Source organism: Rana temporaria, chromosome 5 (genome assembly GCF_905171775.1).
Source record: "Rana temporaria chromosome 5, aRanTem1.1, whole genome shotgun sequence".
Taxonomy (NCBI): Eukaryota; Metazoa; Chordata; class Amphibia; order Anura; family Ranidae; genus Rana; species Rana temporaria.
Genome location: NC_053493.1, coordinates 27,440,368 through 27,584,546, shown reverse-complemented (window position 1 = coordinate 27,584,546; position 144,179 = coordinate 27,440,368). Strand labels below are relative to the sequence as shown.

General features: G+C 46.7%; 1 protein-coding gene across 1 annotated transcript; it reads left to right on the top strand.

Moving 5' to 3' along the window:
* The first annotated feature begins 68,889 nt into the window (after positions 1-68,889).
* On the top strand, positions 68,890-125,453 carry SDHAF3 (succinate dehydrogenase complex assembly factor 3). The gene is made up of 3 exons (XM_040352293.1): positions 68,890-68,999; positions 76,694-76,876; positions 125,177-125,453. The coding sequence occupies exons 2-3, from the start codon at positions 76,706-76,708 to the stop codon at positions 125,381-125,383; spliced, it is 378 nt and encodes a 125-aa protein (XP_040208227.1). The 5' UTR covers positions 68,890-68,999; positions 76,694-76,705; the 3' UTR covers positions 125,384-125,453.
* Positions 125,454-144,179: the final 18,726 nt, after the last annotated feature.

The window sequence follows — 144,179 nt, the reverse complement described above, 5'->3', positions numbered from 1 at the left end:
ACATTTTCTTTGAGAAATAATAACCCAGACAACTGGTGATGTTTCTGACGTTTTCAATGAGAAGATTAACACACTTCAAAAAAGCTTTAGGAAATTGCTGCATAGGTTTCAGGCTGTAAGACTCGTGCTTTTCCTCTCTAGTCACCCGTGAAAGTGCAGTGAACAGGTGTGGAGCATCCAAGCTGCCGGTACTTGGTGTTCTGCAGGGATCAAATAACCAGTGTGACAATACAGATTAGACTCTCTTGGTGGCACAGAAACAGCTATTTCATGAACGAAGCAGGAGGAGAATCGAGCTGTCAACCCCACAGCGCTGAGACTTGACATGAGCTTCTTTTCTTTAGAGATCTCCAACTACATTTACATCACGGGAAAACAGATACATTAACCAAACAACTTTATTCATTTTTTTTATTTTTTTTTATTTGCCAAACACATGTAACCCAATATTAGCACTAGTTGGTAATAGGCCTAATTTTATGGAAAACTAAAGAACATTTAACCACTTAAGCCCCGGACCATTTTGTAGCTAAAGGACCGGGCCACTTTCTGCGATTTGGCACTGCGTCGCTTTAACCACTTAAGCCCCGGACCAAAATGCAGGTAAAGGACCAGGCCCCTTTTTGCGATTCGGCACTGCGTCGCTTTAACTGACAATTGCGCGGTCGTGCGACGTGGCTCCCAAACAAAATTAGCGTCCTTTTTTTCCCACAAATAGAGCTTTCTTTTGGTGGTATTTGATCACCTCTGCGGTTTTTATTTTTTGCGCTATAAACAAAAATAGAGAGACAATTTTGAAAAAAATTCAATATTTTTTACTTTTTGCTATAATAAATATCCCCCAATATCACGGAGCTCACGACCGGGTCGCCAGCGTACCCATGGCGGGGCGACCGTGACCCAGAGCTGGGATCTTAAAGGCAACATACCTGTACGTGCTTATGCCCAGCCGTGCCGCTCTGCCGACGTACATCGTCGTGCGGTGGTCCTTAAGCGGTTAAACCCAACAACAAAAATGTTATATAATTTGGCTTACCAGTCCTTAGCTGTGGTGGATTCATTAGTTTTCATATTTAGACTTTTTTTCCCTTTATGCTTACCTGGTGTTCTTGGCCGCCTAAGCAAGGGTGTCAAACTCAGTTTCTTATCAGCAGTATGGTATCAGCAGTATGGTTGCCCTCAAAGGGCCAGCTGTATCTGGGGTGTGCTATGTACAGATTGTAGGGTTCAGGAGTGCGTTACATACATAGTGTAGAGTTCAGGATTAGGGATGAGCCGAACACCCCCACGTTCGGTTCGCACCAGAACGTTCGAACAGACCGAACGTTCGCGCGAACATTTAGAACCCCATTGAAGTCTATGGGACTCAAACGTTCAAATTCAAAAGTGTTAATTTTAAAGCCCAATATTCAAGTTATTGTTGGAAAACGTCTTTGAGAACCCGGGTCTTGCCCCAGGGAACATGTATCAATGGAAAAAAAACTTGTAAAAACTGTAGTTTTTTCTGGAGCAGCGATTTTAATGATGCTTAAAGTGAAAAAAAAATAATTCCTTTAAATATGGTACCTGCTGGGTGTCTATGGTAGTGGCACGTGTTTAGAAATGTCCCTGCACAACATGAGATTACTCACGGCCGGGTACTCACGAGCAAACATGTACGGTGAAACCGGTCCGTCGGACCGTTTTCACCGTACATGCCTGCCAGAGGGCTTCTGTACGATGGTTGTACTAACCATCGTACAGAAGTCCGCGCGTAAACACTACGCGGGGCGTGTCCGCGTCGTCGCCGCGACGATGACGCGGCGACGTGGGCGGGCCTGCCATTTAAAGGCTTCCACGCATGCGTCGAAGTCATTCGACGCATGCGAGGGACGGCGGGCGCTCGGACATGTACGGTAGGTCTGTACTGACGACCGTACATGTCCGAGCGGGCAGGATTCCAGCGGACTGTTTTAAAACACGTCCAGGAATATTTGCCCGCTGGGAAAAGGCCCGGCGGGCAAATGTTTGCTGGAATTCGGCCCGCTCGCGCCTACACACGACCGAACATGTATGCTGAAACTGGCCCGCGGACCAGTTTCAGCATACATGTTTGGTCGTGTGTACGGGGCCTCAGAAAAAAGTAATTTAATACTGCTTGCGGCTTTAATGTAATGTTTGGTCTCTGCAATATGGATAAAAATCATTGAAAAAATCATTGAAAAAATTTGCATGAGTTTCCCCTCCACCACTCCCCCCAGGTGCAGTAACAGCAACTACGTTTATGTGCAAATAAATAGTACACGTGCGGTAACAGCAACTGCGTTTATGTGCAATTAAACAGCACACGTGCAGTAACAGCAACTACGTTTATGTGCAAATAAATAGCACACATGCAGTAACAGCAAGTTACTGCTGACTAACCCCCATTCTGGCTGGGGGTTAGTCAGCCAGAACAGCTTACTGAGGAGGAACAGAAAGTGAGAACTTCAGAAAAAGAAAACAATGAAAAAAAAAAACATTTAGAAGGCAAATTGAAGGAAAAGGTAAGTGAACCAACAATGCACTAGCTTAACCACTTAAGCCCCGGACCATATTGCTGGTCAAAGACCAGAGTACTTTTTGCGATTCGGCACTGCGTCGCTTTAACTGACAATTGTGCGGTCGTGCGACGTGGCTCCCAAACAAAATTGGCGTCCTTTTTTCCCCACAAATAGAGCTTTCTTTTGGTGGTATTTGATCACCTCTGCAGTTTTTAGTTTTGCGCTATAAACAAAAATAGAGCGCCAATTTTGAAAAAAAATTATATTTTTTACTTTTTACCATAATAAATATCCCCCAAAAATATATAAAAAAAATGTTTTTCCTCAGTTTAGGCCGATACGTATTCTTCTACATATTTTTCGTAAAAATTGATTGGTTTGCGCTAAATTTATAGCGTTTACAAAACAGGGGATAGTTTTATGGCATTTTTATTAAAAAATTTTTTTACTAGAAATGGCGGCGATCTGCGATTTTTTTTCGGTACTGTGACATTATGGCGGACACTTCGGACACTTTTGACACATTTTTGGGACCATTTATAGCGATCAGTGCTATAAAAATGCATTGGATTACTATAAAAATGCCACTGGCAGGGAAGGGGTTAATACTAGGGGGCGGGGAAGGGGTTAAGTATGTTCCCTGGGTGTGTTCTAACTGTAGGGGGTGGCCTCACTAGGGGAAATGACTGATCGCTGTTCATACATTGTATGAACAGACGGTCAGGCATTTCTCCCCTGACAGGACCGGGAGCTGTTTGTTTACACGCATAGCTCCCGGTTCTCGCTCTGTAACGAGCAATCGCGGGTGCCCGGCGGCGTTCGCGACCGCCGCGCACGCGCACGGGAGTCAGGGACGAGCGGGGGGGCGCGCGCGCCTATTGGCTGCTGGGCGAGGTGACGTAGAGCTACATGCTCTCGCCCAGCAGAGCCGAACCTGCCGCGGCTGGTCGGCAAGCAGTTAACGGAACCTATTTAGAAAATAATAAACAAACCTTTACAACCCCTTTAATAGTCAAAAAAATTACTTGATCATTACAATCAATTTGATTGAGTGTCCCAAAGAGAACACAACATCGTGGACATCACATGAAGGTTGTAGTTTACACCTCCAAGGTTCCTGTGACTTTTCCTCTGTTCTATCACCAAAGTAAATGTGCCATGGTCCAGGTAGCGTGTAAGAGCAACATTGCCGCCCTAGGACAGTAAAGCTGGTCATACAAAGTGCAGATTTCAGCTGGTTTATCAGGAAGTTTGAGCTGTGGGTGGCCCCATCAGCAACCTCCCATTCACCCTCCTGCAATGGGATATTCTGACAACCATGGGTGCTACCTATCAGAATACAGTAGCTGGCAGTACAGATTCTACCACCCCTGTTGTTTAGCGTGGATGAGGATCTTTCAACCCACAGGGCTGAACAAGGGAAATCTTACAGCTCATGGCCAGCCTTTAGTGTGTTAGGACCATTGAACCTATTAGTAGGGTGACCACATGTCCCGGATTGCCCGGGACAGTCCCGCATTTTGCAGGTCTGTCCCGGGCACATTCATTCCGGGACAATAGTCTAGACATGTGCAGACTGGAATATTTCATTTTTTCGTTTTCGTTTGGAAAATACATTTATTTAGTTACTCCCGAAAATCGTTTTGATTTATTTCGTTTTTCGTTGGGGAATAGCTTTCGTCCGAAAATCCAATAATACTTGGTTTCTGTCAAATGGTCAAAAGAATATTCGCCGGAACGTCGAATCTTTGTTGGTTTATGTCTAATGGTCAAAAAATATTCAACGTGACGTCTAATCTTTACGTCGAATCGTACATTTCCGTTCGAATATTCCGCCTACAAGAATTCTAATGTTGTATGACTAGTAATAATGTCGAATCTATTCTCTATAATGTCGAATCTATTTTCTCATGAATCGAAATCTATTCTCTGTAATGTCAAATCTATTATTTCTATAGTGGCGAATCTTTTCTCTATAATGTCGAATCTTTTCTCTATGATGTCAAATCTTTTCCCTATAATGTCGAATCTCTCTATATCGAATTTTTACCATAACAAAAACGAAAATAAAGCATTTTTTATGTCGGATCTTTCGGTTTTCGTTTGTTAAAAGATAACGAAAAAACAAGATTTTCGGACGAAAATGCATTCTAACGAAAACGAATGCACATGTCTAGACAATACAGTGTCCCGGAATGAAACTGACACAGCCACCCCCCGGGCTAATCTGATGCCCCCAAAAAAGGCCGCCACATCACCGCTTTACTCACTGAAAGTACTTATCCTGGCTGGGAATGCTTGGAGGAGCAGAAACCCAGCCTCCTGCTTATGATTGGAGAAATCATAAATCCCGCCTCTTGTGTCCAATCACTGTGATGTCATCTGTTACAGCACAAGCTGATTTTTGGGAAGGGAGAGTGTCCCTGAATGGTAGTTTGGAAATGTGATCACCCTACCCATTAGCCCTCATCATCTCAACAAAGATGGGAAAGATGTTCTGTAGTTCACAGAGGAAACTACGCAGGGATGACAACACTGCTTGAAATAACACTGAAGGGTGCAAAGAAAGTTACAAGCTCACTGGATTTCTGGATTTCTGGCAGGATCTATGGGTATTTTATTTTTTATACTTATCAAACAGAGATACCAAAACACTTTAAATTATATATTTAACAGACCAGAAGGGCGCAACTAAGTTCCTTGTTAGGGTTTACATACACTTTATTACAGCTATTAAAGAGAAAAGAGAAGTAAGGTTTTTTTTTTTTTTCCTGAATGATATTTACCTAGGTGGATGCAGCAACGGTCCGATGCTGCATCTGTCCCCTGGCGCTTCTATACTGAGAACCGAGCGATCGAACACCGCCGATCCCTCGGTTCTGACAGCTCCCCAAACAGAGAGCTGCAGACTGTCAGTCACTGCTCTTTGCTTTGCTTCCTAGAGCACTGGGCTGTGGAGGGGGCAGAGCAGCCGACTCAGGCTCTCAGCGGCTCACTGAGTGGCTAAGCCGTGTGTCGGTCCTGGGACCTGGTGGATCCCGACTTTCATTGTCATGATGATGCGAAGCCTGGACCAACTTCTGTGACTTCAGCAGAGAGTGGAATTCAGCTCGCTCTCTGCTGGAAATGGGCCACAGGAGTGCAAAACTAATTGCACTCCTGTGATCCATAGGAGAAGCCCAGCCATACAAGCTTTGGCTGGACTTCTCCTTTAATTCTTTTGTCAAAGGTCATTGATTTCTAGATGTCCAGACCAAATATAGTAGTGTCATTGACAATCGCTACAATAACTTGTTTAGTCTAATTGGTCAGATTAGCTTATTATATTATTTGACTATATGGCTATAGATGCATTTTGGTTAAATATCATTCTAATCAGAAATTTCAGACATCAATTTATTGTCTGTTAACTGTCATCTATGGGGTGGATTCAGGTAGGCGCGCGCACTACTACGGAGGCGCAGCGTACCGTTTTTACGCTACGCCTCCGTAAATTACCTGCGCTACGCTTCATTCACGAAGCAGTAGCTCCGTAATTTGCGTGTGCGCTCCGGAAAACTGCCCGGCGTAAGCGCGCGTAATTTAAATGATCCCATAGGGGGCGTGGATCATTTAAATTAGGCGCGTTCCCACGCCGAACGTAGTGCGCATGCTCCGTCGGGAAACTTTCCCGACGTGCATTGCGGTAAATGACGTCGCAAGGACATCATTTGCTTCAACGTGAACGTAAATGGCGTCCAGCGCCATTCACGATTCACTTACGCAAACGACGTAATTTTTAAAAATCGCGACGCGGGAACGACGGGTATACTTAGCATTGGCTGCCTCTGCTAATAGCAGGAGCAGCCTTACGCAGAACCCGACGAACGCAAACGACGTAAAATGCGAACGCAGGGCGCGCGTACTGTTGTGAATCGGCGTGAGTATGCAATTTGCATACTCTACGCTGACCACTACGGGAACGCCACCTAGCAGCCATCGTAAGAATGCAGCCTACGATATGACGGCATAAGAGCCTTATGCCAGTGATATCTTAGGCTGCAGTCGGCATATCGACCTTTCTGAATCAGGAGCAGTCGATACGCTGGCGCAACTAAGCAATTGCGCTGCGTATCTATGGATACGCAGACGCAATTGCTTACTGAATCCACCCCACTATCTGGGCCTTCCATGGACATGAGATAAACAGCCAAACTGGTCAATGTATGGGGATTTAAAGATAACATTTAGGTATTGAAATTGTTACATTGTTGCATTGTTCCAGCTTTGACCATGGGTATGTATGTGTCATACTCATGGGATCCCTGTGGAAGCTAAAAATCATTGCAGTAGGTACCGCTACTACAATGTCTCCACTAGCTTCCAGGTCCCATGCCGAGCAGCTAGAGAATAAAATGGTGGGTGTTGCGATTTCGTTTGCCACACAGTATTTTCACCAAAGTTTTTCAAAGACAATTTTTGTTGGGGGAAAAATATGTTTTAATGATGTTTAAGGCACAACACTGAGGCCCAGATTCTCAAAGGGCTTACGACGGCGCAGCGCCATGTACGCCGTCGTAAGTCCTAATCTGGGCCGTCGTATCTATGCAACTGATTCTTAGAATCAGTTACGCATAGATATCCATTCGATCCGACAGGCGTAAGTCTCTTACACCTTCGGATCGTAACTGCAATTTTTTTTCCCCGCTAGGTGGCGCTTCCGTCGATTTCCCCGTCGAGTATGCAAATTAGCTAGATACGTGAATTCCCGAACGTACGCGCGGCCGACGCAGTAAAGTTACGACGTTTACGTTAGGCTTTTCCCGGCGTAAAGTTGCCCCTGTTATATGAGACGCAGCCAATGTTAAGTATGGCCGTCGTTCCCGCATCGAAAATTTATAAAATTACGTTGTTTGCGTAAGTCGTCCGTGAATGGTGCTGGACGTAATTTACGTCCACGTCAAAACCAATGACGTCCTTGCGACGTCATTTAGAGCAATGCATGCAGGGAAATTATAAGAACGGCACATGCGCAGTTCGTTCGGCGCGGGGACGCGCTTCATTTAAATGAAACACGCCCCCTACCCGCCGAATTTGAATTCCGCCGGGTGATTTACGCTACGCCGCCGCAACTTTACAGGCAAGTGCTTTGTGAATAAAGCACTTGCCTGAAAAACTTGCAGCAGCGTAACGTAAATGACATACGTTACGCCCGCACATTTTTGCGCCCATCTACGAAAATCTGGGCCTTACTGTTTAATATTTTATTATTTATTTTATATACATTTTGTTATTTTTTACACTGTCTCTTTAAATAATGTTTTATATCACTTTTATTGTTATCACAAGGAATGAACAACATTCCTCATGATAGCATGGGCAGTGACAGGTTCTCTTTACTCTCTCCTCTGCCCATAAAAGCATGTGATCAAACCAAGATTGGATTGATCAGATGCTTTCACTGGCTGGTAATGACCTGTTTACATTAGTCCGAAACCAGAAGTGACAAAATACTCATCGCTTTTGGTTTCTTAGACCATAGAGATGATCGGGGAAGTTCCAGTCCTTGGTCATCTCTATGGTCAGCTGACAGAACCACTGGCCTCAGTCCTGTGTTCCCGGTGAGACTGGAGAGCCCTGGAAGGTGGCAGAAGGGGTGGAACCCCTTCCGCCACATTTAAAATCAATCCAGCGGCTATTTAGCTACTTGGATTGCTTTTACTTTATTCAACATCACCGGCTGAAAAGATTGATACTGGGGTCATGACTGTAGCAGCAGCCATGTCCCCGGTGTAACCACTTCAACACAAGGGTGCATAGGTATGTCCGTTTGAGGGAAGTGGTTAGTGAACACGTATGGGTACGTCCGTTTGAGGGAAGTGTATGTTCTCTGTACGCTCAGAGACAAGCGCCATTCAGAGAACATTTTGCAAAGTGTTTTTTGATTGGAAGAGGTGAAGACCAAGACATCACTACCGGCCTGTCCACCTCATCCAAACAAAGAATGTGCCAAGTGGATGACCTCCTGGGACCCAAAGGTTAGTGGAGATCGCTCTAACAGTGGTGCCTGCAGTGATTTCCAACTTCCACAAGGATTCCACAGGTATATTTTGTTTCACGTTTGATGAGTAGGGTGTAGGTCCTTGGGCCTGCCCTGAAACTCTTGGGAGGGGGTGGACATGGCCTTCTGGCTTAGTTCACCCTCTGTCATGGGGTCTCCCTTTGGGGGAGCCCCTCCTAGTACTTGGGGTGTTCTGTTCCGGCAGACCTCCCAGAGAACGGGGTCCATCTGGCTTCAGCCAGATGGACCATGTGAAAGTACCCTAGTCCCTGTCTCGAGCCTAACGCCCGGGGGATCAGGGCAAGGTCCCTCCATTTTGGAGGACCATATGTATACCCTGTGCACTTTTTGTCTCACTTTTTGGTGTGTGCCCTTTTTTGCACTGGGTGGATTTTTTTTTAGTGTGTTCACACACCACAGGCTTTTAAAATAAAAAAATTAACAAAAAAGGATCCCACAGGTATGGATTATGCATCGTTACATTGATCCAAGCTGGTCCAATGTAACTATGCAAAAATATTATACCTGAAATTATGCTTTTGTAACTTTTTAATAATTTAAATTAATACATTTTGGCCCAGATTCACAAAAGAGATATGACGGCGTATCTCCTGATACGCCGTCGTATCTCTGTTTTAGGGTCTTCCTAACTATGCGACTAATTCATAGAATCAGTTACGCATAGTTAGCCCTAAAATCCGACAGGTGTAATTGAATTACACTGTCGGATCTTAGGATGCAATACCTCGGCCGCCGCTGGGGGGAGTTTGCGTCGTAAAACCAGCGTCGGGTATGCAAATTAGTAGTTACGGCGATCCACAACGGTTTTTCGCGTTCGCTACGTCGCTAAGTCTAGTTTCCCATCGCAAAGTTAGTCGTCGTTTTTGCTGCCCTAACTTTACACAGCCCACGTATGTGCTGTATAAAGTATGGCCGTCGTTCCCGCGTCAAAATTTGAACATTTTTTGTTCTTGCGTAAGACGTCCGGGAATACGAAAGTACGCTACGCACGTCGCCGTTCGAAAAAATGACATCACTTCGCACAAAGCACGGCGGGAATTTCAAAACGGAGCATGCGCAGTAGGTCCGGCGCGGGAGCGCGCCTAATTTAAATGGCACACGCCCCTTTGAATTACGCGGGCTTACGCCGGAGGCCGCCAGCGTAAGTTTTCATGCAAGTGCTTTGAGAATCAGGCACTTGCGATGAAAACTTGCGGCGGTGTAACGTATCTATGATACGTTACGCCGCCGCGATTCTACGTGAATCTGGGCCTTTATTTGTAATAATAGTAATAATAATAATTATAATAATAATGAAATATATTTTAAAATAATTGTAATAATTCATTTTTTATTTAATTAAAAAATATAATATTATTAGTTATAATAAATATGGAGTTGCATTCATATGGATATTTAATATACATTATTTGTTAAGTTGCTCCTGTTTTTCCTTATTAAACATAGCGTCTTGTTTAGTTGTATATTTAAATATTATCATCCCATGACAAATCCAGTGACATGTACTCCAAACCTTCAATTCTACACCCCCTCCCCTCCAACCCGTTCCTGTTAATATTTCATTTCCCCTCCCTTTAATCTTTTTTTAAAATTATTAGAAGAGACAGCGGGTAGTTCAGACCCCCTTCCAATTCTATTTACAGCCGTCGGTGTGTTTTCCAGCCAGGCAAACATAGGCTGAGTCTGGTAAGAGTCTCTCCCGCTGTGTAAGATGCTGCAGTCCCTTACACAAAGCCATCTCAGCTGGATTATCTTAAACTACTAGTGTGCGCCGGTAAAATTAAAGAAAGGCGATGAAGATGCGAAAATCAATAATGTCAGTAAAGCAGGGAGCTGCCCAGAAAAATAGAGTTCGGGAAATGTTGTATTAAATAAATAAAAAGGGGTGCGGGATGAAGAGACTCCCGGCATTAATTCCATGGCTGCCTCCTTACAATGTGGAATATGATAGTGATTGAAGGAGGATGGAGTAACACCGCACAAAATCAATGATTATTTTTGGCGCACCACTACCGGGCTCATTGTCGATAGATGTATGAAATGAGGCTCTGTGTTTTGGCAAATTATGTTTTCACCTTCAGGGAAAAAGATTTGGAGGTCGTTGGGAACGCACAAAGTTTTTCTGTGGCCTAATACGCTAGGACTGTCGGCTATTGACTACTTAGATAATATGCCGGTTTCTAGAGCCCTCACAAGCGTGGGACACCAGTTTTTGGAGTAATTAAAGTTAGACCCACAGGGGCAGATCCACAGAGCGAGTACGCCGTTGTATCTACTGATACCCCGGCGTACTTTCAAATTTCCCGCGTCATATCGTTGTTTTGAATCCTCAAAACAAGATACGACGGCTTCTGGGTTAGATCCGACAGGTGTACGTCTTCGTACGCCTTCGGATCTAAGATGCAATACTTCGGCGTCCGCTGGGTGGCGTTCACGTCATTTTCCGCGTCGGGTATGCAAATTAGTTATTTCCGACGATCCACGAACGTACGAGTGGCCGGCGCATTTTTTATGGCGTCTGTAGTCGGCTTTTTCCGGGGTATAGTTAAAGCTGCTTTTTTGCGGCGTATAGTTAGATTTGCCATGTTAAGTATGGCCGTCGTTCCCGCGTCGAAATTTGAAATTTTTCTTTTTTTTGCGTAAGTCGCCTGTGAATCGGGATGGACGTAAGTCACGTCTAAGTTTAAAAAATGACGTCCTTGCGACGTCATTTCGCGCAATGCGCGGCGGGAAATTTAGAAACGGAGCATGCGCAGTTCATTCGGCTTCATTTAAATGAAACACGCCCCCTAATCGCTGATTTGAATTCCGCCGCCAGAGATACACTACGCCGCCGTAACTTACGGCGCCAATTCTTCCAGGATTCGAACCAGCCAAAAGTAAGTTACTGCGGCGTAGTGTATCTCTGATACGCTGCGCCGATGTATTTCTATGTGAATCTGCCCCAGAGTAAGGAAAAGGAAGCCTAAACGTAGGGCCAACATGACCGGTTAAAAGGGGTTTGGCTTGGTAGGAGTTAAGAGTAAATAGGGTCAGGGATACTTACCGGATTGGTGGATTGGAAGCAGCAGGTGGGGCTGCAGGGGAAGACCAGTAGGATAAGGTCACCAGATTTTTTAAATGAAATCCGGGGACATATTTTTTTTACTAGTAATGGCGGCAATCAGCTACTCTCTGCCCGTCGCCGCCGCAGCCCACCTCACAGCCTGTCAAGTCTTAGGCCCAGATTTACAAAGACTTACGACGGCGTATCTCCAGATACGCCGTCGTAAGTCCAAATGGCCGCCGTCGTATCTATGCGCCTGATTCATAGAATCAGTTACGCATAGATTTGGCCAAGGTACGAGCGGCGTAAATCTCCTACGCCGTCGTATCTTGGGTTGCAATAATTACGCTGGCCACTAGGTGGCGCTTCCTTGATTTCTGCGTTGAATATGTAAATGAGCAAGATACGCCGATTCCCGAACGTACGTACGCCCGTCGCAATTAGTTACGCCGTTTACGTAAGACATACGCCGGCGTAAAGATAAAGCATGTCTCTAGGTGGCGCAGCCCATGCAAAGTATGGACGTCGGAACAAGCGTATCTTTTTACGTTGTTTGCGTAAGTCGTACGCGAATAGGGCTGTGCGTAAGTTACGTTCACGTCACAGGCATTGAGCGGACGTATCTCTGGGCGTAAATACGACGTGATACTGAGCATGCGCGCATGCGCCGTTCGTTCGGCCATGCCTCTACATGGGGTCAAGCCTCATTTAAATACAACACGCCCCCTACCAGCCTACTTTGAATTACGTGCGCTTACGCCGGCCCATTTACGCTACGCCGCCGTAACTTAGGACACAAGTGCTTTGTGAATACAGCACTTGCCTCTTTAAGTTGCGGCGGCCTAGCGTCAATACCATACGCTACGCCCGCTCAATGTAGAGCGGCCGTACGTGAATCTAGGCCTTACTCTCTGGGTCCCGGCTACTACTGGGTGGGGAGCGGAGGAAGATCCCTCCACCAGGGAAGGCAAGGAGATAAGCAGGCAGGCGGCTGGCCTGGGACTTGAGCCAAGGCAGAACATGCGAGCGGAGCTTAATGGGCATGCGCCCGAAATTAAAGAAATGGTCCCTCCGCTCCAACCAGCACATGATCATCAGAAATGGGCACAGATAATGGAAAAAATACATCCTGCTAAGCTAGTAGGAGTGGCAGAGCGGGGGTATGTAATTCAGATTTTTTTTTTATTAATTCTGCACTGACTATTTTTGAAATTGCCCCAGTTCAAATCCAATCCAAGGACAAAACCAGGGACAGACTTGGTTCGGGGACAGTGTCCTCAATTCGGGGACTGCCCCTGGAAACTGGGGATGTCTGGTCACCCTACAGTAGAAAGTCCCTGGTGAGGTCAGGACAACCTTCCTACCTTCTTTGGGTTCGGTTGTTTGGTGTTTGGGACAGTTCTGTTGGTTTGCTTTATCATGGCAGCTGGCGAAGTACAAGGTCCTTAATTCAAAAATGTACATTGGTAGGGACCTCTCTTGGATACGGCTTCCAGTAGTTCGGGTTTTATCTGCTATTAATGATGTTTTCCCTGAGTCAGTGTTTTGCAGCTGGAGGCCTAATTTTCCATTAAGCAGGTACTTGAAGAAGTAGTGATGCCTACAAGGACCTTGGGGCTCCATTTTTCATACTGTACTGACTGTTTTGTATGTTATGTAAATGTTATTTATACAATTTGTTAATAAAAGGGCTGCTGTGGGCATTAAACTCCAGTTTTGTGTCATGTGTGTCACTTGGGTACGGTTATGTGGGTAGATTCAGGTAGGGGTGCGCTAATTTGCGGCAGCGTAGCCTAGCGTGTTTACACTACGCCGCCTTAAGTAAGAGAGGCAAGTACATGATTCACAAAGTACTTGCCTCCTTACTTAGGGCGGCGTAGTGTAAATGCGGCGGGCGTAAGGGCGCCTAATTCAAATGGGTTGGAGGGGGGTGTGTTTAATGATAATGAGGCTTGACCTCAAGTTTTTGACGTTTTTTGGCTACTGCGCATGCGCCGGGCGCCTTCATTTCCCAGTGCGCATTGCGGCTAAGTACGCCGTACGGGCCTATTGATTTCGATGTGGACGTAAACGACGTAACTCCCGATTCGCGGACGACTTACGCAAACGACGTACAAAATTCGAACCTCGTGGCGGGAACGGTGGCCATACTTTAACATTGTTATTCCACCTCATAGGTGGAATAACTTTAGGCCGCCTAAGGCCTTAAGGAAACGGCGTAAATCGACTGCAGCGGCCGGGCGTACGTTCGTGAATCGGCGTACAAACTAATTTACATAATCTACGCCGACCGCAATGGAAGCGCCACCTAGCGGCCATCCGAAAAATTGCAATCTAAGATAGGACGGCGCAAGCCGTCCTATCTTAGATATGTTTAAGCGTATCTCTGTTTGAGCATACGCTTAAACATAGGTCGGCGTAGATTCTGAGTTAGGTCGACTTATCTACTGATACCCCGGCCTAACTCTACCTGAATCTAGCTAATGATGCGCACACAGGCTCGGAATTTCCGACAACAAATGTTCGATGGGAGCTTGTTGTCCGAAATTCCGACCGTGTGTAGGCTCCATCGGACATTTTCTGTCCGAATTTCCGACAACAAAAATTTGAGAGCTGGTTCTCAAATTTTCCAATAACAAAATCCGTTCTTATAAATTCCGATTGTGTGTAGACAATACCGATGCTCAAAATTCCACGCATGCTCTGAATCAAGTACGAGATGGAAGTGCTCGGTCTGGTAAAACTAGCGTTCGTAATGGAAATGGCACATTTGTCACACTGTATTGGACTAAAAAACACAAGGCTGAAAAACGTGAATCGTCTCTCAAACTTCTACTAACACGGCTGGTATTGAACTTCCCTTTAATAGTTCCGTTGTACGTGTTGTACGTCACCGTGTTCTTGGCGTTTGGAATTTCCGACAACATTTGTGCGACCATTTGTAAGAAAGACAAATTGGGACCAAGAAAATCCACAGTTTTGTTGTCATAATGTCCAATCGTCTGTATGTGGCATAAGAGTGGAGGTTGGTAAAGCAGTGGTAGGGGCCAATCATCTTTTATACCCTAGTCATGAATCATAGCCACAATAAGCATCCAAAACACTGAAAATGTCATCTTCAACCTCAAAACTCATGTTTGGGAATATAACTTTTAGTTCAGTCTAACCTAAGTTTACAAGATTTTAAAAATGGAATCCGGGGACAATCTTCTGACCATGCCCACAAAAACACAATCTCATTTGTAGCCAAACCCAGAAGTTCACACCCCCATGTTTTAACACGTCTTGAAACAATTGGTCACAGACTTCTGGAAAAAAAGACAGGCGTTGGAAGTAAAGACAAAGGCCTCCGGTGCTAAGAGAAGGGCAATGTTGTGGTACATAGCATGCCGGGGAATATTGTGGGTGTGGCCACACTGTGTTAAGAGTGAACAGGGCTTGAAAAAAAAAACTGGGCTACAAAAAAAACTGAACTTCTGCTCAAGTTCAGGGGTTAGGATTAAGTGATGCACAGAATTCAGGGGTCAGGATTAAGTAATGACCATAGTTCAGGGGTCAGGATTAAGTAACACACATAGTTCAGGGGTCAGGATTAAGTAACACACATAGTTCAGGGGTTAGGATTAAGTAATGACCATAGTTCAGGGGTCAGGATTAAGTAATGACCATAGTTCAGGGGTCAGGATTAAGTAACACACATAGTTCAGGGGTTAGGAATATGTAACACACAAAGCTCAGATGTCAGGAATAAGTAATGCACAGAGTTCGGGGGACATGACTATGCAATGCACAGAGTTCAGGGGTTAGGATTAAGAAGCGCACATAGTTCAGGGGTTAGGCTTAGGTATGAGGTCAGAGGTCAGGATTAAGTAACTCACAGAGTTGAGGGGTCAGTATTAGGTAGCACACAAAGATCAGGGGTCAGGAATAGGTAAAGCATAGAATTATGGGGTCAGGAATAAGCGAAGCACAATGTTCAGGGGTCAGGATTTAGTGACGCACAATGTTCAGGGGTCAGGATTAAGTGATGTAAAGAATCCAAGGGTCAGGATTAAGTGATGTAAAGAATCCAAGGGTCAGGATTAAGTGATGTAAAGAATCCAAGGGTCAGGATTAAGTAGCACACAGAGTTCAGGGGTCAGAATAAAGAAACGCACAGAGTTTGGGGGTCAGGAAAAGGTAATGCACAGAGTTATGGGTCAGAATTAGGTAGCGCACAGAGTTCAGGGGTTAGGATTATGTAATGCACAGAGTTTAGGATTAAGTAACAAGGGGTCAATATAAACTAACACACAGATATTAGGGGTCAGGATTAAGGAAAGCATAGAGTTCAGGGGTCAGGATTAAGTAACACATGGAGCTCTGGTATCAGGATTAAGTAACACACAGAGTTTGGGGGTCAAAGTTAAGTAACACACAAAGTTCAGGGGTCAAGATTAAGTAACGCAGAGAATTATGGGGTCAAAATTAGGTAGCACACAGAGTTCAGGATTAAGTAAAGCATAGAGTTCAGGGGTTAGGATTATGTAACACACAGAGTTCAAAGGTCAGGATTAAGTAATGCACAGATTTCAGGGGTCAGGATTAAGAAGTGCAGGGGTTAGGATTATGTAACTCACAGAGTTCAGGATTAAGTAACACACAGAGTTAAGGTGTCAGGTGTCAGTATAAGCTTACACACAGATATCAGGGGTCAGGATTAAGTAAAGCACAGAGTTCAGGGGTCAGGATTAGGTAACACACAGAGTTCAGGGGTCAGGATTAGGTAATGCATAAAATTGAGTCAGGATTAGGTAGCACACAGAGTTCAGGGGTTAGGATTAAGTAGAGCACAGAGTTCAGGGGTCAGGGTTAGGTAGTCCACAGAGCTCAGGGGTCAGTATTTAGCAATGCACAGGATTTAGGATTAAATAGAGTTCAAGAGTCAGAATTAGGTAGTGAACAACAATCAGACATCAATGAAGCTTTGTTTTTATTAATATAAATACATTTTTTTAAATTCAGGTTACATTAAGACCTCACGTATACACACATACAGATGTGTAAACGACCGGTGCAACCCAAACACAAGGGAATAATAGCAGACTATTGGCTTAATGAGCTGCGGCCAAGGCATTCATATAAAGCCTCGTACACACGGTCGGACTTCAAACAAACTTTTCCTTGGATTTTTGTCCGAAGGGAGTTGGCCGGACACACCCATAGCATACACACGTTTGGACTTTTCTGCAAAATTTCCTAAAACTTTGCCAACATCACATGGGTTTTCTGCTCTTTACCACCACCCTTTGGTCAACTTCTATTCTATTGTTGGTTGATTTTAACATTGGTTCTGGGAATGCGTATTTGCACTTCGGACAAAAGTCCGATGGATTTCTGTACACACGATAGGACTTTGCACCATCAGACTTTTGTTGCCGAAAAGTTTGTCCGTTTGCAGAGCGAACTTTTGTCCGATGAAAACCGAAAAAGTTTGTCCGATGGAGCATAGACACGGTCAGATTTTTTGGAAAACGTGCTCATTTTGACGTTTGTTGGCAAAAAGTCTGACCGTGTGTATGGGGCTTAACAAAGAGCCAGACCTAATATGGCCATATCTGGTCAAAGCCATTGGCCAAAGATGTCCATGTGGCCATATTAGGTCAATTGTGTCACCAGCATAGGCGTGCGCACAGGGTGTGCCAGGTGTGCCTGGGCACACCCTAATCATGTTGTAATGTACAGATTTCCCCTCTGCTTGGATGAAGGGAAAGAGGCAGGGGAAGCTCTGTCCTCGGTCCCTTTCCCTGTCTCAAAAGTGGGACAAAAGTTATACTAAAAAAACTACTGACACCAATCTCTGCCCTACTGACACCGTCCACTGCCCTACTGACATCGGCCACTGCCCTACTGACACTGTCCACTGCCCTACTGACACCGTCCACTGCCCTACTGACATCAGTCACTGCCCTGCTGACACCGTCCACTGCCCTACTGACACCGTCCACTGCCCTACTGACATCAGTCACTGCCCTGCTGACACCGTCCACTGCCCTACTGACACCGTTCACTGCCCTACTGACATTGGCCACTGCCCTACTGACATTGTCCACTGTCCTACTGACATTGTCCACTACCCTACTGACATTGTCCACTGCCCTACTGACACCGTCCACTACCCTACTGACATTGTCCACTGCCCTACTGACATCGTCCACTGCCCTACTGACATCGGCCACCGCCCTACTGACATCAGTCACTGCCCTGCTGACACCGTCCACTGCCCTACTGACACCGTTCACTGCCCTACTGACATCGGCCACTGCCCTACTGACACTGTCCACTGCCCTCCTGACACCGTCCACTGACTTACTGACACCGTCCACTGCCCTACTGACACCGTCCACTGCCCTACTGGCATTGTCCATTGCTCTACTGACATTGTCCACTGCCCTACTGACACCATCCACTGCCCTACTGACATTGTCCATTGCCCTACTGACATTGTCCACTGCCCTACTGACACCATCCACTGCCCTACTGACACCGTCCACTGCCCTACTGACACTGTCCACTGCTCTACTGACATTGTCCACTGCCCTACTGACATTGTCCACTGCCCTACTGACACTGTCCACTACCCTACTGACATTGTCCACTGCCCTACTGACACCGTCCACTGCCCTACTGACATTGTCTACTGCCCTACTGACACTGTCCATTGCCCTACTGCCCATATACACACGCATACGTGTTTGAACTTTGGGGTGCACACCCAAATGCAGTAGGCTGCGCACACCTATGGTCACCAGCATCCCTGCCGCGTTGTTATGTGAACCTGCAGTTCAGGGAATTCCCCAGTAGCTGCTGCTGACTAGGCCTGCTATCATGTGACAGCTCCCTGGGGGTTCCAACCAAACCGTAGCTCAATACCACCCAGGAGCAATTTAAAGTCTTATGCTTCCTTAAAATGTAACCAAAGCCTTCTTTTTTGTCTCACCTTCCCTATTAATTTTAATGTATTTGACCAAATATTTTTGAATTTTACTGAAAACCCCTCAGTTTCGCTCAGCCATAATCGGACTTATCCTGGTTGATCCTTTTAAACTTTGTCTATTGATTTGTTCCTCTCTAACACACAGAGCTCTAGAACAGACATTGACCCGTTGTTGTATCCAGGCTTCCGAAGTCATTGGTTTTGATGAATGACCTCACAGTTCACAACTTTTTTGAGAGGGTCGTAAATCTTCTACAAAGTCCTCCTGCACCTGAGACAGTTTGTACATCTCTTTTAATGACGGGAGGTTAAAGCTCATCTGCTGCAACGGTTGATTTATACGGTGAATTAGCATAATAACCAATATCAGATGGAAGCCTGGTTGCAGAATGCCAGGTGTACATCTGCTCTCCGGAGAGAAGGTTTTGGGAATGTTCTTTCATTGGTCTGATGCCAGAACGTACAGTTCACCCACAGGTTATCTCCTATTATTCCCCTCTTGTGCTCCGCTCAGGACGAAGGTTCTGCTGAATGTCATCTTAATGACGTATCTCCAGGAATGAACGTGGTAAGTAAGTGGATATTATGGATTACATCACATGGATAGGTAATGTCATCATTATCTGGCTAGCCTCAGCTCAGCTACGTCTTATAGGGTGTAGAGGCACCTGCTCAGGGAACCAGGAAGATTGGAGGCACATTGGGACAATGGAAAAAAAAAACTGAATATTTTGTGAGTTTGGCGGGGGGGGGGGGGGGTTGTAGTGTTTTTAAAACTATAAAGAAAGTGGGTAACTAAAGCGCTAGCCAACAGTGAAAATGATAAGTGACCAATAAAATAACTCAAAATGCTGCTCAAATCTAAAATGTGCTAACAACAAATATAGGGTATAAAGTGGAAGTGATGAGCGCAAGCTGAAAATCTAAAAGTGAATATAAAGACAGTCAGAAGACTGATACCATCTATAGATCAACGAAAATTGACAAAAGGTGAACCATAAATAAGGTCCAAAACTTAAAACCAAATAACTAATGTATCAAAACATATGAATAAAGTCCAATGTGTATAAATCCAGTGAATCAACTTGTGTAAAAGCTTCTGCCCTTGGACATCAATATGGACAATCTGTATGGAATTTCACAATGATTGAGCTCACAGAGCGCTTACCTCCAATAAGAGGATAATGCGTGTCAACGAAATCCTCGAGATTTTGGGATGGTTTCCAAGAGAAATGCCCTCCAGTCAAAGGATGATGCGTGTCCCCGAAATCCTCCTATTGCTGGGTTGAACTCCAGGGGCGTTCTCTGTGTACACTAGTAGTGTAAGTCTCGATGAGGTGGAGTCAGCTCACAGGTGGCCACAAGTATTTAACAGGAGCAAAATGGAGATAAAAAAACTCTCATCGTGAAGTAAGTAAGCACTTAAAGAAATTTAATGAAGATAAAATGTGCTTACATCAAAGAAACGAATAAAACGCCAAAAACAGCGGCACTTCCGGTTTACGGTCAGGGTATCGCGTCACTTCCGGTCACGTCTACCTTTACGCGTTGCGTCACGTCACGTGACTTCATCATCGGGCCAGATTCAGAAAGATGCGCGTATCTTTAGGCGGGCGTAGCGTATCTCATATGCGCTACGCCGCCGTAACTTAGTCAGTAGTGTATTCAGAAAGAAGTTGCGCCCGGAAGTTACGGCGGCGTAGCGTATATCGGCCGGTGTAAGCCTGCCTAATTCAAAGTAGGCTGGTAGGGGGCGTGTTGTATGCTAATGAATCGTGACCCCACGTAAATGACGCACCTAACGAACGGCGCATGCGCGCGCATGCTCAGTATCAAGTCGAATTTTATCCGTAAATTACGCCGGCTCAATGTTTAGTCGTAACCTACGCCCATCCCCATTCATGGACGACTTACGCAAACGACGTAAAATACGACGCTGTTCCGACGTTTCCGACGTCCATACCTAACATGACTTACCCCTGCTTTATGAGGGGTAAAGTTACGCCGGACCGACGCCTTACGTAAACGGCATATATAGATGCGCCGGACGGAACTACGTTTGTGAATCGGCGTATCTAGGTCATTTGCATATTTGAATAGGAAATCAATGGGAGCGCCAGATGCGTCCAGCGTAAATATGCGCCCACGATACGCCGGCATAGGAAAGTTACGTCGGTCGGAAGAAGCCAATTTTCAGGCGTATCTAGTTTTCTGGGTATGGCGCACAGATACGACGGCGCAAATTTACACTTACGCGGCGTATATCAAGATACGTCGGCGTAAGTGCTTTCTGAATCCGGGCCATCATGTTTACTGAGATAATTACACGACAAACTTTTTATACATAGACCCCATAGCAGGGGCGGATCCAGACTCGGGAGGGGCACTGCCAGAAAATATGTTCTTTTGTGGGCAATTTATCGGGGAAATGGCTGGTGTTGGCGCTTCAATTATCCTGGAACCAGTGTTGTTATGGTGTCAGGATGATTGAAGCGCATTATTTCTATTATTAGATTGTAATATAAAATGAAATGGTTCAACTCACCATAATGCAGAATCAGTGGGAGCCCTGAGCGTGTCACTTGCCATGTCACCTGCCATATGTTGCGAATTGTCACTTGCCACGTCACCTGCCACACCTTGCAGGTTTTCACTTGCCTGCCACCAGATACAGATTGTCTCTTGCTACGTCACCTGCCACACCTTGCGGATTGTCACTTGCCACGTCACCTGCCACACCTTGCAGGTTTTCACTTGCCTGCCACCAGATACAGATTGTCTCTTGCTACGTCACCCGCCACACCTTGCGGATTGTCACTTGCCTGCCACCAGCTGCAGATTTTCACTTGCCAAGTCACCTGCAACACCTTGCGGATTGTCACTTGCCACGTCACCTGCCACACCTTGCGGATTGTCACTTGCCTGCCACCAGCTGCAGATTGTCACTTGCCACGTCACCTGCCCCATTTTGCGGATTGACACTTGCTACGTCACCTGCCACACCTTGCGGATTTTCACTTGCCTGCCACCAGATACAGATTGTCACTTGCCACATCATCCACCACACCTTGCGGATTGTCACTTGCCACGTCACCTGCCACACCTTGCGGATTTTCACTTGCTTGACACCAGATACAGATTGTCACTTGCCACGTCACCCGCCACACCTTGCGGATTGTCACTTGCCACGTCCCCTGCCACACCTTGCGGATTGTCACTTGCCTGCCACCAGCTGCAGATTGCCACTTGCCACGTCACCTGCAACACCTTGCGGATTGTCACTTGCCACGTCACCTGCCACACCTTGCGGATTGTCACTTGCCACGTCACCTGCCACACCTTGCGGATTGTCACTTGCCTGCCACCAGCTGCAGATTGTCACTTGCCACGTCGCCTGCCCCATTTTGCAGATTGTCACTTGCCATGTCACCTGCAACACCTCGCAGAATGTCACTTGCTACGTCACCTGCCACACCTTGCGGATTTTCACTTGCCTGCCACCAGATACAGATTGTCACTTGCCACGTCACCCACCACACCTTGCGGATTGTCACTTGCCACGTCACCTGCCACACCTTGCGGATTGTCACTTGCCTGCCACCAGCTGCAGATTGTCACTTGCCACGTCACCTGCCACACCTTGCGGATTGTCACTTGCCACATCACCTGCCACACCTTGTGGATTGTTACTTGCCTGCTACCAGATACAGATTGTCACTTGCCACGTCACCCACCACACCTTGCGGATTGTCACTTGCCACGTCACCTGCCACACCTTGCGGATTGTCACTTGCCTGCCACCAGCTGCAGATTGTCACTTGCCACGTCACCTGCAACACCTTGTGGATTGTTACTTGCCTGCTACCAGATACAGATTGTCACTTGCCAGGTCACCTGCCACAATTTGCGGTTTGTCACTTGCCACAATTTGCAGATTGTCACTTGCCACGTCGCCTGCCACACCTTGCGGATTGTCACTTGCCACGTCACCTGCCTAAATTTGAGGATTGTCACTTGCCACGTCACCTGCCACAATTTGCAGATTGTCACTTGCCACGTCACCTGCCACACCTTGCGGATTGTCAGTTGCCTGCTAAGGTGGGGTTTTGCTTGTCTCTTGCTGTGTCCCAGACTCCCAAAGACAGGCAGCAGGGAGATAATGTAATCAATCTCTCTGCTGCCCGCACAGTGAGGAAGTTACTGCAGGGATGCAGGGCGGGCGTGGGGCGGTGAGAGATGATCTCATCTCTCTGCTTTCCCGCCCCCGGCTAGCTGTTGGCCAACTGCCCGCTCACACCAAGCTTGCTCTTTCACCCGCCCACACACTGAGCCACCCGGCTCGACTCGCCCACAAACTGCGCCGCCCACCCACAAACCGCGCCGCCCGCTCTCTCATCCACCCACGGAGCCGCCTGTGGAGCTGCCCGCTCTATCACCCACCCGGCCCGCAACAAATTTCTGAGCTGAAATAGAAGTGTGGCAAGCAGTGCTGGGACAAGGTTATCTAGCACCCAGGGCGAAGATACCAAACGCCCCCCCCCCCCTAAAAAATTTGAGCAATAAACTTCACACTTACCCCCTAAGCATTAATTCCATTTGCAAACAAAAATTCCCCCTCTTCCAGTACAAATCCCCCCCCTCCCAGCTCAAATCCTCTCCCTCCCCAAATCTCCTAGCACAAATCCTATACCCCTCAAATTTCTGCTCTGAGCATACTTCCTCTCACCCCCCTACAACCCCTCCCCCCAATACCCCCTCCTAGCACAAATCCTCTACCCCTCAAATTTTCCCTTTGAGCATAACTACCCCCCCCCCCCCCAATACCCCCTCCCAGCACAAATCTTATACCCCTCAAATTTCCCCTCTGAGCATACATCCTTTACCCGTTAGAACCCCCCCTCCCTCCCATTGTAAGAACCCCTACCTATGTTTAATTGTTTGTCTCTGATACATTTAAAGGAGAGCTTGTTCTGTTGAAAAACAACAGACCTACTGGCCAGATCACCAGGGGAAAATAAAACCAAATTAGCCTAAAAAAGAAAACGAATGCAACCCTCATATTTATGAATTGGTAAGTTGCAATATATTAAATGTTTGATTTTGGGATTAATACCACATTAATGTGACACCTCAGTTTGAATATGACAGTTCAGGGTTAATCCTCTGGGATCTCGTCGGGTGTGTTGGATTTACTAATTGGTTGTGTCCGACAGAGGTGCAAATCTCATAACTCACAGTGGAGGACGGCTCCATGTCTCCCTGACCATTGTTCCTGGAAGACATCTGTACATTCATGACAATACAATAAATACTTCCCTTTAGGGTCTAAACTCATAACTCACATCAGAGGAAGAACGCATGTCACTGAGACCATTGTTTCAAGAAAGACATCTCCACCTCTAGAACAACCTTAATAATACTTGCCTTTAGGATTAAAACTTTACGTTGGGTAGATTTAATCCTTGCAAACCATTTATGTATTTAAATGAAACAAACAGCTCTTTTAAATAAAGAAAAAAAATATTTAGACTTCCAGGTCCCTTAGTGTTACTAAACCCACAACAGTAATCAGTCTGTATATGATGCAGTAAGCACTTGCCAACTGGCTCATGCCGATATACGTCGGTAAAGTGACACTGGTGTGCAAAACTACGTGCCTGTATGTCACTCCGTCATCGGCGGCTAGCGGGCTCACCCACGCCGCCGCCGGAGTGTTTCCACCACAGGGGTGTGCCTGTGGGTCCTGCGCACTCGATGTCTGCCGGTGGCCCGCAATCGTGGCACGTAGAGGCAGAACGGGGAGATGCCTATGTAAACAAGCCATTTTCCTATTCTGCCTAGCAACATGACAAGGATCTACTGCTCCCAGTGATCGGGAGCAGTGATCTCTGTCATGTTCTAGTGAGCCCACCCCCCCTACAGTTAGAACATGCTGAGGGAACACACTTACCCCTTGATCGCCCCCTAGTGTTTAACCACTTAAGACCCGGACCTTTATGCAGGTAAAGGACCTGGCCAGTTTTTGCGATTCGGCACTGCGTCGCTTTAACTGACAATTGCGCGGTCGTGCCATGTGGCTCCCAAACAAAATTGGCGTCCTTTTTTTCCCACAAATAGAGCTTTCTTTTGGTGGTATTTGATCACCTCTGCGGTTTTTATTTTTTGCGCTATAAACAAAAATAGAGCGACAATTTTGAAAAAAATTCAATATTTTTTACTATAAAAAATATATAAAAAAACTTTTTTTTTCCTCAGTTTAGGCCGATACGTATTCTTATACCTGTTTTTGGTAAAAAAAAAAATCGCAATAAGCGTTTATCGATTGGTTTGCGCAAAATTTATAGCGTTTACAAAATAGGAGATTTTTTTTTTTTTACTACTAATGGCGGCGATCAGCGATTTTTTTCGTGACTGCGACATTATGGCGGACACATCGGACATTTTTGACACATTTTTGGGACCATTGTCATTTTCACAGCAAAAAATGCTATACAAATGCGTTTACTGAGAAAATGACAGTGCAGTTTAGGAGTTAACCACTAGGGGGCGCTGTAGGGGTTATGTGTGACCTCATATGTTTTTCTAACTGTAGGGGGGCGCGGCTGGACGTGTGACGTCATTGATTGTGTATCCCTATATTAGGGAACACACGATCAATGAAGCTGCCACTGTGAAGAACGGGGAAGCTGTGTTTACACACAGCTCTCCCCGTTCTTCAGCTCCGGTGACCGATCTCGGGACTCCGGCGGCGATCGCGGTCACGGAGCCTCGGACCGGGTCGTGGGCGCGCACCCGCGACCCACGGCTGGGCACTTAAAGAGGACGTACAGGTACGTGCTTGTGCCCAGCCGTGCCATTCTGCCGACGTATATCTGCAGGAGGCGGTCCTTAAGTGGTTAACCCCTTCCCTGCCAGTGTCATTTACGCAGTAATCAGTGCATATTTATAGCACTGATCGCTGTATAAATGTCAATGGTCCCAAAATAGTGTCAAAAGTGTCCGATCTGTCCGCCTCAATTTCACAGATCGCCGCTATTACTAATAACAAAAAATTAATAATAGTCTTAGTACCCCTGGCCAACGGCTCCAGTTCTTCTGTCCACAACATCCTCCAAGCACCTCTACTGCCTCATAAGGTAAAGCAATGGATCACCGCCTTTTTGATTGTTTGATCAAGTCCACATGTGTGTTATTTAATCTCAGTACAAATTCAGCTGTTCTGTGAAGGTTTGTTAGAGAACCGTAGTGAACAAACAGCATCATGAAGGCCAAGGAACATATCAGACAGATCAGGAATAAAGTTGTGGAGAAATTTAAAGCAGGCTTATAAAAAAAAATATCCCAAGCTTTGAACATGGAGCTCTGTTCAATCCATCATCCGAAAAAAGTAAAGAGTATGGCACAACTGCAAACCTACCAAGACATGGCCGTCCACCTAAACTGATAGGCCGGGCAAGGAGAACATTATTTTTTTTAACCAGAAAATTCAAGTTTATTGAGATGTAAAAGAGGTATACAAACATAAAAAGCAATGGATTAACATCGACCAAGATTAGACAAGGGTTTTGCATTTGTATATTGTAACATTCAGGTCGTACCGGACCTCGCATACATGGGCATATCATTACAAAAAAAAAAGGAGAAGAACCGGACATTGAAATGGGAAACCAAGGAAAATTAGTACAGTCTTTTCTGAGTTATGCCTGTATAACAACGTAATATCCGTAAAAATAAAAACACATGAATGTTCATAATAATGAAAAACGTATTGATAAGTCCGCCCAAAGGCAAATTCTGTATATACAGTCTCCCAAGTGTATATAGCAAATCCACACAGGAAAGTGCTTGAAAGGAAAGAACCTCCACCACAGTCACATCAAGCCTCTTACCGAATGGAGTTGATCTCCAGATTATAAGAGATCAAAAACAGCATGGTAAGAGATATAGATAGAAGGTGTCCGATATGAAGCCCAGATGATGGAAACCTCGTAATTCGTATCCTTAGAAGGACTCCCGATATGCCATCCGAGGGTATGTAGGAATAAAAGGGGCTCACATAGTGTAAAACCTTAATTTATTTGTTTAAAATAAGTGAAATTACACTTAGATTTCGTTCAAGTTGCAGAGCATATAAAAGCCGGCCAGCTTAAGCATACACAGCCCGTATCCGGGTAGAAGAAAAACGCTGTGACGTCAGAGCGCCGCCTCCCTATGTTTCGTCACGACAGGACGAAACACTTTTTTAATCGCTGCTTTTTCACATTTAAATAAGCGCAATATTTTTTTCTTTACTATTTTGTCTACCTCTACATCTGGCAATAAGCCCAGGAGGCACAACTTTGGGTCCATGCCCACTGGGGATCCCATGTTGTCGTGGAGGAATTGCGTCACCTGTAACCAGTAGGCCTGCACATCCGGGCAGTGCCACAATAGATGATAAAACGAACCTGCAGTTGCGGCACACATGGGGTTTATTGTGGGTTGGAACTTTGCCAGTCTCAGGGGTGTAAGGTATGCATGGTGAATTATATACAGTTGTGTTAATCTATCCGAAAGTTTGGGGGGGTGCCGTCTTAACTCCCTCTAAAATCTCTCCCCAGTCAGTGTCGTCTATATGTCCTATGTCCTGTTCCCATTTTACCTTAGCCGCCTGAGACACCCTACCTATCCTGCGCTGGCGGATAATATAGATTAGATGTGAGTTTGGCTGAATCTGCTCCGAAAATGACATCTAGCACTTGCGGGCCCCAAGTCCAACTGTGTTCTGATCACATGCAAGGAGAACAATATTAGAGAAGCAGCCATGAGGCCCATGGTAACTCTGGAGGAGCTGAAGAGATCCACAGCTCAGGTGGGAAAATCTGCCCACAGAAAAACTATTATGCCGTGTACACACGATCGGAAATTCCGACAAGAATTCCGAAGGAATTTTGGCTCAAACTTGTGTTGCATACACATGGTCACACCAAATTCCGACCGTCAAGAACGCAGTGACGTACAACACTACAACAAACCGAGTAAAATGAAGTTCAATGATTCCGAGCATGCGTCAAATTGATTCCCAGCATGTGTGTTTTTTTGCGCATCAGGATTGCATACAGATGATCAGAATTTCCGACAAGAACTTTTCCCGTTGGAAAATTTGAGAACTAGCTCTCAATTTTTTGCTGTCGGAAATTCCAACAGAAAAAGTCCAAGTCGGAAATTCTGACCAAAAGCTCACATCAAACTTTTCCTGTCAGAATTTCCAACCGCGTGTACGCGCCATTAGTCGTGCACTCCACAAATCGGGCCTTTATGGAAGAGTGACAAGAAGAAAGCCATTGTTGAAAGAAAGCCATAAGAAGCCATGTGGGGGACACAGAAAACATGTGGAAGGAGGTGCTCCGGTCAGATGAGATCAAAATTTTACTTTTTGGCCTAAAGGAAAATGCTATGTCTGGCGGAGAACTAACACTACACATCACGCTGAACACACCATCCCCATCATGAAACATGGTGGTGGAAGCTTCATGTTGTGGGGATGCTTTTCTTCAGCAGCAACAAGGAAGCTGGTCAGAGTTGATGGGAAGATGGATGGAGCCAAATACAGGGCCATCTTAGATGAAAACCCGTTATGCCGCATACACACGATCATTTTTCGGCATTAAAAAAACTTGGTTTTTAAAAAATGTCACTTAAAATAATGGTGTGTGGGCTTCACATAATTTTTCTGCTTCAGAAAAACGACAAAAAAAAAATTCGAACATGCTGCATTTTTTAACAAAGTTTTAAACTATGTCGTTTTTCGGGTTGTAAAAAATGATCGCGTGTGGGCTAAAACTACGTTAAAAACCCGCGCATGCTCAGAAGCAAGTTATGAGACGGGAGCGCTCGTTCTGGTAAAACTACCGTTCATAATGGAGATAGCACATTTATCACGCTGTAACAGACAGAAAAGCGCGAATCGTCTTTTACTAAGACAGAATCAGCTAAAGCAGCCCCAAGGGTGGCGTCATCCGCATGGAACTTCCCCTTTAGAGTGCCGTCCTATATGTTGTACGTCACCGCGCTTTGCTAGAGCATTTTTTTTATTATTTTTTTCTGAGAATTTTGTCAGGACTGCGATATTATGGCGGACATATCGGACACTTTTGACACATTTTTGGGACCATTCACATTAATACAGCGAACAGTGCTATAAATATGCACTGATTACTGTATAAATGTGACTGGCAGGAAAGGGTTAACACTAGGGGGCGAGGAAGGGGTTAGATGTGTATCCTGGGAGTGATTCTTACTGTGGGGGGAGGGGACTGACTGTGGAAGGTGACCGATCTGTGTCCCTATGTACAAGAGACACAGCATCAGTCTCCTCTCCCTGACAGGACGTGGAGCTCTGTGTGTCCCTGCTCTGTCACTGCTGATCACAGGCACTTGGCGGACATCGTGGGTGCCAGGCACACGCATCGGCATCTCGGTGACGCGCCAGGCGTGCGCACACGCCCCAGCGCCTCTCGCGCGCCCCCCAGTGGCTGGAGGCCCTATATAGACGGCCTCCTGGGAATTAAGAGCCACATTGTGGGCGTAAAAACCCGCCGTGCAGGCGGGAAGTGGTTAATATACATTTGAATAAACATGTTTTTTTATACAAGTTGGTGAGTCATCAGGTTATGTTACCATCACATCCTATCCATTTAAAGACCACACAATTTTGGATCTAATGCCGCGTACACACAACCGTTTTTCGGTTGTAAAAAAATAGGTTTATTTTTATTGGCATTAAAAACGATTGTGTGTGGGCTCCAGAGCATTTTCACGATGTAAAAAATGGGCATTAAAATTTTTGAACATGCTCTAATTTTTCACGTTGTTTTTAACGTTGTCGTTTTTTACGTTGTAAAAAATGGTCGTGTGTGGGCTTTAACGACGTGAAAAAACACGCATGCTCAGAAGCAAGTTATGAGACGGGAGCGCTCGTTCTGGTAAAACTAGCGTTCGTAATGGAGTAAGCACATTCATCACGCTGTAACAGACAGAAAAGCGCGAATCGTCTTTTACTAACACAGAATCAGCTAAAGCAGCCCCAAGGGTGGCGTCGTACGTGTTGTACGTCACCGCGCTTTGCTAAAGCATTTTTCTTTCACGATCGTGTGTAGGCAAGGCCGTTTTAATGATCGGGTTGAAAAAAACGTTGTTTTTTCGAGACCCTTAACCACTTAACGCCCGCCGCACGCCTATATACGTCCACAGAATGGCATGTACAGGCAGATGGGCGTATATATACGTCCCTGCCTTCTAGCGGGTCGGGGGTCCGATCGGGACCCCCTCAGCTGCGTGCGACGGGCGGCTTACCTCCGGGAGCGATCCGACTCGAGGGGACGGCTGTTCGTTTCTGTCCGCCCCCTCGTGATCGCTCCCAGCCAATCCTGTGAGCCGCCGCCGTGTCACTTCCTCTGCCTGTAAAATGTAAACATAGGCAGAGGAAGTGATGCAGCTCTCCTCTCGGCTGTATTTTCAAACCGCCGAGATGAGAGAAGAGTCACAGTAAGTCGCACCTAACACTACACTGACACCAGTACACATAGGCACATTTAACCCCTTCCGATCACCCCCCTGTCACAGTGTCACTGAATGCAGTGATTATATATGTACTGATCACTGCATTTAGTGTCAGTGTGACAGTTAGTGTGACAGCCAGTTAGTGTTAGGTCCAGGGTAGCCCCGTACCCCCCCCCCTAATAAAGTTTTAACCCCTTGATCACCGTCCATTTTTCTGATCGCTGTATTAGTGTCACTGTTGCCGCTAGGAAGCTAATTTTTTTTTATTGCGATTTTTTTTTACTAAAGACATGTGGCTGAATAAATTTTGGCCTAAATGTTTCACTAAAATTTAGTTTATTAAATTTTTCTTATAACAAAAAGTAAAAAATATAGATTTTTTTTCAAAAATGTCGCTCTATTTTTGTTTATAGCGCAAAAAATAAAAATCGCAGAGGCAATCAAATACCATCAAAAGAAAGCTCTATTTGTGGGAAGAAAAGAACGTGAATTTTGTTTGGGAGCCACGTCGCACGACCGCGCAATTGTCTGTTAAAGCGACGCAGTGCCGAATTGTAAAAACGCCTCTGGGCATTTAGCAGCATATTGGTCCGGGGCTTAAGTGGTTAAAAATGTAATTTTTTACAACCCGAAAAACGGTCGCGTGTACACGTCATAAGTGCCGTAACGCAAAAAATGGCCTGGTCATGAAGGTGCATTCCTTTGCAAGATCAAAAAATAAAAATAATTAGAAGAGCTCCAGCTCCTGAGACCCCAGAGAGGAATGAGTATTACATTGAGACATCGCTCTCCCCTATTTGAGATGCAGCCCCAGAACGGCTCCGGTACAAGGATTCCATTCCATAGACCACAAATAAACTATAAATACATTGGATTCAAACTCCGACTTTCCTATAATTATATGTTACTTGTATACATGTTTAATAATAATACTAGCATTAGAAAAAAAAAGTCCCACACTTTAAGGATGATGAATAATAAAGGAGCAGTCCTGTTAAACATTTTGCAGTTAAAGTTAACCACTTCAGCCCCGGAAGAATTGGCTGCCCAATGACCGGGCCATTTTTTGCGATTCGGCACTACGTTGCTTTAAATGACAATTGCGCCGTTGTGCGACGCTTTACCCATAGAAACGTGACGTCCTTTTCTTCCCCACAAATAGAGCTTTATTTTGGTGGTATTTGATCACCTCTGCGGTTTTAATTTTTTGTGCTATAAACAAAAAAAGAGAGACATTTAAAAAAAAAAGCAATAATTTTTACTTTTTGCTATAATAAATATCCCCAAAAAACATATCATTTTTTTCCCCCAGTTTAGGCTGATATGTATTCTTCTAGATATTTTCGATAAGAAAAATTACAATGATTGATTTTCCCAAAAGTTATAGCGTCTACAAAATAGGGGATAGTTTTATGGCATTTGCGATTTTTTAGTGACTGTGACATTGCGGCGGACACATTGGACACTTTTGACACTATTTTGGGATCATTGTCATTTATACAGCAATCAGTGCTATAAAAATGCACTGAAATGACACTGGCAGGGAAGGGGTTAACCACTAGGGGGGGGTTAAGTGTGTCCTAGGGAGTGATTCTAACTATGGGAGGGCTGGGCTACAAGTGACACGATAGTGATCACTACTCTCGATCACAGGTTGCAGTAGATCAGTGTCCTGTCACTAGGCAGAACAGGGAAATAATACAAACAGAAAAAATTGCGCTTATCTACTAGGAGTGGTCAAATAGCGATAAATTAATAGTTATCTTAGACACAGAAAATGGGGAGGCAGCAGCAGTTCTGGTGCAGATGCACTAAGGTCATAGGGAAAAAAAGGGGGGTTAGAACTGCGCCATGGCACCCGGACTTAGTGTGAAACAAAAGTCAATACAAATGAATATCTTAACCCTCGGTGAGGGCTATAATGATAATCAACAAAGTCTATATTCCTTCCAGCGTGAGCGTGGTCTTGCTATACAGGAGATAATCCAAACACCACCGTGATTAGCACAGCACACTTGTTGCAGTGAGAGCCCACCACCATCAATTAGAGCAGCTTACCAGATAGGTAATATTAGACAGCAGTCGGCTGTGACCCAGCCGCGGCCTTTGGGGAGAAGTCCCACTCCCTGAACCGAGATCAACACTTGCTCCCTCAAACGTAACAGAAAACAGAAAACAAACGAGCGTTTTTTTTAAAGTTTGGTTGCCGGCCGGCAGATACACGAAGCGGAGCCCTTCCTCCTAACGTGATGACGTCACCGCACGTCCTCCCAGACGCGTTTCGTCATTGGACGTTGTCATCCCATTGACAACGTCCAATGACGAAACCAAACTTTAAAAAAAAAAACGCTCGTTTGTGTTTTTAACCATGTGAGTAATTTTCTATTGCTTTTTAAATAAATATCTTTCCCTGCGGAATTACACTATGTCTGCCATTTTCTGTTTATGATCGTGCGGTGGTGTTTCTGTTACGTTTGAGGGAGCAAGTGCTGATCTCGGTTCAGGGAGTGGGACTTCTCCCCAAAGGCCGCGGCTGGGTCACAGCCGACCGCTGTCTAACATTACCTATCTGGTAAGCTGCTCTAATTGATGGTGGTGGGCTCTCACTGCAACAAGTGTGCTGTGCTAATCACGGTGGTGTTTTGATTATCTCCTGTATAGCAAGACCACGCTCACGCTGGAAGGAATATAGACTTTGTTGATTATCATTATAGCCCTCACCGAGGGTTAAGATATTCATTTGTATTGACTTTTGGTTTACACTTAGTCCGGGTGCCATGGCGCAGTTCTAACCCCCCTTTTTTTCCCTAGAACAGGGAAATGCCTTGTTTACATAGGCATCTCCCCGTTCTGCCGCTCCGTGACACGATCGTGGGACACCGGCAGACATCGAGTCCGTGGGTCCCATGGGCACGGTCACGGAGCTCATGGCGGGCGCCCGCTAGGCGGCAGATTCAAAGCAATGTGCAGGTATGTTGCTTTGCCTGCCCGTGCCATTCTGCCAATGTATATCTATGTTAGGCAGTCGCCAAGTTTTTAAGCTCAAGTTCTTTATAAAAAAAAAATATATATATACAAATGCTATATGAGCCACTTTGCATTTAATGCAAAAAAGAATAACCATTTCCAAAGGGTAGGCAGGCAGGCATGAATCTAAAACTGTAAAAAATTGTCAAAGTAATTTTTTCTGCAGAAATGTACACAGCTCTGTCACACAGCACAGCCCTGTCTGGCAGAGCAGGAGACCAGATTTTCTACATTGCCAATTAGTAACACAAATCTTGTCCCTCCCCCCAGCCTGTGATTGGCAGTAAAGGGAAAAGTTCCAGACCAATAACCTCATCCCTCTGTCATTCTGCTCTCTCCTATCGGTGTGTCCTTTGTTAGAATCATTGGCCGGGATCTACTGACAAACTGTGGCTGTGTTCAATCAATCACGAGGAGTAGGCGGGCAGGAGCGCGCACGCACCCGAAACCCGGAAACAGGAAGTGACGTATGGGTACGTCGCAGTGCCTGTAGGAGCCTCCCCATTGCAGTATATGTACTGCCATGGGTTGGCAAGCAGCTGAACAAGAGAAAAAAAATTTAAATAGTGGGGTAGATTCAGTTAGATTAGCGCAGTTTTTACGGAGGCACAGCACACCGTTTTGCCGCTGCTCCTCTGCAAATTACCTGCGCTACCCTTGATTCACGGAGCAGTAGCTCCGTAAATTGCGTGGGCGCTCCGGCAAAATGCCCGGCGTAAGCGCTCGCAATTTAAATGATCCCGTAGGCGGCGTGGATCATTTAAATTAGGCGCGTTCCCGCGCCGAGCATAGTGCGCATGCTCCGTCAGGAAACTTTCCCGACGTGCATTGCGGTAAATGACGTCGCAAGGACGTCATTTGCTTCAAAGTGAACGTGAATGGCGTCCAGCGCCATTCACGATTCACTTACGCAAACGACGTAAATTTCAAATTTCACGACGCGGGAACGACGGGTATACGTAGCATTGGCTTCCCCTGGGGCAGCCTTACGCAAAAACCGATGTACGCAAACGACGTAAACTGCGTACGCAGGGCTCGCGTAGGGTTGTGAATCGGCGTTAGTATGCAATTTGCATACTATACACTGACCACAACGGAAACGCAACCTAGCGGCCTGCGTAAGAATGCAGCCTAAGATATGACGGCATAAGGAGCCTTATGCCAGTCATTTCTTAGGCTGCAGTCGGCGTAACAAGGTTCCTGAATCAGGAGCATTCGTAATGCCGGCGCAGGTAAGCAATTGCGCTGCATAACTATGGTTACACAGACGCAATTTCTCTTTGAATCTACCCCAGTGTTTATTGCAAAGATTATTTATTGGGTTTCAGTAAACGTTCTCAGTTTTTCTGCAGCCACACATGTTGGAATGAAGATCCTTTTCCAGAAATCTTGGAACATGTAATAGAGTAATTTATCAAAGTCTTTGGGCAGATGACCATGAACACAATACAATGCAATGAGCAGACTACTCGGGGTTGGTGGAATGTCTTCCTTTGAACGAAGTGCTGTAGTGACGTGTCTGGACTCCTCTAGGGGTTTCTGTCATCTCTTAGCTTTGCTGATAAATAGCAGATACTGAACGCAGCAAGAGCACAACACTTAGGCCTTGTACACACGATCAGTCCAAACTGATGAAAACGGACTGATGGTCTGATGGTCTGATGTGCGTACACACCATCAGTTCAAAAACCGATCGAGTCCAACGCGGTGACGTAAAACACAGCGACGTGCTGAAAAAAACGAAGTTCAATGCTTCCAAGCATGCGTCGACTTGATTCTGAGCATGCACGGGTTTTGAACGGATGCTTTTGCGTACTAACCATCGGTTTTGACCGATCGGTCATCAGTCCATCAGTCCGATTTTAAAGCAAGTTTTAAAACTTTGGTCTATAGGACAAAAGTCCGATGGGCCATACACACGGTAGGTTTGGACTGATGAAACTGAACCTCAGTCCGTTTTCATCAGTTTGGAATGATCGTGTCATGTGTACAGGGCCTGAGGCCTCGTACAGACGAGCGGATCTGTCCGATGAAAGCGGTCCGCGGACCGTTTTCATCGGACATGTCCACTGGGATCATTTGGTCTGATGGCTGTACACACCATCAGACCAAATTTCCCGCGGACAGACGACGCGGTGACGACGCGGTTACGACGCGGTGACGTGGCAGCGACGATGACGCGGCGACGTGCGCGAACCCGGAAGTTCAATGCTTCCACGCATGCGCCGAATCACTTTGACGTCATGCGCGGGTTCTGGGACCAGCGGACATGTCCGATGAGTCATACTGACCATCGGACATGTCCGGCGGACATGGTTCCAGCGGACATGTTTCTTAGCATAATAAGAAACAGTTGTCTGCTGGAAACCTGTCCGGTCGGCCGGAAAATTGTCCGGTCGGCCCTACATACGACCAAACATGTCCGCGGAAACTGGTCCGCCGGACCAGTTTCAGTGGACATGTTCGGTCGTGTGTACGAGGCTTTACAGGTAGAGAAAGATGGTTAGATAAAAAAAAAGGTTTACAAGTGCTTTATTTGAAGAGTATTATCACACACACATAATATGGCAAAATGTTTGTAGACATCTATCACAACTATATGAGCTTGTTGGACATTCCATTCCAAAACCATGACCATTAATATGGAGCTGGCTTGACCTTTGTGGCTTTAACAGACTCCACTCTTCTGGGAAGGCTTTCCACAAGATTTTCAAGTGTGTATGTGGGAATTTATGCCCATTCAGCCAAAAGCGCATTTGTGAGGTCAGATACTGACTGATGTTGGAGGAGAAGACCTGGCTTTCAACTACCTTTCCAGTTGATCCCAGAGGATTTCAGTAAGGTTGAGTTCAAGTCTCTTGAGTTCCTCCACACTAAACTCATCAAACCATGTGTTAATGTTGCTGGCTTTGGACACAGGGACTCAGTCATATGGTCACAGAGGTGTCCAGTAGGGTAGAGATCAGGTCCCTTAAGTTCCTCCACACCAAACTCATTAAACCATGTCTTTATGAGGATAGCTTTGTACAAAGGGACTAAGTCATGCTAAAAAGACCTTCACTGACTGATTTTGGATATGAAGACCTGGCTTGCAACTGCCTTTCCAGTTGATCCCAGAGGAGTTCAGTAAGGTTGAGTTCAGGTCTCTTGAGTTCCTACACACCAAACTCATCAAACCATGTCTTAATGTTGCTGGCTTTGTACACAGCGACTCAGTCATATGGTCCCAGAGGTGTTTTGTAGGGTTGAGTTCAGGTCTCTTGAGTTCCTCCACACCAAACTCATCAAACCATGTCTTAATGTTGCTGGCTTTGTACACAGGGACTCAGTCATATGGTCCCAGAGGTGTTTAGTAGGGTTGAGTGCAGGTCTCTTGAGTTGCTCCACACCAAACTTATCAAACCATGTCTTAATGTTGCTTGCTTTGTACATGGTGACTCAGTCGTATGGTCCCAGAGGTGTCCAGTAGGGTTGAGGTAAGGGCCCCTTGAGTACCCCCACACCAAACTCATCAAACCATGTCTTTATGAGGATAGCTTTGTACACAGGGACTAAGTCATGCTAAAAAGACCTTCACTGACTGATTTTGGGTATGAAGACCTGGCTTGCAACTGGCTTTTCAGCTGATCCCAGTGGAGTTCAGGTCTCTTGAGTTCCTCCACACCAAACTCATCAAACCATGTCTTAATGTTGCTGGCTTTGTACACAGGGACTCAGTCATATGGTCCCAGAGGTGTTTAGTAGGGTTGAGTGCAGGTCTCTTGAGTTGCTCCACACCAAACTTATCAAACCATGTCTTAATGTTGCTTGCTTTGTACATGGTGACTCAGTTGTATGGTCCCAGAGGTGTCCAGTAGGGTTGAGGTAAGGGCCCCTTGAGTACCCCCACACCAAACTCATCAAACCATGTCTTTATGAGGATAGCTTTGTACACAGGGACTAAGTCATGCTAAAAAGACCTTCACTGACTGATTTTGGGTATGAAGACCTGGCTTGCAACTGGCTTTTCAGCTGATCCCAGTGGAGTTCAGGTCTCTTGAGTTCCTCCACACCAAACGCATAAAACAATGTGGTTGATTTACTAAAACTGGAAAGTGCATGGTAGCTAGCCACTTGTTCAAATAAGCAGTGACAAAAGAACTGGAAGCTGATTGGGTTTTGTTTTTTTATGCTAGTAAAAGCTGCCCAGGGAGTTAGGAAGGGGTTAAGCCTGCTCAATCCAGGGTGTTCATAGCTCTGTCCCCTTGGATTGGAGGGCTATAAATATTAAACAAGGGAAGGCAGCCTCTGAGGGTCTTTTCTTCCCTATGGGAATAAGGAGGAATGAATGCTGCACCATGTGAGCCTGTACTGAGCACCTGGTCTTTTATTTTGGGGAACCCAGTTGGGGAACCAGGAGTCCAATATAGACTCTGCTGAAAGGACTTTTCTTATCTATTAGGTATTAATTGGGCAGCCTAAGCTAGGAGGAACTAAGCTGTGTATGGAGAGATTTTTTAAGAGACTGTGTCACATTAATTCTAAAATTTGAAGACGTTCAAGTAAAAATTCTCAAAGTTATCAGGTGCCTGGTCTGAAGTTTCTACACAGGGGTGCATGAAAGGCGTATAAAAGGGCAGGGCGCCTAGCTCATTAGGAAATTGGATAATAGAAGATTGGAAAAACTCTGCCTGGTCTGATGAGTCTCGATTTCAGCTGGAACATTTAGATTGTAGGGTCAGACTTTGGCGTAAACACGGAAGCATGGATCCATCCTGCCTTGTATTAACGGTTCAGGTTAGTGGTGGTGGTGTAATGGTGTCGGGGGATATTCTCTTGGCACACTTTGGGCCAGTGGCGGCTGGTGTTCAAAATTTTTGGGGGGGGCGCAAACGGAAAAAAAAAGAGAAAAAAATTGCAGCCTCACTGTGCCCATCAAATGCAGCCACTGTGCCATCAATTGTCACCACTGTGCCATGCCATCAAACGCAGCCACTGTGCCATGCCATCAAACGCAGCCACTGTGCCATCAATTGTCACCACTGTGCCATGCTATCAAACGCAGCCACTGTGCCATCAATTATCACCACTGTGCCATGCCATCAAATGCAGTCACTATGCCATCAATTCGCACCACTGTGCCATGCCATCAAACGCAGTCACTGTGCCATGCCATCAAACGCAGTCACTGTGCCATGCCATCAAACGCAGTCACTGTGCCATGCCATTAAACGCAGCCTCTGTGCAATGCCATCAAACACAGTCACTGTGCCATCAATTGTCACCACTGTGCCATGCTATCAAACGCAGCCACTGTGCCCCTCAATTGTCGCCACTGTGCCAATTGTCGCCACTGTGTCATTTAATTGTCGCCACTCTGCCCATTGTTGCCACTGTGCATGTCACTGTGCCCTTTAATTGTTGCCACTGTGCCCATTTTCACCACTGTGCCCTTTGTCACCACGGTGCCCATTGATGCCACCGTGCCCTTTGTCGCCACTGTGCCCATTGATGCCACTGTGCCCTTTGTCACCTCTGTACCCATTGTCGCCGATGTGCTCTGTAAAATGCACTTACCTTACTCCTTTCACGTCCCTCGATGTCTTCTCCCGCCTTGGTGACGCTTCAGCCAATCAGGTTACCGATAACCAGAATCGGGGAACCTGATTGGCTGATATGGCCGTCAGTCTTATCCAAGGAACGCACCCCCCTGTACGTTCCGAGGATAAGACATCCGGGAGTCGAGGGTTCTGATAGGCACTTCCGCACAGCCAACCAGCTGCCGTTATTCAGATGGCCGGCGCTCAAGTTCCGGCCATCTCTGAATAGACCAGCGGCAGCTGGCAACAATAACATATATTCATGCAATGCATGAATGTATGTTATTATACTCAGTGGCGGGCGAGAGCCAGAGGGGGCGACGCTCCAGCGCCCTCTATAGACGAACCGCCACTGCTTTGGACCCTTTAGTACCAACTGAGGATTGTTTACCTGCCACGGCCTACCTGAGTATTGTTGAGGACCATGTCCATCTCTTTATGACGACAGTGTCCCCATCTTCTAATGCACCATGTCATAAAGCTCAAATCATCTCACCTCTGGTTTCTTGAACATGACAATGAGGTCACTGTACTCCAATGGCCTCCACAGTCACCAGATCTCATCCAATAGAATACCATCAGGGTGTGGTGGAATGGTAAATTCTCATCATGGATGTGCAGATATTGCGTGATGCTATCATGTCACTGTGGGCCAAAATCTCTGAGGAATATTTCCAACACCTTGTTTGATCTATACCCAAAGAATTAAGGCAGTTCTGAAGGCAAAAGGGGGTCCAACCCGATACTAGCAAGATGTACCGCATTTTTCGCCGTATAAGACGCACTTTTTCGTCCCCAAAACTGGGGGGGGGGGGGAGAGTTGGTGCGTCTTATACGGCGAATACGCGGTTTCGCCTGACCGATCCGCATTCCGCGGAATGCACCGCGGCTTTGGCCTAGCTCCGGAGCGGTCGGCCATCTTAGTACACCCGGCTTGCTGACGTCATCACTGCTCTGCTCGTGGATCTGTTTATTCCTAGCAGAGCGCGCACCGCGACCTTGCCATGCATCTGCAACAACAGTGAGTTGTGGGGGCAATGTTACTGGCTGCTATTACTAATGCGGGGGCAATGTTACTGGCTGCTATTACTAATGTGGGCGCAATGTTACTGGCTGTTATTACTATGTGGGGGCAATGTTACTGGCTGTTATTACTAATGTGGGGGCAGTGTTACTGGCTATTATTACTATGTGGGGGCAATGTTACTGGCTGTTATTACTAATGTGGGGGCAATGTTACTGGCTATTATTACTATGTGGGGGCAATGTTACTGGCTATTACTAATGTGGGGGCAATGTTACTGGCTATTACTAATGTGGGGGCAATGTTACTAGCTATTATTACTATGTGGGGGCAATGTTACTGGCTATTACTAATGTGGGGGCAATGTTACTAGCTATTATTACTATGTGGGGGCAATGTTACTGGCTATTACTAATGTGGGGGCAATGTTACTGGCTATTACTAATGTGGGGGTGGTGTGATGGTGATGACGAGTGGGGGGCAAATATTTTACTACAGTATTTGGTTCAGAATCTTTTTTTCTAGATTTTCCTCCTTTAACCACTTCCATACAGGGCACGTATACACCTTCCCGCCCAAGCCAATTTTCAGCTTTCAGCACTGTCGCACTTTGAATGGCAATTGCGCGGTCATGCTACACTGTACCCAAACAAAATTGGCGTCCTTTTTTCCCCACAAATAGAGCTTTCTTTTGGTGGTATTCGATCACCTCTGCGATTTTTTTTTTTTTGCGCAACAACTAAAAAAAGGCTGAAAATTTGGAAAAAAAATTACGTTTTTATTTTTTTCTGTTAATTTTTTTGTAAATAAGTTTTCTCTTTCAATTACGGGCACTGATATGGCGGCACTAATGGGCACCGATGAGATGGCACTGATGGACATCGATGAGGTAGTACTGACGGGCACAGATGAGGTGGCACTGATTGGCGGCGCTGGTATGCGACACTGATGGGCACACACAGGCGGCACTGATGGGCACACATAGGCGGCACTGATGGGCACACATAGGCGGCACTGATGGGCACACATAGGCGGCACTGATGGGCACTCATGGGCGGCACTGGGCACTCATAGGCGGCACAGATGGGCACTCATGGGCGGCACTGGATACTTATGGGTGGCACAGATGGGCACTGATAGGTGGGCACTGGGCATGGATGGGCACTGTGGGGTGGCACTGGGGTGGCACTGATGGACACTGGGGTGGCGCTGATGGACACTGGGGTGGCGCTGATGGACACTGGGGTGGCAGCACTGATTTTTGCCAGGTTGCCAGTCAGTGCCCATTTGTGGGCACTGACTGGCATCTTTTTTTTTTTTTTTCTGTCATTTTTTTTTCTGTCATTTTTTTTTTTTTGCCCACCCTGGTGCTCCAGGGTGGGCATCCCTGGTGGTCCAGTGTGGCGATCCGAGGGGGGGCTGCACTGATAAACAATCAGCGCTAACCCCCCCTGTCCGGAGAGCCGCCGATCGGCTATCCTCTACTCGCGTCTGTCAGACGCGAGTGAGGAAGAGCCATCGGCGGCTCTTCCTGTTTACATCGTGATCAGCCGTGGTTGGACACGGCTGATCACGTGGTAAAGAGTCTCCGCCGGAGGCTCTTTACCGAGATCGGAGATGCAGGGTGTCAGACTGACACCCCGCATCACCGATCGCCGCGATGCGCGCCCCCACGGGCGCGCGCGGCATGAAATCCTGCAGGACGTTCTAGAACGTCCTGTCAGGATTTCATAACCACTTCCCAGACGTAAATCGGCCATAGGCCGGGCGGGAAGTGGTTAAAATTGGGTGCGTCTTATATGCCGGAGCGTCTTATACGGCGAAAAATACGGTACCTAATAAAACGTCTGGTGACTGTATTAGGACTTCCCTCGGCTCACCCTCACCCCATCCCACCTCATTCTTGCTCCTGAATTGATTCACTACCAGAGGTGGTCAGACAAGGCCAAGTATGCCGGGACTACCTAAAACAAGCCGGTGCTATTCATTTCTATTCCTATTTTGTATACTTGTCCTCCCTGATAGCATACAAGAGCAGAGACAAGGCGTGCTATAATTACTAAACCTCGGACACGGGGGCAACAACTAGGACAGGAGTTAGCAAACAAACTGTAGCTAAAAAGGAAATTAAAATGAAAATTGTTAAAAGAGGAAACAGCAAATATGTGAGTTGGAGCAGCCCGAAGAAAGTCTACAAATAATACGCAGGAAAATGTCACCGTTGGCCAAAGTCATCAAGTTATAACGGGCTGCAGGAGTTCGGAGAACCTACAAACTGTGAACATAGCGAGGGCAAGCAAAGGTGGACACCACTGCCAGGAAAGAGTCATCCAAAGGGAATCTATTACCGTCTATTTGCATATGAAATTAGCAGAATATGATAGTGAATACGTGCATGATGATGCAGCAAGGAAGGGGGAGTTGTGTGCGTTGGTGCTCATGAATAAGCATGTACTAAAGAGGTCAGTGTGTACAGCACCCTACCAGGCCCTATCATCAGCAATGATCTAACTGCATTACCTGGAGAGAAGAACAGAGACCCAGTGATGACATCACTAGGTCTAAAATAAGATACAGTAAAACCTTGGTTTGAGAGCATAATTCGTTCCAGAAACATGCTTGTAATCCAAAGCACTTGTATATCAAAGCATTTTTTTTACAGGGTATTAAGAGAGGCGCCTCTAAGTGTAGCAAAAAGTTGCTAAATATTGTACCTTCATTAACCACTTAAGACCCAGACCTTTAGGCAGCTAAAAGACCTGGCCAGTTTTTGCGATTCGGCACTGCGTCGCTTTAACTGACAATTGCGCGGTCTTGCGACGTGGCTCCCAAACAAAATTGTCGTCCTTTTTTCCCCACAAATAGAACTTTCTTTTGGTGGTATTTGGACCACCTCTGCGGTTTTTATTTTTTGCGCTATAAACAAAAATAGAGCAATAATTTTGAAAAAAAATTCAGCAATCTGCGATTTTTATCGTGACTGCGATATTGCGGCGGACACATCGGACACTTTTGACACTATTTTGGAACCATTGACATGTATACAAGATGCTATAAAAATGCACTGATTACTGTGTAAATGACACTGGCAGGGAAGGCGTTAAGCACAAGGGAGCGAGGAAGGGGTTAAGTGTGTCCTAGGGAGTGATTCTAACTGTGTGAGGGCTGGGCTACCAGTGACACGACACTGATCACTGCTCCCGATGATAGATAACTGTCCTGTCACTAGGCAGAACAGGGAAATGCCTTGTTTACATAGGCATATCCCTGTTCTGCAGCTCCGTGACACGATCTCAGGACATCGAGTCCGCGGGTCTCGTGGGCATGGTCACGGACCTCGTGGCAGGCATGCACACGCCCACAAGGCAGCAGATTCAAAGCAACGTGCAGGTCCGTTGCTTTGCCTGCCCGTGCCATTCTGCCGACGTATATCGACGTTGGGCAGTCGGCAAGTGGTTAAGGTCCTATGCACTTGGCAAAGGTCCAGAATGAAGAAGACTAAGTTAAAGCTGAAGTTTAATCTGCTTATATTTTGCCCTGCTTGGTTCCTTCCTCACCTTTCATTTACTTACTAATCACATCTCTATTCACCACATACAGTACAGTAAAACCTTGGTTTGAGAGTAACTTGGTTTGAGAGCATTTTGCAAGACAAGCAAAATGTTTTAATAAATTTTGCCTTGATATACAAACGATGTCTTGATATAAGAGTAGCGCCATGTCACAACTGAGTATAAAAAAAGAAGAGAGGAGCCTCTAAGTGTAGCAATATGGGTACATTTAACCACTTAAGGACCCCTTCACGCCGATTTACGTCGGCAGAATGGCACGGCTGGGCACATCAACGTATATGTACGTTGCCCTTTAAGCCCAGCCGTGGGGTCGCGCGCGCACCGAGGGCGCGTGCACGCGACCCGGTCCGAAGCTCCGTGATCGCGGCCGCGGGACTCGTGGACCCGATCGCCACTCGATTGCCGCGATCGGTCCCCTGAGCTGAAGAACGGGGAGAGCTGTGTGTAAACACAGCTTCCCCGTTCTTCATTGTGGTGCCATGATTGATCGTGTGTTCCCTGATATAGGAAATCACAATCAATGACGTCACACCTACAGCCACACCCCCCCTACAGTTAGAAACACAGATGAGGTCATACATAACCCCTTCAGCGCCCCCTTGTGGCTAACTCCCAAACTGCAACTGCCATTTTCACAATAAACAATGCAATTTAAATGCATTTTTTGCTCTGAAAATGACAATAGTCCCAAAAATGTGTCAAAATTGTCCGATGTGTCCGCCATAATGTCGCAGTCACGAAAAAAATCGCTGATCGCCGCCATTAGTAGTAAAAAAAAAAAATTAATAAAAATGCAATAAAACGATCCCCTATTTTGTAAACGCTATAAATTTTGCGCAAACCAACTGATAAACGCTTATTGCGATTTTTTTTTACCAAAAATAGGTAGAAGAATACGTATCGGCCTAAAATAAGGAAAAAAATGTTTTTTTATATATTTTTGGGGGATATTTATTATAGCAAAAAGTAAAAAATATTGCATTTTTTTCAAAACTGTCGCTCTATTTTTGTTTATAGCGCAAAAAAATAAATACCGCAGAGGTGATCAAATACCACCAAAAGAAAGCTCTATTTGTGGGGAAAAAAGGACGTCAATTTTGTTTGGGAGCCACGTTGCACGATCGCGCAATTGTCTGTTAAAGCGACGCAGTGCCGAATCGCAAAACCTGGCCTGGGCCTTTAGCTGCCTAAAGGTCCGGGGCTTAAGCCCCCATTCACATCTAGGCGTTTTTACGCCTGTAGCGCTACGCCGCTGCCGCCAGAGGGCTGGAAACACATTTCCCTCTATGGAGATGGTTCACATCTCCACGCCGAACGCCTGACGCCTGAAAAAAGGTCCCGGACCTTTTTTTCAGGCGTCTTTCGGCATCCGGCTAGGAGATGGGAAGCATCTTCATAGAGGGGGTCAATCTGGGGCACATCTAGGCGGACAATACCGGCGTTTTGTCGCCGCAAATCGCAGTACAAAATGCTGCTATGTGTACCGCGATTTGCGGCGACAAAACGCCGCGATTTCGTCCGCCTAGATGTGAATGGAGCCTAAGTGGTTAAAACATCGTTAAAAAATGCAGCATGTTCGAATTTTTTTTTTGGTCGTTTTTCAGAACCCGAAAAATGATGTGAAGCCCACACACGATCATTTTAAATGAAATTTTTAAAAAACTTCGTTTTTTTACATGCCAGAAAATGTGTGTACGCGGCATAAGAGGTTAAAAACGCACACAAAAGCACTGCAATAGTGTAAACTAGGTTGATTAAAATACATTTTTCTTGCATACTGCGTTTAAAAACACATTAGACCTCCTATGTCGAGAACAAGGGTCAAAAGCTATTTCCGTGCAGCTGTGCGATTTCCATACGTGTAAAATCGTCTGTAAAACTGGTCAGCCCCATGCCCTCCTTCAAGGTATATCAGCGATTGATGTGGCGTACGCCCGGATATACGAGACGCTCCAAGGAGCAGGGTTAATAAAAGGAACGCAGATATAAGTATCTATAGGTCTCCGCAGTATTTTGCTGACATATTTTTAAACACCGCCGACACTTTTTTTTTTTTTTTTTATATATTAAAATGTGACTTAGTGTTGATTCTGCTGAGGTTTCATGGGTGGGAACCCACGGAATTGTACAAACACCCAAAGCGTTCCTTGCTCCTGTTTGAGTCCATACTTAGCATGCAATGTGGGTGGTATAGGGGCTCGATTGCCAGGACCAGGGTGGCGGGATTTCATGACATAAAGATCTTTCATGGTTTCATGTGCAGACTATAATTAAAACACCCATAAAACCTGTTTAAATCATTTATTAGTTCTATCTTTTTTTTTTATTTAGTATCCTGCGAATAAACTTTGCTCGTCCATTATTATCGGGGTCATGTTTAGCTGTGATGAATATTGGATTAAGGTTTTTACATCACAAACAGGGATCTCCCACTTCCTAAAAGAGAGCGTTTTATTATTCTAACAATAAGTGGCGGTAATCTGAGCCGCGCAAATGTTTTTTTCTGTACTTTTGTTATAGTTGTGGATCTCATGTAAATTTACCCGGGACTAGCTGGGAGAATCGAAAGGCTTAGGCCAGGGGTCCTCAAACTACAGCCCTCCAGTTGTTCAGGAACTACAATTCCCATCATGCCTAGTCATGTCTGATTGTCAGAGTTTTGCAATGCCTCATGGGACTTGTAGTTCCGCAACAGCTGGAGGGCCGTAGTCTGAAGATCCCTGGCTTAGGCCCTGTACACACGATCAGTCCAAACCTAATGAAAACAGACTGACATTCAGGCCCGGATTCACGTAGAAGAGCGCATCTTTGTGCGGGCGTAACGTATCCTATTTACGTTACGCCTCCTCAACTTTGACAGGCAAGCGCAGTATTCTCAAACCAAAGTTGCGGCGGCGTAGCGTAAATAGGCCGGCGTAAGCCCGCCTAATTCAAATGTGGAAGATGTGGGCGTGTGTTATGTAAATTTAATGTGACCCCACGTAAATGACGCTTTTTTACGAACGGCGCATGCGCCGTCCGTGAAAGTATCCCAGTGCGCATGCTCCAAATTAACTCGCAAGAAGCCAATGCTTTCGACGTGAACGTTAATGACGCACAGCACTATTCGCGAACGACGTACGCAAACAACGTAAAAAGTGAAAAATTCTACGCTGTTCCGACGTCCATACTTAACATTGGTACACCTCATATAGCAGGGGTAACTTTACGCCAGGAAAAGCCTAATGTAAACGGCGTATCTGTAATGCGACGGCCGGGCGTACTTTCGTGAATTGGCGTATCTAGCTGATTTACATATTTCTAGGTGTAAATCAGCGTACACACCCCTAGTGGCCAGCGTAAATATGCAGTTAAGATACGACGGCGTAGGAGACATACGCTGGTTGTATCTTATGCCGCGTACACACCATCACTTTATGTGATGAAAAAAAACGACGTTTTGAAAAACGTCAATTAAAATGACCGTGTGTGGGGGAAAACGTCGTTTTATGTCTTGTGAAAAACGACAACATTTTTTTTTAAGCATGCTTCAATTTTTTGTGTCGTTTTTCAAAACGTCGTTTTTTGTTTCAATTAAAATGATAGTGTGTGGGCAAAACGACGTTTAAAACAACGTTTTTAAACCCGCGCATGCTCAGAAGCAAGTTATGAAGCTAGCTTCAATGGAAAACAGTGCTGAACGTAACCGCGCTTTGCTAGAGCATTTTGAAAAAACGATGGTGTGTAGGCAACGTCGTTTTTGAAAATGAAGTTTCAAAAACGTTGTTTTATTTCATGATTTAAAACGTCGTTTTTTTTCATCACATAAAGTGATGGTGTGTACGCGGCATTATACAAATTCTGGCGTATCTGATTCTTTGAATCAGGCGCCAAGATACGACGCCTCAGACTCAGAGTTACGACGGCGTATCTGGAGATACGCCGTCTTATCTCCTACATGAATCTGGGCCACAGTTTCATCGGTCCAAACCGACCGTGTGTATGCCCCATCGGACTGATTGTACTGGTGGACGCCTGACCGATCGGTCAAAACCGATGGTTAGTACGCAAAAGCATCGGTTCCAAGCCCGCGTATGCTCAGAATCAAGTCGACGCATGCTTGGAAGCATTGAACTTCTTTTTTTTCAGCACGTCGTTGTGTTTTACGTCAGCGTGTTGGACTCGATCGGTTTTTGAACTGATGGTGTGTAGGCACATCAGACCATCAGTCAGCTTCATTGGTTAACCGATGAAACTGAACTTCAGTCCGCTTTCATCAGTTTGGACTGATCGTGTGTACAGGGCCTTAGAGCACTAAAATAGCAAGGTCTGCTTATTTAGTGTGCCCCCCCTTCCCCCTTCAGCCTTTCTAAAAGGCTACATTAACCCCTCCAGCCCCAGAAGAATTTACCCCCTTTTCTGACCAGAGCACTTTTTGCGATTCGGCACTGCGTCACTTTAACTGACAATTGCGCGGTCGCGCGACGTGGCACCAAAACAAAATTGATGGCATTTTTTTCCCCCCACAAATAGAGCTTTCTTTTGGTGGTATTTGATCACCTCTGCGGTTAAATTTTTGTTGCGCTATAAACAAAAAGAGCAAACATTTTGAAAAAAAGCAATATTTTTGCTATAAAAAAATCTCCAAAAAATAAATAAAACATTTTTTTCCCTCGGTTTAGGCCGATACGTATTCTTCTACATATTTTTGGTAAAAAAGAATTGCAATACGCGCATATTAATTGATTTGCGCAAAAGTTATAGCGTCTACAAAATAGGTAATAGATTTATGGCATTTTTATTATTATTATTTTTTTACTACAAATGGCGGCAATTTGCGATTTTTATCGTGACTGCGACATTGCGACGGACACATCGGACACTTTTGACACTTTGCGACCATTGTCATTTATACATCGATCAGTGCTATAAAAATGCACTGATTACTATGTAAATGACACTGGCAGGGAAGGGGTTAAACACTAGGGGGGCAATCAAGGGGTTAAGTGTGTCCTAGGGAGTGATTCTAAATGTGGGGGGGGGGCTACCAATGACATGACGGAGATCACTGCTCCCGATGACAGGGAGCAGTGGATCCCTGTCATATCACTAGGCAGAACAGGGAAATGCCTTGTTAACATAGGCATCTCCCCGTTCTGCCTCTCTGTGTCATGATTGCAGGCCGTTCGGACAAACTTTGAGTTCACGGGGCCCGCGGGCACGGTCACGGAAAACCAGGCGGGCACACGCGTGGCAAATTAAAGGGGACGTACCTGTACGCCCATGTGCCCACCGCTGCCATTGTGCCAACGTATATCAGCATGCAGGGGCCGGCAGACTGGGAAGCTACTCTCAAAGGCCCCTACAGCCTAACACTCCATCTTCCAACCGAACTCCACCCTCTCCAGCTAGGCTGACCCAGAGTTTTTGAGGGGGCCTTCTTTCTGTTGGGGATTGATCAGAACCCTCAAAATACTCCAGACAGCTCCACCTTACTTCCCCTCCCATTCTTCTAGAAGGTTCCTGTTAATTCTAGAAGTAGAGGGGAGGTCTCAGTGATGACTGCCTATGAGTCATCCAGCTCTCCCTGGATCTCTCAACCCTTTCCCAACCCAGGAAAACACACAAGCTTGGCTGCCAACACTTGCCTGGCGAAGAGGTCCTGCGTGGCCTCGAAACGTTGCAATCCTTGTGATGTTTTCATTGCATTAAAACTTTTGGACGTTTTGTACGATCCGTGGTGTGCTGGTAAATATGTTCATATGGCTGCCAGCCAAGCTTGAAAATTTACCTACACTAACACAAAAACTCTAGCTCTCTAACAACACTGGTGGGTGCTACACATGCAAATAGGGCAGCCCATTAAAGAGCGCAATGCATAAGTTAACAAGTTAAAAAACGTGCTCTGTAACACACCTCTTGCTGTGAACGAACCCTCAGATTGGTGTGCCATTAGATTGTGCACAATTGTAAAAGGTGCCTTGACTGAAAAAAGGTTGAAAAACTCTATCCAGAGGACTCTAGAATTTACGGTGGGAAGAGGAACAGAGTAAGCAGCCTGATATTTATAGGATGCGAGTCAATCCCTGTGTTGAGTTGAGAGGTATCTTAATATAGCGCGGTCTTACCCCGAAGGGTCCCTCCCCTGTGGGGGAGGCATGCCCAGTAGGTGGTTGGGGAGTCCATAAATAGTCTGAGGCCTGGGGCAGCAGCAGAGATTTCCTGGGTCCAGTTCTGCTGGAGTAGACACATGCACAGGCCCTGGGGCAGGACTGCTAGAAGGAGCAATTAGCAAGACACAGAGGTTCCAGCTAAGCCTTAGCTGGGGGGGGGGGGGTCTATTCTTAAGCTTAAGTCCTGGAATCAAGTTGGGTCTGGGGAAGCTCACTGGAGAGAGCCAGGAGGAAGTAGGTAGGAAAGTATCCAGCTTCCTATGGTGGTGTGAGTGTACATCTCTCTCACTGAAAAGAACATGGTGGATATTGGCAGGAGGCAACTGATGATCCATGTAGGTAGTTGAACCCAGTGCTGGAAAATCAGTGACTGTGTGTGGCTTTTGGTCTCTGGGAAAAGTCATAGTTACTGTCAGCTTTATAGATTCTGGAGATGCACCGAAATTTCAGGCGGCCGCTGAAGAAGGTACCGATAATAGCAATTTTGACTCATTTTCACCATGATTTTACCATGCTTATAGTGTGTTTTTCATATGACTCAAAAAACGCATCAAAACGTAACGCATGGGTGCAACTATAATAGATTATTGTTTCATTTACTATACAAAAAAACGCTAAAAGGCCTGCAGAGTATTACAAAATATGCCTACAACATACACATTCACACACTATCTATCCTTCCCAGCAAATGAGCATGGACAGCCACGGCACTACCTGCCTGGAGTTTGCATGTTCTCCCTGTGCCTGTGTGGGTTTCCTCCCACACTCCGAAGACATGCTGGTAGGTCCTGTCTAAATTGGTCCTAGTATGTGTACAGTATGTATGATTGTGAGTTAGGGACCTTAGATTGTAAGCTCCTTGAGGGCAGGGACGGATGTCAATGTACAATATATATGTGTAAAGTGCTGTGTAAATTGACAGCGCTATTTAAGTACCAATAATAAATAAATACAATGAATGCGATTATACTAAACAGCTACTTAACTTTTCCTGGTGATGGAGTCTTCCTCCTCTTGTGTTCAAGTTCTCTCCAGATTGCTTCTTGCTGCTGGGGGTCCTTCCAAACTACTACCAGTTTATTTGTGTCCTCAACACATAGCTGTCCAAGTTCTTTATCCCCCTCCCTCACTTCCTGTAGCATTACTTCTGGCCCTGAGCTCATGTACCAGTCCAACAAGTTCATTAGCACACGAATAGGGGAAGCCTAGCTTCTAAAAACAATGTCACTAAAATGCATCATTCTTATATTTAGGCTATACAAATCACTAAAATAGCCATAGTATCACATGCCTAAATGCAGTATGATGAGTAAGCATCGTCACCCCCAGGACAGAAGGTGTGTTACTGGCAAAATCAGGTGAAAATAAAGAGAGAAAAGCCTAGAAGAGGAAACTAATGCAACCACCACATCTAAAGAATTGTAAAATACGATATATATTACATATATTCCCTTCAGTTGTTTCCCTGTTGACCAAATGTGGGTAACTAGGTGTCCCCCAAAAACACATTAGACTTTCCCTTTAACTACAAAGAACTTTCAGACAACGTAAGATTCTGTTTAGGAACAAGTGTCGTCCTGTCCATTTTCTATAATGAGATATGTTGTCTACATGAGTGTCTAAATACAAGCTCCGTGGTTTTACTGGCAGTGTATGGCTCTGAGTAAACACGGTACATTATTATTATCCTTCCTCCGTCACACTAATTATACTTTAAAATTTCCGAAACGCAGTGTGTGGCTTATCTAGCTTTGGCATCAGAGACAGAGAGGACTGAGAGTGAATCAGATTTGTAGGATGCTCATTTAGGAATTCTGACGCCTTAAAAACCAACTCCACTCCAAACAACTCAAAAGTGTCTCGGTATATGCAGTGCTGTGTATGGAGGAGTGGAAAGACCCCTTGGGGGAATAAAACATCATCTCAACAAAGTAATGGTCCAAAGTAGGAGGGCAAATACTACAGGTCAATACTCTGCGGTCTTCCTACACCTTAAGGAAAAAGGATATTCTTCTAAGGGCAGTGAGGAGCACATTTTGGGCAGGGAGGACAATCGGTTGACAAGAGACGTGAAAGAGGACACTCGGTTGACAAGAGACGTGAAAGAGGACAATCGGTTGACAAGAGACGTGAAAGAGGACAATCGGTTGACAAGAGACGTGAAAGAAGACATCTACCATATCAAACTGGAACTGCACAAACACCAGGATTACCATGACTGTGTCATCTCTTTGCCGGCATCTTAGTCCAGAAAGCTGTCCCTGAATGACACCTGAAGAAAGCTGGCTCTGGCCTTCTGGAGATAAAAACATATGAAGGTACAGTGAAACCTCGGATTGTGAGTAACGTGGTTAACGAGCGATTCGCAATACGAGCATTTTTTTTTTAAATTCCTGACTCGGTTTGCGAGTGCTGTCTCGCAAAACGAGCAGGATTCCGGCCACAGCGGTTTGCAGTACCGCATTTGGCCTGAGGCGGGGGCGCTGGAGCCGAGCAGAGCAAAGCCGATCGGAGCCCGTTCGAAAATACTCAGTTCTCAAGCCTTTCCAATTTATTCCGAGTTCAGCCGATCTGTCCTCGAGCCTTTCTGAGGCTCTCCGGCGCCCCCCCCCACCTCTGGCCACATGCGATATTGCATGGGATAGAAGTCAATGCGGAACAAATTATTTTCGTTGCCATTGACTTCTGCGGCATGGATTACGAGCATAATCCGTTCCAGGAGAATCCTTTGACCTTTTTCCATGTCTTGTAAGAATTGCAACACGGATTCCCAACAGGCCACCTTGTGTTTAGTGTAATAGCTGTTTCTGTGACATAGTGGGAGGGGGTGCTTAGGCTGTGACATTAATGGAAGAATGTAACAATCTGAATGACACGTCTGCTTAAAGAGCTTTATTTCATAGCACAAATGTTGGCTGATCTGCTTTCTTGTAGGAGGTTGTAATGTACACGATAGAAATATATTTCATTTCAAACATAACAGATATAAATGGTAACATGTTATACTTTTAAAGGAATAGCCATTCCTAATATTCAGAAAAAAATATCATGTACGATGTCTCCACCTAGTGGTAGAATTTGAAATTGCGACTCAGAATAAAATGAATAGAGGTGAATAAAGTGTAAAATATCCAATTGGAGACCAGGGCCCGGATTCAGAGAGCAATTGCGCCTGCGTAACCATAGTTACGCAGCGCAATTGCTTACTTGCGCCGGCGTAACGAATGCTCCTGATTCAGGAACCTTGTTACGCCGACTGCAGCCTAATAAAGCTCTTATGCCCGCATATCTTAGGCTGCATTCTTGCGATGGCCGCTAGGTGGTGTTCCCGTTGTGCTCAGCGTATAGTATGCAAATTGCATACTAACGCCGATTCACAATGTTACACGAGCCCTGCGTACGCAGTTTACGTCGTTTGCGTACGGCGGTTTTCTCGTAAGGCTGCCCCTGCTATTAGCAGGGGCAGCCAATGTTACGTATACCAGTCGTTCCCGCGTCGCGAAATTTGAACTTTACGTAGTTTGCGTAAGTGAATCGTGAATGGCGCTGGACGCCATTCACGTTCACTTTGAAGCAAATGACGTCCTTGCGACGTCATTTGCCGCAATGCACGTCGGGAAAGTTTCCCGACGGAGCATGCGCTCTACGATCGGCGCGGGAACGCACCTAATTTAAATGATTCCCGCCCCCTAGGGGATCATTTAAATTGCGCGCGCTTACGCCAGGCATTTTGCCGGAGCGCCCACGCAATTTACGGAGCTCCGTGAATCGCGGGTAGCGCAGAAAATTTGTGGGGGCGCAGGGCAAAAACGGTGCCCTGCGCCTACGTAAAAAATGCGCAAAGCTACTTGAATCTACCCACAGGCATTTTCTGACTCTTTTTGTTTACAAGTTTAAATCACTATTTTTTGCTAGAAAATTACCCATAACCTTCAAACATTGGGGCAGATTCAGGTACCTGCGCACCTAGTTACGGCGGCGCAGCATATTGTATTTACGCTACGCCGACGCAAGTTACAGGAGCAAGTGCAGTATTCACAAAGCACTTGCTCCGTAAGTTGCGGTGGCGTAGCGTAAATGGGGCCAGCATAAGCCTGCGTAATTCAAATGTGGAAGGGGGGGCGTGTTTTATGCTAATATGTGATGACCTGACGTGATTGACGTCCCTGTACATATCCCAGTGTGCATTGCTTCAAATGACGTCGCAAGGACGTCATTGGTTTCGACGTGAACGTAAATTACGTCCAGCCCTATTCGCGAACGACTTACGCAAATGACGCAAACAATTCAAATTTCAAAGCGGGAACAACGTCCATACTTAACATTGGCACCTAATAGCAGGAGCAACGTTACGCCGAAAACGACTTACGCCAACGATGTAAAAACTACCGCCGGGCGCACGTACGTTTGTGAATCGGCGTAACTAGGTAATTTGCATAATCTACGCTGAAAACAACGGGAGCGTCACCTATCGGCCAGCGTGAGAATGCACCCTAAGATACGACGGCATAAGAGACTTACGCCAGTCGTATCTTAGGCTAATGTCGGCGTATCTTGCTTTCTGAATACAAAAAGAAGATACGCCTGCACAGATTTGAATTTACGCGGCATATCTATAGATACGCCGGCGTAAATTCTCTCTGAATCTAGCCCATTATATATATGAGGAGTACAAAGGCAAGTACAAAGACAAGTGTGTCTTGCCTACAGTCAAGCATGGTGGTGGGAGTGTCATGGTCTGGGGCTGCCCGGCACTGGGGAGCTACAGTTCATTGAGGGAACTATGAATGCCAACATGTACTGTGACACACTGAAGCAGAGTATGATCCCCTCCCTTCAGAGACTGGGCCGCAGGGCAGTATTCCAATATGATAACGACCCCAAACACACCTCCAAGACGAGCACTGCCTTGCTAAAGAAGCTGAGGGTAAAGGCCAAGCATGTCTCCAGACCTAAACCCTATTGATCATCTGTGGGGCTCCTCAAACGGAAGGTGGAGGAGCGCAAGGTCTCTAACATCCACCAGCTCTGTGATGTCATCATGGAGGAGGGGAAGAAGACTCCAGTGCCAACCTGTGAAGCTCTGGTGAACTCCATGCCCAAGAGGGTTAAGGCAGTGCTGGAAAATAATGGTGGCCACACAAAATATTAACACTTTGGGCCCAATTTGGAAATTTTCACTTAGGGGTGTACTCACTTTTGTTGCCAGCGGTTTAGACATTAATGGCTGTGTGTTGAGTTATTTTGAGGGGACAGCAAATTTACACTGTTATACAAGCTGTACACTCACTACTTTACATTGTAGCAAAGTGTCATTTCTTCAGTGTTGTCACATGAAAAGGTAGAATAAAATATTTACAAAAATGTGAGGGGTGTACTCACTTTTGGGAGATACTGTGTATATATATATATATGTGCACAGTATCTTCTGTAGAGTGCCCCCACAGCAAAGAACTTGCTATGGGGGGCCTCCGAGCTGAGTCACAGTTCCTTGTGTCTATTCAGACCCAGAGCCCCGCCCCGGTCCCACCCCTCTCTCCCCAAATTGGCTACCTGACTTTGATTGGCAGCCATGGGAGTCAATGGCGCTAGGCATGTGCAAAAGGGAAAAATTTGTTTTGTTTCGTTTTAATTTGTTATTTAATTAATTTAGTTAAGTTAGATTCGTTACATGTGTTAAATTCGTTTTCGGACTTCGTTCGTTTTCGACCGTATTTCGAAAAATCCGGTCGAATTCGAAAATATTTCGACCGGATTCGAAAACAAATAGTCTCTTTTCGAATAGAATTTATTTTTGAATTCAATTCGAATTTTTTTTTTTTTTTTTCGAATTCCAAACGAAATTTGTCCGGGGGTTTTCGATTCGGAATCGAAAACGTTCGTTCGGATTCGGTAAATTCATTAATATTGCAATTCGGGAATTCGTATGCATCCGAATGTCCGAATAATGAAAAATTCGTCCGAATTTCGATTCGGAAAAGAAACGAAATGCACATGCCTAAATGGCGCCGCTGCTGTCTAAGACACTTGTGGACATCGCTGGAAAGCGATAGGGCTCAGGTAAGTAATTATGGGTTGCTGGGGAGGCTGCTACACACAGAAGGTTTTTTTTTTTACAATGCATAGAATACATTAAAGCGGAGCTCCGCCGTTCAAACAATATTAAAAGCCAGCAGCTACAAATACTGCAGCTGCTGACTATTAATATTAGGACACTTACCTGTCCTGGAGTCCAGCAATGTCGGCAGCAGAAGACGAGCGATCGATCATTGTCACTCTGCTGCCCCCACCGCCATCCTCGAACCAGGAAGTGAAGCATTGCGACTTCACTGCCCGGATCCCTACAGCGCATGCGCGAGTCACGCTGCGCCGTGCTCACTGGTCCCCGCTGTGTTCTGGGAGCCGTGTGTTTCCCAAAACACAACGGGGGGGGGCGGGTGCTATGGGAAGTGACGCACTACCCGCAGTTTCCCGCAGAGAGGACTCCCGGAAGTGGGTGCAAATATCAGGTATCTGCTCCCCCCAAATGTGACACCGAGGGGGGGGAGGGTTCCGATGAGCGGAAGTTCCACTTTAGGGTGGAGCTCCGCTTTAAAGTGGTTGTATAGGGTTTTTTAAACTTTTACCTACAGGTAAGCCTATAATAAGGCTTACCTGTAGGTAAAAAAAAATCTCCTAAACCTTTAAGGTTTAGGAGATATTCCCCTCGCAACTAGTCGCTGAATGCGGCGCATGCGCACTGGGGATTTTCAGCTTAAGGCCCGGCGCATGCGCGGGACTAACGACATTGCGGCTCCAGCCACTCACAGCGATGGAGCCGCGATACCTGGAAGACACGCCGAGGGGAAATCTCGCTCCAAGCTAAGTATTTCATAATGAGCTAGTATGCGGTGCATACTAGCTCATTTTGCTTTTTCCTTTACAGGTGCCAGGGGAAAAAATTGTGTTTTGCCTATACAACGGCTTTAAAGGAGTTGTAAAGGGAAAAAAAATTTCACCTTAATGCAATCTGAAAAAACATCTGATGACGCCGCCCCCCCCCCGAGCCCCCGTTTTACTTTACTGACCCCTCGAAATTCCCGCACTCGGTCCCAAGATCCTCTTCGCCACTCAGCCTGGCCGCTGATTGGCTAGAGCGGATGGATTGAGCTATGGCCGCTCACTGTATCATGGGAGCGCGCCTGCAAAGACTCACCACCATGCGAGCTCTCTTGCATGACTGTGGTGAGTTCTTGCAGGGAGGACCAGAGACAGCCGCCGAGGGACCCCAGAACACGTGGATCGGGGCCACTCTGTGCAAAACGAACTGCATAGTGGAGGTAAGTATAGGTAGGGGCAGTGACACACCCCCAGTCACCTGCCCTCCAGCTACTCATCAGTATTTATATGCCTCTATTGAGGAGATCAGGGCCAGATCCACGTACCTCCGCGCATTTTCCCGTCCGGCGTAGCGTATCTCAGATACACTACGCCGCCGTAACTTTCAGCGTATTTTCCGTATCCTGAAAGAATTTGCGCCGTAAGTTACGGCGGCGTAGTGTAACTGTGTCGGCGTAAGGGCGCGCAATTAAAATGGATGAGATGGGGGCATGTTTTATGTCAATACGTCATGACCCGACGTAAATGATGTTTTTTCTGAACGGCGCATGCGCCGTCCGTGGGGGTACCCCAGTGCGCATGCTCCAAATTAACAAGCCAATGCTTTTGACGTGAACGTCATTCTACACAAAGCCCGTTTTACGCAAATGACGTACACGACGGAAAATTTGACGCTGGCCCGACGTCCATACTTAACATTGGCTACGCCTCATATAGCAGGGGAAACGTTACGCCGAAAAAAGCCCTACGGATCGCCGTATCTAGCTAATTTGCATACTCAACGCGGAAATCGACGGAAGCGCCACCTAGCGGCCAGCGTAAATATGCACCTTAGATCCGACGGCGTACTAAGACGTACTCCAGTCGGATCTAGCCCAGCTTCAGGCGTATCTTGTTTTGTGGATACAAAACAAAGATACGCCAGAGCAACTTAGCAGTTATGCGGCGTATCAATAGATACGCCAGCGTAACTGCTTTGTGGATCTGGCCCTCAGTATTCGGTATCACCGAAAATATTGATACTCATACTCGTCCATAAAAAAAAACAGTATTGGTGCAACCCTAGAGAGGACCCAACAAGCAGAAGACTTGTGAAAAAAAAAATCCAAAATGAAAAAACAAAGTAAATATAACGGAGAGGTGTTAAGAAGCCAGCAAATATGTAATAGGTAGTAAAAGTTACAAAGGTGAACTTATGCTTCAGCCTGAACTAGGCCACAGAATCCGCGCACGTACACAAACCCCTTTGAAATGAATAGGCTTACTTGCCGCATTTATGCTGAAAAATATGTGTTAACTGGAGGTGAAAAGTGCAAGACTTCGAATTTATAAAAACCCCGGCTCGGGTTTCCGCTCTCTCCCAGCCAAGATTCATGAAAAGTTTACCTAAGCTTTTAGGAAGAAAGTGAAAGGAGAACGACTCTCCGATGTTTCCTGGCCAACAGGTTCATGTAGACGCTATACTAACTGTACAATGTTCTGTTTGCAGAAGTAACTTGTTGGAGAGAAGTCGCGGGGGGGGGACGGGACCCCGATAGAAGTCATACAGAGGTGTCAATAATATGAGCCGACTCTTTTATTTGTTGGAGTAAGATTAAGATCGGATTGCAAGATTCTTTTTTTTAGAGTCTTATTTTGTTGGTGATGGTAAAAGCTGTCAGATCCAAGGAATTATGTGTAATTACATGTTAGGTCCTGATCAGACACGTTTAATATCATCTATAATAAAGAAACTTTTTTTATATATATGCTTGTATTTACCACGTTGCAGACAGCAGGTGGCGAGAGAGAGTCTGGTACCCCAGGTATGTAACTGTGGAGCAGAACATTAGGAGATCAGATAACAAACAACTAAGTCAGCTGAATGACTCCCCTAGCCCTCCTTTCTTCCAGGTAGAGATGGTGGGCCATATTCTTAAAGAAAGTAGGCGGGCGGCGCGTAAGCCATTTACACTCCGCCGCCCCAACCTACACTAGCAAGTGCTGTATTCCCCAAACACTTGCTCCGTAGTTTGGGGCGGCGGAGTGTAATTGGCCCGGCGTATCCCCACGTATATCCAAGGGGGCGGCTTCTATTTAAATTAAGCGCGCCCCCGATTTTAACGAACTGCGCATGCGCCGGGCTTAAAATAGCCCAGTGCGCATGCTCCAGTTCTCGGCGTAAAATGTCAATGACGCCGACGTGTGCGTCATTGACGTAAAGTCGTATTCAAGAACGACTTAGTAAAACGACGTACCCGACGGGAAAGCACGACGCGGACCCGACGCCATACTTAACATGGCCTACGTGGGACTGGCGTAAGGTTACCCCTCATATAGCAGGGGTAACCTTACGCCTACGCAAACGACGTAAGCAACGGTTACGCGACGCAAATTTGTTCGGGAATCGGCGTATCAGGCTCATTTGCATAAACAAATGAGACCTGAACGTAAACGCCACCTAGCGGCCGGCGGAGTAATTACATTTAAGATCCGACAGTGTAAGTGACTTACACATGTCGGATCTTCAGCGTATCTATGCGAAAATGATTCTAAGAATCACTCGCATAGATACACTGGCCAAAAAAGAGAGATACGATGGAGTATCCTGAGATACTCCATCGTAACTTTACTCAGAATATGGCCCGGTGTCTTCTAGATCCTTAGTCATGAAAAGTGAAGAGCTAGTGTTGGGCTTTCTTAATTAGGAGATCAGATATCAGTGGCGGCCCGTCCATAGGGTCCCCCCCCCCTCCATAGGGTCCCCCCCCCTCCTATAGATGTAGTCATCTATTCAGATAACCAGATATTGGGCGCCGGCTATCTGAATAACGGCAGCTGGTTGGCTGTGCGGAAGTGCCTATCAGAGCCAGCCCTTCAGCTCCCGGATGTCTTATCCTCGGAACGTAGGGGGGCTACGTCCCTTGGATAAGACTGACGGCCGTCTCAGCCAATCAGGTTCACTGATTCTGGTTATCAGTAACCTGATTGGCTGAAGTGTCATCGAGGGCGGCAGAAGACATCGAGGGACCGTGAAAGGAGGATGGCGAACCCCAGAAAGGTAAGTCCCGGGCGGGGCAATCTGACTGGCAGCATTTTACAGGGCACAGTAGGGACAATTGATGTGGGGACAATTGATGTGGGCACAGTGGCTACAATTGATGTGGGCACAGTGGGCACAATTGATGTGGGCACAGTGGCTACAATTGATGTGGGCACAGTGGCGACAATTGATGTGGGCACAGTGGCGACAATTGATGTGGGCACAGTGGCGACAATTGACGTGGGCACAGTGGTAACATGGCACAGTGGCTGCGTTTGATGGCACAGTGGCTGCGTTTGTGCAAAATGCATAAAAAAAAGCATTAGTGTGAATGGAGCCTTAGAAAGCCTTGCACTAGTTTCTCACTTTTTTTGACTGAAGATCTAGAAGACACCATCTCTCCAGGTAGAGATGGTGTCTTCTAGATCTTCAGTCATAAAAAGTGAGAAACCAGTGCAAGGCTTTCTAAGGCTTCATTCACACTAATGCTTTTTTTGATGAATTTTGCAGAAATGCAGGGAATTTTTTTAACATGGTTTCCTATGGAACATGTTCACATCAATGCTTTTTTGTGCCTCTGAGTTTTTGGAAAGGGTCGGGCACTTTTTTTCCTGCAAAAAGCAGCGTTTTGCATGTAATAGAATTCAATGGACCCGCATCCAAAATGCAAGTATCGCGTTTTTACCGCGATTTTGCCGCGATTTGTGTTTTTTTTTAACCTGTTTATAGCTGGTTGTAAAATGAAATGTAAAAAAATTAAAATTGATGTAAAAAAAAATTAAAACGCAAATCGCGGCAAAATCGTGGTAAAAACGTGGTAAAAAACGCAAGTCAAAAAACGCAGCAAGCACCGCAAAAAGCACTGCAAAAACGCTCAAAAGCAACATGCATAGGTGTGAATCGAGCCTTAATTGACAACCTAGGATGCTGTCCATTTTTTTTTTTTTTTATACAGTATATATCCTTTTAAGGTAAATTTTAAATACTCCATTCAAATATTTAATATTTACCCTTTTGCAGACAGCAGGTGGCGAGAGCGAGTCTGGTACCCCAGGCTTCTAACTGTGGACCAGAACATTAGGAGATCAGCTGAATGACTCATATCATTGACACCCCTCATTATCTCCAGGTAGAGAGGGTGTCTTCGACATCTTCGGTCATAAAAAGTGAGAAGCTAGTGCTGGGCTTTCTTAATGGACAGCCTAGACTGCTGTTCATTTTGTTTTGTTTTTTATATATGCTTTTTTTTTTTTACTTGTAAAAGATACATTTTAAATCTATTTTTATTTAGGTAGTTGAATTTGAAATACCTTTGCAGACAGCAGGGGGCAAGATCGAGTCTGGTACCCCAAGTTTGTAATTGTGGAGCAGAACATTAGGAGATCAGACAGCACTGAAAGCTGAAAATTGACCTGGGCAGGAAAGGGGTGAAATTGACCGGTACTGAAGTGGTTAAAGCAGAACTAAAGGCAGCAATACTTACCTCTGCTCCAAAGGTCCGATGCCCGCAATGTCCCTCTCCAGCGCGGGCATCTTCTCAGCGGCTTCTTCCAACGGGGCCTCTGATGTTATATTGATGCAAGGGAGGAATCTGATGAGGACCCTGGTGATGGGGATCCAGATAGAAAGGGGGAAATTTGATGAGGACCTTGATTTAGGAGGTAATCTGATGGGGATCCAGATAAATGGGGGAATCTAATGTGGACACTGATATAACTGGGGACTCTCATGGGGATCCAGAAGTAAGGGGAGAATCTGATTGGGACACTTATGTAAAGGGGCACTCTGATGGAGACCCTAACACAAGGGGGGATGCTGATGGGACATTGATGTAAGGGGGACTCTGATGGGGTCCCTGACGTAAGGATGACTCTGATGTTATATTGATGTAAGGGATAAATCTGATGAGGACCCTGATGTAAATGGGGGGGGTGATCTGATGAGAACCCTGATGTAAAGGGGGGGGGGTGATCTGATGAGAACCCTGATGTAAGTGGGGACTCTAATGGGGAGACTGATGGGGCACTGATATGAGTGGGTACTCTGATGGGGATCCAGACATCAGGGGGAAATCTGATTGGGACACTGATATAAAGGGGCACTTTGATGGAGACCCTAATGCAAGGGGGGCTCTGATAGGACATTGATGTAAGTGGGGACTCTGATAGGGATCCAGATGTAAGGTGGGACTCTAATGGGGGCACTGATGTAAGGGGGGGAGGGCTCCTGATGGCAGGGCCAGATTAAGAACATCATGGGCCTGGTGCTGAGGATTTTGGTGGGGCCTTTTAGGCTGCATTCACACCTCCGCGACAAGTAACGCCGCGTACGCGGCGTATTTTGCCGCGAATAGTGTAACTTTTTTTTTACAAATCCTTTCTATTGCTTTGTATGGCCGAACGCCAATGCCGCCTGAAAAAAAGGGTCCGGGACTTTTTTTCATGCCGCAGGTGTACGGCGTCTATGAGATGTGAACCATCTCATAGACAGCAATGGGAATTCTCCCCTCCAGCGGCACGAGCGGCCGGCGTCGGGCGTTTTGTCGCGGAGGTGTGAATGGGGTGTAATAAATAATAAATAAATGCGTGGGAATGACATGAACGCAGCCCAGCCAAGGCAAGTGACCAAAGGCACAGGACCCAGAAGGAAGACCGGGTGAAGATGGAAGTGCCCGGGCCCCGCCTGATTCATCACAGCGCAGCACTGGAGGGCTCAGTCTGAAAATTTAAGTGTACACTAATGTGCTAATGTGCTGTGCATACTTGTACGTTGTGGCATAACCTACCCCAGGGCCTTTAAAAAGTAGTAATGTCAGGAAAGTTTACTACCGCTTTATTATCACAGGATCCCAGGAGCCTCTCATGGGGCCCCCTACTGACCCGGTGGACGGTGGCCCTTGGGCAGTGCCTAAGTGCACAGTTGCCAACATTTAAAAAATATTTTCAGGGACACTTTTTTATATAAGTGCTATATTTAGAGTAGCTGAGATTCCAGATGTTCCTCTATACATCATAGTAGTAATCACAAAATTAAAGGAGTACTAATAATGGGGCAGAACAAATATGAGAACTGAGATTTCCTTTAGTTGAACTAACAAAAGTGTGTCCATTCTAGAGCTGGTAACATTGAGGATATTCAGTATAATTTTAAAGAACTGTTTTTGTGGGTAAGCGACATAGGGGAGGAGTATGGACGGTATATAAGTGGAAAGTATGTGCAGGTGAGGGAGAGGAATGTGGAGGGTCTAACAGTGGGCACTATGTACAGGAGAGGAGTACAAAGGGTACGGAAAAAGGCACTATGTACAGGAGAGGAGTGTGAAGGGTATGACAATGGGCAGTATGTACAGGAAGAGTGAGGGGGTATGACAGAGGGTAGTACGTACCAGAGAGAAGTGTGGAGGGTATGATGGGGCAGTATGTACAGGAGAGGAGTGTGGAGGGTATGACAGTGGGCAGTATGTACAGGAGAGGAATGTAGACGGTATGATAGTGGGCTCTATGTATAGGAGAGGAGTGTGGAGGGTATGACAGTGAACACTATGTATAGGAGAGGAGTGTGGAGGGTATGACAGTGGGCACTATGTATAGGAGAGGAGTGTGGAGGGTATGACAGTGGGCACTATGTACAGGAGAGGAGTGTGGAGGGTGCGACAGTGGGCACTAAGTACAGGAGAGAAGTGTATGACAGCAGGCACTATGTACAGGAGAGGAGTGTGAAGGGTATGACAGTGGGCGCTATGTATAGGAGAGGAGTGTGGAGGGTATGACAGTGGGCACTATGTACAGGAGAGGAGTGTGTAGGGTATGACAGTGGGCGCTCTGTATAGGAGAGGAGTGTGGAGGGTATGACAGTGAACGCTATGTATAGGAGAGGAGTGTGTAGGGTATGACAGTGGGTACTATGTATAGGAGAGAAGTGTGGAGAGTATGACAGTGGGCACTATGTACAGGAGAGGAGTGTGGAGAGTATGACAGTGAGCACTATGTACAGGAGTGGAAGGATATTTAGGGACTGAGTAGTGGTTAAGCGGGTCATACATGGATTGAAATTACGCCAATTATGCAGAGACCAGCCATAGTCAATCTATGTATGGGCTAGCTGGTTTTACACAAGTCAATCTATTAATCAACTTGAGTACAACCAGCCTGTTTTTTTTTCTTAAAACAATCAGTGCTGCCAGCTAAAGTTAGCAACACTAATCATTGTACTCACTGGCAGAACACAATAACACTGCAGGAGTGATTTCCCCATCCACAGGTCAGCAGGTGAGAGGGTGTGTGGGGACAGGCTGGGGAGAGATACTAGTCAGTGGCTGGGTAGGCACTGGTAGTATCAGAGCCAGATACACACAGGTTACATACGCCACGATCGTTAGAGCGAGAACAATAATTCTAGTACTAGACCTCCTCTGTAACTCTAAACATGTAACCTAAAAAAATGTAAAGCATCGCTTAGGATACCAAAAAAAATTGTGCTAACTTAACTAACTAATGTTTTTTTAATGAATGAAACATTTTTTTCCAAAAAAACATGTTTGAAAAATTGCTGCGCAAATACCGTGCTAGAGCTGCACAATTAATCGTTAAAAAAATCGTGATCTCGATTCAACCCCCCTGACGATCTTCAATGCAGAGTTTGCTGATTCTTTCATATAACAAGTGGAGAGACTTTCAGCTGTCAAAAGAAAATATCTGGGCAGTCTGCCAAGTTTTTAACAGGAAACATTGTAACTAACACTTCCTTCTTGGGTGAAGGGGATACACTTCTGTGTGTAAAGAACAAATCTGGACAGTCTGCGAAGTTTGTAAACAAAATGTAACATTGTAACTAACTAACATTGTAACTAAATTTAACCACTTAAAGTCCAACACTTGTTTCTTAAGTTAGAAAGCAATATTATTTGCTAGAAAATTACTTGGAACTGCCAAACATTATATATATTTTAGCAGAGACTCTAGGGAATACAATGGCTATTGCTGCAATATGTTATGTCACACTGCATTTTCCCACTTCAATGAATAATAAAAACCATAAAAACAAAACAGTGAAGTTAGCCCATTTTTTTTGTTTTTTTTGTTTTAATGTGAAAGATGATGTTACGCCGCAACAATCGTGAGAGAATCGTGATCTATCTTCTAAGCAAAAAAATTGCAATTCTCATTTTAGCCAGAATCGTGCAGCTCTATACCGTGCAACATAAAAAGTGCAAAGACCACCATAGAGTCATTTTCTAGCAAAAAACAAATGATGATTTTTACATGTAGTTGAGAAGTGTCAGAATTGGCCTGGGTGGCAAGGGGTTAATTACCATGAGTAATATACAAATAATTATTATAAGCCCTGTGTTCCTATCAGTCTGCTGTAGTGTGTCAGCTTGTATTTATATTGGCCTCTCTGAATGTAGCTTCTGACAGGCTGTGCAAGCAGGCCCGTATCTCCGGAACCATAAATGATAGCCGTCCCATATTTTCACCAGTTGTGGGGTAGCTCTTCCCATGCCTACGCCCAAATGTGGGGTTTCTGTGACCTCTGGTCATCGAGCTACAACCCCCCAAATTCGATCTTAGAAAAAAAAAAAATCTTAAAAAAAAAAAAAAAATTTTTTTTTTTGTTTTTGGGCAAATGGGCCTATCTTGAGAAAGGGGCCTGGAGCTGCAGCTCCATCAGCCCCATTGTTAATCCGGCCCTGCCTGATGGGGATTCAGATATAAGGCGGGACTCTGATGGGGACACTGATGTAAGGGAGAAATTTGATGAGGACCTTGATTTAGGAGGTAATCTGATGGGGATTCAGATAAATGGGGGACTCTAATGTGGACACTGATATAACTGTGGACTCTCATGGGGATACAGAAGTAAGGGGAGAATCTGATTGGGACACTGATGTAAAGGGGCACTCTGGTGGAGACCCTAACACAAGGGGGGATGCTGATGGGACATTGATGTAAGGTGGGAATCTGATGGGGACCCTGATGTAAGGGGGACTCTGATGGGGTCCCTGACATAAGGAGGACTCTGATGTTATATTGAAGGGAGAAATCTGATGAGGACCCTGATGTAAAGGGGGGGGGGGTGATCTGATGAGGACCCTGATGTAAGTGGGGACTCTAATGGGGAGACTGATGGGGCACTGATATGAGTGGGTACTCTGATGGGGATCCAGACATCAGGGGGAAATCTGATTGGGACACTGATATAAAGGGGCACTTTGATGGAGACCCTAATGCAAGGGGGGCTCTGATAGGACATTGAATTGATGTAATTGGGGACTCTGATAGGGATCCAGATGTAAGGTGGGACTCTAATTGGGGCACTGATGTAAGGGGGGGAGGGCTCCTGATGGGGATCCAGATATAAGGCGGGACTCTGATGGGGACACTGATGTAAGGGAGGACTCTGATGGGGACACTGGTGTAAGGGAGAAATTTGATGAGGACCTTGATGTAGGAGGTAATCTGATGGGGATCCAGATAAAGGGGGACTCTAATGTGGACACTGCAATAACTGTGGACTCTCATGGGGATCCAGAAGTATGGGGGGAATCTGATTGGCATACTGATATAAAGGGGCACTCTGATGTAGACCCTAATGCAAGGGGGGGCTGTGATGGGACATTGACATTAGGAGGGACTCTGATGGGGACCCTGATATAAGGGGCACCCTGATGGGGACCCTAATGTAAGGGGGACTCTCATGGGGACCCTGATGTAAGGGACACCCTGATGGGGACCCCGACGTAAAGGGGGACTCTGATGTTATAATGTTATAATGGGGAGACTGATGGGACACTGATATAAGTGGGTACTCTGATGAGGATCCAGACATATGGGGGAAATCTGATTGGGACGCTGATATAAAGGGGCACTCCGAAAAAAGAGTGATGTGTGATCCTTAGCATGTTAGGGTCTGTTGTCTTAATGCACCTGAATAAAAAAAAAAAAGTTCTGGCTGCACATAAACTATAACTAGTTAACCTCTTGCTGACCGCCCCACGTACATTTTCTATGGGGCAGCGGCTCCTGAGCGCAGATTCGCGTACAGGTATGTGATCCTGCACCACTGGGTCTGCGGCGTGCACGGGCGCCACCAGCGGACTCGATCTCCTCCGGGACCCGCCGACCGTTCCCAACAGAGGCAGAATGGCGGTCGGCCTATGTAAACAAGGCAGATCGTCGTTCTGTGAGTGAGAGAGTGAGTGAGAAACTTGTAAAGCGCAACACATGCAAACTGAATCGCCTCTGACAAGGGAAAGTAGTGATCCTGTGTTTCTGCTAAGCAGGAACACGGATTTCTGCCTCCCCCCCAGTAAAATCACCTCCCCCCACACGGTTAGCAAGCACTCCCTAGGCACTCAATTAACCCTTTGATCACCCCTGATGTTAACCCCTTCCCAGCCAGTGTTATTAGCAGGGTTGCCACCTGTCCAGGATTCACCCGGACAGTCCGGGTTTGGAATCATGTGCCCGGGTTTCAGTCCTCCTGAAACCTGGACACATTATTCAGATAGGAATGTGGCTTTGAACAAGGTTTGACAGGAGGGTGAGGGGGCACTATGTGCGCCATGTTACTATTCTCTTTGGAGTGCCCAGAGGTGTCCCAGGTCTGTTACAACCCTATAGTGTATACCAAAACATAAAAATGACTGTGTGCTGCTAAAGTGTTCGGGTTTGGCTTGAAGAAAAAGTGCCAACCCTAGATTAGTACAGTGACAGTGCATATTTTTTTTAGCACTGCTCACTATATTAGTGTTACTGGTCTCCAAAAAAAGTATCAAAAGTGTTAGTCAGTGTCCGTTTTGTCCGCCGCAATGTCACAGTCCCGCTATAAGTCGCTGATCGCTGCCATTACTAGTTGAATAATAAATACATAAAAATCCCATAAAAATAACCCATAGTTTGTAGACGCTATGGGGCAGATCCACAAAAGAATTACGCCGGCGTATCTCTTAAGACGGCGCGTAATTTTAAATTTCCCGCGTCGTATCTTTGTTTTGTATCCACAAAACAAGATACGACGGCATCTCGGGTCGATCCGACAGGCGTACGTCTTAGTATGCCGTCGGATCTTAGGTGCATTTTTTCCGCCGGCCACTAGGTGGCGTTTCCGTCGAATTCCGCGTCGAGTATGCAAATTAGCTAGTTACGGCGATCCACGAACGTACGTACGTCCGGCCGGCGCATTTTTTTACGACGTTTGCGTTCGGCTTTTTCCGGCGTATAGTTAAAGCTGCTCTATGGTGGCTTACTCAATGTTTAGTATGGCCGTCGCTCATGCGTCGAATTATGAATTTTTTACATCGTTTGCGTAAGTCGTTCGCGAATAGGGCTTTGCGTAGAATGACGTCACCGTCGGAAGCATTGCTTTGTTCCAGTTTAATTTTGAGCATGCGCACTGGGATACCCCCACGGACGGCGCATGCGCCGTTAAAAAAAACGTTGTTTACGTCGGGTCACGATGTATTTACATAAAACACGCCCCCATCACATCGTTTTGAATTGCGCGCCCTTACGCCGCCAAAGATACACTACGCCGCCGTAACTTACTGCGGGCATTCTTTGTGGATTTGAAAATAAAAATAAGTTACGGCGGCGTAGTGTATCTTAGATACGCTACGCCCGGCGGGAAGATGCGCCGCGCTACGTGCATCTGCCCCTATATCTTTTGCGCAAACCAATCAATATACGCTGATTGGTATTTTATTTTTTTTACCACACATATGTAGCAAAATACACATTGGCCTAAATTGATGAAGAAATTAGATTTAAAAAATAAATTATTGGATGCGTTTCATAGCAGAAAGTGAAAAAATATTGTTTTGGGGTTTTTTTTTCAATTTTTTTTGTCTATTTTTTGTGTATAGTGTAAAAAATAAAAACCGCAGAGGTGCTCAAATACCACCAAAAAAAATCTCTATTTGTGGGGGGAAAAACAACATAAATCTTATTTGGGTTCAACGTCGCACGACTGCGCAATTGTCAGTTAAAATAACGCAGTGCCGTATCGCAAAAATTACCTGATTAGGAAGGAGGTAGAGGGGGGGGGGTAAATCTTCTGGAGCTGAAGCGGTTATAACATAAAACAGTATCAGAATTTCAATTTATTATCATACAAATCTTTTTTTATTTTATTTTTTTCCAGGTGTAATCAGGTAAATTTCAGGCAGCAGCAATAACAGCTGAACAACTCCTAGAAATTCACAGACAACAGCGCCATCTGCTGTACACTCTCAAAAGCACTGCTATGAAGGAAAATAGACGCCCACAATAAAGATGGCGCCCGCAGTACTTCCTGATTGTGAACAGCTAATTACGTAAGTTTGCTGACTACAGTGCCCGCAGGGGGTCCAAACTTCAGCAGAGGGAAATCGCGTTTTCTGGTAAGAGAGCTATCTTGCTTATTGTCATTGTTATTATTTACAGATTTTTAGGTATTCTGCCCCTCTGAGGGTCCTGGGTGATGGTGGCACAGGGGGGTTCCTGCCAGTACTGCAGATACACCATAGTACTGAAGTGTGTCATGTGACCCCCTTCTAGGTCATATATAGGAGGGTGAGCGTCCTGCAGACAGGAGGGTGGGCTCCCTGTGATCTCAGGGGGGTGCTTAGAATTGAATGCATTCATGTCTTGGGGTTTCTGGTGTTAGAGGAGAATGAATGGGGGCAGCCATTGCTGATCTCTGCTATGGACAATGCTGGTTGCCTGGCTGCCATGGTGATCCTGTGCCTTCAGCAGCGGTGACCTGGAACAAGTATATCCACTTGCTGACCAGGCCTTTCCTGCCACCTTTTGTTTAACCACTTCAGCCCCGGAAAGATTTACCCCCCTTCCTGACCGGGCCATTTTTTGCGAAACGGTACTGTGTCGCTTTAACTGACAATAGCGCAGTCATGTGATGTTGTACCCAAACAAAATTGGCGTCCTTTTTTCCCCACAAATAGAGCTTTCTTTTGGTGGTATTTGATCACCTCTGCGGTTTTTATTCCATGAACAAAAGCAACAATTTTGGAAAAAAGAAAAAAAAAATTGTATTAACTTTTTGCTATAATACATATATAAAAAAAAAACATTTATATTTATTAGTTTGCACAAAAGTTATCGCGTCTACAAACTACGGGATAGATTTTGGGACTTTTATTTTTCTATTGTTTTAACAAGTAATGGCGGCAATCTGCAATTTTTTTTTTCTTTTTAGCGGGACTGAGGCCTCGTACACACGACAGAGATTCTCGGCAGAATTCGCCGAGAAACTCGGTCAAAACCCGGATTCTGCCGAGAATCTCTGTCGTCTGTACAGTTTTGGCTCGATGGAGCCGCCGAGGAACTCGACGAGAAAATAGAGAACATGTTCTCTATTTTCTCGTTGTCCTCGTTCTTCTATGGGAGAAGCCGGCCCGCCGAGCTCCTCGGCGGCTTCATCCCAAAACTCGACGAGGAACTCGACGTGCCAAGCACGTCGAGTTCCTCTGTCGTGTGTACGAGGCCTCAGACATTGTGGCAGACTTCGAAACGTTGCTTTTTTTTTTGTGATCGTTTCTATGCAATACATTTTTTTGGACGTTTTTAAACGATCCTTGGTGTGCTGGCGAATATATCTACATTGTGGCAGACAAATCTGACCCCAGATAACACTTTTTGGGGACCAGTGACATTATTACATTAATTAATGCTATAAAAATGCACTGATCAATGTAAAAATTACACTGGCAGGGAAGGGGTTAACACTAGGGGGCGATCAAGGGGTTAACTGTGTTCACTGGGTGTGTTCTAACTGTAGGGGGGGTGGGCTGCCAGTGAAATGACAGAGATCACTGGGAACAGTAGATCTGTCATGTCTCCCATCAGAATGGGTATCTGCCTTGTTTACAAAGGCAGATCCCCGTTCTGCCTCTGTACGAGGTGATCGTGGGTCCGCCCCCACAGCGGGAGCGAGAGAGCGTGTCTCCGGCAACTGCGTGAGCCGCCGTACAGGTGCCAGGGACATGACAGAGATCACTGTTCCCGATCACTGGAAACGGTAGATCTCTGTCTTGTCGTCTGTCAGAATGGGGATCCGCCCTGTTTACAAAGGCAGATCCCCGTTCTGTACTAGGCAATCGCAGGCCCGCCTGACCCGCGGGCATGCTTCCGCAGCGGTAGCGAGAAAGCGTGCCCCTGGCAACTGCGTGAGCCGCCGTACAGGTACGGCGATTCGCGCTGCCAACATGACACAGTATATGTACGTGAGCTGGTCGGCAAGTGGTTACCGTATTTATTGGGGTATAGCGCGCTCCCGCGTATAGCTCGCACCCCTAAAGTTGCCCCGAAATTCCTGTAAAAAAAATGATATGATTTTATTACTTACAGTTTTGGTGTCTTGTCCAGCGTCCATCGTCCAGTCCGGCGTCCGTCTGCGGCCTCGGTGGTGTCCTTCCGCCTTCCCCAGCGCGCGCCTCAAGTCGAGTCCCTGCTTCCCGCGCTCAGTTCGAACGCCTCCGCCGACATATACCGAGTGCAGTACACTCGGGTACATTCGGCAAGGCTCGGCTTCGCTCGTGCTCACGCCCTGTGACGTTTATGCGTGAGCACGAGCGAAGCCGAGCCTAGCCGAATGTACCCGAGTGTATTGCACTCGGTATATGTCGGCGCAGGAATTCAAACTGAGCGCGGCTATCGGCGTATATCGCGCACCAACGATTTTCCCCTTATTTTAAGGGGAAAAAAGTGCGCGATATACGCCGATAAATACGGTACATTTTTTGCTAGAAAATTACTTACATTTATATACATAAAAAAATACACCAATATTTAGAACACAATAAAGGATCTATTGGTAAACAGCGCTGATGTTGGATAAGTGTCCAGCTTCACATCAAATAAATAAATAAAATGATGACGTGGCAAAAATAGTCCTAAAGTGGTAAGTGCTTCTAGGATTAAGTGGGTAGTGCACCCTCCACCAACTCCAAATCTTCACTAACAGTGGCACTCGCCCCCTCTGGGGTTCACACTCACCAGAAGGATGAATAAAACAAGCCTTTTTCACTCAGAACTCCGTCACCATCTCAGAAAGCAGCAGGGGTTAATTCCCAATGTTGGTTCATATAAAACACAAAAAACACCAGAAAATAGCGCAGTACTGCTTTAATGAATTAACCCCTCATACAGAATACCCCGCTTCTGATCTGCGTACATTAAAGCAGGGGTTGACAAATTTGCTTGGAATCTAGGAGCCAGCTAAAAAAGTTAGGAGCCAGAAAACGCGCCCCGTCCAGACGAGCTCACGCGCAGAAGCGAACACATACGTGAGCAGCGCCCGCATTTGTAAACGGTGTTCAAACCACACATGTGAGGTATCGCCGCGATTGGTGGAGCGAGAGCAATAATTCTAGCCCTAGACCTCCTCTGTAACTCAAAACATGCAACCTGTAGAATTTTTTAAACGTCGCCTATGAAGATTTTAAAGGGTAAAAGTTTGTCGGCATTCCACGAGCGGACGTAATTTTGAAGCGTGACATGTTGGGTATCAATTTACTCGGCGTAACATTATCTTTCATAATATAAAAAAAAATAGGGATAACTTTACTGTTGTCTTATTTTTTAATTAAAAAAAGTGTAATTTTTTCCCAAAAAAAGTGCGCTTGTAAGACCGCTGCGCAAATACGGCGTGACAGAAAGTATTGCAATGATCGCCATTTTATTCTCTAGGGTGTTAGGATAAAAAATATATATAATGTTTGGGGGTTCTAATTAGAGGGAAGAAGATGGCAGTGAAAATTGTGAAAAATTACATTAGAATTGCTGTTTAACTTGTAATGCTTAACTTGTAATACCAACGGCCACCACCAGATGGCGCCAGCTTACACATCTGGTGGTAATAACTTGTAATACCAACGGCTCACCACCAGATGGCGCCAGCGACCGGGATTTGTCGAGCCCTGCATTAAAGCCACTTGATCATGAACATGTAAGGTAGTGTGTGATCACCGCTGTAGTACAATACCCGGAAGCCGCGCTTGATGATGCCCGCACAGCGCTGAAGAAAATCGTTCCTGGATACAGGTCTCAAAGTGGTGGAACGCACTCCTCACTCACAATACTTCCTGGTTACGCCGTTGTAACCACTTATCCAACATCATTTGATGTGAAGCTGGACACTTATCCAACATCAGCGCTGTTTATCAATAAATCCTTTATTGTGTTCTAAAAATTGGTGTATTTTTTATACTATTATTTTTGATGTTTTTTCATCTTATACTTAAAGTGGAGGTTCACCCGAAAACTTAATTTTTAACATTAGATTGAGGCTCATTTTGTCTAGGGGAATCAGGTAGTTTTTTTAACCACTTAAGCCCCGGACCAATATGCTGGCTAAAGACCCAAGGTGTTTTTACAGTTCGGGACTGCGTCGCTTTAACAGACAATTGCGCGGTCGTGCGACGTGGCTTCCAAACAAAATTGGCGTCCTTTTTTTCCCACAAATAGAGCTTTCTTTTGGTGGTATTTGATCACCTCTGCGGTTTTTATTTTTTGCGCTATAAACAAAAATAGAGCGACAATTTTGAAAAAAAAACAATATTTTTTACTTTTTGCTATAATAAATATCCCCCAAAAATATATAATTTTTTTTTCCCTCAGTTTAGGCTGATACGTATTATTCTACCTATTTTTGGTAAAAAAATTGCAATAAGCGTTTATTGATTGGTTTGCGCAAAATTTATAGCGTTTACAAAATAGGGGATAGTTTTATTGCATTTTTATAAAAAAAATTTTTTTTTTACTACTAATGGCGGCAAACATTTCTTTCTAAAATTGCAACGTACAGGTACGTTGATGTGCCCAGCCGTGCCATTCTGCCGACGTATATCGGCGTGAAGGGGTCCTTAAGTGGTTAAAGGGGTTGTAAAGGTAAAAGTTTTTTCACCTTAATGCATTCTATGCATTAAGGTGAAAAAACTTCTGACAATACCGACCTCCCCCCCCCCCCGTTATACTTGCCTGACCTTTCGAAAGTCCCGCACTCGGCCCCGACATCCTCTTCGCCGCTCAACCTGGCCGTTGATTGGCTAGAGCGGATGGATTGAAAGCAGTGCAGCCATTGGCTGGCGCTGATGTCAATCACATCCAATGACGCGGTACACCGAGGGGCGGGGCCGAGTGATACAGTGAGCGGCTATGGCCGCTCGCTGTATCACGGGAGCGCGCCTGCAAGGACTTCACACAATGCGAGGGAGATCGCATGAATGTGTGGAGTTCTTGCGGGGAGGACCAGAGACAGCCACCGAGGGACCCCAGAAGACGTGGATCGGGGCCACTCTGTGCAAAATGAGCTGCACAGTGGAGGTAGAATGACATGTTTGTTATTTTAAAATGTTTTTATTTTATTTTATTTACAACCCCTTTAATGGAGTTCATCTTCAAAGCTGAAGCTCAACTTATGAGGGGCCCCTTCCAGCAATCTACACTGTCACTGTTATTGGGGCTTTCATCTTTTCCCTGTCTTCTTCCGGGTTCGTGTGTCTTCAACTATCTTGTACTCGCATATCAAAGCGAGTTTCCCCATTGAAGTCAATGGAAATGAAAAGTATTCGTTCCGCTTTGACTCACATGTAAGGCTGTTTTTCTCCCCACCTCCATCCACCGCCTTTTGGGACAGTTCCGCGGCCGTCCTTGTCAGGATAAGCCGTGGCTGTGGCCCAACAAGGACAGAGGAATGGCCTGCTGACCGGCACTCCCCCACAACCCCAGCCCGCCCTCCACACCTCCACACCTCCCTCCGCTCCTGCCAACTGTAACCCCCCGGCCCGGACAACTCCGGCAATCAGGTTTCGCGGCGGCCGCAGCTAGGAAAGTCCCCGGCTTCAGCCGGGGCCTAGCCACGCGCCGCGCACATACCATCTAAACCTCCCCCTAAACACCAGTAAACCCACCAAACCCCACACAAAGACCTCTACCTTTCCCCCACTGCCCCAGGTGGATCTCCACCACCTCTTCTCGCCCCCTTAGAACCTTAGCCACCGGCTCGGGCCTAGTTCCCGGTCGGTGGCCATTTTGGTACGCCCAAACATAGGGTTCATCCATTTTAAATCACCCCCATTCATCCTCCTCAGCCCTATTGCTGGGTTGTTGTATACCCCAAGCCCCCCCCCCCCCCCCCATTAGCTCTCTCAGCTATTAAATCTAGGGACACCCGCAACTTTCACTACTTGATCCAGGCTTTGCTCGATCGCCCCTGAGGGGTCAGGAAGGAATTTTTTCCCTGACCGCTGCAGATTGGTACGGCACGGCCGGGTTTTTTTGCCTTCCTCTGGATCAACGGGTAGGGAAGGTTTAGCGAGTAGAGGCCCACTTGGCAAAATAAAATCATTCAAATACCCCCCGATCAATATTTCCCTTCCCTGCGTTCTGCGACTATGGCTAAACTGAAATACACCGCAGAAACCATCCGGGATCTAAAACCATTTGCCTCAATATTACCAGAGGTCACCATAAAAGCCCTAAGAAGTATGCAACTGTTAAGAATTGATCGACGACCGACAATCAAACATTATACCCATTTACCCCAGCCTAAGCGCATATCATGCGTTTTGGTCAACACAAGATCGGCATTAAAACACCAACAAGAAATCCATGATTTCATCCTACAACACGACTTAGACTGCCTCTTTATTACAGAAAGCTGGCTTACAGCGGACTGTAACACCATTCTGGGAGAATTGGTGCCAGCAAATTACCGCATTCAAATGCAAAACAGAGTGGGACAAAGAGGGGGAGGCCTGGCGGTGATCCACAAGATTCACCTCTCGATCACCAAACCAGTCCTTCAAAACTCACTGCCATTCATGGAAACCCTAACTCTGCAACTGCAAACAAATCCCCAAGACACTGTCCATATCCTACTCTGCTATAGACCACCAGGTCCAAAAGCGCACTTCCTCTCGTCATTAACGGAGTTCATCTCCACTTATACCCTAAACATTAAACATTTCTTGATGCTTGGGGACTTCAACCTGTGGGCAAACTCCTCATTGGACCCCGTCGCCGACGCCTGCATCGACCATCTGGAAGGATTAGGTCTGCAGCAAATTATACTTGGGCCCACTCATACCTCAGGTCATACGCTCGATCTCATTTTCAAACAAGATGTGCAAATAGACGTCTTGGAAAATCAGCCGCAACCATGGACAGACCGCCATGCGATTAAATTCATAATTACCAAAAACGCCCCCTCAAAAAATACGATGAAACCGGTGACAACACACTGGACTAGATCTCAGAAGAAGCTCCATTCGGAACTCTTCAAAACAACACTAGGGAACAAAATAAAAACAATCCAACAACAGCAAATAGCCACAGAAATGCTCTACGCCATCAACAAGGCGCTACTACAGTCAGCCGACTTAGTAGCACCAAAACGCAAACACACGAGAGGATTTATCCGCAGATACGGTCCAGCGGACCGTTTCCACGGATAAATCCTCTCAAAGATTTCCGCTGATTTCGATGGGATGGAGTGTACACACCATCGCATTGAAATCCGCGCGGAAATCCTCTGCCGATGACGTGTCGCGCCGTCGCCGCGATTATGACGCGGCGACGGGCGCGACGCTGTCATATAAGGAATTCCACGCATGCGTCAATTCATTACGACGCGTGCGGGGAATCCCTTTGGACGAATGGATCCGGTAAGTCTGTACAGACGAGCGGATCCATCCGTTGGAATGGATTCCAGCAGATGGATTTGTTGTGCAGCACAACAAATATTCGATCTGCTGGAATCCATCCCAGAGGAGATTTCTCCGCAGAAACAGATCCGCTGGCGTGTACAACACCATAGGATCTATCCGCAGAAACCCATTTGCTGGGATTTATCTGCGGATGGATTCTATCGTGTGTACGGGGCCTTAGGCTACAGTCGGCGTATCAAGCTTTCTGAATACAGAAAGTCGATACGCCGGCGCTACTTAGCAATTACGTTGCGTATCTATGGATACACAGGCGTAATTGCTACCTGAATCTTCCCCAATGTCGTTATAACTGCTTGAATATTGTTTATTTTCCTTTTTAACTTGTGTCCCTAATGTGCCCCCTGCAGGCCCCGGTGGGAATGTCTTCTCATGTGTCCCGGGTGAGGTCCCTCTACAGGAAGATCCTCCTCCTGCACCGCACACTGCCCCTCCACCTGAAGGCTCTGGGCGACCAATACGTGAAGGAGGAGTTCAGAAGACACAAAGCCGTCGGCCCAGCGGAAGCCAAACTATTTATGAAGGAGTGGGAGGTATGGACTCGTTGTTCTTTTGTTAAAGCTGAAAATATTTCAAGTAGAACTCCGGCTTTTTATTTAGATTTGGATAAAACGGAGAAGGTCGGAGCCTCTGTCGGTTTTTGCTGTCTGTGTCAATATTGGGGAGATTTTTACTCGCTTGCAGTCATGTGGATATGGCGGATCAGTTTCCATACACAGCATCATTGGGGTGGGTGGGTATTAAGGGGTGAACGAAAAAAACGAAGCCAAAGAACACCGGATTTAACAGACCGTATCCTTAGACCATTGATCTCAATAACAATCTTTCCACTATATGTGCATTTAACATATTTTATATACACTATGGGGTAGATTCACAGAGAATTTACGCCGGCGTATCCATAGATACGCCGCGTAAATTCAAATGTGCGCCGGCGTATCTACTTTCTGTATTCAGAAAGCTAGATACGCCGACTTTAGCCTAAGATACGACTGGCATAAGTCTCTTACGCCGTCGTATCTTAGGGTGCATTCTGACGCTGGCCGCTAGGGGCGCTTCCATTGTTGTCGGCATAGAATATGCTAATTTCCTAGATACGCCGATTCACATAACATTCATGCGCCCGGCGTTCGTTTTTTACGTCGTTTGCGTTAAGGCTTTTTCGGCGTAACGTTGTTCCTGCTATTAGGAGGCGCAGCCAATGTTAAGTATGGACGTCGTTCCCGCTTCGAAATTTGAATTGTTTACATCGTTTGCGTAAGTCGTTCGCGAATAGGGCTGGACGTAATTTACGTTCACGTTGAAATCAATACGTCGTTGCGCCGTACTTGAAAGCAATGCACACTGGGATATGTACACGGACGGTGCATGCCAATGTCAATCACGTCAGGTCATCATTCATTTACATAAAACACGCCTCCCATTCCAAATTTGAATTACGCACGCATACGCCGGCCCCATTTACGCTACGCCGCCGCCACTTACGGAGCAAGTGCTTTGTGAATACAGCGCTTGCTCCTGTAAGTTACGGTGGCGTAGCGTAAATACGATACGCTGCGCCGCCGTATCATTGCGCGCCCCTACGAGAATCTACCCCAAGGTTGTCAAAAGTATTGGGACACCTGCCTTTCCATGAACTTTAATGGCATCCCAGACTTAGTCCGTAGGGTTCAATATTGCGTTGGCCCACCCTTTGCAGCTCTAACAGCTTCAACTCTTCCGGGAAGGCTGTCCACAAGGTTTAGGAGTGTGTCTATGGGAATTTTTGACCGTTCTTCCAGAAGAGCATTTTATTGTATTATAACTGTATTGTCTCCCTTTTATATTGTAAAGCGCTGTGTAAACTGTTGGCGCTATATAAATCTTGAATAGTAATAATAATTTAGGAGTACAAGGGTGAGACAGCCTTCCATGACCAAGATGATGAGCACGGTATCAAACCTGGAACAACATAAGAGGATATACTCATTTCAAATCCAGAGTGACCGGTTTAACCACTTCCCGCCCGGCCTATGGCAGATTGACGGCCGGACGGTGGTTCTGTCATCCTGACTGGGCGTCACATGACGTCCAGCAGGATAACATGCCATTGCGTGCCCGCACAGGGGTGAACAATGAGGCGATCGCAAGTGCAGCTTGTCAGTCTGACACACCGTATCTCCGATCATGATAACGAGCCTCTGTCAGAGGCTTCTTACCACGTGATCAGCTGTGACCAATCACAGCTGATCATCGCATGAACCAGGAAGTTCCGGTAAACGGCATTCCTCTGTTCACGCTAACAGGGAGAGCCGAATCGGCAGCTCTCCATGGCAGAAAGGGGGGGGGGGGTCTGTGCTGATAATCGGCACAGCCCCCTCAGAGGTGCCAATCGCCTGCCAACCAGTGCCCAGCAGTGTCTCAATAATAAAGTCTGCCAGTGCCCATCACAGTGCCAATCAGTGCCTAGCAGTAACACCTGTCAGTAATTTATTAGTACCTCATCATCAGTGCTGCATATCAGTGCCACCTGTCAGTGCCCATCAATTCTACATATCAGTGCCTCCTCATCAGTGCCCATCACTTCTACATATCAGTGCCCATCACTTCTACATATCAGTGCCCATCAATTCTACATATCAGTGCCCATCAATTCTACATATTAGTGCCTCCTCTTCAGTGCTTATCAATTCTACATATCAGTGCCCATCAATTCTACATATCAGTGCCTCCTCATCAGTGCCCATCAATTCTACATATCAGTGCCTCCTCATCCATGCCAATCACTGCTACATATCAGTGCCCATCACTTCTACATATCAGTGCCCATCAATTCTACATATCAGTGCCCATCAATTCTACATATCAGTGCCTCCTCATCAGTGCCCATCAATTCTACATATCAGTGCCCATCAATTCTACATAGCAGTGCCTCCTCATCCATGCCAATCAATTCTACATATTAGTGCCTCCTCATCAGTGCCCTATCAATTCTACATATCAGTGCCCATCAATTCTACATATCAGTGCCTCCTCATCCGTGCCCATCACTTCTACATATCAGTGCCCATCAATTCTACATATCAGTGCCTCCTAATCCATGCCAATCAATTCTACATATCAGTGCCCATCAATTCTACATATCAGTGCCCATCAGTGCCACTTTATCAGTGCCAACTCAGTGCCGCCTCATGAGTGCCCATCAGTGCCGCCTCATTAGTGCCCGTCAGTGAAGGAGAAAACAACATTTTATAACAAAAACAAAGTAAAACATATTTTTTTTAAATGTCGCTCTTTTTTAGTTTAGCAAAAAATAAAAACCGCAGAGGTGATCAAATACCACCAAAAGAAAGTTCTATTTGTGGGAAGAAAATGATAAAAATGTAGTTTGGGTACAGTGTAGCACGACCGCGCAATTGTCATTCAAAGTGTGACAGCGCTGAAAGCTAAAAAATGTCTTGGGCAGGAAGGGGTGAAGGTGCCCGGTATTGAAGTGGTTAACCATGTCATTTAATGAAGCATAGAATGCCATAAATAACTTTTCCATTCAGAAAAGTTTTCATTTTAGATGAATATGTTATATAATAAAAAGTTTTTACCTAATATCCACAAACGATAAAAAATACTCAAAACCTTGAGATCCAGCATGCAGTGCTCTATTCCTCCACCAGGCGGTGACAAAACATCATACTTGGTGTCTTGTTTCTGTTCTGTGGCAGGTAATATTCCATAATGCTGCACAGCATACAGTGCCTTGAAAAAGTATTCATACCCCTTGACATTTTCCACATTTTGTCATGTTACAACCAAAAACATAAATATATTTTATTGGGATTTTATGTGATGATAGACCAACACAAAGTGGAAGTGGAAGGAAAATGATACCGTATTTATCGGAGTATACCGCACACTTTGTTGCCCTGAAAATCAGGGCAAAATCGTGGGTGCGCGGTATACGCCGATACCCGCTTTCCCGCGCTGAGTTTTGAATACTGCGCCCACATATACCGAGCGCAGTACACTCGGGTATAGTCGGGCAGTCTCGGCTCCTTCCGCGCTCACGTCCTGGACGTACAGGACGTCAGCGCGGGTAGCCGAGCATTGCCGACAATACACGAGTGTACTGCGCTCTGTATATGTCGGCGCAGTATTCAAACTCGGCACGGAAAACGAGCGGGGAGGACGTCGCAGAAGGACGCCGGACCCGCCGAAGAGGACACCGGACCCGCCGCAGAAGGACACCCGAAGCCGCAGAAGGACGCCGGACCCGCCGAAGAGGACACCCGAAGCCGCAGACGAACGCCGGACCCGACGAGGCCGCCGATGGACGCCGCGCAAGACACCAAAACTGTAAGTACAAAAACGACAAAAAAACTTTTTTTCCACAGGATTCGGGTCAACTTTGGGGGTGCGCGGTATACGCGGGAGCGCGTTATACCGCGATAAATATGGTAAATTGTTTTCATTTTTTTTTTTTTTTTACAAATAAATGTGAAAAGTGTGGTGCGCACAAAATGTGGAAAACTTCAAGGATAGTTTTTTTTTTTTCAGGGCACTGCAGTACTAAAGTTTATCTAAAGAGGTGAAGGGTTAAAGACAGCTTGCAAAGTATTGTGTGTACATGATGCTCTCGCTCCAGTATTGTCTGCACATTGATCTGGACCAGCTTCTCAATAAAGGACCATTTGCAGTCTCGTGCAACAGGATGCTGTCACCCCATCACAGGAAGCACCTGAACTAGGACCTTCATGGCAGGATCACCAGGTGTTCTTCTAATGAAAGCTGCAGATTTAAAAAGATTGAAAACTATTTTTGGAGTGTTAGTACCAGCCCTCAAAATTGTGGGCTGCCTGGGAGCAGGGGGGGCGAGCAAGGAGAGGAGAGTAGAGTCGCCGCTGCAGCTGCTGTCGCCGCCACCGCTGCATTGTTTAAACCGCGGGGAACATTACAGCTTGCAATTCAATAGCTGTGTTCCCCGCAGCGTGCGTCATATACAGCCCCTCCCCCTTGTCCGGGCACTTTAATAGACAGATCACCCATCCCAGGATTGGATGGGTGATCTGTCTATCAAAATTTCCCGGACAAGAGGGGAGGGGCTGTATATGACGCATTTGAACCATTCGGCGGCGGCTCCTCTCCTACCCAGCACAGGTCGGCTGCAGGGGGAACTCTGGCTACAATGTGGGGGGGGGGACTCTGGCTGCAATGTGGGGGGGGACTCTGGCTGCAATGTGGTGGGGGGGAACTCTGGCTGCAATACGGGGGGGGGGGAACTCTGGCTGCAATGTGGGGGGGAACTCTGGCTGCAATGTGGTGGGGGAACTCTGGCTGCAATGTGGGGGGGACTCTGGCTGCAATGTGGTGGGGGGAACTCTGGCTGCAATGTGGTGGGGGGGAACTCTGGCTGCAATGTGGTGGGGGGGAACTCTGGCTGCAATGTGGGGGGGGAACTCTGGCTGCAATGTGGGGGGGGAACTCTGGCTGCAATGTGGGGGGGGACTCTGGCTGCAGTGGGGGGGGAACTCTGGCTACAATGTGGGAGGGGGGACTCTGGCTGCAATGTGGGGGGGGGGGCTCTGGCTGCAATGTGGTGGGGGGGGACTCTGGCTGCAATGTGGGGGGGAACTCTGGCTGCAATGTGGTGGGGGGAACTCTGGCTGCAATGTGGTGGGGGAACTCTGGCTGCAATGTGGTGGGGGAACTCTGGCTGCAATGTGGGGGGGGAACTCTGGCTGCAATGTGGTGGGGGGGAACTCTGGCTGCAATGTGGTGGGGGGGAACTCTGGCTGCAATGTGGTGCGGGGGGAACTCTGGCTGCAATGTGGGGGGGGGACTCTGGCTGCAATGTGGGGGGGGACTCTGGCTGCAATGTGGTGGGGGGGAACTCTGGCTGCAATACGGGGGGGGGAACTCTGGCTGCAATGTGGTGGGGGAACTCTGGCTGCAATGTGGGGGGGGAACTCTGGCTGCAATGTGGGGGGGGGACTCTGGCTGCAATGTGGGGGGGGAACTCTGGCTGCAATGTGGGGGGGGAACTCTGGCTGCAATGTGGTGGGGGGAACTCTGGCTGCAATGTGGTGGGGGGGAACTCTGGCTGCAATGTGGTGGGGGGGGAACTCTGGCTGCAATGTGGGGGGGGGGGAACTCTGGCTGCAATGTGGGGGGGGAACTCTGGCTGCAATGTGGGGGGGGAACTCTGGCTACAATGTGGGGGGGGGGCTCTGGCTACAATGTGGGGGGGGGACTCTGGCTGCAATGTGGGGGGGGGACTCTGGCTGCAATGTGGGGGGGGACTCTGGCTGCAATGTGGGGGGGAACTCTGGCTGCAATGTGGTGGGGGGAACTCTGGCTGCAATGTGGTGCGGGGGGAACTCTGGCTGCAATGTGGGGGGGGAACTCTGGCTGCAATGTGGGGGGGGGAACTCTGGCTGCAATGTGGTGGGGGGAACTCTGGCTGCAATGTGGTGGGGGGGAACTCTGGCTGCAATGTGGTGCGGGGGGAACTCTGGCTGCAATGTGGTGGGGGGGAACTCTGGCTGCAATGTGGTGGGGGGAACTCTGGCTGCAATGTGGTGGGGGGGAACTCTGGCTGCAATGTGGTGGGGGGGAACTCTGGCTGCAATGTGTGGGGGGGGGACTCTGGCTACAATTGTGGGGGGACTCTGGCTGCAATGTGGTGGGGGGGACTCTGGCTGCAATGTGGGAGGGGGGACTCTGGCTGCAATGTGGGGGGGGGACTCTGGCTGCAATGTGGGGGGGGGGGACTCTGGCTACAATTGTGGGGGGGGACTCTGGCTACAATTGTGGGGGGGGGACTCTGGCTACAATTGTGGGGGGGGGACTCTGGCTGCAATGTGGTGGGGGGAACTCTGGCTGCAATGTGGGGGGGGGACTCTGGCTGCAATGTGGTGGGGGGGGACTCTGGCTGCAATGTGGTGGGGGGGGAACTCTGGCTGCAATGTGGTGGGGGGGAACTCTGGCTGCAATGTGGTGGGGGGGAACTCTGGCTGCAATGTGGTGGGGGGGAACTCTGGCTGCAATGTGGTGGGGGGGGAACTCTGGCTGCAATGTGGTGGGGGGGAACTCTGGCTGCAATGTGTGGGGGGAACTCTGGCTGCAATGTGGTGTGGGGGGAACTCTGGCTGCAATGTGGTGGGGGGGAACTCTGGCTGCAATGTGGTGGGGGGGGAACTCTGGCTGCAATGTGTGGGGGGAACTCTGGCTGCAATGTGGGGGGGGAACTCTGGCTGCAATGTGGGGGGGGGGACTCTGGCTACAATTGTGTGGGGACTCTGGCTGCAAAGTCGGGGACTCTGGCTGCAAAATGGGGACATTTTGCTGCATTGGTAGACATGGGCTGGCTGCATTTTTAGGCACGGATAAAGTTGTTGTCAATATTTATTTTTATAACTTAATTTTGCATAAAACATTTAAGTGTCATTTTAATGAGTTTTATGAAGGCGTGTCTAGGGGCGCGATTAGGCGGCGGGGCATGGTAGGGGTTGGGCGGGGCAACTGGTGGCGAGTATCCCTTGAGGCCTGGCTAGTAGCTCCTAGTAGCTCAGGACGTGAAATTTTGAGCCCTGTTAGTACCATCTTTTAACCCCTTCCCGCCCAGCATCCCTTTAACCATTTTCAGGACGCCATATGACGTCCTGGACTTTGACTGGGGATAGCTGAATGATGGGTACAGCTACAGGCATCATCCAGACATCATCTTTTTCAGCCAGTGATTCTGTGCACCATGAACATACACATACCTCCCGACTGCGGGACATTCATTTGAATTTTTTTTTACCTGCTAAAATTTGTTGAGCGGGGGAGATTATTTTTCCCAGACATCAGAGTTGTTGGGGGGGGGGGGCAGGGGTGCTGCCGCAGGACGGTGGGGGGTTGCCACAGGGTATTTCAGTTGATGGGGGGGGGGGGGGCCGCCGAACTCCCAACGTTACAGTAGATAAGCGGGGGGGAGGGGACTGCCGCCAACCGCCCGTTATTATTAGTGGCAACCCCCCCCCCCCCCCCCCGTTGTGTTCTGGGAAACACTCGGCTCCCAGAACACAGCGGGGACCAGTGGGAACTGCACAGCGCGACTCGCGCATGCGCAGTAGGGAACCGAGCAGCGCTTCACTTCCCGATTCCCTTACCGAGGATGGCGGCGGGGGGGGAGCCGAGAGCCGAGCGGTTCGGCTGCCGATGTCGCGGGCGACTTGGACAGGTAAGTGTTCATTTTTTTTAAAGTCAGCAGCTGCTGTATTTGTAGCTGCTGGCTTTTAAAAAAATAAATAAAATTCAGGTGAACTACCACCTTAACACTAGGGGGGCGATTAAGGGGTTAAATGTGTTTCCTCAGCGTGTTTTAATCATCGCTGACGTGCCTGCGCAAACCGACGTAGAGCTACGCCGATTTGCGCAGGAGAGCAGACCTGCCGCAGTACAATGATGGCGGCTGGTCGGTTAGTGGTTAAAGCTCATATTCAATTTTACTGATCATATTTACATATACAGTACTGTGCAAAAGTTTTAGGCAGGTGTGAAAAAAATGCTGTAAATTAACCACTTAAGGACCGCCTCCTGCACATTTACATCGGCAGAATGGCACGGCTGTGCACCTGTACTTCCCATTTAAGTGCTCAGCTGTGGGTCGCGCGGGCGCTCGCCCGTGAACCGGTCCGAAGTTCCGCGGCCTCGATCGCCGCCGGTGTTCCGCGATCGGTCACCGGAGCTGAAGAATGGGGAGAGCTGTGTGTAAGTACACCTTCCCCGTTCTTCACTGTGGCAGTGTCATTGATCGTCTGTTTCCTGATATAGGGAAAGGTGATCAATGATGTCACACGTCCAGCCCCGCCCCCCTACAGTTAGAAACAGAGATGAGGTCACACATAACCCCTACAGCACCCCCTAGTGGTTAACTCCCAAACTGCAATTGGCATTTTAACAGTAATGAATGCATTTTTATAGCATTTTTTTGCTGTGAAAATGACAATGGTCCCAAAAATGTGTTAAAAGTGTCTGATGTGTCCGCCATAATGTCGCAGTCACGAAAAAATCACTGATCACCGCCATTAGTAGGAAAAAAAAAATATTAATAAAAATGCCATAAAACTATCCCCTATTTCTATTTTGTAAACGCTATAAATTTTTCGCAAACCAATCGTTAAAAGCTTATTGCGATTTTTTTTTTTTTTTTTTTACCAAAAATATGTAGAATACGTATCGGCCTAAATTAAGGGAAAAAAAATATTTATATCTTTTTTGGGGATATTTATTATAGCAAAAAGTAAAAAATATTGATTTTTTTTCAAAATTGTTGCTCAATTTTAGTTTATAGCGCAAAAAATAAAAACCGCAGAGGTGATCAAATACCACCAAAAGAAAGCTCTATTTGTGAGAAAAAAAGGACGCCAATTTTGTTTGGGAGCCACGTCGCACGACCGCGCAATTGTCAGTTAAAGCAACGCAGTACCGAATCGCAAAAACTGGCCGGGACCTTTACCTGCATAATGGTCCGGGTCTTAAGTGGTTAAGAAAGCTTTCAGAAACAGCAGTGTTAATATTTTATATATATATATATATATATATATATATATATATATTTTTTAAATAGTTAACAAAAAGAGTATAAAAAAATAAAGTAAATGAACAGAGGAGAAATTCAACTCAATATTTGGTGCTATCTCCCTTTGCCTTCAAAACAGCATCAATTCTTCTAGGTACACTTGCACACAGTGTTTGAAGGAACTCAGCAGGTAGGTTGTTTGAAGCATCTGGGAGAACTAACCTCAGATCTTCTATGGATGTCGGCTGCCTCAGATCCTTCTGTCTCTTCATGTGATCTCAGACAGACTCGATAATGTTGGGATCAGGGCTCTGTGGGGGCCAAACTTCCTGGACTCTTTGTTCATATTCTGAAGATAGGGCCAGATTCACATAGAATTACTCCGGCGTATCAGCAGATACTCCGACGTAAGTCCGAATCTAAGCCCGTCGTATGTCTAAATGTATTCTCAAACTGAGATACACTTAAACATGCCTAAGATACGACGGCCATCGCCGTCGTATCTTAGGGTGCAATATCTACGCTGACCGCTAGGTGGCGCTTCCATTGCGGTCGGCGTAGAATATGCAAATGGCTAGTTACGCCGATTCACGAACGTACGCTTGCCCGTCGTAGTGAATTTACGTTGTTTCCGTAAGAGATACGCGGCGTAAAGATAAACATGCCCCCTAGGTGGCGTACTCAATGTTAAGTATGGCCGTCGTTCCCGCGTCGCAATTTGAAAATTTTACGTCGTTTGCGTAAGTCGTCCGTGAATGGCGCTGGACGCCATTTACGTTAATGTCGAAACCAATGACTTACTTGCGACGTAATTTCGCGCAATGCACGGCGGGAAATTTCGAGACGGAGCATGCGCAGTACGATCGGCGCGGGAACGCACCTAATTTAAATGATCCACGCCCCCTACCTGGATCATTTGAATTAGGCGGGCTTGCGCCGGTGGACTTTACGCTACGCCGCCGCAAGTTTACAGGCAAGTGCTTTGTGAATCAAGCACTTGCCCGTAAAACTTGCGGCGGTGTAACGTAAAGGAGATACGTTGCGCCGCCGCAGTTCTACGAGAATCTGGCCTATAGTTCTTAATGACATTGGCTGTGTATGTTTGGGGTGGTTGTCCTGCTGCAGAATAAATTTGGGGCCAATCACACACCTCCCTGGTGGTATGCCATGATGGATAAGTATGAAATATATAAGAAGAAATAATAAACCGGATGGCGGTACAATAGGAAGAGATGGAATTTATAAAAAAACTCTTTTTACATACACTCTTCAGTAGATGGCAGTCACTGCTCATAGTATTTTCTAGCAGGAAATTTGAAATGTCTTACGCTTAGAAATAACATTACCAATAACAAGTAGGTGCATCAACAGGATTATATAAGTATGTGCGGAGATTGTTTAACGCACAGGCTGCTGTTTAACCACTTCAGCCCCGGAAGGATTTACCCCCTTCCTGACCAGCGCACTTTTTGCGATTCGGCACTGTGTCACTTAAACTGAGAATTGCGCGGTCGTGCGACATGGCACCCGAACAAAATTGATGTTCTTTTTTTTTTTTTTTCCACAAATAGAGCTTTCTTTTGGTGGTATTTGATCACCTCTGCGGTTTTTATTTTTTGTGCTAGAAACAAAAATAGAGCGACAATTTTGAAAAAAAAAAGCAATATTTTTTACATTTTGCTATAATAAATATCCCCAAAAAATATATTAAAAAAATAAATTTCTTTCTCAGTTTAGGCCAATACGTATTCTTCTACATATTTTTGGTAAAAAAATATCGCAATAAGCGTTTATTGATTGGTTTGCGCAAAAGTTATAGGGCCGGATTCTTAGGCCTCGTACACACCACACAACATGTCCGATGAAAACGGTCCGCGGACCGTTTTAATCGGACATGTCCGCTGGGATCATTTGGTCTGATGTGTGTACACACCATCAGACCAAATTCCCCGCGGACAGAATATGCGCTGACGTGGCGGCGACGATGACGCCGCGACGTGCGCGCACCAGGAAGTTCAATGCTTCCACGCATGCGTCGAATCACTTCGACGCATGCGTGGGATTTCGGGCCAGCGGACATGTCTGATGAGTCGTACTGACCATCGGACATGTCCGACAGACAGGCTTCCAGCGGACAAGTTTCTTAGCATGCTAAGAAACTTTTGTCCGCTGGAAACCTGTTCGGTCGGCCCTACACACGACCGAACATGTCCGCGGAAACTGGTCCGACGGACCAGTTTCAGCGGACATGTTCGGTCGTGTGTACAAGGCCTCAAAGCACTTACGCCGACGTATCTTTATATACGCTGCGTAAGTGCACAGATGCGCCGTCGTATCTATGCGCCTGATTCTTAAAGCTAGATACGCCTGAATTGTGGCTTCATCCGACCGACGTAAGTTTCCTATGCCGTCGGAGCCTGGGCGCATATTTACGCTGGCCGCAAGGGGCGCTTCCATTGATTTACGCGTTGAATATGAAAATGATTGAGATACACCGATTCACGAACGTACTTGCGCCCGTCGCAGTAGTATTCGCCGTTTACGTAAGGCGTACGTCCGGCGTAAAGTTATTCCACCTTTAGTAGGCGCATCCCATGCAAAGGTATGGACGACGGAACAGCCGTCGTATTTTACGTTGTGTACGTAAGTCGTACGTGAATGGGGCTGGGCTTAGGTTACGTTCACGTCGTAGGCATTGAGCCGTCGTATCTTAGGGAGTAAATTCGACGTGATTGTGAGCGTGCGTGCGCATGCGCCGTTCGTTCGGCCCATTTGCATGGGGTCAAGCTTAATTTAAATGGATCACGCCCACTACCTTCCTACTTTGAATTAGGCGTTCTTCCTCTCCCTGAGACGATCAGGGGTACCGCGGGACCTGCAGGGCTCGCAGCAGGCGCAGCAGGCGCACGCTCCCACAATGCCGCATCTTAAAGGGGACGTACAGGTATGTCCATCTGCCCAACCGTGCCATTGTGCGTTGTATATACTCGTGCTCTGGTCCTTAAGTGATTAAACGCATTTCAAATTTTTTATGTTTTTTTTGTGGTGGGTGCAGAGTGGTTTCCAGTTTATCTTGTATGGCATATACCGTATTTGACTTGCCCCTGGACTCTAGTTATTTGGGCGCAGTCCATTTGGGGTCCTGTCAATGGAAACAAAATTAAATCATGGAAGACTGACAGAAATGAGCCGAAAAAGGAAAGTTAATGATTCCATCTGAAAAATGAAGCCTGGCATGTGAAAAGAAATGAAAAGGGAAGAAAAAATTCATCACTTAACTGACTGACAAGCTGCTCAGAAGCCTTCCCTGTATACGGTACTTTGGTGAATTGACTTCGAGGTTGTAGAAGGTTTAAGCCGGCTTCGTAATTCATCACTTGCTGCCTCAATGATCTTGCTAGTTATCTCCCCTCATAAATAAACATGACATAACATAACATTGTTTCTGTAGAGTTTTGTGTTTCTGCAACCCGTAGCGGGGACCGGAGATGAAGATTTAGGTCAGGGTTTGACAAATTTGCTTGGAATCTAGGAGCCAGCTAAAAAAGTTAGGAGTCAGAAAACGCACCCTGTCCCGACGTGCTTGCGCGCAAAAGCGAACACATACGTGAGCAGCGCCCGCATATGTAAACGGTGTTCAAACCACACATGTGAGGTTTGAATTGGTGGAGCGAGAGCAATAATTCTAGCCCTAGACCTCCTCTGTAACTCAAAACATGCAACCTGTAGATTTTTTTAAACGTCGCCTATGAAGATTTTAAAGGGTAAAAGTTTGTCGGCATTCCACGAGCGGACACAATTTTGAAGCGTGACATGTTGGGTATCAATTTACTCGGCGTAACATTATCTTTCATAATATTAAAAAAAATGGGGATAACTTTACTGTTGTCTTATTTTTTAATTAAAAAAGGTGTAATTTTTTTCCCAAAAAAGTGCGCTTGTAAGACCGCTGCGCAAATACGGCGTGACAGAAAGTATTGCAACGATCGCCATTTTATTCTCTAGGGTGTTATGATAAAAAATATATATAATGTTTGGGGGTTCTAATTAGAGGGAAGAAGATGGCAGTGAAAATAGTGAAAAATGACATTAGAATTGCTGTTTAACTTGTAATGCTTAACTTGTAATACCAACGGCCACCACCAGATGGCGCCAGATCACACATCTGGTGGTAATAACTTGTAATACCAACGGCTCACCACCAGATGGCACCAGCACACCTTCCAAGCCAAGTCGCCAGGACACTATTTCTAGTCGCCATGGCGACCTGGGATTTGTCGAGCCCTGATTTAGGTATATGTGGAAGTGCATGGTTTTCTAATGGCCTCCAGTGTGCTGTTTGGCTAAAACAATAAGAGAAAAGTAAGGAGAGGAATTTAGTTGGTGTTTCCTTTTGGGGTAGAGAGGAAGAACATTTTAGTAGCGTCGATATTCAGTATAGAAAAATGGGTTTGCTACATGTAAGCAGAATGTAGCATTATTATAGGTCTTTGATGTTATTGGGATTGGGCAGTGGGTTAAATAGAAGCTAAAGTTCAAATTAAGATAGATACCGTATATACTCGCGTATAAGCCGACCCGAATCTAAGCCGATGCACCTAATTTTACCACAAAAAAATGGGAAAACTTAGTGACTCGAGTATGAGCCTAGGGTATCCATCTGCATGCCTCACTGTGTCCATGTGCATGCCTCACTGTGCCCATGCCTCACTGTGTCCTTGCCTAGACTGACTTTTAATATAGGAGTCCATGGAAGGGGTGCCCGGCTTTGAAAAATCATTGCTCCCCAGCCGTAGGTCCCCCAGACAACAAACTTTGCACACTTGTAGATGAGAAATGGGGCTACATGTGTGCCAAGTCCAGGGGACCTACGACCGGCCAGTACCAGGTCCCCAAAGTCACTGGAGAAATTACTGTTTAACATGGAAGTCTATGAAAGGGGTGCCCGGCTTTGAAAAGTCAGTGCTCACCGGCGTAGGTCCCCCGGACAACAAACTTTGCACACTTTTAGAGGAAGAGACTACATGTGTGCCAAGTTTGGTGTCCAGGGGACCTACGGCCGGCCGGTACCGGGTCCCGGCTTTGAAAAGTCGGTGCTCACCGGCCGTAGGTCCCCCAGACAACGACTTTGCACACTTTTAGAGGAAGAGACTACATGTGTGCCAAGTTTGGGGTCCAGGGGACCTACGGCGGCCGGTACCGGGTCCCCAAAGTCTGGGAGATCAGGCACAAAAAGGTGACTCGAGTATAAGCTGAGGGGGGCATTTTCAGCACAAAAAAAGCGGGACCCGATCGCCGCTGGAGTCCCGCGATCGGTCCCCGGAGCTGAAGAACGGGGAGAGCCGTGTGTAAACACAGCTTCCCCGTTCTTCACTGTGGCGGCTGCATCGATCGTGTTATCCCTTTTATAGGGGGACACAATCAATGACGTCACTCCTACAGCCACACCCCCCTACAGTTGTAAACACACTTCAGGGAACACATAACCCCAACAGCGCCCCCTAGTGATTAACTCCCAAACTGCAACTGTCATTTTCACAATAAACAATGCATTTTAAATGCATTTTTTGCTGTGAAAATGACAATGGTCCAGAAAATGTGTCAAAATTGTCATAAGTGTCCGCCATTATGTCGCAGTCACGAAAAAAATCGCTGATCGCCGCCATTAGTAGTAAAAAAATAAAAATGTATAAAAATGCAATAAAACTATCCCCTATTTTGTAAACGCTATAAATTTTGCGCAAACTGATAAACGCTTATTGCGCTTTTTTTTACCAAAAATATGTAGAAGAATACGTATCGGCCTAAACTGAGGGAAAAAAATTGTTATATATATTTTTGGGGGATATTTTTTTATAGCAAAAAGTAAAAAATATTGTATTTTTTTCAAAATTGTCGCTCTATTTTTGTTTATAGCGCAAAAAATAAAAACCGCAGAGGTGATCAAATACCACCAAAAGAAAGCTCTATTTGTGGGGAAAAAAAGGACGCCAATTTTGTTTGGGAGCCACGTCGCACGACCGCGCAATTGTCAGTTAAAGCGGCGCAGTGCCGAATCGCAAAAAGGGGCAAGGTCCTTTAGCTGCATTTTGGTCCGGGTCTTATGTGGTTAAAATAAATTCAACTTGAAGACACAAGCAAATCAAAGTCCATTTAAAACGATGTGTTAATCCGAGACTAATTAGGGGGATGATGCTGCAGTGCAGTTTCTCTGCAGGGCATATAGTATTGTTACCCTGTTAAAGGAATTAGAAAAATGGCAGATCTACTGGGTCAACAAGTAATAAAAAAAATATTAGAGGGAGGAGCCAACACTCGCCTAATGCTAATGACAGACTATATCATATTTTTAAATTTGATCCTGTCTTTAAAGGCACAAGCTTTTTTACCTACATGCATTCTACGCAAACTTCTGTGTGCAGTAACCCTCCCCTAATGCATACCTGAGCCAACTCTCAATCCAGCGATGTCCAGGAAAGCCATAGCTCTCCAGGGACTCGCACTCCTGATTGGGAGGAGCCAATCACAGCCAGTGAGCCAATCGGGAGACCAAGGGGACAGGCCCTGTGTGGGTGCCCCTACAGCAAGCTGCTTGTTGTGGGGGCACCCGGCAGGAGTGAGGAACCGACGTGGGATCCGAGATGAGGAGGATCCGAGCTTCTCTGTGCAAAACCATTGCACAGAGCAGGTAAGTTTGTTTGTTATTTTAGAAAAAACAAGCTTTAGTATTACTTTAGTTGCACTTAAAGCGGTTCTCCACCCTAAAGTGAAGTCGCGCTGATCGGCACCCTCCCCCCCTCCGGTGTCACATTTGACACCTTTCAGGGGGGTGCAGATACCTGTCTAAAGACAGGTATTTGCACCCACTTCCGGCCCGGCATTCACGGGCATTGCATCACATTCCGTCGCCCCGTCCACCCCCCCCCCCCCCCCCCCGTTGTGTGCTGGGAACACTCAGCACACAGCGGGAGCCAATCAGCGGGCGCAGCGCGACTCGCGCATGCGCCATAGGGAACCGGGCAGTGAAGTCGGAGCGCTTCACTTCCTGGTTCCCTCAGCGTGGATGGAGGGGGGAGCAGCAGGGTGACGAGCGATCCCTCGTCCTCTGCTGCGGACGCCGCTGGACTCCAGGACAGGTAAGTGTCCTAATATTAAAAGTCAGCAGCTGCAGTATTTGTAGCTGCTGGCTTTTTGGCGGAACATCCACTTTAAACTGAAACTCAAACACTATTTTTTTGTATTTGTTTTTCTATGGCACTTCTCCCCGCCGGGACTCAAAGCATTTAGAAGGTGAGGCGGCCATCTTGAACACACTGAATTGAGCCAATTAACCTACCAGCATGTATTTGGAAGAAACTGGAGTACCCAGAGGAAATCTTTGCAAACATGCAAGTTCTTCCCTATACTTGGATTTGCTCCAGGTACTCTGTTTTCTTTCAAAGACATGCTGGTAGGTTAATTGGCTCAATGCAGAGAGTATCCAGGTTGGGATTCTAACTGAGGACCTAAACTAAACACTGCAGGGGAGAAGTGCTACCTACTAAGCCACTATGACTTTGAACATGCTTCTGTAATGGTAAAAAAAAAAATGTTTTCAATTACCGTATAATAATTTCTGCTTTCAACAAAAAATTAATCCCGTTCATCCTACTCCCAAGGTGTCTCCACATGCATCTTCCAAGGGTGGCACTTTTTTTCCTTCATGCTCCTGAATTGGACTTGAACTAGAAGCAGCCATGCTGACACAGATTACTCTGCCGCATTCCAAGCCACGAAATTCAGTGAGCATGCATACATCCACAGAATGTATGTATTCTTAAAATAGTAAACTTGCTTTAACTTTAAGTCCAGGGCATTTTAAAATGGCCTGAGGACGTTTAGTGGTTATCGTATATACTCAAGTATAAGCCGACCCGAGTATAAGCCGAGGCACCTAATTTTACCACAAAAAAATGGGAAAACAGATTGACTATATATATATATACTGAGTATAAGCCTAGGGTGAGAATGCAGCAGCCACTGTAAGCGGAAAAGAGGGTCAACAATGCCCATTTGCACACCTCACTGTGCCCATTGCAACCTCAATGTGCCCATTGCAACCTCACTGTGCCCATTACCTCACTGTGCCCATTACAACCTCACTGTGCACAATACCTCACTGTGCCCATTACAACCTCACTTTGCCCATTGCAGCATACCTGAAATTCTTGACAGGCTACACTGCGGGCGTCCATTTTTTTAAAACTTGCGGCTTCCTCCTGGTCCCGTCCCATTCGGTGATAGGCATTTGACACTGTGTTCAGTGTTCCGCCTATCACGGACGTTCTTTCATTCTCGGAATCGGTTTCCCAGCAGACACTGTGTTCAGTGTCCCGCCAATCACAGACGTTCTTTTCATCCTCGGACGAGAGAACGTCCGTGATAGGTGGAACACTGAACACAGTGTCTGCTGGGAAACTGAGTCCGAGGATGAAAGAACGTCCGTGATAGGCGGAACACAGTGTCTGCTGGGAAACCGAGTCTGAGGATGAAAGAACGTCCGTGATAGGCGGAACACTGAACACAGTGTCAAATGCCTATCACGGAACGGGACGGGACCAGGAGGAAGTCGCGAGTTTTAAAAATTGGACGCCCAAGGTACACTGACTCGAGTATAAGCCGAGGGGGGGGGGGGGGGTATTTTCAACCCTAAAAAAAGGGCTGAAAAACTTGGCTTATACTCGAGTATATACGGTAATTAAAAATAAATGACACAATCCTGTTTTACTTACAGAGCTATTCTAAACAAAGTATTCTGTTAGTTGTACTGTACCAATAGAATTACACTTCTAATAATGCAAAAAATAATAAAGATTTCTTATGAATAGGTTAGCATTCCAGAACAGAATCTCTTTATAAGTAAAAATACTGAAAATCTATCATTTTCTAGGCATGACTCCAGCATATGATGGAATTCAATAACAGACTTCCACCGGTTTTATTGTTACATGACCTTTAAAAAAAAAAAAAAAAAAAGAATCACTGTGAAAAGTTATTGTTTAGGCAGAAGAGATTCCAAAGAGATTCTCCACCAATAAATTTTATTACACACAATGCCCAAAGCCTTTCATTCATTGATCCTGTCTAGGGCTCCTTATTGTACAGAGTTGGATTCTATTAAATATTAGTTCCTCATTTCCTTGCATTTATGAGATCAACTTTTCTCCTGATGTAACTGAATGAATAAAGAGATTGCTGGCTATATAGAACTCAACCTTTTTATCAAAGGTTAAAGCTGATGTATAAAACAGCCAAAATAATAATGCCGCGTACAAATTGGATGACGGAGAGTTACCTTAACCACTTCCCACCCGGTCCATAGGCGATTTACGTCCGGGAAGTGGTTCTGAAATCCTGACAGGAAGTCTATGGACGTCCTGCAGGATTTCATGCCGCGCGCGCCCGTGGGGGCGCGCAGCGCGGCGATCGGTGATGCGGGGTGTCAGTCTGACACCCTGCATCTCCGATCTCGGTAAAGAGCCTCCGGCGGAGACTCTTTACCACGTAATCAGCCGTGTCCAACCACGGCTGATCACGATGTAAACAGGAAGAGCTTCCTCACTCGCGTCTGACAGACGCGAGTAGAGGAGAGCCGATCGGCGGCTCTCCTGACAGGGGGGGGTTCGCACTGATTGTTTATCAGCACAGCCCCCCCTCGGATCGCCACACTGGACCACCAGGGAAGCCCACACTGGACCACCAGGGCAAAAAAAAAGGGACAAAAAAAAAGGCAGTAAAAAAAAAAAGCTGTAAAAAAAAAAGATGCCAATCAGTGCTCACAAATGGGCACTGACTGGCAACATGGATACATCAGTGCCACCCCACAGTGTCCATTAGTGCAACCCCACAGTGCCCATCCATGCCCAGTGCCCACCTATCGGTGCCCATCTGTGCCACCCATAAGTACCCATCAGTGCCACCCATGAGTGCCCATCTGTGCTACCTATAAGTGCCGCCTATGAGTGCCCATAAGTGCCGCCTATGAGTGCCCATCAGTGCCGCCTATGAGTGCCCATCAGTGCCGCATACCAGCGCCGCCAATCAGTGCCCATCAGGGCCACCTCATCGGTGCCCATCAGTACTACCTCATCGATGTCCATCGGTGCCCATCAGTGCCCATAATTGAAAGAGAAAATTTACTTATTTACAAAAAAATTAACAGAAAAAATAAATTTCAGTCTTTTTTTAGTTGTTGCACAAAAAAAAAAATCGCAGAGGTGATCAAATACCACCAAAAGAAAGCTCTATTTGTGGGGAAAAAAGGACGCCAATTTTGTTTGGGTAAAGTGGAGCATGACCGCGCAATTGCCATTCAAAATGCGACAGCGCTGAAAGCTGAAAATTGGCTTTGGCGGGAAGGTGCGTAAGTGCCTGGTATGGAAGTGGTTAAACTCAATGGCTCAAAAACAGAACTTCTCCTGTTTCACGCCAACCGAAAGAGACTTCCCACACCAATATGGATACCCCCGCCCATTCTGAGACAAACCATTACCCCTAGCACCAAAGTCAAAAGTCTCTTCGACACCTACATGACAATGGACGCACAAATAGGATCAGTAGTCAGCAGGTCGCACTATCTGATGCGCCTACTATGAAGACCCACTCCCTTTATCCCGAAAGAAGACATAGCAGTCGTGGTGGGAACAATTATCAACTCCAGACTTGACTATGCAAATGCCATTTACCTCGGACTCCCAAAATACCAAATCACTCGTCTGCAAGTCGTTCAAAATACGGCCGCTCGACTCGTGACTGGGAAAAAACCATGGGAATCAATCTCGCCTTCATTGAGATCCCTTCTTTGGTTGCCAGTAAAAGACAGAATCACTTGTAAGGCACTCTGTCTAACGCATAAGTGTGTTCAAGGAAATGCCCCCCAATATCTATGCGAAAAACTAAAAACTCACAACCCCAATCGCGTTCTGCGATCCACCAACCAAAATCTACTCCAAATACCCAAAGCCAGATACAAGTCCAAAGAAGAACGAAGATTTGGAATCCAAGGACCTAAACGATGGAACGCTCTACCAACCAGCATCCGGTTGGAGGTGAATCACCTGGCCTTCAGAAAAAAACTCAAAACCCATCTTTTCTGAGGACAAAAGTACAGTAGGGAAAGGATACTAAGTGCCCAGAGGCTATTCAGTTCGCATGTGTTGCGCTATATACGTTTCTCACTCACTCACACACGATCGGATTTTCAGTTGGAAAACCCTTGGATGGTTTTTCCGACGGAATTCCGCTCAAGCTTGTCTTGAACTCTGAACTTTCATCCGTCAGGGAACGTGGTGATGTACAACACTACGACGAGCCGAGAAAATGAAGTTACGTGCTTCCGAGCATGCGTTGGAATTATGCGCGTCGGAATTGCTACAGACGATTGGATTTTCTGATAGGAATTTTTTTCCGTCCTGAAAATTTGAGAACCAGCGCTTAATCTTTTGTTGGCGGAAATTCCGACAGCAAAAGTCCGATGGAGCCTACACAGGTTCGGAATTTCCGACCAAAAGCTCACATCGGACTTTTGCTGTCGGAATTTCCGATCGTGTGTACGGGGCATTAGCTTTCTTCAGGGAGACATTCCTTGCTTATTTTATTTTGTTTGTTTTCGAGCCCGAGGTGCAGAGTGCAAAAACAAAAAGACCAAACGTGAACCAAAAAAGTGTAAACGCACACAAAGTGCAATCATGGTTTCCTACCCTTCCCTGATCCCTTGGGACACAAGACTCCTGATGGAGGTGAAAGTGAGACATACTTGGGTCCACTTAGCCAAAAATCCCAGCAGACCCCACTCCTCATGGTCAGTCGACCAATGTGTACTAGGTGAGGGGCTCTCATACACATCTCCTCCTTGATTTCAGACTAGACCCTGGGACCCACACACCACCACCTTGTGAGTGAAAGGAAGACATTGCTTGTGCTGTAGACAATCACATGATCAGAATGGCAGTTCATTCCTTTGCCTAAGTATCATGTGACCCAATGCCAAGGTGTTTGGTTGCTAGACAGATCAAGTCTAAGAGCCGGTTCACACTGGGGCGACTCGTCGGGCAACTCAGCCACCTGACAAGTCACGTCCCGTTCTATTCAATAGAACCATTCTCATAGGAGCGACGCTAGTCGCTCCGACTTAGAAAAAGGTTCTTGTACGACTTTGGGGGCGATTTGCATTGACTTCTATACAGAAGTCATTTTGCAAGTTGCCTCTGCAGTTGTCTTCAGGTCGCCTTGCCAAGTCGCCCCCAAAGTCGTGCCGCCCCAGTGTGGACCAGGTCTTAGTATCACGTGGCCCAATGGCAAGGTTTTTGGTTACTAGACGGATCAAGTCTAAGGGCCAGATTCTCAAAGGCGTTACGACGGCGCAAAGCCATTTGCGCCACCGTCGTAAGTCCTCATCTGGCCCGGCCTATCTATGTGACTGATTCTTAGAATCAGTTACGCATAGATATCCCTTAGATCTGACAAGCGTAAGGCTCTTACGCTGTCGGATCTTAAATGCATTTTTTTTTCGCCGCTAGGTGTGGCCGACGTCGTTTTCCCCGTCGCTTATGTAAATTAGCAATTTACGACGATTCCCGAACGACGCAGAGAATTTACGACGTTTACGTAAGCGTAAACTTGCCCCTGCTAATATGAGGGGCAAGTTTACGTAGGTCCGTCGTATGCCATGTTAAGTATGGCGTCGGGTCAGCGTCGGCTTGTTCCTTCGGTTACGTTGTTTTCCTAAGTCGTCCGCGAATACGACTTTACGTCAATGACGCCCACGTCGGCGTCATTGACGTTTTCCGTCGAGAACTGGAGCATGCGCACTGGGCTATTTTAAGCCCGGCGCATGCACAGTTCGATCGACGCGGGGGCGCGCTTAATTTAAATACAACCCGCCACTTTTGAATTACGCGGCCTTACGCCGGGCCATTTACACTACGCCGCCGCAAATTACGGAGCAATGCTTGGAGAATACGGCACTTGCTCCAGTAAGTTGCGGCGGCGTAGTGTAAATGGCTTACGCTATGCCGCCGCAGATTCTACAAGAATCTGGCCCTAAGTATTTATTTATTTATTTATTTGGGGGGGGGGGGATTTCACCCATTCTGTTACCATTGTGGCCACCCCCCCCCTAGCAAGACTGCTGTATAGCATTGTTTTAACTTTAGGCTGGCCTTCAGTCTTGCACAGTTGAACAGGCTCCATAAGCTGCAGCAAGTCACATAAAGCCTGGCGGTGGAAGGGAGGAACTAAGGAAGGCAAAATATATGCAGATTAAACTTCAGCTTTAACATTTGCATACCAGTCCGCTTTAAGGAGACATGGTCACATTACCTATTCAGAGCAAAAGTACAGTGTAATTTACATATGTCAAACACAAGGGCCCACGGGCTGAATCTGGCCCACCAGTCATGTGGCCCTAACACCCAGTTTCGCAGCTGGAACGTGGTGGAATTCCATTCCACCACCTCTGGTTCTCGGCCTCTGCTCCTGCTCCGCACTGTCACTTGTAAATACAGAAGCCTATTGTGTTTACAAGGGAAAGCTTTGCTATTGGCGACTCCCGGATGAAACAGATCCCTGCAGGTAACACTCCTGATCTCTGTACGTAACACACTCCTGAACTCTGCACTCTGTATGTAACACACTCCTGAACTCTGCACTCTGTACGTAACACACTCCTGAACACTGCACTCTGTACGTAACACACTCCTGAACTCTGCTCTCTGTATGTAACACACTCCTGAACTCTGCACTCTGTGCGTAACGCACTCCTGAACTCTGTACGTAACGCACTCCTGAACGCTGCACTCTGTATGTAACACACTCTTGAACTCTGCACTCTGTGGGTAACACACTCCTAAACTCTGTGCCTAATGCCGCGTACACACGATCGGTCAATCCGATGAGAACGGTCTGATGGACCGTTTTCATCAGACCAAACCGATCGTGTGTGGGCCCCATCGGTTATTTATCCATCGGTTAAAAAATGTGAAACTTGTTTTAAAATTAACCGATGGATACCTAACCGATAGAAAAAAAAAACGATCGTTTGTAGCCACGTCCATCGGTTAAAAATCCATGCATGCTCAGAATCAAGTCGACGCATGCTTGGAAGCATTGAACTTCATTTTTTTCAGCACGTCGTTGTGTTTTACGTCACCGCGTTCTGACACGATCGGTTTTTTAACTGATGGTGTGTAGGCACGACTGACCATCAGTCAGCTTCATCGGTTAACTGATGGAAAAATCCATCAGACCGTTCTCATCGGATTGACCGATCGTGTGTACAGGGCATCACACTCCTGAACTTCTGAACTCTGTGTGCAACACACTCCTGAACGCTGCACTCTGTATGTAACACACTCCTAAACTGTGCACTCTGTACGTAACACACTCATGAACTCTGTACGTAACACTCCTGAATTCTGCACTCTGTACGTAGTGCACCCCAAATACAACCAGCCCATTGAGGACAACCATACTGCTAATGCGGCCTACCATGAAATTACGTTTGACACACCTGGTGTAATTAAAGTGTAATGTCCTTCTCCTCCCCTTTTTTAATTCACCACTCCTACCACTTTCTTCTTCCTCCTATGCAGCTGTCACCAAAATCCCCCCGTGTTGACTAGTGCTGTACAAAGCCCTTCCCTGTGTACCTTACTCTAAGACCCGGTTCACACTGGGGCGACACGTCAGGTGGCTCAGCCGCCTGACGCGTCGCGTCCCATTGAATGCAATGGAACCGTTCTAATAGGAGCGATGCAAGTCGCTCCGACTTAGAAAAAGGTTCTTGTACGACTTCGGGGACGGCTCGGGGCGACCTTCATTGAGTCGTTTACAGAAGTCGTTTTGCAAATCGCCTCTGAAGTCGTCCTCAGGACGACTTGCAGAGTCGCCCCCGAAGTTGTGCCGCTGCAGTGTGAACCGACTAAAAGCTAGTTATAAATTGAGGTAGTTGCCATTTTTTTTGCTTATGGAAAGTGATTTCATGAGACCGAAAGTTATTCAAGAGAAGAGGCTTAATGAGAGGAGTTATTATAGAGAAGAAAGTTATGTCAGTTTCAAGGGAGTAGCAAGTAACGTTGCGGATGTATCGCCTCAGAGCCTCCCCGTGATATTATAGATCAGTCTAATGCTTCATCCTTTGTTTTAATATTTTCTGTACAAGCTGCTCAGGAGTCTTCCCTGTAAACAACACTTTGGCGAATTGGCTTCGAGGTTCTCGTAGGTTTAAACCGGCTCTGTAATGCTTTGCTTACCGTCTTCGTAATCTTGCTAGTTATCTTATAAATAAACATGACATAACAGCTTTTCGATTTGTTTAGTGTTTCTGCGCCTTGTAGCGATTACCGCGAATAAGGATTTTGTTATGTATGGAGGCACATTTTTTTTTTACTGGCCTCTAGTGTGCCATTTAGGTAAAACAATAAGAGAAATATAAGGAGAGGAATTTAGTACATGTTCCCCTTGGTGCAGAGAAGGAACGTTTTATGTACCTTCGATATTCAGTATCCAAAATAAATAAATGAAAGTAGATAAACGGAATACCATTATGCTGCAGGCAGTGCTGGATCAAGGTCACCCAGCACCCAGGACAAAGATGCCTGGAGAGGTCCAGTCATGATGTGCAAGTTTAGGGGATCCTATGCCAAGCAGTCACTCGCTTGTCAAAATCACTGTAGCTGTCAGCCTCGTAATAGTAGGAAGGTGCCCCCATCTCAACAGTAAACCATTGCGCCCAGGGCAGCTGTCCCTCCTGCCCAGCCCTTGTCCTGGCCCTGGCTGCAAGGTCTTTAACCACTTAAGGACCGGACCAATATGCTGCTAAAGGCCCTGCGCCCCCCCCCCACCCCAAAGCACCTTGTCCCCATGTTGATGAGGACAAAGGCCTCTTCCCGACAACCCTGGGCGTTAGTTGTCAGGGTCTGCGGGTGGGGGGCTTATCGGAATCTGGGATCTCTCTTTAACCACTTAAGACCCGGACCAAAATGCAGCTAAAGGACCTTGCCCCTTTTTGAGATTCGGCACTGCGTCGCTTTAACAGACAATTGCGCGGTCGTGCGACGTGGCTTCTAAACTAAATTAGCGTCCTTTTTTCCCCACAAATAGAGCTTTCTTTTGGTGGTATTTGATCACCTCTGCGGTTTTTATTTTTTGCGCTATAAACAAAAATAGAGCGACAATTTTGAAAAAAATGCAATATTTTTTACTTTTTGCTATAATAAATATCCCCCAAAAACATATATAACTTATTTTTTTCCTCAGTTTAGGCCGATACGTATTCTTCTACCTATTTTTGGTAAAAAAAATCGCAATAAGCGTTTATCGATTGGTTTGCGCAAAATTTATAGCGTTTACAAAATAGGGGATAGTTTTATTATTTTATTTTTTTCTACTAATGGCGGCGATCAGCGATTTTTTTCGTGACTGTGACATTTTGGCAGACACTTCGGACAATTTTGACACATTTTTGGGACCATTGTCATTTTCACAGCAAAAAATGCATTTAAATTGCATTGTTTATTGTGAAAATGACAGTTGCAGTTTGGGAGTTAACCACAGGGGGCGCTGAAGGAGTTAGGGTTCACCTAGTGTGTGTTTACAACTGTAGGGGGGTGTGGCTGTAGGTCTGACGTCATCAATCGAGTCTCCCTATAAAAGGGATCACTCGATCGATGCAGCCGCCACAGTGAAGCACGTGGGAAGCCGTGTTTACATACGGCTCTCCCCGTTCTTCAGCTCCGGGGACCGATCGCGAGGGGGCGGCTAGAAACGAATAGCCGCGCCCTCATCACGGATCGCTCCTGAAGCCACGGGAACCGCCGCATGTACCAGGGGGGGGGGTCCCGATCGGACCCCCGACCCACGTCTAGGCAGGGACGTACAGGTATGCCAATGTGCCTGTACGTGCCATTCTGCCGACGTATATGTACATGCGGCGGTCCGGAAGTGGTTAACTTACTCTTATCTAGTCCCCCTGAGTTAGACCCCTTTCACACTGGAGCGGTTCGCAGGCGCTATTGCGCTAAAAATAGCGCCTGCAAACCGACCCTAAACAGCTGCTGTGTCTCCAGTGTAAAAGCCTGAGGGCTTTCACACTGGAGAGTTGCGCTAGCAAGACAGGAAAAAAAGTCCTGCTTGCCGCATCTTTGGAGCGGTGAAGGAGCGCTCCTGCCCATTGACATCAACGGGACACCGTGGCTATACTGCCGGCACAACGTCTTATTTTTTTGTATTTTTTTTGTATAAAGCAGCCACAACCTGAGTAAAAAAGTCTGTCCCCTACCAGCATTTTGCAGCAAGGGCTGTTCTCTGCTGTAGGCTCACAGAGGACAGACTTTTCTACTCAGGCTGTAGCTGCTTTAAAAAGAAAACAAACTGTTGACATTGAACACCTTTCGCTTTGATGCACATCAAATTAATTTAGTTGAGGGTTTAGTTGAGCTTTAGGAGCCCTACCTGGTCCCAAACGTGTTGGCCAGCAACGGCATTGATTCAAGACTTTTCAAGAATATGATATATGGCTGGCTGTGTTGTTAGCTTGAGTTAAAGTTACATTCAGGGCTCTTTCAGACAGACGGTAAGGCCTATGGGTGCTGCCTGTCCAACTCTGCAGTCCGAGCTGAAATTGCTATGGCCAGGCTGTGTAAGGCCCTGTACACACGAGCGGATATCCGATGGAAACGGTCCGCCGGACCGTTTCCATCGGACATTTCTCCTCCGGATTTTGATCTGATGGCTGTACACACCATCAGATCAAAATCCCCGCGGAAAACATCCGCGGTGACGTGGCCACGCCGCGATGATGACGTGGCGACGTGCGCGACCCTGGAAGGTAAATACTTCCACGCATGCGTCGAATCATTTCGACGCATGCGAGGGATGGGGATCGGACGGATTTATCCGGTGAGTCTGTACAGACGACCGGATAAGTCCGAAGGACAGGTTTCCAGCGGATAAATTTCTTAGCATGCTAAGAAATTTTTATCCGCTGGAAAACCGTTGGCTGGACAAATGTCCGCTGGAAAATGTCCGCTAGGCCGTACACACGACCGGATCTATCTGCTGGAACTGATCCGCGGATAAATCCCAGCGGACATATCCGGTCGTGTGTACGGGGCCTTAGAGTTCTAGTAGGCGGCTGGGGGAACTGTAAAACCACTGCGCAACCTGTTTTTACCCCACGACAAACACCTAGCGCCCCCCCCCCCCCGTGTGAAATCGCCCTTATGCCAACGAAGGGCATTCTCTATTTCACTGCCATTTGTACAAGCCCCAGAAAGGTCCAAGGGTTCAGTGGGTTTCCTTGCATTCAAGAAGGAAACGGCGTGTCGCCCTACCTAGGAGCTGATATTTTGGCAATTGCATTCAATTGATTTACTTGAAATTTGTGATATCGCTCTGCGACATGATGCACTCCATGCTTAAAGCGGAACTACACTGTATCTGAGCGCCACAAACTCAAAACACTATTTATTAGGGTTGTCCCGATACCACTTTTTTAGGACCGAATACAAGTACCAATACTTTTTCATGTACACGCCGATACCGACTACTGATACTTTTTTTTTAAATGTGTCCCCAGAAATGCAGCCATGTTTCCCCCCCGAAATGCAGTCATGTCCCCCCCCGAAATGCAGTCATGTCCCCCCCGAAATGCAGTCATGTCCCCCCCCGAAATGCAGTCATGTCCCCCCCCGAAATGCAGTCATGTCCCCCCCCGAAATGCAGCCATGTCCCCCCAGAGATGCAGCCATGTCCCCACAGAGAAAGCCAAGCCCTCCCCCCAATCCTGGGATGGGTGATCTGTCTATCAAACTGCCCGGACAAGGGGGAGGGGCTATATATGACGTGGCGCAGCGGGGAACACACAGCTATTCAAATGAAATCTGTAATGTTCCCCGCGCTGATCAACTAGGTGGCGGGGGGGGGAGGGCTTGGCTTTCTCCTTGAGCACTGCTCGACTCCGCTCTCCGCCCCCTCCCCACCCCCTCTCCGCCGGCTCTCCGCCCCCTCTCCACCCGCTCTCTAGAAAAAAAAAAGTATCAGGTCTGGCATCGGGAGCATTTGCGTGAGTACAAGTACTCGCGCAAATGCTCAGTATTGGTACCGATACTAGTATCGGTATCGGGACAACCCTACTATTTATATAGGCAAACTCCCCCATCCATCCATGTCTCTGTGTTTTTTAGTTTTACTGAGAAATCACTTTGAAAAAAAAAAAACCTAGCATTTCTGACCGGGGCAACCTTGCAAAAGGGTGGATGATTCATGCAGCGTTTACTTCATGGGATCCATCTGCCCTTAGCTCAGGCATGCAGGCAGAAGGGTGTGCTTAGTTGAGAAAACCCTATCCACAAATAAGACTCCTGGGATGTATGACATCATTTGCCTAGGCCTAAAACCAGGAAGTAACTGAAGAAATTTCCTATTCACTTGCAACATAAAGATTAAGGCTGGGTTGACACTTGTCTCTGACAAACGCTCTGACATTGGGAGCTCATGACGCATGACGTGTGAAAATCCATGTTTCCCTATGGGAGCCGTCTTAACTGGTCCGACACAAGTCAGTTCGACTTTGAAAATGCTCCCTGTACTACTTTGGTCGACTATAATCCTACTTCAGCCCATTGAATATCACTGAAGTCGGATCGCGGTATTGCACGATATGACTTTGGAATGCGACTTGTGCTCTGATGATCTTGAGGGGGAACTTCACGCCAAATTAAAAAAAACGGTATAGGTTCCCTCTTCAAGCGCATAACAGGTCCTTCGGTCTGTTATGGATTTTAACCCTTTCACGCCGAGCGTACGCATATATGCGTCCTCGGCTTTCAGGGGTTGTACCGGGATGATGCCTGCAGCCGCAGGCATCATCCCGGTACCGTTGTTTAGAGCGGGCGATCGGCTTTCCAAACATAACAACCGATGCGGCTAAAAGCCGCTCGGTTGTTATGCCGGAGGAGCGGGAGGGGACATCCCCCCCTCCCGCCGCCTCTCGCCGCTCTGACCGGGCCTCCCGTCCCACCGGGAGACCCGATCCACGATCCGGCGCCTCCAGCGTCTCGGCGCGCTCTGAAACAAAGCCGTAAACGGCTTTGATTCAGTGTGCGCATTGAAACCACGGAAGCGGCGTCATGACGTCACTTCCGGGTTTCTCGGCTGCCAATGGCGCCGGATTTAAAAAAGTACACAGTATTCAGAATCGCCGTTTTCGGCGATCTGAATACTTTGAAGTGCAAAGGAGGGCTCGGAGGTCTTTTAGACCCCTGATCCCTCCATAAAGAGTACCTGTCACCACCTATTGCTGTCACAAGGGATGTTTACATTCCTTGTGACAGCAATAAAAGTGATCAAAATGTAAAAAAAAAAAAAAAAAAAAAATGTAATATTAGAAAAAATAAATAAATAAATAAGAAAACAAAAAAAATTTTTTTTAAAGCGCCCCCCTCCCCGCGAGCTTGCGCAGCAAAGAAAGCGCATACGGAAGTCGCGCCCGCATATGAAAACGGTGTTCAAATAACACATGTGAGGTATCGCCGCGATCGTAAGAGCGAGAGCAATAATTATAGCACTAGGCCTACTCTGTAACTCTAACCTGGTAACCGTAAAAAAAGTTTAAAGCGTCGCCTATGGAGATTTTTAGTTACCGTAGTTTGTCGCCATTCCACGAGTGCGTGCAATTATAAAGCGTGTCATGCTTGGTATCTATTTACTCGGCATAACATCATCTTTCACATTATGCAAAAAAATTGGGCTAATTTTACTTTTTCATTTTTTTAAAATTCATGAAAGTAAATTTTTCCCAAAAAGTTGTGTTTAAAACACCGCCGCACAAATACCGTATGACATAAAATATTGCAACAATCGCCATTTTATTCTCTAGATTCTCTGCTAAAAATATATATATAATGTTTGGGGGTTCTAAGTAATTTTCTAGCCAAAAATATGGATTTTAACTTGTAAACACCAAATGTCATACATAGGCATAGGCATGAAAGGGTTAAGGAGATCCCCTTCAATCAAAAAACGACAATGGGGCCTCCCTAAAATCCATTCCAGACCCTTATCTGAGCACGCAGCAAGGAAAGGGGGTGGGGACGAGCAAGCGCCCCCCCCTCCTGAACTGTACCAGGCCGCATGCCCTCAACATAGGGGGGGTGCCTTGGGGCAGGGGGGCTCTGCGCCCCCCCCACCCCAAAGCACCATGTCCCCATGTTGATGAGGACAAAGGCCTCTTCCCGACAACCCTGGGCGTTGGTTGTCAGGGTCTGCAGGCGGGGGGCTTATCGGAATCTGGGAGCCCTCTTTAATAAGGGGGCCCCAGATCCCGGGCCCCCCCACTCTATGTGAATGAGTATGGGGGTACAGTGAGGCTGATTTTTTTTTTTTCAACTAAAGAGAAAGTAAGGCTGTGACCCCCAACAACCAATCAAGTTAGATATTTAAGCTGGAACGAGGACTTTGGTAACAGAAACATTAGCTGCAGCTTCTCCAGTTTTAAGACATGCAAGTAACCCTGTGCAGCCAGCCCAGCCCGCGCCATCAGTCTGCACCTCGCTAATTACTCTAATTGCTGTCTGTAGGATCACTTCCACCTTCATTATCTTTCTCCCTCTGGGTTATTGGCCTTCACCTCTGAAATGCACATCATGATTTGATTTAAGATGGCCTGTGGTCCGGGATCCCACGCACTCTGCTGTCCCAAGTCCTACAGATATTACCTTACCACCTACGATTACTAATGTGCAAGTTTTATCGCGTGTTCTTTATCCAGAACGTCCAACAATTTCACACAACATGCTGCTTTATAGTCATGATGATGTTATTTATGAAGGAGTAGGTTAATGTGTACCTTGATACCTTTCTGTCCAATAAAAGTGTCCATACTGGCCACTGAGGCACTCTCACTAGATGGCATACTGGAGTCATAAAGTCAGGGAAAGTCTTGACCCAGTAAAACTAAATCGGAAAGGATCAGACTGACACCCCGCATCACCGATCGCCCCGATGCTCGCCCCCACGGGCGCGCGCGGCATGAAATCCTGCAGGACGTCCATGGACGTCCTGTCAGGATTTTAGAACCACTTCCCGGACGTAAATCGGCCATAGGCCTGCGGGAAGTGGTTAAACCACTTTGTATATTATTTTATATATACTGTGATTCTGTTCTTGCCAAATATGCTGCAGAAATCTCCCTCCACTGAGTCTGGCTGCAGCTATTTTAACTGTGGGCAGCTGAAGCTGCTGCCTGTTCACTTCCTGGATTTACACAGACAAAGGCTCACCTCCAACTCTGCAGTTCTCATTGGCCCTCTTATGACTCATCCTCCTGGCAAAATCTCACAAGCGTGTGAGAGAGCTGTGCATGATGTCATAAGTCTAGGCTTTTTTACCAGACAAGAAACGGGAAGTAGGCTGTATAAATTATTTACTGGGAGAAAAAAAAGTTTTACTATTCAAAGATAAAACAAGGGCAGAAGATTTAATTGAAGGAAAGATGAAAAAATGACTGAAGTTCTGCTTTAATAACCCAGCCTCCACCCACTGACACTTACCTTGCTACAGGTTAACAGCAGACCTGCAAGATGTAATTACACGTTAAAGGGTCACTCCACTCATAAACAGATCTGACTTCTTACAATTGGAAGATATTCCTGACAAAGCGCCTTGGTGTCAGGAAAGCAGGAACAAAAATTTTCTCTGGACAGCCGCACTCTGAAAAAATTGTAGCCTTTATTAAAAGAAGGACAGCACTACAAATTACAGCAACATAAAATAAAACCCGACTGCTGACGCGTTTCGCACTGAAACTAGTGCTTAGTCATAGCAGTCATAGCCTTGGTGTCAGGACCTAGGTCTAAGCCGGCAACCTCTGCTGCGTCTGGCAGTACGTCTTCTTGCCACCTGAGATGCTGGACAGCTCCATGGACGATTCCTTGGACAATCTTGCCCTGTACCTTGTTTCTCTTGAACGTCTTACTCGTCCCATGAACTTCTTATTTAATCCATACCTTTGCATGTTCTGTTTGCTAGATTATTGTGCTCTCTCCAGTCGATGGCTTTCTCTTTTGCGTACTTGTAGCTGTCCTTATCTCCACTACTTGTTGAAGACCTTGGCTTGTTCCTTGACTATTCTTCCGCTTGACACCAACCTGCAACTACTTGTTCCCGACCTTTTACTTTATGGACTACACTTCTACTTGATCTCTACCTGCTATATCTGTTACTGGACCCCCGGCTTGCTTATCTCCTGGCGGGGCGATCATGAGGACTGGCACTAACATGCAGCAACTTCTATCTCCACCATCAGGCGCTCTGGTGCTTACCAGTTAGTGCTTAGACTCCACGCTTGGGGGGGGCCACGTCATCTACCAGGGTGACCTGCTTGTGTACCTCTCCAACTGTTCGGTGGAAAGCTTTTCTATTGCTATAACTACTGGTCTCTGACCCTGACCGTGACACTTGGTCTGCTGCTGCCCACTTTGAAATTGTGCCTATTCATTCTGACCTTGAATTATTACCTCTCCTCCTGTGGTTGTAAAGGTAATTTTTTTCCCCCTAGCTTCCTTTACCTTAGTGCAGTCCTCCTTCACTTACCTCATCCTTCCATTTTGCTTTTGAATGTCCTTATTTCTTCTGAGAAATACTCACTTCCTTTTCTTCTGTCTGTAACTCCACACAGTAATGCGAGCCTTTCTCCCTGGTGTGGAGTGTCGTGCTCGCCCCTTCCCTTGAGGGGGTGAGCAGGAGAGTCAGGATGCCCACTAACACACAGCTCCTTTCTCTATCTGCAACGTAGAGAGCGTCCTGACTCAAGGGAGGGGGCGAGCACCACACTCCACACCAGGGAGAAAGCCTCGCATTACTGTGTGGAGTTACAGACAGAAGAACAGGAAGTGAGGATTTCTCAGAAGAAATAAGGACATTTAAAGCAAAATGGAAGGATGAGGTAAGTGAAGGAGGACTGCACTAAGGTAAAGGAAGCTATTTAGAGATTTTTTTTTTTACGTTTACAACCCCTTCAACTTCCAAAAGCCCGCTGTGGGATTTTCACTCACAAGCTCGCTATGTAAAGATCATTATTTTCTGGAAGTCCTGTCTTCTGGAGATATTTTCGCAATGTTAGAAAACAAACGTAGACGTCTTATAAGTACATGAGACATGTTTTACTGACTCCACTATAACCACTTGCCGGACAGCCGCCGTCGTTATACGGCGGCAGGTCGGCACGTTCCCGCAAATCAACGTAGGTTTACGTTGGCTCTTTATCGGGACCTGATGCACGTGGCCGGCGGCCGCGATGTCCACTGGCCACCTGCGATCGTCGGAACGAGTGCCAGAATGGGAATCTATCAATGTAAACAGACAGAACCCCGTTCTGACAGGGGAGTTGGAGAGAGATCTGTTGTTCCTAGTGATTAGGAACAGTGATCTCTCTCCTCCTTCAGTCAGCTCAGCCCCCATACAGTTAGAAACACTCCCAGGGAACACACTTACCCCTTGATCGCCCCCCTAGTGTTAACCCTTTCCCTGACAGTGACATTTATACAGTAATCAGCAGTGTTAATTTCGTAGGCTAAAACTGACTAAAACATTTTAGTCAACTAAAATACGACTAAAACTAAAATGCCATTTTAGTCAAAAGACTTATGCCGCGTACACATGATCATTTTTCATGAAAAAAACTAAGTTTTTCGGCATGTAGAAAAAACGTTGTTTTTTACAACTTCGTCATTAAAACGGCCTTGCCTACACACTATCGTTTCAAAAAAATGCTCTAGCAAAGCGCGGTGACGTACAACACGTAAGACGGCACTATAAAGGGGAAGTTCCATGCGGATGACGCCACCCTTGGGGCTGCTTTTGCTGATTCCTTGTTAGTAAAAGACGATTTGTGCTTTTCTGTCTGTTACAGTGTGATGAATGTGCTTACTCCATTATGAACGGTAGTTTTACCAGAACGAGCGCTCCCATCTCATAACTTGCTTCTGAGCATGCGCGGGTTTTTAACGTTGTTTTGGCCCACACACAATAATTTTTTTACAACACGAAAAAACAACATCGTTTAAAACGTTGTTAAAAAATGCAGCATGTTCGAACATTTTTTGTTGTTTTTCAGAACCCAAAAAATGATGTGAAGCCCACACACCATCATTTTTTTTCATGCCGAAAAATGATTGTGTGTCTAGACTTAAAACTAAATTGAAATTTGACATCAAAAGTAGAGCATGTTCTAAATTTTTAATGGCCATTTTTCATGTCGAGGAAAAATTCTCTGGAGCCCAAACACGATCGTTTTTAATGACCAATTTAAAAAAATTTAATTTTTCTCGTCATGATAAACGGTCGTGTGTACGCGGCATAAGACTAAGGCTCCATTCACATCTATGCGACAAAACGCCCGACGCCGGACGCTTCTGCCGCTAGAGGGGAGAATTCCCATTGCTGTCTATGGAGATGGTTCACATCTCATAGACGCCGAACGCCTGTCGCCTGAAAAAAAGTCCCGGACCCTTTTTTTCAGGCGACATTGGCGTTCGCCCATTGACAGCAATGGGAAGAATCTGAAAAGAAAAAAAAGATACACACTCGCGGCAAAATACGCCGCGTACGCAGTACGCCGCTGTCGCATAGATGTGAATCACTGTATAAATGTCAATGGTTCCCGAAAAAGTGTCCGATCTGTCTGCTGCGATGTCGCAGTAAAAAAAACAACGAGAGAAAAAAAAAAACACAGAGGTGATCGAATACCACCAAAAGAAAGCTCTATTTGTGGGGGGAAAAAAAGGACATCAATTTTGTTTTGGCACGACGTCCCACGACCGCGCAATTGTCAGTTTAAGCGATGCAGTGCCGTATCGCAAAAGATGGCCTGGTCATTAACCACTTAAGCCCCGGACCATTTTGTTGCTAAATGCCCAGGCCAGGTTTTGCGATTCGGCACTGCGTCGCTTTAACAGACAATTGCGCGGTCGTGCGACGTGGCTCCCAAACAAAATTGGCGTCCTTTTTTCCCCACAAATAGAGCTTTCTTTTGGTGGTATTTGATCACCTCTGCGGTTTTTATTTTTTGCGCTATAAACAAAAATAGAGCGACAATTTTGAAAAAAAATCAATATTTTTTACTTTTTGCTATAATAAATATCCCCCAAAAACATATATAAAAAAAAAAATTTCCTCAGTTTAGGCCGATACGTATTCTTCTACCTATTTTTGGTAATTTTAGGGTTCACCTAGTGTGTGTTTACAACTGTAGGGGGGTGTGGCTGTAGGACTGACGTCATCGATCGAGTCTCCCTATAAAAGGGATCACTGGATCGATGCAGCTGCCACAGTGAAGCACGGGGAAGCCGTGTTTACATACGGCTCTCCCCGTTCTTCAGCTCCGGGGAGCGATCGCGACGGAGCGGCTATAAACGAATAGCTGCGCCGTCGTCCCGGATCGCTCCCCGAGGTAAGCCGCCCGCCGCACGCAGCGAAGGGGGTCCCGATCAGACCCCCGACCCGCTAGAAGGCAGGGACGTATATATACGCCCATCTGCCTGTACGTGTCATTCTGTGGACATAAATAGGCGTGCGGCGGGCGTTAATTGGTTAAGGGGGGAAATCCTTCCGGTCTGTAAGTGGATAATATGTCTGTCTTATGACTTTTACTCTGTGATTCCCAGTCTGGTTCATCTTACAAATATATTGAGCTGATCTCTGAAGCATTGTAGGTTCCAAGGCCTCATAGGGCATTCTATCATCATAGCTGTATGTGGCCGGGCCGGATACACACAGTCACAGTCCTCTACAGCTGATGCCCTTTCTTTGACTTTATGATGCCGGCATTGCCAAGCAGGAAAATATACAGTAGATGGGAGGTAGCGGGACGGGGGTGTCGGTGTTGGGAGGGTCATGGTGAACTCCTAGTGTGTGGAGAAATTGGAACATCAGTAAAAGGAAAAGCTCACAGCGTGGTGATACATGACAATAACAAGCAAAGCTTCAGCCGGAAATTTGATGTAGCAGCTTATTATACGAGAGAAAGTAAAGCCAAACTAAAGGTAGATATAAAAGAAACAAAATATAACATTTCTACTACGAGTACCCATACTTTTTTAATTTTTTTTATTTAGTACTCGCCGATAGCAGTTGCCAATACCTACCGCAACTGTTTTGTTTACACGTCATCTGTCAGCAATGGTACAAAGCATTGAAAAGTTATAAATGAAAATAAATGAAAATATATTTTAACCACTTCCATACCGGGCACTTATACACCTTTCCGCCCAGACCAATTTTCAGCGCTGTCGCACTTTGAATGACAATTGCGCGGTCATGCTACACTGTACCCAAACTACATTTTTATCATTTTATTCCCACAAATAGAGCTTTCTTTTGGTATTTGAGCCATTTGCCTCAATACTACCTGCCCCCACCAAAAAAGCTCTAAGAACTAAGCAACTGTTCAGGATAAATCGACGATCGACAGACAAAAATCACAGCCATTTTCCCCAGCCAAAGCTCATATCATGCTCTTTGGTCAACACAAGATCGGCAGTAAGACACCGGCAAGAAATCCATGATTTCATCCTACAACACGATGTAGACTGCCTCTTTATCACAGAAAGCTGGTTAACGGCCGACTGCAACACCATTCTAGGAGAACTGGTGCCAGTAAATTACCGCATTTAAACGCAAAACAGAGAGGGGCAAAGAGGAGGAGGCCTGGCAGTGATCCACAAGACTCACTTCTCGATCACCAAACCAGACCCTCAAAACTCGCTTCCATTCATGGAAATCCTCACTCTACAACTGCAAACAAATCCCCAGGACACGGTCCATATTCTACTCTGTTATAGACCACCCGGTCCAAAAACGCACCTTCTCACGTCATTGACGGAGTTCATCTCCACCTATTCCCTAAACATCAAACACCTCTTGCTGCTCGGGGATTTTAACCTTTGGGCCAACTCCTCACTGGACCCCGTCGCCGACGCCTGCATCGACCATCTGGAACGTTTTTAGGTCTGCAGCAACTAGTACATGAGCCCACTCATGCCTCAGGTCACACGCTTGATCTCATTTTCAAACAAGATTTGGAAATCGACATCCTGGAGATTGAGCCGCAACCATGGACAGATCACCATGCTATTAAATTCACAATCACCAAAAATGCCCCCTCTAAAAAAACAATAAAGCCGGTGACCACTCACTGGACTAGATCTCAGAAGAAGCTCCACTCGGAACTCTTCAAAACTACATTAGGGAACAAAATAAAAACAATCCAACAAAAGCAAACAGCCACAGAAACACTTTACGCCATCAACAAGGCGCTACTACAGTCAGCCGACTTAGTAGCACCAATACGCAAAACTTGCATCCGGAAAAACAACTCCAGCTGGTTTAATGACCAACTGTCGTTGCTAAAGCAAGAGCACAGAAGAGCGGAAGCAGCTTGGAAAAGTAGCTCTTCTGAGGAAAACCATGCCATTTATAAGGTAATTACCAAGAAATACCACAAAGAATTCTTTATGGCCAAAAAAAAAAAACACTTTTCCAACATCATTGCAAATGCCCTAAATTGCCCCCACGAACTCTTCAAAGTAGTCTCTCAGACTATGAACCCAGTCTGCTTGGAGGCCCCCAATTCTGATTCACAAGAATTTTGCAACGAACTATCAGATTATTTCATTAATAAAATTGAAAAAATCGGTGAAAGTATTCAGCAAAATAGAACCGTCATCAACCCCTCCCCAAATCACAAACCGAATACCCATACAAAATCGCCGCAAACAACTAATTTCACCCTAAAACCCATTTCCATCGATGCCACCAAAAATCTCATCATCGCGACTCTGCGAAACAGCACAGCGCCCAATGATATCATCCCAACCAAACTGCTGAAAGAATGCGCCAATATATTGGCACCAGCCATCACGCAGCTCATAAACCAGTCGTTCAAGGAGGGCATGGTGCCAACCTTGCTGAAACAAGGTATAATTAAACCCATTTTTAAAAAAAACACCCTTGACCCCAAAGACCCAAACCATCGTCGACCCATAACAGGCCTAAATGTCTTCTCCAAGATAATGGAGAAAGAAGTTGTACAACAGCTACAACATCATTTAGACACCGATGAATTACTCAATACATTTCAATCTGGTTTCCGTCCTGGTCACGGAACAGAAACGGCACTACTCAAAATATGGGATGACACTCTCGAGGCGGCTGATGAAGGAGAATCTTGTCTTCTGGTACTGTTGGACCTAAGTGCTGCTTTTGATACTGTGGACCACAAAATATTACTGACTCAGCTAGCTGAAGTAGCCAGAGTTGCGCAATGTGATTTATCTTGGTTCTCCTCCTTCTTGGAAAACCGATCACAAATAGTGAAACTTGGTCCTTTCACTTCTGAAAAACGCACGGTGTCATGCGGAGTCCCCCAGGGATCCCCGCTGTCGCCTGTTCTGTTCAATATCTATCTCCGCCCTCTTTTTTAAATCATCAGTAACCAGAAGTTACTTTACCACTCTTATGCAGATGACACTCAACTGTATTTTCGCATCTGCAACATAAAGGATCATGATCTCGGACTAGAGAAATGCCTTACTTTGATAGAAAACTGGATGACAAAGAGTTATCTTAAACTCAACGGCTCAAAAACAGAACTTCTCCTGTTTCACGCCACCTGGAAAAATCATCCAGTAACTACATGGACACCCCCGCCTATTCTGGGTCAAACCATCACCCCTAGCACCAAAGTCAAAAGTCTCTGAGTCATTTTCGACACCAACATGACAATGGATGCACAAATAGGGTCAGTGGATCGCACCATCTGCTGCGCCTTCTACGCAGACTCGCCCCCTTTATCCCGAAAGAGGACATTGCAGTCGTGGTGGGAACAATTATCAATTCCAGACTCGACTACGCAAATGCCCTCTATCTAGGACTCCCCAAATACCAAATTACTCGTCTGCAAGTCGTTCAAAATACGGCCGCTCGACTAGTGACTGGGAAAAAAACATGGGAGTCAATCTCACCTTCACTGAGATCCCTTCATTGGCTCCCAGTAAAAGACAGAATCACTTTCAAGGCACTCTGTCTGACACATAAGTGTATCCAAGGAAACGCCCCCCAATATCAATATCAGACTGACACCCCGCAACAACGATCGCCGCAAAGCGCGCCCCCGGGGGAGCGTAGCGGCTCAATACCCTGAAGACGTCAAAGGACGTCGGGTCAGGGTATTGAAACCACTTTGCCGCCATCATTTTGTAATAGGGCGGGCGGCAAGTGGTTAAAGGCTTAAAACTATTAATGAACAAAGCAAACTCATTTTTATTTTTTTAAATTATTAATGGTTTATAAAATAGAAGTGAAAAAATAAATAAAAAATTAGCAGGAAAATAATTAAATTGAGGAGAAGAAGAAGTTATTTAAGGCTGATTAGAGTAAATTAAGGGTTAATAAGGGGTTAAACAGAGAAACATTTATTAACCACTTCAGCAAGAATTGGCTGCCCAATGACCGGGACATTTTTTGCGATACGGCACTGCGTTACTTTAACTGATGTCGTGCAACGCTGTACCCAAACAAAATTGGCGTCCTTTCTTTCCCACAAATAGAGCTTTCTTTTGGTGGTATTTGATCACCTCTGTGGTATTTATTTTTTGCGCTATAAACAAAAGAAAAGTGACAATTTTGAAAAAAAAACACAATATTTTTTACTTTTTGCTATAATAAATATCCCAAATTTTTAGTGCTATAAAAATGCACTGATTACTGTAAAAATGTCACTGGCAGGGAAGGGGTTAACACTAGGGGGTGATCAAGGTGTTAAATATGTTACCTAAGGGAGCGATTCTAACTGTAGGGGGAGGGGACTCACAAGGGGAGGAGAACGATCAGTGTTCCTCTGTACTGGCTCGGTCTCCTCTCACCTGACAGGATGTAGATCCACGTCCCTGCTCTGTTGCTGGTAATCGCGTCCGCCGGGCACACGCACCGGCTCCCGAGTGACGCCGCGGGCGCGCACCCCCTAGACAGCCAGGAAGCCCAGGACGTAGTATGACGCCCACCCAGGATGGGAGATTCCTCCTGTGGACGTCCTAGGACTATGGCTGGGATTGAGTGGTTAAAATATATGTAGGTTCTAATAAGGGTTGTCCCGATACCGATACTAGTATCGGTATCAGGACCGATACTGAGCATTTGCGCGAGTACTCGCGCAAATGCTCCCGATGCTTTACCAATACTTTTTTTCCCCCCGAGAGCGGGTGGAGAGGGGGCGGAGAGCAGAGCAGAGCAGTCCTCGAGTATGGAGGAAAGGAGAGCTGGTGCCGCTGCCGCCTAGTCCCCTAAGAGAAAGCCAAGCCCCCCACTGCTGCCGACATCTAGTTGATTTGCGCTTGGGGAACATAACAGCTTTCATTTGAATAGCTGTGTGTTCCCCGCCGTGCCTCGTCATGTATAGCCCCTCCCCCTTGTCCGGAAACTTTGATAGACAGATCACCCGTCCCAGGATTGGACGGGTGATCTGTCTATCAAAGTGCCCGGGCAAGGGGGAGTGTCTATACATGACGAGGCAAGGCGGGGAACACACAGCTATTCAAATGAAAGCTGTTATATTCCCCAAGCGCAAATCAACTAGACGGCAGCGGCGGTGGGGGGGGCACTTGGCTTTCTCTTTGGGGACACAAGGCTGTATTTAGGGACATGGCTGCATTATGGACAAGGCTGCATTATGGACAAGGCTGCATCTAGGGACAAGGCTGCATCTAGGGACAAGGCTGCATCTAGGAACAAAGCTGCATTATGGACAAGGCTGCATTTAGGGACAAGGCTGCATTTAGGGACAAGGCTGCATTTAGGGACATGGCTGCATTATGGACAAGGCTGCATTTAGGGACAAGGCTGCATTATGGACAAGGCTGCATCTAGGGACAAGGCTGCATTATGGACAAGGCTGCATCTAGGGACAAAGCTGCATTATGGACAAGGCTGCATCTAGGGACAAAGCTGCATTATGGACAAGGCTGCATTTAGGGACAAGGCTGCATTTAGGGACAAGGCTGCATTTAGGGACAAGGCTGCATTATGGACAAGGCTGCATCTAGGGACAAGGCTGCATTATGGACAAGGCTGCATTATGGACAAGGCTGCATTATGGACAAGGCTGCATTATGGACAAGGCTGCATTATGGACAAGGCTGCATTATGGACAAGGCTGCATTATGGACAAGGCTGCATCTAGGGACAAGGCTGAATTTAGGGACATGGCTGCATTTAGGGACAAGGCTGCATTATGGACAAGGCTGTATTTAGGGACATGGCTGCATTTTTAAAAAAGTATTGGTAATCGGTATCGGCGAGTACATGAAAAAAAGTATCGGTACTTGTACTCGGTCCTAAAAAAAGTGGTATCGGGACATCCCTAGTTCTAATGATTGGAGCCTTTTTTTTTTTCTTCTGAAATAAAGAAATAAAAAATAAAATAAAGAATGAAAAAAAAAAGAAAAAGCGCAAACCACACCAGAAAAATGCATCACCCGCAATCTGCAATGGTGTATGTAAACCATGATGGAAGTACCATTGTGGCGTTGGTTACCTTTTCTTCTACTTTTTGGTTTTGATTACATACCTTTTGACTTATGATGCCGATAGACTTCCGCTTTAACTTACTATTGAGTGTTTTTTTTTTTTTTTTTTTACACCTCCACCCGTTATGTGTTTTCTGGTGAGTAACTGCAACAAACAGGATCTGCAAAAAATAGCAACATCCTATAAAAAATTCATGTCGCTTTGTCAGCACCTTCCCTGTTAGAACAGATGGACACAGTCACTGAACTGCCTGTCAGGGATCATCATTCTCCGAATCTAGGTTTGTTTTGCTGTATGTGTGTCGCAGTGAGATTGTTTATTATGTTACTAAGCAGAGGGGTAAATGAAAGGAGATATTTAATATTCTTCCAGCTCCTGCCGGAGAGCAACTTTTCTCTGTTCAGAGGGAGGATGACATTTACATAACCGGGATCCATACTGAAATGACAATTGTTCTTAAAGCGGAACTGAAGTACTAAAGCGGTATTAACCACTTCCATACAGGGCACTTACGCACCTTCCCGCCCATGCCAATTTTCAGCTTTCAGCACTGTCGCACTTTGAATGGCAATTGCGCGGTCATGCTACACTGTACCCAAACAAAATTGGCGTACTTTTTTCCCCACAAATAGAGCTTTCTTTTGGTGGTATTTGATCACCTATGAGTTTTTTTTTTTGCGCAACAACAAAAAAAAGACTGAAAATGTTGAAAAAAAATATGTTTTTATTTATTTTTTTCTGTACATTTTTTTGTAAATTAAGTAAGTTTTCTCTTTCAATTACGGGCACTGATATGATGGCACTGATGGACATCGATGAGGTAGTACTGACGGACACAGATGAGGTGGCACTGATTGGCGGCACACATAGGCGGCACTGATGGGCACACATAGGCGGCACTGATGGGCACACATAGGCGGCACTGATGGGCACTCATGGGCGGCACTAATGGGCACTCATGGGCGGCACAGATGGGCACTCATGGGCGGCACTTATGGGTGGCACTGATGGATACTTATGGGTGGCACAGATGGGCACTGATAGGTGGGCACTGGGCATGGATGGGCACTGTGGGGTGGCACTGATGGACACTGTGGGGTGGCACTGATGGACACTGTGGGGCGGCACTGATTTACCCATGTTGCCAATCAGTGCCCATTTGTGGGCACTGATTGGCATCTTTTTTTTTTTTTAATGCTTTTTTTTTGCCCAGACTTTTTTTTTCGCCCCTTTTTTTTTTTTTTGCCCTTCCCTGGCAAAAGGGTGGTCCAGGGTGGGCTTCCCTGGTGGTCCAGTGTGGCGATCCGAGGGGGGGGCTGCGCTGATAAACAATCAGCGCAAACCCCCCTGTCAGGAGAGCCGCCGATCGGCTCTCCTATACTCGCGTCTGTCAGACGCGAGTGAGGACGAGCCATCAACGGCTCTTCCTGTTTACATCGTGATCAGCCGTGGTTGGACACGGCTGATCATGTGGTAAAGAGTCTCCGTGAGAGACTCTTTACCTTGATCGGTGTTGCGGGGTGTCAGACTGACACCCTGCAACAACGATCGCCGCGATGCGTGCCCCCGGGGGCGCACAGCGGCTCAGATTCCTGAGGACGTCATATGACGTCCAGTCAGGATTCTACAACTACTTTGCCGACGTCAATTTGTCATTGGCGGGCGGCAAGTGGTTAAATACCATAATCACCTGGTGATCTGACCAGTAACACATCTCCTGTATTAGAGTGCCTCAACTCTGGATGCATGAGAACAGGAGGCACAGCAAGCAGCAGTATTGTCAGTCTGGGTTAGAGGGAAGTGTTTGTATAGCAGATTTAGAACCACAAACAAATTGAAGCTTAAAGGGGTTGTAAAGGTAGAATTTTTTTTCCTAAAAAGCTTCCTTTACCTTAGTGCAGTCCTCCTTCACTTACCTCATCCTTCCATTTTGCTTTTAAATGTCCTTATTTCTTCTGAGAAATCCTCACTTCCTGTTCTTCTGTCTGTAACTACACACAGTAATGCAAGGCTTTCTCTCTGGTGTGGAGTGTCGTGCTCGCCCTCTCCCTTGGACTTCAGCTGGCGCGGTCATGCTACACTGTACCCAAATGAAATTTTTATCATTTTGTTCACAGAAATAGAGCTTTCTTTTGGTGGTATTTGATCACCTCTGCGATTTTTATTTTTTGTGCAAGTTTTTTTGTGCAAGTTTTTTTTTTGTAAATAAGTAAGGCCCGTATCTTTGTGCGGGCGTAACATATCCTATTTACGTTACGCCTTTGGAGCAATGCACACTGGGATATGTCCCAGTCACGTCGGGTCATGATTAATTTACATAACACACGCCCACCTCGTCACAATTTGAATTAGGCGGGCTTACGCCGGCTTATTTACGCTACGCCGCCGCAACTTTCTTCTGAGAATACGGCACTTGCCTGTAAAAGTTGCGGCGGCGTAGCGTAAATAAGCCGGCGTAAGCCCGCCTAATTCAAATTGTGACGAGGTGGGCGTGTGTTATGTAAATTAATCATGACCCGACGTGATTGGAGTTTTTAACGAACGGCGCATGCGCCGTCCGTGGACATATCCCAGTGTGCATTGCTCCAAATTACGCCCCAAGGACGTATTGGTTTCGACGTGAACGGAAATTATGTCCAGCCCCATTCACGGACGACTTACGCAAACGACGTAAAATTTTCAAATTTCATCGCTGGAACGACGGCCATACTTAACATTGGTACGCCTCATATAGCAGGGGTAACTTTACGCCGGGAAAAGCCTTACGTAAACGGCGTATCTGTACTGCGTCGGCCGGGCGTACGTTCGTGAATTCGCGTATCTAGCTGATTTACATATTTCTAGGCGTAAATCAGCGTACACGCCCCTAGCGGCCAGCGTAAATATGCAGTTAAGATCCGACGGCGTAAGAGACTTACGCCGGTCAGATCTAATACAAATCTAGGCGTAACTGATTCTAAGAATCAGGAGCATAGATACGACGGCTCAGACTCAGAGATACGACGGAGTATCTGGAGATACGCCGTCGTATCTCCTTTGAGAATCTGGGCCTTAGTTTTCTTCTTCAATTATGGGCTCTGATATGGCTGCACTGATGGGCACTGATAAGGTGGCACTGATGGGCACCGATGGGCACTGATCACTGATAGGTGGCACTGATGGGCACTCATAGGCGGCACTAATGGATACTTATGGGTGGCACTGATGGGTACTTATGGGTGGCACTGATGGGCATGGATGGGCACTGAGGTGGCACTGATGGACACTCAAGGGTGGCACTGATGTTACTGATGGTGGCATTGCTGGGCATCACTTTTTTATATGTTTTTATGTTGTGCCCATGTTGCCAGTCAGTGCCCATTTGTGGGCACTGATTGACATCTATTGCGAATATATTTTAACATGTGGATGGCCATGGGGTACATACCTGGCCATCCACATGTTGCCCCCTTCCCTGGTGGTCCTGGTGGCTTCCTTGGTGGTCCAGTGTGGGCATCCGTGGGGGGGGGGCTACGCTGATAAACAATCAGCGCAAACCCCCCTGTCAGGAGAGCCGCCGATCGGCTCTCCTCTAGTCGCATTTGTCAGACGCGAGTGAGGAAGAGCCGATCAACGGCTCTTCCTGTTTACATCGTGATCAGCTGTGATTGGACATGGCTGATCACGTGGTAAAGAGCCTCCGCCGGAGGCTCTTTACCGAGATCAGAGATGCAGGGTGTCAGACTGACACCCCGCATCACCAATCGCCGCGCTGCGCGCCCCCACGTCAATAGATGTCCAGTCAGGATAACAGAATCGCTTCCAGGATGTCAATTTGCTATTGACCGGGCGGGAAGTGGTTAATGGTACTTTTTTTTTTAATTATTATTATTATTATTTCTTTACACATTACACTATTTTTGGCACACTTTATGGCCCCTTATTTTCATAATCGATTAGTTGGCCGATTATTGTTTCGATTAATTGACTAATCTTAAAAAAAAAAGTGTGGTGTACAATTTAGTTAATATGTAAATAAAAAAAAGCCAATTTATTCTTAAATATCCATATGCCGTGGTAAATATAAATAACCAACTACCGTATTTATCGCGGTATAACGCGCTCCCGCGTATACCGCGCACCCCTAAAGTGACCCCCAATCCTGTGGAAAAAAAGTTATTTTTGGACTTACAGTTTTGGTGTCTTGCGCGGCGGCCTCGTCGGGTCCGGCGTCCTTCTGCGGCTTCGGGTGTCCTCTTCGGCGGGTCCGGCGTCCTTCTGGGGCTTCGGGTGTCCTTCTGCGGCTTCGGGTGTCCTTCTGCGGCGGGTCCGGTGTCCTCTTCGGCGGGTCCGGTGTCCTCTTCGGCGGGTCCGGCGTCCTTCTGCGGCGTCCTCGCGTCCTCCCCGCTCGTTTTCCGCGCCGAGTTTTGAATACTGCGCCAGCATATACCGAGCGCAGTACACTCGGGCAGGCTCGGCAACTGTCGCGCTCACGTCCTGTACGTCCTGTACGTCCAGGACGTGACCGCGGAAGAAGCCGAGACTGGCCGACTATACCCGAGTGTACTGGGCTCGGTATATGTCGGCGCAGTATTCAAAACTCGGCGCGGGAAAGCGGGTATCGGCGTATATCGCGCACCCACGATTTTGCCCGGATTTTCAGGGCAAAAAAGTGCGCGATATACTCCTATATATCCTCCACTTCTGGGGTCCCTCACCGATGTTTCTGGCTCCTCCTGCCCTCAGAGAGCCTCAATAGCAAGCTGCAAAGTATAGTATAGAGCAGGGGTCTCCAAACATTCTAAACAAAGGGCCGGTTTATTGTCCTTCAGACTCTTGGAGGGCCGGACTTTGGCCAGCGGGAGTGGGAATTTTCCTGGCATCATTGTTAGTAAACATCTGGTATTAGGGGGAGGAATAGTGCCCCATTGCTGGTATCATAGGGAGGAATAGTGCTCTATTAGTTGTGTTAGTGGGAGAAATGGTGCTCCAATATCGGTGTCAGATGGCAGAATAGTGTCTCGTATCAGTGGGAGGGATAGCGCCCCAAGAGCCGGATAAAGGCAAGCAAAGGGCCGCAGTTTGGAGACCACTGGTATAGAGCATAGTATAGCAAGGTCTAAAAAAAAAAAAACTTCTGCCTTTAGAACCACTCACTTCCTGCCCAGGACTACATGTCCCATGAGGCATTGCTCCTCACACTTGCACATTCACAAATTCTCAGGCACTTGGCGACATGTATGGATGGTGTACTGAGCTGTATGTGTGCTGCACTGTATTTCCTTATATGTAAACAAATAATGCATTCTATATGCAGGCTAACTAATCAACTGGCCAATTAATCGATTATCCTCTTGACCACCGCCCCATGTCCAAAAGACGTCCTGTTTTTAAAGATGGATGTCTCGGTAACGGCAGCAGCTGCTGCCACAACCGAGGTATCCATCTTTTCAGTGGGCGGTGGTGTACACGATAACGGCGGTCTCCGCGGCGGATTCGCCGCGAGATCGCCGTTATCGGTGGCGGGAGAGGGCCTCCCGCCGCTCTCCCGCGCCCTCCGCCGCTTACCGGAGCCGTCGGTAGTGGCGGAGGCGATCGGGACTGTTCGGCAAGTGACTGGGGTTGCGAGTGAAGGAAATATTTCCTTCACCCGTCCCCATAGCTCTGCTGGGCGGAAGTAACATTTTTTTTTTGTCATTTAAAAAAATGACAGTTTCAATTTTTTTTTTCTTTTTTTTGCATTGAAGTCTAAATATGAGATGTGAGGTCTTTTTGACCCCAGTTCTTATATTTAAGAGGACCTGTCATGCTTTTTTCTATTACAAGGGATGTTTACATTCCTTGTAATAGGAATAAAAGTGATAATTTTTTTTTTTTATTTCAGTGTAAAAAATTATTAACTAAATAAAAATAAATAAGAAAACCAAAAAAATTTTTTTTTAAAGCGCCCCGTCCCGACGAGCTCGCGCACAGAAGCGAACGCATACGCGAGTAGCGCCCGCATATGAAAACGGTGTTCAAACCACACAAGTGAGGTATCGCCGCGATCGTTAGAGCGAGAGCAATAATTCTAGCCCTAGACCTCCTCTGTAACTCAAAAAATGCAACCTGTAGAATTTTTTAAACGTCGCCTATCGAGATTTTTAAGGGTAAAAGTTTGACGTCATGCCACGAGCGGGCGCAATTTTTAAGCGTGACATGTTGGGTATCATTTTACTCGGCGTAACATTATCTTGCACAATATGTAAAAAAATTGGGCCAAATTTATTGTTGTCTTATTTTTTAATTAAAAAAAGTGTTTTTTTTTTCCAAAAAAAATGCGCTTGTAAGATCGCTGCGCAAATACGGTGTGACAAAAAGTATTGCAATGATCGCCATTTTATTCTCTAGGGTGTTAGAAAAAAATATATATATAATGTTTGGGGGTTTTAAGTAATTTTCTAGCAAAAAAAAATGTTTTAGTCTCGTAAACACCGAATCTGAAAAACAAGCCCGGTGGTAAAGAGGTTAAAAAAATAGTTGACAACTATTTTTATAATCGATTAGTTGTCAATTAATGGATTAGTTGTTTCAGCCCTACTTTGCACTGCCCCAGTGACAGGCTTGCATTTTTTCTTTGATATTTATTTCCTTGAACAATATTGTTTGTTACCTTTTCATATATACTGGAGTCACCGGCTGATCTTTTATTTCCCAGAGTTACGCTGCAATGATGTGGGAACAAGCCAAATCCTCTCTCCATACTCCAGACACACAGAAGATCCCGTTTGGAGCCAGCCTATCAGAAGAGAAGCTGGAATTACTTAGCGCAGAGCAGATTGGACAGTTACATGAACTCATGCAGGAGGCCACTAAACCTAAGCAGCAGTTTGAGGTGGCCGAAGATTCGGGACAGAAGATATAAACTGCAAGAAAGAAAGATTTCCACTCCGGAAAGCAATTTTTTGTTTAGTATTAAAGTGATATTAAATTATTTTCTTTATTTTTTTGTTAAATAGCTAACATGTTGTAGTTCCTTGCTCTGTGAAGCAGTTTTACACAATACAGGTCAGATCCTCCTCTTTTTGGGTCCCCTGCCAGCACCACTGGCCCCTCCTGCCTGCCGAGTGACCCCAGAGCAAGCAGCTTGCTCTGGGGGCACCCAAGCAGGCTCAAACCCGAGCTGCTTCTCTGCATGTCCGTTCACAACTTGGCCCCACCCCCTCTCTGTCCTCATTGTCTGTGATTGACAGCCAATGGCTCCCACTGCAGTCGCAGCCAATAAGAATGGAGAGACCCCAGCAGAGCCAAAGCTCTCGTGCACATCGCTAGATCGCGATGGGGCTCAGGTAAGTATTAGGGGGGCTGTTATATTGTTATACAGAGAATGCATGAAGGTAAAAAGCCTTGAGCCTTTAGAACCACTTTAACCACTTGCCTACTGTACACATACATGCCATCTAGACGCCTTGCAGACAGCGACCTGGGAAAAGACGGCCTTCAATGGAGCGGACATCGATGACCCATGGCTGATAAGTGCAGACGATCGTATCGTCGATCTGCTGGGTTGGTGCCGCGTAGATGTCTGACGAACAGCAAGCAGAGTTAGGCCATCCGGGGCTGGGTTGAAGTTGCTCGATCCCCACGTGGTAGGCCGCGGCCTCTTTCGCAGAGAGATGTGTCCTCGGCAAGGCCCAGGAAGAAGAGAGGGTGGGGCATATCTCCTGATCCGCCCCACCCTCTGGCACCCCGAGTGACTGTCATCGTATCTGTGAGCCCAACCAAGAGGATTGTGGGACTAGTAGTCTTCCAGACTGGCGTTCCAGTTGCGTGACATTACATCTGGACAACACATCCCAGAAGTCCCCTCGGGTTGTAGCAAGGATCCCTGGGACGTGTAGTCCAGATGTAATGTCATGCAACTGGAACGCCAGTCTGGAAGACTACTAGTCTCACAATCCTCTTGGGCTCACAGATATAATGGCCCGGATTCAGATAGAGATACGACGGCGTATCTCCTGATACGCCGTCGTATCTCTGAGTTCCGTCGGATCTATGCGGCTGATTCATAGAATCAGGTTCCGCATAGATCTCCCTAAGATCCGACAGGTGTAAGTGACTTACACAGTCGGATCTTAGGCTGCAATCTCCCGCTGGCCGCTAGGTGGCGTTTCGTTTTCTGTACGCAACGAATATGCAAATGAGGAGTTCCGCCGATTCAGAAACGAACGCCCGCCCATCGTTTTTACGTCGCTTGCGTTCGGCTTTTTCCGGCGTATAGTTACCCCTGCTATGTAAGGGGTATCCTATGTTAGGTATTGCCGTCGTTCCTGCGCCGAGTTTTGAATTTTTACGTTGTTTGCGTAAGTCGATTCAGAATACGGCCGGACGCAAGTTACGCTCACGCTGGAGCAATGCACGCTGGGAAAAATCGCGGACGGCACATGCGCTGTTGGATCGGCGCGGGGATGCGCCTGATTTAAAATTGTAGACGCCCCCTAGCCGTGGAATTTGAATTCCGCCGGGGGATTTACGATACGCTGCCGCAAGTTTTGAGGTAAGTGCTTTCTGAATACAGCACTAGCCTCAAAAACTTGCGCCGGCGGATCGTAAATGAGATAGATTACGCGGATCTAAAGATCCGCTAATCTATCTGAATCTACCCCAATGAGTCACTTGCGCCCAGCACTAGAGGGATATAACTATAGATGAGGAATAACCGGGAAATTGCACAATATTATAACTGTAGTCCACTATCGCTACATTTCCATGCAAAGACATCAAAGTCATATTGTTCTGAACAAAATTGTAATATGATGATGGCACAAGAAAACCTTTACAGATACAAATCTCCAGCAAATGGTGTACTGTATGTGGAAAGCGCATATAAATGGTAATTCTTGGTCACTTCTAGTATCCAGCCAATAATCTGTGTAGGCCTAAATGTATTATCTGAGGATTGTAATATTCACAGTCAATATGATTGTAAGAGATATAATTCCCGTATTCCAATGTTGCTTTGCAAAGATAAATATGGACATAGGTAGAAAAGTACCGACCACAATCGGGGAAAATGATTTTCTTGCTTAATACTACACAGATTGATATCAATATGTGAAAAAAAGCACTTTCCATAATAGGTATAGTGATGGACAATACAGTCTCACCATGTACCTTATTCCGAAACGGATTAAATTAATTATTTTCCTCATAATTCTACAAACCCCCTGAATACTGCATAATGACAACCCGAAAGAAGTTTGTTTGAAATCTTTTCAAATTTATTAAAAATAAAAAAACGAAAAAACTCTCATGTACATAAGTGTAGCGCCCTGCTCCCAAATGACTGGGCGCTATGTTCAATTTAGTGGGTGTCTGAGCCGATAATGTGGCTCAGACTGTATGATTTGTTCTAAATTAGCCTCTGCCCTGGCAGTGGCTGTGCCTGATGGCATTTTCCCACTGTTGCCTGTGGGCGGCGATACCCCCACAGGTCAGTGTTGGAACACGGGCAAGTCATAGGTCATGACGTATCTTTCCCTGGAAACAGCCCAGTGGGAGTGGTGCCCCGCTGTGCATGCCGGGAAGGGATACTTAGAGGGCAGACGCCATATTTTGGGGTTTTTCGCCTCGTGGCCCTCCTACGCGAGGTATGTGCTATGTGATTTCCAGCCCCGGGACCACGTTGACCCGAGGCTGCATCTCTACCAGTAGGCTCAGTTATGCTGACTGGGGCCTATGAATCAAGAGGAATCCCAAGCTGTCCATCTAAGAGACAGAAGCTACACTTAGGCCCAGATTCTTGTAGATCGGCGCATTTTTATGCCGGCGTACCGCATCTCAGATGCGTTACGCCGACGTAACTTAGAGAGGCAAGCTCTGTATTCTCTAATCAAAAGCGTGCATTTTTGCGCCGGCGTACCATAAAATCGTCGGCGTAAGACGGCGTAATTGAAAGTAGGAAGGAAGTGGGCGTAATCCATTTAAATGAACCATGAACCCATGCAAATGAAGGTCCAAAAGAACGGCGCATGCGCTGTCACGTGATCGTATGTCCCGCGCCCCTCTGCGCATGCTCACAATTACGCCTGTCGTTAATCCTGAGTTACGCCGGCCCACCGTTTACGCCCAGGGCATAAATACGCCCAGACATGCGCCTGTCGAGTGCAAAAGTACACCTGTTTGGTTTGGGGAATATACTTTTGCGCTATTATTGTGGACATGTCTGCCCGGCGTTCTGGGAACAGAAAAAAAAACTTCTCCCCAGAGGAGAAGGGCATCATCCTTGCTGCCATGGAGAGGTACTACGATCGCCTCCATGGGGCACGTAGCAAGGACACCAGTAAGGGCAGAAGGGACGAGATCCTTATGAGGATCACCAACCAAGTGAATGCCGTGGGCAATGAGGTGGGGAGGCCCCAGGACATCTCAAAGAAGATGAACGATCTTCGCAGGAGGGCGAAGGAGAAGATGGCCATCATGGCGAGGCATGCCAGGGGCACTGGTGGTGGACCAGCCTCTAGGGCCTGTCTGACTCCTGACGAGCAGGTGGTTGCCCGCTGCCTTACTAGGGTGCAAGTGGAGGGAGTGCAGGGCTACGACTCAGTTAAGCCGCCCTTGAGGACAGGTAAGTGTTTTTTTTTTACTATCTGGTGTGTAGCATGTGAGGGGGGGAAGGGAATATGTGACAAGTGTGTGGATCCACCAACATGTGAATGTTTTGTGTCATCCGCAGATGTCCAGGAGGGAGTGGGGCCATCTGGTGCCCCTGCCCGTCCCACACCATCCCCTGATGATTCTGCCCCTGACCCCCTGGGAAGCCAAGAGGCATTGGTGGAGGGGAGTGGTGGCCAGACCTCCAGTTATGAGGTCATTCAGGATGTTGCTGAACATTTGGGTGAGGAGGTGTCCCTCTATCTCGAGGAGTCGTCCATCTTGGCTGGTCATTCCCGGATGTCAAGCCTCCAATTCTTTAGTCCCTCTGGCTCCATCCCCGACCCACCCACTCCCTCAAGTCCCTCCCCCTATGCCAGGCCTGAAGCCTCTCCTGGCAACCAGGAAGACCAGGGGGGTTCGGGACTACCTGCCAGTGAACCTGACCACTGCCCAGGACTCGCAGACCCGCCATATGGGTGAGATGGCCCAGGACATGAGGAGAGTGGCCGACAGCCTGGACTCCAGGGGATACATCAATGATGGTCTGCATGATGTGGTTGGCAACACAGCAGCTGTCATTTCCTGCTTGGGGGAGCTGCAGGCCATAACGGCTACCCTCGTGGCAGAGGTGCGGACCCTGTCAGAGGCCGTCCAGGGCCACACAGCTGCCATTGAGACGGTCACAGCAGATGCAGGCAGAAACCAACAACATTCTGACCCGCATAGCCGTGGCGTTAGAGGGCAGGCCTCCAGCCATGGTGGATGCTCCTCCACCTGATGTCCCCCCCCCCACCGTCAACCAGGCAGTTGCGGAGCCGTGGCCGTGGCCGTGGCAACTATTTTTTTTGTTTATTGCTCTGGTTAAGAGTTTATTTTTTTGTTTATTGCTCTGGTTAAGAGTTTTTTTTTTTTTTGTAATAATGCACACGGTGAGGCGTGCAGATTAGTGTGAGTGGTGTGTGAATGTGGGGGGGTGACACTCCTGCCAGCAAAGGGGTGTCACCCTCGGTCGTTGGGGAGAATTTATCCCCACGACCAGTGTGAATGTAGTATGAATGGTCAGCAACATAATTGGAGCCTTGCCGTGGCGTTGCTGCAAGTCCTGCTTGGTGGTGTGTGTGCTAGGGACCACAGTGGTGTGCATGCGTGCATTCTCCTTGTGCCATGATAAATGTGTGTTTAATGTGCAAAGATACGTTCCACGAGACAACTCCTGACTGCTGTTCCCTCAGCAGACGGGTATCCTCGGGCAGGAGGGGAATGTCTGGTTCGGGGGTCAGGTCATCACGTATGTCAATTTCCAGGCCCTTTCTCTGATGGAATGCCAGTGCTTCCGATTGCAGTATTTGTGCTCTGTGTCACGGGGGGCTGTAGTGCCACATGGGTGCAATCAATGGCCCCCACAGTGCGTGGAAATCCTGCAATTCTGACAAAATCCGCCATTGCCTTATTCCGCAGGTGCTCCTGGGTGGGTCTGATGATGTGGTGGGACATGAGTCTGAGGATTGCGGGGACAACCTGGTGCACACATCTGCTCATGCTGGTTTGTGACATCCCAGCCACAACTCCACTTGTACGCTAAAATGATCCACTGGCGAGGAAATGCAGTGTTGCCAGTACCTTGACCAGTGGCTGCACTGCATATGAGCGGTGTGTCTGGCTGGTGATGTCATCATGCAGGGCTGTGGCTATTTCCTGGATGGCATCAGTGTTGAATCTGAAGATGCGATACACCTCCGAATCACCCATGCCAAAGATGTTTATGCGCGTTCGGTATATCCTCTCCCGTGCCCTCCTACGTGCCTGGGCGCACACTAGTAGTGCTATGACCATGGATGCCCCTGGCATGTTGGCATACAGATGTCTTGTCCTGCAAGTGTGGTTGCTCAGCTCGTCCCTAACGGTGCTGCTGAAGCTGCTCTCCAGCTGACCTGCACACGTCTGGTGCAAAGTTGCCCCTGCTTTATGAGGGGCAAGTTTAGGCCGGACGTACAGCTTACGCGCACCGCGCGTAGCCTGCGTCGCGCAGACGTACGTTCGGGAATCGGCGCATCTCCCTCATTTGCATATTTGAATAGGAAATCAATGGGAGCGCAAGATGCTCCCAGCGTAAATATGCGCCTACGCTACGCCGGCGTAGAAAAGTTACGCCGGTCGGAAGAAGCCTATTTTCAGGCATATCTGGTTCTGTGGGTACAGCGCATAGATACGACGGCGCATATTTACACTTACCCCACGCATCTAGAGATACGCCAGCGTAACTTCTTTGAGAATCTGGGCCTTAATGAAGGAAACCAGGGGAGGCCAAGTGGAAGGCTTATGTCTCGGGATAGGCCTGGTGACCTTATTAAGGAGGAATCCACAATTCAAGTTGTCCTACAGATCGCTGGTTTGGCTTAAAGGCTCTTTAACCGCTTTACTACCGGCCGCCATCAATTTCTGTGAGGAAGATCCCAAGCGAGTTGTGCTGTTCAGTGGGGAGTCAGTCTGAGGTGAGCCAGGAGGCAGGCGATCCAACAGGGCCTAGACAATCCATTGGGGATCGGGGTTGCCGGACACTGAGAAGTTGGATGTTGCAACTTGTCAGTCGGTGACCCCCAAAAACCAAGAAAGCTACCTGAGGGAGATTCAGGCAATTAGATTATTGAGAAGGATTCACTCCAGTAGGGGTTTTCTTAGTTAACCACTTAAGGACCCCTTAACGCCGATATACGTCGGCAGAATGGCATGGCTGGGCACAGGCACGTGGTCCCGATCGCCGCCGGTGTCCCGCAATTGGTCACAGGAGCTGAAGAACGGGAATGGGTGTGTGTAAACACAGCTTTCCCGTTCTTCACTGTGGTGCTGTCAGTGATCATCTGTTCCCCACCCCCTACTGTTAGAAACACATACGAGGTCACACTTAACCCCTACAGCACCCCCTAGTGGTTAACTCCTAAACTGTTCTTTAACAACCCCACAACACACTACACACGGCCGACTTGCAAGCGGCCTTATATAGTGGGGGGCGTGTACTAAACCCCCTGAGCCATAATTGGCCAAAGCCACCCTGGCTTTGGCCAACTCCTAAACTGCAATTGCTATTTTCACAGTAATCAATGCATTTTTATAACACTTTTCCCAAAAATGTGTCAAAATTGTCCGATGTGTCCGCCATAATGTCGCAGTCACGAAAAAAACGCTGATTGACATCATTAGTAGTTAAAAAATATTAATAAAAATGCCATAAAACTATCCCCTTTATTGTAAACGCTATAAATTTTGCGCAAACCAATTGATAAACAATTTTTTTTTACCAAAAATATATAGAAGAATACGTATCGGCCTAAACTGAGAAAAAAATAATGTTTTTTTATATCTTTTTTGGGGATATTTATTATAGCAAAAAAGTAAAAAATATTGATTTTTTTTCAAAATTGTTTTTGTTTATAGCACAAACAATAAAAACCGCAGAGGTGATCAAATACCACCAAAATAAAGCTCTATTTGTGGGGAAAAAAAGCACGTAAATTTTGTTTGGGAGCCACATCGCACGACCGCGCAATTGTCAGTTAAAGCGACGCAGTGCCGAATCGCAAAAACTGGCCAGGTCCTTTACCTGCATAATGGTCCAGGTCTTAAGTGGTTAAGCGCTTCCTCCTGCATGCATGCCTAAGCTAAGGGCAGATGGATTCCAGGAAGTAAATGCTACATGAATCATCTGTCCTTACTCAAGATGGCCACAGCCAGAAATGCTAAGGGGGGGGGGGGGGGTGTTTTTTCAAAATGATTTATCAGCAAAATGAGGCATGGATGGATGGATGGATGGGGGAGTTTTCTTTGAATATTAAAAATAAATTGGTGTTTTTGGTTTGTGGTGTAATTCTGCTTTATGGCCCAAAACATCCATTGCTTTCCGCTTAACCACTTGCTTACTGGGCACATATACCCCCCTCCTGCCCAGGTGAAATTTCAGCTTTCGCCACTGCGTCGCTTTAACTAACAATTGCGCGGTCGTGCGACGTGGCTTTCAAACAAAATTGACGTCCTTTTTTTCCCACAAATAGAGCTTTCTTTTGGTGGTATTTGATCGCCTGTGCGGTTTTTATTTTTTGCGCTATAAACAAAAAAGAGCGACAATTTTGAAAAAAATACAATATTTTTTACTTGTTGCTATAATAAATATCCCAATTTAAAAAAAAAAAACACATTTTTTTCTCAGTTTAGGCCGATGCGTATTCTTCTACATATTTTTGGTAAAAAAAAAAAATCGCAATAAGCGACTGGTTTGTGCAAAAGTTATAGCGCCTACAAAATAGGGGACAGAATTATTATTTTTTATTCGTTTTTTTTTTACTAGAAATGGCGGCGATCTGCGATTTTTATTGGGACTGCGACGTTATGGCGGACACATCGGACACTTTTGACACATTTTTGGCGCCATTCACATTTATACTGCGATCAGTGCTATAAATATGCACTAATTACAGTATAAATGTGACTGGCATTGAAGGGGTTAACACTAGGGGGTGAGGAAGGGGGTAAATGTATTCCCTGCATTGTGTTCTAACTGTGGGGGAAGGGGGGGTGACTGGGGGAGGTGACCGATCTATGTCCCTATGTACAAGAGACACAGATCGGTCTCCTCTCCAGAGACAGCACCGCTGTCTCTGTGTAAAACGGCAATGAGAGATGATCTCATATGTTTACATATGAGATCATCTCTCATTGGCCGCACAGATCGCATCGCAAAAGGCCACTCTGATTGGCCGTTCGCGGCGATCTGTAATTGGCTGTGTCCAAGGGACACGGCCAACACAGAGTTTCCCCGCTGTGCGCTCTGGAGCGCGCAAAGGGGCGGACGTCAATTGACGTCCACTTGGATTTTCGGATCCGCGCTGTAGCCGTCATTTGACTATAGCGCGGATCCCAAGCGGTTAATATCGGTCACTTTACGAAAAGTTGAAATTTGCCTTCCACTAATAAAAACGAACACATCTCCATATTTTACTGCAGGATTGAAATGCTGGATTCATTCGGCTGGATGAGACTGAACAACCACATAATTATTTCCACGTCTAAAAGCATCTGCCATTAAAGTATTTAGTGGACAGGGAATCAATGTCATTAATCCTCTTAATTACACCCACTTGAGATCCGTTCATTTGCATGTCAATTGAACCGAGTTTCACAATGCAGAGGCAATCACTTTATTCCTAATGTGATATGAAAAAAGAGAGTGGGATTTTAAAGGGTTAAAATAATTCTAACAATTGCAAATTTCACTGAAGTTGTGTTACTTATACAAAGTCCCCTCCCCCACAAAAAAGTATTTTTGTTTTCTTTTCAGTAATTTACTAAACTGCCCCTATATAGGCAGTGGGCCAGATCCACAGACGAAGTACGCCGGCGTATCTACTGATACGCTGGCGTACTTTCGAATTTCCCGCGTTGTATCTTTCCTCAAAACAAGATACGACGGCTTCTGGGTTAGATCCGACAGGTATACGTCTTCGTACGCCTTCGGATCTAAGATGCAATACTTCGGCGTCCGCTGGGTGGCGTTTTCCATGTCGGGTATGCAAATTAGCGATTTACGATGATCCACGAAGGTACGCGCGGCCGTCGCATTCTCTTACGTCATCTGTAGTTGGCTTTTTCCGGCGTATAGTTAAAGCTGGTATTTTGCAGCGTATAGATAGAATTGACATTTTAAGTATGGCCGTCGTTCCCGCGTCGAAATTTGAATTTTTTTTTTGCGTAAGTCGTCCGTGAATAGGGATGGACGTAACTCACGTCTAAGTTAAAAAAATGACGTCCTAGCGACGTCATTTAGCGCAATGCACGGCGGAAAATTTCAGGACGACGCATGCGCAGTTCATTTGGCACGGGACGCGCTTCATTTAAATGAAACCCGCCCCCAACCCGCCCAATTTCAAATCCGCCGCCAGAAATACACTACGCCGCCGTAACTTACGGCACGAACTCGCTGAGGATTCGAATATACGCCAGGTAAGGTATGGTGGCGTAGCGTATCTCTGATACGCTGCGCCGATCTAAATGTATGTGGATCTGGCCCAGCATGTTTAGGACTAGGAATTAGAGATGAGCCAAACTCAAGCTTCTTAAAGGGGAGCCCCCGTTTTACTTACCTCACCGCTCGAAAGTCCCGAGCGCGTCCCCCTCATCCTGTTTGGTTCCCAGCCTGGTCGTTGATTGGCTAGGTTGGACGGATTGATTTCAGTGCAGCCATTGGCTGCCGCTGCTGTCAATCACATCCAATGACGCGGCGCGCCGGGGGGCGGGGCCGAGTGACACAGTTGGCGGCTATGGCCGCCGCTGTATCACGGGAGCGCGCTCGAAAGAGCTTTCCACCATGCGAGGGAGCTCGCATGAAGGTAGTAAGCTCTTGCGAGGAGGAGCTGAGACAGCCGCCGAGGGACCCCAGAAGACCGGGTTCGGGGACACTCTGTGCAAAACGAGCTGCACAGTGGAGGTAAGTATAATATGTTTGTTATTTTACCCAAAATTTGTTTTCTACTTTAGTGTTCCTTTAAGGCATAGTTTTGAGTTCCTGTGTGCATCTCTGGTCCATGGGGGCCTAGTAATGGCAATGCTCAGCGATTTTTAGTGGGACTGTGACATTGCGGCGGACAGATCAGACACTTTTGACACTTTTTTTAGGTCCATTGACATCTATACAGTGATCAGAGCTATAAAAATGCGCTGATTACTGTATAAATGACACTGACAGGGAAGGGGTTAACACTGGGGGATGATCAAAGGGTTAAATGTTCCCCAGGGAGGTGCTTTCTAACTGTGGGGAAAGCACCTCCCTGGGGAACATTTAACCCTATTGTCCTGGAATGAATGTGCCCAGGACAGACTGTCGTGGAAGAATTCCCTTGGGCTTTGTACGCAAATCCACACCGCGCCAAAATGTGCACTTCCAGCGTCTCAATGCACACAAAGCATAGCTCCCAACTGTCCCTGATTTAGAACAAAGTCCCTTTGTCCCTCTTTGCTTCTCATTTGTCCCTCATTTTGGTCTGATCTATAGAGTTGTATATAAAATTCACTTTTTATCTATCAAAAAGTGTTTTCCAGCGCTAAACATTACATCTGATTTCTAAATTGCTGCATTTGTAAATTCCAAAAGCCAATATAAAGGAATAGTCGTGGTAAAAAAAAGCACTTGTGGGTTTTACCAATCTTGTGTTTTTTTGTACAATTTTCTGTTAACGGGCGTGGCCAAGGGGTGTGTGTCCTATGCCTGCATGCTTTTGCTGATAGGTGTCCCTCATTCCCATCTCAAACAGTTGGGAGGTATGCACAAAGCACAAAACAATTCCTTTGTGCTTAAAAGCACGTTTGTATCAAGCTCTTTGTACAAGGAATTGAAGTACTTCATAGCACCAGGAAGAGTCAGAAAACAATGCTGCTTCTAACTGCAATCTCAAGCTTCTGGCCAGAGCACAGGAAACTCAGGTTCTTTTATTCATTGGAAACAAAAGAATAACAAAGCAGGAAGTGATGGCCCCAACAACCAATCACTTCCCTTAATACAAAATCACATGACAGGAAATGACAAACAGAAAAGGGGGGGGGACTCAAAGAAAGGCAGGGGGAGGAAGTGCACACACCCATCTTAGTCAGCATGGATCCCATTCAGACATTGTTCAAAGTAAAACAATATCTGAATTAAAGCGGTAGTTCACCCTCACTGGCTTGATTTTACCATCGAGACAGGCATTGTAGCGCGAGCTACAGTATGCCTGTCCCGATTTTTTTAACCCCGGACCCACCTTGTAATCGGACATCGTAGATTTCGGCTCCCGCGGGGAATGGGCGTGCCTATGGAGAGGGAGGATGATTGACGGCCGGCCCTGGCACGTCACTCTCCCCGAAGACAGCCGGAGTAGGTCTCGGCTCTTCACGGCGCCTGCACACAGGCTATGCGCAGGCGCCGTGAAGAGCCAAGCCTATTTCGGCTATTTCCGGAGAAGCGTGACGCGCCAGAGCCGGCCGTCAATCATCCTCCGTCTCCATAGGCACGCCCATTCCCCGGTATCTTCGATCTACGAGTACAAGGTGAGTACGGGGGTAAAAAATTCGGGACAGGCATACTGTAGCTTGCGCTACAATGCCTGATTTTATGGTAAAAGAAAAAAAAAATTTTTCGTTGATAGGATGAACCCCCGCTTTAAGATCATTCTACTTGTTCTTATAGGCTTGAAACAATCTGCGGGGACACTGCCACTGTGTCAGGTCACCCGTAGCCAGGTGACGAGTGCACCCCGTAGGGGTCAGGGATGCACCACAGGGAAGTGAACCCTATAGCCGACTACTGCTGGCAGGGAGGAAGCATAACCCAAGATCACCCAGGGCGCGGAGTCTAAGACCCAGTTTTGTATTCACCAGAGCCCTTGGTGGTAGGGATGGTCTTGGCCGCAACTGGGTCCAGGTCGCGTTCCCGGGATTCCTCAAGTCACACTCCGCAGGGAGAAGGGGGAAGCAGCCAGCAGGACAAACAGTGGTGATGGACAGGCCGAGGTCAGGGCAACAGGCAGACAAGGATAACCGTGGAACATGCAAATAGTCAGGGGCACAGGCAGACAGGGAAGTCGGGGACAAGCCAAAACGGTACACGGAAGATGATCGTAGCACTCTGCAACCAGGAACTAGCAATACACTGCAGACAGGAACTGAGCATAGGAACACTGTTGAACAGCACTGCAGACCTGTAGAGCAAAGGTTAATATAGGCTTCCTGGGATGGACTAGGGTGGAGCCATACAGGAAGAGGAAGTGATAAGAAGGGAAACCAGAACAGGATCTGCCTCTAATGAACACATGGAGATCAGGTAGGCAGACAGACATGATGCATATTCATGACAGTACCCTCCCTCTTACGAGGCCTCCCCCTTCCCTGCCTGGGTCCGGGTTTAGAGGGAAACTTCAGATGAAAATTCTTCAATAGACGAGGTGCAAAGACCTCTGATGCAGGAACCCAAGACCTCTCCTCAGGACCAAAGCCTTTCCAATGAACAAGGTACTGAAGAGCGCCTCTACAGAGTCGGGAATCCAGTACTTGACTGACCTCATATTCCTGATTCTCCTCAGAGACTGGTGCCGTGGTGGGGAGAGGACGAGAGAACCTATTAAGGACTAAAGGCTTCAGAAGGGAAACATGGAAGGAGTTAGAGATTTTGAGGTTTTTGGGAATCTGAAGCTTGAAACAAACTGCATTCAGCTTAGCCATTATGGTGTATGGACCAATGAATCTTGGAGCAAACTTCAGAGAAGGAACTCGGAGCTTGATGTTTCTGGTGGAGAGCCAGACTTTGTCCCCTGGTTGAAGAGAAGGCGGTTTACGCCTGCGGCGGTCAGCAAAGCCTTTGAATTTGTCGGCAGCTGCCCGGAGGGAATCATGGACGTCGCTCCAGATGGAATTGAATGACTCTTGAGCTGAAGCCAAAGCTGGGATATCCAGAGAACAGGTCATGGGAAGTGGAAGTTGAGGATGTCTTCCATAAACTGAGAAAAAGGGTGTTCTCTGCGAACTGGTATTCACGTGATTGTTATGGGAAAATTCCGCCCATGGAAGTAGAGAGGACCAATCGTCATGATGAGCGGAGACTAAGGTACGAAGAAAAACCTCTAACTCCTGATTAACCCTCTCCGTCTGCCCATTGGATTGAGGATGGTAAGAAGAGGAAAAATCCAAAGAAATATTGAGGGATTTGCAAAAGGCTCTCCAAAAACGAGACGTAAATTGAACACCCCTGTCCGAAACAATATGAGAAGGAACCCCATGAAGACGGAAAATCTCTCGAACAAAAATGGGGACCAAAGCAGGAGCAGAAGGCAGACCAGGAAGGGAAACAAAATGTGCCATTTTGGAGAACCGATCGACTACCACCCAAATGACCGTATTACCGTCAGACAGTGGAAGATCGGTGATAAAATCCATGGCAATGTGAGCCCAGGGCTCCTTGGGAATGGGCAAGGGCATGAGGAGACCAGCAGGAGCTTGTGTGGAGGATTTGAACTGAGCACAGACATGACAAGCCTTGACATAGTCTTTAACCTCTGAGCGGAGATTTGGCCACCAATAGTGACGACTAATGAGTAGGAAGGACCGGAGGAAACCAGCATGGCCCGCCACCTTGGAATCATGTCCCCAACGAAGGATCTTGGCTCTTAGCTCAGTGGGGACAAAGGTCTTACCAGGAGGAATTTTTGAGTCCAGGGTGGTAGAATGGGCAACAATGCATGAAGTTGGAATGATCGGCTCAGGTTCAAGAGTGAGATCTTCGTCCAAGGTGTCAAAGGATCTAGAAAGCGCATCAGCCCGACCGTTGCAGGAACCAGGTTTGTATGTAATCGTGAAACTGAAACGGGAAAAGAAGAGACTCCACCTGGCCTGTCTGGGATTCAGACGTTTAGCATTCTGTAAGTACTGTAGATTCTTGTGATCGGTGAAGATCGTTATGGAGTGAGGAGAACCCTCCAAAAGATGACGCCACTCTTCTAGCGCCAATTTAATTGCGAGAAGTTCCCGGTCACCGATGGCATAATTTCTCTCTGCCTGAGAATTTTTTTTGGAAAAGAACGCGCATGGTTGACGTCTCTTCTCAAAAAGTTGAAGAAGCACCGCTCCCACTCCCACAGAAGAAGCGTCCACTTCAATAAAGAATGCCTCCTCAGGGTTTGGTCTCCTCAAAAGAGGTCCAGAGACGAAGGCCTGTTTCAGATCGTGAAACGCAGAGACAGCTTCGGGAGGCCAGTCTTTGGCATTAGCACCCCTCTTGGTCAAAGCGATAATAGGCGCGGCAATGGAAGAATAATTCCTGATGAACTGCCTATAATAATTTGTGAAACCAAGAAAGCGCTGTGTGGCCTTGAGGCTAGCAGGAAGAGGCCAATTGGTAATGGCTAAGACCTTCCCAGGATCCATACGAAGGCCCAAGATTGAAACAAAGCATCCTAGAAACAGGACCTCAGAACATTCAAAGGAGCATTTCTCCAGTTTGGCATAGAGATTATTCTCTCTGAGGCGCTGGAGTACAGTGCGAACATGGTTCCTGTGGACATGCAGATTTTCCGAAAAGATTAGAATGTCATCCAGATAGATGACAACAAACTGGTACAGCAGGTCCCTGAAGATTTCGTTGACAAAGTTTTGAAACACGGCTGGGGCATTACATAACCCGAAAGGCATGACCAGATACTCATAATGGCCGTCTCGAGTGTTAAACGCAGTCTTCCACTCATCACCTTCTCGTATTCGAATGAGGTTGTACGCCCCCCTGAGATCCAACTTAGTGAAAATGGAGGCACCCCTCAACCTATCGAACAATTCAGATATCAAGGGTAAGGGGTAACGATTCTTAATAGTAACAGCGTTTAATCCTCGATAATCAATACAGGGTCTCAAGGTACCATCCTTCTTGGCAACAAAAAAGAACCCTGCTCCTGCAGGCGATGACGATTTCCGAATGAAACCTCTGTCAAGGTTTTCTGCGACATACTCAGACATGGCCTGGGTCTCTGGGATGGACAAAGGGTATGTGCGACCCCTGGGCAGAATTGCTCCAGGAACAAGGTCAATGGCACAGTCAAAAGATCTGTGGGGAGGAAGCACCTCGGCTGATTTCTTACAGAACACATCCCGGTAATCGCTGTAAGCAGTGGGAAGATCCGAAGATACTGATGTGGTAGCAACCGGAAGTTCCCCCTTAGGAGTCACCTTGGAAAGACATGACGAGAAACATGAAGGACCCCAAGCCAGAATCTGCCCAGAAGCCCAGTCCACATGGGGAGAGTGGAGCTGTAGCCAAGGAAGGCCCAATACAATGGGAGTGGAGGCTTTAGGTAGGATGAGAAAGGATATCCACTCCTGGTGGAGAATCCCTATCGACATCCTAATGGGTAGTGTCTGGAAGCGAATAGGACCCCCTGGGAGAATAGTGCCATCAATTGCAGAGACTACCAGCGGCGTAGTGAGGGGTGAAAGGGTAAGCTTCATAGAAGAAGCAGTTCTCCAGTCCATAAAGTTGCCGGCAGCCCCGGAATCCAGATATGCAGAGATCGATAGGGAAGAAGTGCCTACATGAAGGGACACCGGAAGGAGCAGACGGGAAGGTGATGTTTCTGGGTCCAATACTCCACCAATGTATTAGACCTGAGCGTTTCCCGGGCGAAGCGGGCAGGAGGCACGAAGATGGCCCTTGCCTCCACAATAGAGGCACAAGCCCAGAGTTCTGCGTCTAGCACGTTCTTCGGGTGTTAGTCTGGTCCGGCCCAGCTGCATAGGTTCCTCAGCAGGCAGGGGATGGTCTACGGGACGAAGTGAGGGAAGCACAGACTGACTACGACCTAGGGAGTGCTGGTGTCTTTTCTCAATGGACCTCTCCTGAAAACGAATATCGATCTGATTGCACAGGGAGATGACATCGTCCAGACCGACGGGGATGGTTCTTCCCGCTAATTCGTCCTTCACTCGGTCAGAGAGGCCATGTAAAAAGGTAGCGACCAGGGCCTCATTGTTCCAGCTCAATTCAGCTGAGAGTATACGGAACTGAAGAGCATATTGACCCACTGAACGAGATTCTTGGCGGAGACGTAGCAGAGCACTGGCTGCTGAAGAGGCCCGAGCCGGCTCTTCAAAGATGTTCCGAAAGAGCTTTAGGAAATTGAACAGGCTGGAAACTACCGGATCATTCCTCTCCCACATAGGGGCAGCCCAGGCTAAAGCTTCACCGGAAAGGAGGGAAATAATATAGGCTACCTTTGCCCGATCAGACAAGAAGTTTTGAGGCTGTAGTTCAAAATGGATGGTGCACTGGCTAAGAAACCCCCTGCAGGCCTTGGAGTCTCCAGAAAAACGGACTGGAGGTGGTAGCTTCAGCGAATGCGACTCTGCGACTGGTGCGACGGGCGCAGCCGCTGGTTGTACTTGGGGTTGTAGATTCGGGGCTCCCAACGAGGTCTGAAGCTGATCAAAGCGGGAAGCCAGATCCTGAAGGAAACGCATCACCTGAGCCTGATTAGCTTCATGCGTCTCGAGTCTGTGAACAACGCCCTGTAATGGGTCATCTGCAGGAAGCGGCACGTCGGCCGGGTTCATGGCTGTTCAAACTGTCAAGTCACCCGTAGCCAGGTGACGAGTGCACCCCGTAGGGGTCAGGGATGCACCACAGGGAAGTGAACCCTATAGCCGACTACTGCTGGCAGGGAGGAAGCGTAACCCAAGATCACCCAGGGCGCGGAGTCTAAGACCCAGTTTTGTATTCACCAGAGCCCTTGGTGGTAGGGATGGTCTTGGCCGCAACTGGGTCCAGGTCGCGTTCCCGGGATTCCTCAAGTCACACTCCGCAGGGAGAAGGGGGAAGCAGCCAGCAGGACAAACAGTGGTGATGGACAGGCCGAGGTCAGGGCAACAGGCAGACAAGGATAACCGTGGAACATGCAAATAGTCAGGGGCACAGGCAGACAGGGAAGTCGGGGACAAGCCAAAACGGTACACGGAAGATGATCGTAGCACTCTGCAACCAGGAACTAGCAATACACTGCAGACAGGAACTGAGCATAGGAACACTGTTGAACAGCACTGCAGACCTGTAGAGCAAAGGTTAATATAGGCTTCCTGGGATGGACTAGGGTGGAGCCATACAGGAAGAGGAAGTGATAAGAAGGGAAACCAGAACAGGATCTGCCTCTAATGAACACATGGAGATCAGGTAGGCAGACAGACATGATGCATATTCATGACACACTGCTGTTGTCAATATACGGTACAAGTACACCGACAAGGCAGATATCAATGTCCTCTCACACAGATATGTATCCATAAGGGGATAACGAAATCTGCAAGAGATATATAATAGGTTTCTCTCGTTATGCGGACTTCGCTTCTCTAATGTGTATAGTCATTGGAAAGCAAACAGTCCAGCGCATTGCGCTTGATATCTACAAACCAATAAATTCCCACACACACACACAGAACACGTTTCAATCCCATAAGAAGGTTTTCATACTGACCGTTTTTACTGCTGGTCTCTATTCAACCCAAGTGCGCTCTGCTAGAGCGCTCCTCGATTAAACAGACACAGGGAGACAGATGACAATCTATAAAACACACATCCTAGAATAAAATGTCCACATATATAACATTTTCCACAACAAGACCTGCAAAATGCGGGACTGTCCCGGGCAATCCGGGACATGTGGTCACCCTAGACAGTGATCGCCGCTCCGATGACAGGGAGCAGAAGATCAGTGTTCCGTCACTAGGCAGAACAGGGAGATGCCTTGTTTACAAAGCCCCCCCCCCGTTCTGCATCTCTGTGACACAATCGCGGGACACCAGAGGACATTGAGTCCGCAGGTCCCGGGGGCACCGTCAAGAAGGCCGCGGCAGGGGCGAACGAGCACCCACACGGCACGAAATTCAAAGCAACGTATATATACGTTGCTTTGCGCAGCCGTGCCATTCTGCAGACGTATATATCTACATGACGCGGTCGGCAAGGGGTTAAGTATACATCTCCCAAGACCAAACATAAGCATCACTTCAAACTAGTCCTACATCGATTTAGATGAACTGAACCAGGGATTATAAAATGACTTGATTTCAAAGGCTGTATAAAGGGCCAGAGGCGATACTGCAGGCAGAACTGTCCAACTTCAAAAGAAGAGTCAATCCAATAGATGGATCGCCCAGGTCTGTGCTCTAGATAGACGGGGGAATAACTCTTGAGAACCCGTTACCAGTAAATGTCTCACCTTTCTCCAGCCAGATCTCTGGGAATAAATCCTGATCTGAACCTTCCAGCTCAATATTAATGATTTCACTCTTCTTTCTCTTATGCCGCGTACACACGATCGTTTTTCATGACGAGAAAAATGCAATTTTTTAAATTGGTTGTGAAAAATCGCGTGTACGATTTAGTGCCGGGGGAAAAAAACGTGCATGCTCAGAAGCAAGTTATGAGACGGGAGATTAGCATAATCAGCCCAAAGGGTGGAGCCGTTCGAATGGAACTTCCCCTTTATAGTGCCGTCGTACGTGTTGTACGTCAC

Excerpts from the sequence above, each read along its gene's own strand:
- SDHAF3 (XM_040352293.1), top strand. The coding sequence starts at position 76,706 with ATGTCTTCTCATGTGTCCCGGGTGAGGTCCCTCTACAGGAAGATCCTC. Across the intron at positions 76,877-125,176 it reads TATTTATGAAGGAGTGGGAG|AGTTACGCTGCAATGATGTG; the intron begins GTATGGACTCGT and ends TTTATTTCCCAG.